This window comes from Megalops cyprinoides, chromosome 13 (genome assembly GCF_013368585.1).
Source record: "Megalops cyprinoides isolate fMegCyp1 chromosome 13, fMegCyp1.pri, whole genome shotgun sequence".
NCBI classification, from domain to species: domain Eukaryota; kingdom Metazoa; phylum Chordata; class Actinopteri; order Elopiformes; family Megalopidae; genus Megalops; species Megalops cyprinoides.
The window spans coordinates 18,061,397-18,204,616 of NC_050595.1; the positions used below are offsets into that span (position 1 = coordinate 18,061,397).

Sequence of the window (143,220 nt, forward strand, 5' to 3'; positions counted from 1 at the left end):
CCTGTCTTCAGGGAGCTTACTGTCTCAAAGCAGCTGGATCATAAAGCAGACAGTTTCCCTTGTGTTTGTGTTCAACTTCTGTGTTTTGATTTGATTGACTTCTCTGAGGTTTACTTTCCTTTACTTTCCCTTATAACACACACACACACACACACACACACACCGCTGTTCTCCACACTGAAAGGAGCAGCAGCATCTGACAGCATATATCAAGGGCTTCTCTTCCAGGACTGTGATGCACTGCCTGGGCAGCGAGTCCCATTAGCCCCTCTCCCTGCAGCCGCTGACCTGGCTTTCTTTATGGGAAGAGCACACCCAGAGGTAGCAATCAGCACACAGCTCAGAGAGACAGACCGATAGCACAGTCAGGCAAGCAGCATTAGCATGGATCCTCGGGGAGATACGCAGCTCAGTGCAAGGCAGACAGGAACGAAGAGGGGGCCGGAAGAGAAGGAGTGGTGCTCCGACTCGAAGATCAGTAATTACCCCATACGAGTGGAGAGCGGTGTTGAAATCCAAGGCAATCACCACAGTACAGGAGGTACGCTGGAAGCCTGGAGTAATTTCTGACACCCCTAACAAACAAAGCCCATGCCCACCCCAACCCCTCACCCCTTCCTGACCCCTCCCTCCTGACCCCACCCCTCATCAGCTTCACAATGCCGGCTTCGTAGAGGGGACTGGATTCAAAAGAATATGAATCAATAGAATCCTGAGCCCAAGCACTGATACTGGATCTATAGCCATGGTTAATGTAGATCGGGTATTCCAGGTCTGGTTCTTGTTGTCCCAGTAGAGCACAGCTCCCATTCTCACGGGAACAGGGGAAGGCTAGTGATTATAATGTCAGTCCCCTGAAACCACAGCCGTCACAAAAACAAACAGCAGCAGATTGCCCCTTGCTCTCGCTCTCTCTCTCCTCTCTCTCTCTCTCTCTGTGGGAGAATACATTGTTCCACACTTAATTTGTATTGTTTTCATCTGATACACACATGTAAGCTAGTTCAGTCCTAGCAAGAAAACTTATTTTAACATTGTCTATGATGGACCACATAATGTAGGTTTCACAAGGAATTACTCACATGAAAACACCTCACAATCACAGTACACCTTCATCATGATACCACACACACTCAAGTCCCTATACATGAATATATTAAAATTTGCACACTTTAGTGTATTGCAGTTCACGCAGCTGGTCCCATTTTAGCTCAATTCAATCCACAGTATCTGGAAAAGGTATGTATCTCTATGGATGATGTGGGGTTCCTTGCAGTTACCAGTGTAGCTTAACCTGCTTGTTTCAATTAACGTAATACCTGCTGAGCTCCACAATCCACTCCTCTGTGGTAGAATAAAGACAAAAGGCCACTCCACTGATTTTTTTCCAACTAACAAAACAAACATTACAATATTTAGTAATCTATTGCGACTGAAATAATTCCGGCATACAGTATTATTCTAATTTAACCCTAGAGTTCCAATCAACTTTGGTCAATACATGGATATACATGTCAAGTAAAAACAAAAATTGATTGGTATAGATCTACAAAATTATATGAGTGATTTTGCAAAAATGTTAAACTAGCCTATACACTGATACATTAAACCACAACTTCCCTTTCATGTTTGGCTAAGTCAGAAAAAGTGGTTCATGGTGAGGTTTTTTTATATATGTATATAAATATAAATGTATAAATATAGACTATCTCTCTAACATATTCAAGGACTCTGCATTCCTCTCCATGCCAGTGCTCCAGTTTCTTAAGTAGAGGGTGCGGAACACATTTTTCTTCAATATCCAAAGGCGGGCACATTAAAAAAAAGTGCCTGGGGATTGTCCTGTGTTTTAAAAGCTGGTTCTCTTTAACTTATTTTCCAGACTTCTTCCATCTGCAGATTTTGGTTTGGAGAGAGAGAGTGGGGTGCCTTTGAAGAGCCTCCACACAATTTTGTGCATGTGGGGCAGAATGTGAGGGGATCTACAGAAGGGTGAGGGGGAGGGCCATGGGTCCTTTTTGTCAGATGTGCAGAAGCAGGCAGTGACCTAGGGTCAGGGTTCAGGGAGCAGAGGGCAGGTCTCTGGGTTTACCTGGTGTTTCACATGATCTGCACAAATGCTACCACAGCTTTCATCTTTGTGTTCCACACCCCAACCCCATCAACCCACGTGAAATGAAGTTTTTTAATGAGTGTCACCATGCTCCATGGGGTCAAAACACACCCCCCTGCAGGTCCTGTACATGCAGTTAAGCAATGGCTGTGATTCATGACAGCCACCCCCCCCCCTTTTTTTTGAGGAAGGTTACAACTAGAATGCCCCCTGGCATGCAAGCCGTCTGATCACAGGGGTATGTGGCCGCTCCTGTGTATTTACATCAACACAAGACATGTGATTTGAGCAGACATGCCTCTGCGGTCCTGCCCCTCCTTACTAAAAACATCCACTCTTCATCCATCCTGTTTAGATATGCAAACCACAACAGCCTGGCGCGAGGAAGGGGTGCACATGCCGTTTAACGCAGAGGAAGGAGAAGGATCAGAACCACACGCGACTGTCTTCAAGCATATGTATTCTTGGATAAGACTGCCAACCAAACACGATATTAAAAAAAGGCAGGTGCTGATTAAAGATTGAGTGTCACTTCCAACAAATCGCAGACTCTCTCCCAGCTGTTTGCAATGGTAATCCAGCTGGAGTCGCTGTCACACATGTAGAGCCTCCCGGTCCCCCGCAGTTTCAGAGTTTGAGTCCCGGCTCAAGAGTGTTATTGGACACGAAGCCTACTCACGAAACTGTCTTGTGCAATACAGAACTCCCGCTAATCTCAACCACATTTTATTATTCTGAACCCTATCACCTGTACAAAAAACACAAGTGTGCGATTCATTTCTCTACCACAATAGTGTGAAAATCGTACAAAATTTTCTCTCGGGGAGCGCGTTTAGCGAATTAAAATTTGACGTGTAATTGATCGCTAAAGAAAAATCTGACGAAGGAACCCCAAAAGAAAAAACCTCTAAACTGCGCCAGGGCTTCGAAGCCTCCTGTCTATTTCTGTTGCAGTTATAACTAGCACTAGGTCAGACAGCTAAAAGTTCACCCAGCAAGGTCATTTCGCACAAACTCATATGCAATCCAATTTAACACAGCGGGACAGAATCAAGTTAAGAATGTCTGGCAAAGATGTCAATGCAGTCAATATTACCCCGAACCTTCAGATTTTGTTGAAGACAAAAACATAAGGCAACAGAAACGGGGCACCGTAAGGAGTTCAGACAGGCTAGTAAAGAAAGAGCTGTGGAGGCTATGAGTGACTCAAGCACGCTTCGAGCCGTCAGAACATATGTAAACTCTAAGAAAAACACATTATCGCATGATGTTTGACACTTAACCTTCAGAAGGTCTTGTCTTAAACTACGGGTTTGGTGGCTTGCTGCATCATCATTGCTCATTGCGCTGCTTCGGAGCTAGCTGGCTAAATGGAGCTGGAAATAACTCCAATAAATGCCTGCCAACCGTGACACCCCGGCCGAATGTCCACCCGCTTATTATTATTCCCGTTACAGAGAACAGTACTTAGGTAGCTAGTCAAGTTTTATTTAAAGATCCTGACCCACTGGTTATTAGCTCAGGTTACATTCCCAACGGAGCTGTCCACGCACATTCGCGAATTTACAGAGTCTCGGTGCAAGCTAGCTTGGTATAGCTTGGACAAGAATAAATCAGACACGAAACTCAAGACAGTGCAAGTGTCCGTGCTGTACCCAGTCTATAGCTCAGTAGCTCGACTTATAAATTTGTTACGTTTCAAAGCCATATGTTTGCCCTTGCTATCAAAGTGTACTCATAGACCGCCCGTTCCTGCGTTACAGGTGATCGCTTCTTGGACGAGAAGCATGATGAGCTGGCGAACAGCTTGCCAATAGCTACTAGTGGTGCCCCGTGGACATTAAGGTGCACTCGTCGCAAACATGCAAAACTCCCTCGGTAAAAATTACGACATATTCCATAGGAAAGGAGTAACATAGGCTACAATTAATTTTAACATTTAAAACAAAACACGGGGCGTCATGCCAATGGTTTACCGAGACATCACAAGGAACGCCTAAACAGAGCAAGACAGGCGGTAATAAGAGGACAGCCAAGCCCACTGTCACTGACACTTAAGCATGTTTATCATCGCCATCAACATAGTGTGTAGATTGCACCAGCAGCTAGATAGCTACAGCAATCCTTCACAGAACGTGTCGGCTACCGCCACATATACTTACATCTCAGGAAAAACACGATGCGTGTCCTTTTATGTGTGCACGCTTGGGTTCACAAGAAATTGCATTGTCGTCTTCTCATTTTGACAGCAGTAAAGTATTAACCCAGCAGAAACAACACTATTTGTCTCCAGCTCATCGCCCCGTCGACCCAACTCTTCCCTCCGCCATTTTGGTTGTGATGGGGAATCCGAGGCACCGCGTCCTATGACGCGAGCCGACTGTAGCTGTCATACATACAAATCCTTTACTCTGTGTGTGTGTGTGTGTGTCGGTGGTGGGGGGTAGGGTCCTAGCAAGATTATATTTAGCTACTGAAACTAACAGCAGTAAACTGCAACCATGTAATCATGAAAAGAGAGGTTATGCAAGAAGATTGTAGATTATAAACAAATAGTCGAATAGTTATCCATGTTTGTTTTATTGTAATTTGTTACAATTGTAAATAACAGTCATTTACTGGATAGCTAGAGTTTTTCTAATATACAACGTAAACGTCCAAACGCAAGACAGATATCTTCACTGTATGCACAACCAGACAGACAGCAAAGTCTTCGTAAATCATATGGCACATAAATTCATAAAGTCCAAAAATAGTTTGAGCCCCCTAAATTAATTTCACCCGGAAAACCTTTTCACTGTCCACTACTTTATGTCAAGGTGTATAACATCATATCATCAAAGATATTAGGATTTTGGAAGCCATTTATATTGCAGTTCATTGGCAACAGCTGCGCTCTTGTTTCATACACCTGTCGTAATGTGTAGATCTTTATGCATCTGTGTTACAGTGGGGGTGAGATGCACTAAGGTAACCCACCAGACTTCACAGGCTGCTGTCACCCCAGTGAACGCGTTGTGGGTAACTGTTGTATGGTTACACACTGCGCTGAGACATCACTTTGCTAGCCCTATTAGTCTACTAATTTCCATCTTTTCATTCCATCATACCAGATAGACATAAGAATGACCTAACACAACACCTGACCAACACTATAACACAATCACCTGTAAAATATCTAACCACATCGTATACACGATTTCAGTATGATTTCCCACAGATCTAAGCTGGATTTTCTTGGTCATGGATGCATAACAGGGAGTAACTGTGAGTACCCCACCACTGTTGCAATGTGCACAGAACGAGAATAATTGTTAAGCCTGTCTAAAAGCTTTACTCTATAGCATGCATATAGATTTCAGTGCACAATACACCATGAACTATGCATATTCACAAATCAATCCCCATTGGCCTCCACCCAATTAAACATTTGTTTAGTGTCAAAGGATGCTGTAACAATATGCTGGTTATTTTCATCATCTTAACAAGTAATAACTGTTTCAGTATAAAACCATGCTGATAATCACATAGAGCTACTCACAAGTTACATATTTGTGTAATTGTTATATTGTGTGAAACTTTGGCCAAAACACTTTGCAATAGGAGGAATGCAATTTTACACTGCTTGCAAATATTAATGTCAAAAACTTTATATGATGTCTCTGCAAAAATATATATGCACGCAAATTTAAACAGTGAAATACTGTTCTGTATGAGAATGATTAAAAACTTAACGTCTGTAGTTCCATAATATGTTTAACATAAAATTATCTAAACAATATTATCAATGTCTTGGTAAAATGGATGCAAATATAAGAGGTGACTGAGCTTTTCAGTCATGAGAAATGAGTCACACTAAACAAAGTGAATATACTGTTAAGCGGAATCTTGAGAATTATATTGTATAATCGCTCAAATGAAGTTACAAACCGCCAACGTAGATTGGTTACAATAAAGAAGTCTGTCATAATGTGCACAAAACACGACACAATTCCCTTTATTGAGGAGGCGATGGACACAGTCCACCTCATAACATTTAACTTCGCTTACACTGACATTACACTGACAGTAACACTGGCAAAGAGTTTCTCTGGCAGGCTGGGTTCAGTCTAACGAAATAACACTCAGATATGCACTTACAGAACATGCGGCCGCTGTCTAACTCATTTTCTAACGGTGCCATCTGTCGGCAAAATTGAAATACTACATTTTGAGCTATAGAAGCTATAGAACAGCTAATTTTATAAATAGGTCTCTCGGCACGCTATCATGTCCAACAACATTACCTGTTTAAGTGCAGGTCTTGTTATAATGATGTTTGTTTAACCTCTTTACGTGAAACAAAATCTCAGGTTCCACCGAGATTTGAACTCGGATCGCTGGATTCAGAGTCCAGAGTGCTAACCATTACACCATGGAACCCTGCCTTACAGGCTAATGTTCACTACGGTATATAATCTATGATGTGTGCTAGCTGAAATTAATAGATTGTGTGAATACGGAAACTAATTAGTCGAGACAGCAGTTTACCTATGTAGCTAATATTGGGTTCTAAATATAAGACTACTGGACACTGACAGGCTACATAGATTAACTAACTTGCCTAAGTACCGTCAACTTCTGTTACTACAGAAGTAACAAACCTGTCATAGAGTTAGTATTAGTAGCTAACTGTCAGCTACCTGCCTAATGTTACGTTTTACTAAATCAGTGACTAGGCTATTTGTTTTCAGTAATCCTGAATCGGGTCCGTGGAAAAATCATATTATTTCTGCCAGAAATCGTATACAGCTTCTCCAATGACCCCGGAAGTGCAGCCTGAGTTTACAAATAGCTAACATTACGTTAGCCACAGAGAAAGATAGAGAGCTAGGTAGCTAACGTTAGCTGGCTAGTAGTATTCTAACACAGGCAAGTGAGCTCAGTAGTAGCTGGCGAACTGGTTTGCACATACTGCGTTGTCACGCGTTTCTTCGCCTTAGCTACAGTAATCTGTTTTCATACAGAAGAAGATGGGGACCAGAGACGATGAATACGATTATTTGTTTAAAGGTAAATCGGTTATCATCATTAACATTAACGACTTAGCTAAGGATATGTCAGATGTTGTCATTGCTGTAGGGTAGAGAAGATTGTTCGGTTGCTGTAATGGAAGCGGTCCAGTGTTATAACTGCGGATGCAACGTTATCATTAGAAAGAAATGGTTTGCCATTACTGCTGTGTATAGATGTTGTCGTAGCTGCCAATGACCTATTACATTTTTAAATGCGGGTTGTGTCGATGCAGTTTGTGCCCAGGTAGCTGGCCTGTTTGACCGTGTACGCTGTCGAGCTCGGTAATCGCCATGGAGTCCATGAAAGATTCAGTGATGGAACCAGCGAGGTTTAAACCTCCTTGATGCAAGTGATCCTTTCTAGGGCAAGCTATCAAAAGAAAAGAGGCCTTGCCTTGCGTTTTTCATCAAAACAACAGTTTAAGCTTCAATGGATTTGAGTGTGGAATGCAGCAAGTTGGCTAATACTGTAAAACCCTATCCAGTCTCAAACACGAAAATCCCACATGCCGCTGTGCGTCTTTAGCTGTATATTTATAATGACAGTTGACAGCCTAAGCTTAATGACTTTTGTTGAGGTACCTGGGATTATAAAGTTCACTGAAATACAGTTAGATTAAATTGTACACTTTTTGCCCTTGACCACATAACGAAATGGAAAAGAAAAAACAAAACTCTAAGAAAGAGTTGTTCGAAAGTTGAGTCAGTTGTGACTATGCAGAAGTTTGGATGCTGCTGTTCTCTGGCTGTACTTTCAGGTACAGCGTTAAATGTATCTAGCAATTGACTGCACTGTGTGTCCGCGCACTCAGAGTTGGAAGAGTCTGTGTGTGTGTGTGTGTGTGTGTGTGTGTGTGTGTGTGTGTGTGTGTGTGTGTGTGTGTGTGTGTGTATTTCGGTTTTTGCCATTCATTGTACTGGTTTGTGTGTGTTAGTGTTTCAGACATATTCTGGTTTGAGCATGTGCAGAGTATGCAGTTAGAGAAATGTTCCTCCTTTCTGTGGTGCAAGCTATTTTTGTATTGCCACCCCTCAACAAATACAATTAAGGGCATTTTTGAGATAACATGGTTAGGTCTGAGTGACTCAGTCGATGAGCGCAAAGTGATGAAGCATGCCCTCTGTTAGAGGAAGTCTGCCAAGAATCAACTGCTAAACCAGCAAATTGGTGCTAGAAATTAAATGAAATGGCTTCTCTGTTTTGTGTATGTGTTAAATGTAAGACACTGGATATCCAAACAAGATAAACATTCAGTAAAAAGGAATTAACATAATGAAATGCACAAGAACATCTTAGCCTGTGTCTGACACTGGACCACTTACACTGCTCTCTGCATGTTTGGTTTCATTAAAAAGTTTTGGTAAAGAGTTATGAGTTAAAACCATTAAGGCCAATATATGCTTGGGCCTGCTGGGCCCTTAACCACAGTATGCACAAAACAGGAGTATAAGGAAAGTCAGTGGGATCAAAGTCAACCCTGCTGATTGCAACGCAGTAAAATGGAGTATGGTGTTATCCGGTATGTAGTTGTGGTGGAGTCGACTGCAATCTTGTCCTTCTGCTGTTGCAGTGGTGCTGATCGGAGACTCAGGCGTTGGGAAGAGTAACCTGCTGTCACGTTTCACTCGCAACGAATTCAACCTGGAGAGCAAGAGCACCATTGGCGTGGAGTTTGCAACCCGCAGCATCCAGGTTGACGGCAAGACCATAAAGGCTCAGATCTGGGACACGGCGGGACAGGAGCGCTACAGAGCTATCACCTCAGCGTGAGTGCCTCTGTTTCACCGGTTTTACCTGACGCACCCAAGTGCATGGAGTTTTGCCTGCTTTAACTTAGATGGTGGCAAACCATGGAGACTTTTGTCTTACTAATGTTACCTCCTCACACTTCTTAACCATGGCTGCAGTACTGATGCAGTGGTCCTGTGAAAGGAACAGCAGCCTACAATCTGAGGATTTGTATCTTCTTTTGGAAAGAGGAAGGAAGCTGTAGAAAAGCCTATGTGTGGTTGGGGTGTTTCCTGCCACATGATGTGATGAGTGATTTGATGGTGGCGCTTAGGTAGCATCTACTGTGCCTTGCATGATGCCTGAAATCCTGGTTTGTCCACCTGCAGGTACTATCGGGGGGCGGTGGGGGCGCTGCTGGTCTATGACATCGCTAAGCACCTGACCTACGAGAACGTGGAGCGCTGGCTGAAGGAGTTGCGGGACCATGCAGACAGCAACATTGTCATCATGCTGGTGGGCAACAAGAGTGACCTGCGCCACCTGAGGGCCGTGCCCACTGACGAGGCACGCACCTTTGCAGGTAAGCCCGCTGCTCACACAGACATGCGTGAATCACATGACCGTCAGACAGCTAGCTGGAGTTGCTCATATTCTGAACTCTGTGTTGTTGGCATTCTTTTTTATGCTTTGCTGTTGTGGTGAGCCTCGCTTGTCTTGCACATTAGCGCGTACGCGTATGCATGTAATGCCATCCAGGATGCAAACAATCAAAGCAGCCTATAACATGCCTACCCTTGAACATGGTTTCTTCCGTCTGTCTTTCAGAGAAGAACGGCTTGTCTTTTCTCGAAACCTCTGCCTTGGATTCCACCAATGTGGAGACTTCTTTCCAGACTATCTTGTCAGGTGAGAACCCTGTCCTGTGCAGACATGCCATTTCTGTACAACCAGCAGTGCAGTAGATGGTAGATGCATAGAACTGAAGTGGTTTGCATCTAAAGGTAAGTGATACTGGAGAGCTTAAGACTGCAGAACTGTCATACATAATATTACCTATTTGCTTAGCCAAAGCCTATATCCAGGGTGACTTACATAGGTTACATTTATTTTATATGTACTATCTATTTCCGCAGCCAGATATTTACTCAAGCAGTTTAATTTGAGCACCAGGCTGAAGAACACCGCAGCATTACCTCACCTGGGGTTTGAACTGGCAACCTTGGAGGTCCCTAACCACTGTGCCTCAACTGCAGTCCATGTATAATGCTTACCGTTTAAAATGCCAGTTCCAATAGCTTGTTCTGTGAGTGTGTGAATATGTGTGCTGTCTCTATCAGCTGTGAGAAAGTGTGGGGTCTTCTGCATTGGGTCAAAAGCCAGGTGTTACTGAGTGACTAATCAAAGTTATGGCTTTGGAGTGGATGTAATGCAATTTGGAAACTGCAGTTGAGAGGCTGGGTGTGTGTGATCAGGTCTGGTCTGTGTCACACATTGTGTCCAGTCAACTGGCTGTCCTTTTGGGTATGGTGCTGTGCAGAAGTCTGCACAGATTAACTGACTTTAAAATCCTCTGAATTGATCATCCTGTGTACTGTACCCATCAGCCAATCCACGCTCCATAAAGATCAGTGCATCTAAATAGAATTCCATGTAGCATGCTGTTCTAAAACATGTTCTATAGAGCTTTCTAGGAACAACATAGTGTATTACACTTCATCCACCATGCACCATATCTTGCCATCCTTAGGAACCAATCCACTTTATCTCTGTAATTGTTTAATTTGTTTAAATAACTAACACTTGAGGGAAAGGGAGTCCAGTACTGTCCATTAACTGAAAATTAAAAGCTGTCCTGTTGAGCATGGCATAACATGCGTTTTGGTAAAAGCTCACCTGAGGAAGATGTGCTGCAAGTTGCTGTGTAAAGGAAAAGTGGTGGTTGTGCTGAGGTTGTGTTGGCCAGATCGATATGACTCGCTTGTCACGTTCTCTCCCCTGCAGAAATTTACCACATCGTGTCCCAGAAGCAGATGTCGGACCGCAGGGATAACGACATGTCTCCTAGCAACAATGTGGTGTCGATTCAAGTGCAGCCCACTGAAAACAAGGCAAAGTCGCAGTGCTGCCAGGGAGTCTAGTAACATCCCCAAAGCCCCAGCCCTCTTATAAAGAACACAGCTGCGCAAGGCCAGACTCTGGTCCGCTACGAGTCTCAGACGGTCGCTGTCTGGCATGAAGACTGAGCTGTTTCTGAAGCCGTATGCTTTTATATCACCGTGTTTTAATGATCAGGTGTGCAGATTGTCACAGAAATGTCTCCATACGTAAAGTTTCGTCTGACGTTCCGCTTTGCTTGACTTTTCTGTTGCTGTCATTGTGTGTTACATCTGTGTTTTCACGTGTGTGTTTAAGAAGCGTGTGGCCCTGGTGTGTCAGGTCGTGTCTGTCTTAATAGTGAATGTTTACACAATTTGAGAAGTCTGTGCTGTATGTTAACTGTGAATGTCTACACTGACAGACCTAGAGAGGTCAGTGCTGTGTAACAGTGAATGTGCACACAGACAGACATAAAGAGGTTAATGCTGTATGTTAACGGTGAATGTCTGCACAGACAGATATAGAGAGGTCAGTGCAGTGTTTCTTGTGACTGTGAAATAAAACAGATCTTTCCTGATAGAATGAGCAAAGCTGAAGGATTTAGCTTAGAAACCAGGGCAAAGCAGTAAGTCTTCAGCACATGAACACTGCAGAGGTCTTCCCTGATCCATCTGAATGGAGCACAAGTGTGACTGTATTTAACAGGCTCATGGCTGCCGTAAGTGACATTGGCCTGAAAGCAGGTGCCCTTGATTGGAGGTGGATTCATAGTGCCTTTTTCAGTGCAGTGTCACTCAGCGGTGTCTTTTGTCCTTGTGATGTGTGTACCACAGAGATGTTCAGTATATCACAAAATCTGGAGAAGCAGTAGGGCTCTATGGCCACTTAGGCACATTGAAAACTTGTCCTTTCACTGCTGGGACTTGTAGTCCTTACACTGTAGTCCTCTGACTGTTGAGACCTGTAGTCCCCTCATGTCATTCTCTCACTATTGAGGCTTGTAGTCCTATTTCTGCTGGGATCTGTTGAATATGTAGAACACACTAGCTCATCTTTCTCGTGTATAGCTCGCCTCTCTTCTCCATTCACATACACTTTCTGCCCTCCAGTGGGTCATAAATCCATCGCTGACAAGTGGCAGGGGAAGTTTTACAATTCAAACACAAGTGGACAGCAGCTAGCCATGATGAGTGATTTCAGTACAGAGTATACTTCCTGTCTGTGCTTGCAGCGCTTAGGAGCATTCCCTGGTATATGCCCCTCCAAGACAAAGCCAACACTGTAGCATGCCATGTGTCCTGCCACAGCACTGAACAAGTGAAATATCCAGAGCCTTGTAATCATACCCACTTTATCAAGATGACCGTGTCTTTGGCTCATATTATGCTGGTCGCTGAGGACAAAGTTACCTTGGAAAGCCCCTTGCACACAAAGCATGTTGTTCTGTGGCTGACTGCTCATGCCCTAGATATGAAAGTACTATTTATTCAGTGAATGTGTTTACCGCCAGAAAGACAGTGTAATATGAGTGTAATATTTATACACGTCCTCAGCAGGGCCAACACTATATGAATAATATAAGGACTGAACGTTCTGTCCCCATCATTCTGGAGTGAGAGACGATTACAAAATGAGTCTGAGACAGTGAGTGAAACTCAAAGAGATGAATGAAGACACAGAGTCAGAGAAGCCCTTTGGAGACAGCAAGCTCGAGCTTGTGGTCTCCTTTGATAAGAGTTGACCATTGACATCGAGCCCTGAGAGTACTGACCAAAGTGTGATTAAATGTAGAACCCAGGACCACTGCATTGCCATGGGTGAGACAGAACAAGGCCAGGTCCTGCAGGTTGTGGTTAGGGTAGGGCTGCAGTGGAGGGCAGGGCCCCGGGTGGGAGGTCTCATGCAATGATGGGAGAGTGATGCTCCGTGAACCCCTAAAATTGGTGAAACTGTCATGCTCTCAGTAACTCAGTATTTTGAACCAGTCATAGTGTTTTGCCATGAGAAGCAATGTCTTTTGATTGGTCTGCATGACCATTGACAGTGCAGAGCCCCACCCGTTATGAAGCCTCACTCTCCTATAATTGGGTCCCAGTGCCGGAAATTGTACACGTGGCGGGCAGTGCCAATGATGCGAGCCAACAGAGGGTGCTGTCCTTGCCAGAGCCTCAGTCCATCACACAAGCACCAGTGTCTTCTCCAAATCCCCAAAGGTGTCACTTCCCCTGGTTCAGTCTCTCTGTCAAACCAGTCCTCCTTTGTTCCCCTGTATTCTGTGCACTATATGTACCATGATCTGGCTGTTTGTGTTTTTAAGTTACCGTAAAAATACTGGTACTGTCTACTGTAATGCCTTTTGAGAAGTGCAAATAAAATAATCAGGATTACAATTTTGTTAGAGTGGTCACTGTGGAAGATACAGACAGGAAACAGTGAGGTTTAAGCAGAGATTGCTGTAGTTTGATCTCAGGTTGTTCACGGCAGAAGCACATGAGAAGTCTGTCTAGTTTCCTGGGACACACTACTGAGAAAACATGAACCGAAGTGCATTCATTGCTTTTTCACTATATTCTGTGATAAAACACTGATACATGATTTATTCTCTAGAAAAAGGAAAAACATTCAGCGAATGATTACTGCAAGACAGTTGTTCACAACTTTTTCTGTGGATAAAAAAGACTGCACATCTACCCTGAGGGATGGCAGGTTTGTCTCTGTATTTTTATTAAAGAATCTCTTAAGCAGCACTGCAAATAAGAGCATCAGGGAATGATGCCCTTTTCACACTGACAATGTGGAAAACAAAGATTGCCTTACCTGGGGCCATACATACACACACACACACACACACATACACAAGTAGATACATACTATGAGAGATGCACACACACATATACATACATTCACACACATGCACTCTGACAGACAAGTGCATGTATGCACATGCACACAGACACGCACACACACATTCACTCTTGTGGCTTTATGCACATGAATGCAGTCTCTGTGATTGTCAACCTGTTATTGCTTCTCAAAAAGGTGAAGTAGACCCTGCATGAAGGAACCCACTTATGTAGGAAGGAATCTGCATTTAATGTTAATCAAACTGGTTAACTCAGCGTGTTTATCGAAGCAAAACACAAGGAAGTCTACATATTTGAACAAAGAACATGACCTGGGTTCAATTATGCTGATTTTTCTACTGTAATCCAGACATTACAGTGCTAATTTATATAAACTCTTTTTAATATGCATTAATTGAAAAATATATAATAATAATAATAATAATAATAATAATGACTGGACTGCTTGATATTAAAAACAAAGAAGAACACGACTTAAAAAAAACAACATATGTTACTGCTTACAATGGCAAAAAAGAGCAAACAGTCATGACCTATGATTCATACTTTCCACATTAAAGAACCAGTCTGCCAGTTCACCAGTCTGACATTATTCTTCCTCTCCAAAGGTAACTGGCCCACTCTACCCTGTTAAACTCAACTAGAGAACCATTTCTATATTCCAGTTATAAATGCTATTAAAAGGCATAGAGAAGAACCAACCTGGGGCTGTCCCCAGAAAAGAAACCCATTAAAATGTTCTGTTTTTCTTTCAATCAGTAGTTTGAATCAATTGTTGATTCGAACTGAAGTGTTGAATTGATCCATCTCTGTCTTTGGTTTGCCAAGGGCCAGTCATTGGTGTAACGTTCCAGTATGTGGTACCCCATTACACTCCTGATATTGTTGCCATAATTGTAACTGTATAAAGAAATACCATTACACCAGCTGCATAATGATGAGCATAAATAACTATCATTACATATCTAATGATATGTAATTGTAATGATCAATTATCATTGAACCCGGGTCTGTAAAGATCACATCTTTCCCTTGCATTTGGTTTCTGGTACTCTTACACACAGAAAGAGATTCTCTGGCCTGTACAAAACTCAACCAGTCTGATAATACTCTGACAGTGCTGAAACTCCAGTTCCATACATATTATAAATATATTTTTCCCTTTTACATCTGAAAATCATAAAATATATATACAGATGATTTTCATAACAATGGGATGTCTTGTATGTGTCAGTCACATTGATTATTCATTATTTGATCATGCTTGCTTTTTCTCTTTAAGCTTCTCACTATTAAAACTCACTATCACTAAGTGTAAAGAATCAAATACATCATAAATACATAATTACAAAAAGAGAAAAAACTTTTCAAGGACAGAGATCAATCCTTTGAGTTTTTAAATATGTAAACTGACAATTATGAGAAAAAAAGGCTGGGGAAAAAAGATAAAATTTCATTTGGAATTCTAAAAGTGGCTGTTATCAGCATTGTTTTTTCTGCAGTGAATAAGACCATTGCTATTTCTTACTATTTAACCATGCGTTTTCATTTAGGTCCCTACATCAGGGGTCATCCCAAGCTCAAGAACAGGTCATGACCTCTGGTGAAGTGAGTTTCCACACAGCAGCAGAGTGAAACACCTCAGTGATTCCAGTTGGGTCGAAGGTCATTCAAGGGACACTCCAAGCCCTGTGACCCTGCTAAAGATCAGTCTGCCTTCTCTGACCTGAGTCGGACAGCTGCTCGTTTTCCTCATTGATAAAAGACCTTCATCTGCCAGCAATGCATTCCAGAGCTCCTTGCATTAGGAGGCGAGAATCCCTGATTTTTTGTGGGGGATTCATGAGTCTCTGGGATATTGTGATAACAAGAAAGTTCACTTCAAAATGAAAACAGGAGTTAAAATAAAGGAAAACCTGATCACCACTCCTTCATCTTCCGAATGCAGCGAACACCTTTAACCCCACTTTGACTGGATTACTGTTCGGCATTTGTCCATAGTTGAACCATGCTTTGTATATTCTCCATTCTTCCTGTTCCTCACCCAGATATGTCACACACTCCCATCTTCTACCTCCTCCAATCAGCAGCTGTGAAAGATTTGCTCTGTAGTGGACTTGTTTTGTAGAGGTGTCCTGAATCCAGAGCAGTTTGGTCGTTGTGAAGAAAAGTGTAGCTGGTGTCTGGGTGCATCCAGGATGTGGCTCTCCAAGGAAAATCAAGAGCCCCCTCACCTCACCTCCACTGAGTCAGTCCTGAGAGCATCTGTGTAGAGCTTCTCATGAGAGAGAGAGAGGGAGTGAAGAAGTGAAAGAGGGAGAGATGAAGAGAAAGGGAGAAAGTGAGGGAGGGGTAAAGAGTGAAAGAGGGAGACAGTGAGGGGTAGAGAGGAATTTCAGGTCCTGTCTGTGCACTGCTCTCCCAGTGTCTCATATTTTGGGCTGATGTTGTCACCATCCAAGAGACAGAGAGACAGCGAGAGAGTGAGAGAGACAGAGGTGAGAGCGGTGTGAGGCGATCCTGTTCCCTATAAGAGGGATCCAGGGGGGCTGTCTGGGGGTGGTGGTGTATGTGTGGGGCTGATGCGCATGGGCAGCAGGTCGTAGTGGCTGGGGATGTGGCTGTTACGAGGGAGGTCATAGGGGCTCTGGGCGAAAATGGTCATCATTCCACTGGAGCCCTGCATTACACTGACTGTGGGCTCTGAGGGAAAAAGGAGAAGAGAGAGAGCGAGAGAGAGAGGGAGGAAGAGAGGGAGTGAGAGAGAGAAAAGAGAGGTAGGGGGAGGGAGAGAGAGAGAGGTAGGGGAGGGAATGAGAAAGAAAAGTAAGGGGAGAAATACCTGTTATGGGTCTTTGCCACATTTTGGTGAGTGTTCACGTATCATTTCTTTTTTCTATTTGTATAAACTTGTGTGTACATGCAGATAGGACTATGTACAGTGTTGGGCCACTTTGTACATCCTTCCAGAAATGCACATTTACAGTAAACTGAACTAAAATTGAACTAAAGTGACAGGAAGACGGAGCGAAAATTCATTTCAGTACAGCTGGTAAACTTGCTGAAACTCCTCCTTCACACCCCCGCCTTGCTCACCCACGTCGTAGACGTTCTTGCTGGCCGCTGGGGTAGTGGTGGAGCAGTAGGGTAGTTCTCGGTGAGCAGGGGACTTCATCTCCACGTAGCTGCTCTCTGAGTGTTTGTGGCCCACGCCTGGCGGGTCCTTGATGGTGGCGTAGGGGTTCTCACTGTTCAGGGAGCAGGTGCTGGCGCTGCACATGGACTCCATGTAATCTGATAACCACAACAGCAAGGACACACCCACATCAAAGACAAGCCAATCAGAATCAGAACTGAAACCAGCCCCTTGGAGCTCAGTCAAAGTGACGACAGAGACGGGTGCTCCAATGTGCCCACTGACTCATAAGGAAATGTGTGCAAACCAACCACAGGGTTGTGGTGCATTGTGGGAGAGCATCACAGAGGTTTTGACATAGGAGGATTGCAAGAGAGGTCAAGCACAGGTAGAAATAGGAAACATGCAGAGTTCGGAACTGAGAGCTGTTAAAAAAAGAATGGAGAAACTTTTCAAATGTCTGCTGAAACAAGCCAAGAGCTGATCCAGCATTCTGCAGTGAGTGGGGAAACAGTCTTCCCTTTCGTGTCCAGACTTCAGATATAAACGATCTGGCACAGTTAAGCGCCCATTTACATTTTTTTTTTAAACACACTCTACACACACACACACAAAACACACACACCCACTACACAAAGGCTGATTAATGCAACAAGCCCCAAAGCTATTTAATTACACACACACACTCTTCCCATGTCAAGGTTTCTCTCCCTGCTCTACCCTGATCCCTGTGAATGTGCAGTGTGTTACATTAAATTATTACATTAAATTATTGTCATTTAGCGGATGCTCTTATCCAGAGCAACTTTAAGAGGCTACAATTTTTACATATTATCTATTTATACAGCTAGATATTTAGAGGCAACCTTTTGGATACAAGTTCTGCTCCTTACCACTGTGCTACACTGTGGCCCTGCTGCGGCTACATTACCGTACATGTAATATGAGCACTGTGTGAAGGCTATACTATCTCTGTGGGCTCTCTGCATTGAACGGAACAGCAAACGGAAGTGAACAGCAGACACCCTGGCTCAGGTGCCACTGGCAAGGGGGACAGGACAGAAGGGAGGAGTCTGTGGTGAAAGGGGCGTGTCTCTGGGAGGCCAGTAGGAAGGCAGCGTGAGAGGTAGTCAGGTAGTGATTGACTGGAGGGTTGTGCTGATGACGATGGTATTGGCTGTGCAGGCTGGGTGATCATACCGTACCTCTGTAGCACTGCTCTACAATATAAGTATTGTAACGCCGGTCCAGGCAGTACACACCTACAGAGGGTTGAGATGGAGGAGTTACCCTGGATAATTGGAAATATTCCAGATTGCTGAATTTCAGGATTACTATTTTGTCCATTTTTCCCTGTATTTTTCCCTTCTTTAAACCAAAATCTGAACACTGGCTCCTCCCACAGTTTTTAAGATGAAAGCATGAAATGTGATTGTATTAATTAGCTAATTTGGTTGCTTTTAAACATTCTTTTGATCATTTTTGCTCCTTTAACGTATCTCTGATTATGTATATTTGAAAATCATTTATCCATTTAACACATTAATGAAGTCATATAAGATACTCAAAGCTGTAAACATATAATGTACATCAATAGCTTCAAACATAAAAATCCACAGTGACATCATGATGTCAGTAACCCAGATTAGTTCAGCGGGCATTCTGGCAAATTAAAGCAACTGAGTGTATGGGAGCATTAGCATGGTTCTCATGTTCTCTTTGCTTATCGTTTCCATGGTGCCGTGACAGCGCCCTCAATAACCGAAGGCAGAGGGTGCGTATGCAGGGCCCGCACGCGGACGGATTTCTGATGCGCTCGGGAGAAATCCTACAGGGTATGAAAGTCATCCTGTTCAGAGAGCGCTGAAAGTCCAGATGGCCACGTTCTGCGGATTCCCACCAAATGCTCATTTTCTGATTTATTAAAACTGGTGACCGAAACGATGCATCCACCCCCGTAACCTTTTCCTCCTTATGTCAGGTTAGGACAGCTTGTATAATGAATTCAGCTTGAACTTACATTGGGGGGATATGGGGCTTACATACTGAGTGCACAGTATAGCTCATGTATTGTTTCTGAATGTGTAATGGCAAAGATTCACATTAACCCATGCCCACATTAAATAACAGATATGCATCTGTGCATTCAGTTCTGCTTACACTGCATTTCTATTTGTGGTGTCTTACTAAAACAAGAAGCACACAATTAACACCCTGCTCTGCCACTGTTGACAGTCCACATAAACAGCAGCAGTCTTGTCAGTGCTTCAGTGTACTACTTCACATTCCATTTATTCAGTGCTTTCACCACTAGCTGCCAGAGCAGGGCTTTTAGGGAGGATAGCTGTGCTTCCTCAGCCAAGCAGCTGCGGGCGAATCTGTGACACAAACAAGCCAGTTATGCCCTCTGTCTCATCCTAATGCTACATGATGGATAAAGCTCACTGCCACCATGGACGTTAGAAGAGTGAGAGGAGAGAGTCAATTACTGCTGATTGCACCTGTGCAATCCTCAAATGCCGCTGGCGGGATAAAAGGCACAACAGAACGGCTTTCCCTGCAGGCATGTCTTATTATACCTCTGCACCTGTGCAATCATTGTGAGAGTGAAGGTCGCCCTCTTCTTACTTCTCTGAGAGTTGCCACGGCCGCCATCATGGCAAACTCTACCTCTCCACGTTTCGCCCTCAAAGGAAGGCTTCGTGGGGACAGGCTCTGTGGTTAGAAGTGTCACTTCATATGAAGCTACATTTTTGTACAGGTAAAGGAAAGCGAGAATGTGCTGCAACAGGTTGCTGACGTGTGGACAGGTGGGCGGGTGAGACACTGACCGAGGTCTTTGAGGTTGCAGTAAGCGCGCCACTCTGCGCTGTTCCTGTCCCCTTTCTTGCTTTTCGGCTGTGTGAAGAGAAAAGGACACAACTTATTCAGAATACATATCACTCAGGTAAAGTCAGGTGAGTGTGAGTTGGAGACATTATGAAAAATTGTGCAAGTAATACTGTGTAATGTGTGTGAATGTATACCTGCAGGTGTGTGTGTGTGTGTGTGTGTGTAGGTGTGTGAGACTGCATGCAAGCGTTCATGAGACAGAGGAATGGTGTATGTGTGTGTGCAATGTGCGCAGGTGAGTGACAGTGTGTGAAGGTGTGTGAGCTCTGTACCTTCATGGTGGATTGGCCTTCCAGGTTGTTGGTATGGCGCTGTGCAACTCCACACTGGCCCAGCGTGTGGTAGCTGGGATTGGAGAAGCAGTGGCCACTGGAACTGGCACTAACACTGCACTGAGAGGCGTCTGTGGACCAGAGCAATGAGATACATCGAAGAGCTTTTTGGACTCACACACTCACATGTATACACACATATATAAACACATATTAATGAACGTACACACAAGCATACATGCACACACACACACACACACACACACACACAGACACAATGTGTGTGCATTCATATAAGAAGTGTGTGTGTGTGAGAGAGAGAGAGAGAGAGAGAGAGAGAAAGAGAAAAAGAGCGTGTGTGCATGTGTGTAAGTGTGTATATAAGTGTATGTGTGTACTCTTACCGGAGAGGGAGTAGTCGGTGGATACTTATAATAAATGTGTGTGCTCTTACCGGAGAGGGAGTAGTCGGTGGATGAGATGCCCAGGGCGGGTGTGTAAGACACGCTGGGCATGTCGTGGCTCTTCTCCCTCTGTCTGTGCCGGTGCCAGACGAACACGCTGAGCATGGCCATGATCAGCAGCAGCAGGAAGATGATGCCCATCACCGCGCCTGCAGACTGGCGCTCCGAGGCCAGCGCCGGGCTGATCTTAGTGTAGGGGTTCAGCTCATCCATCATCAGGGCTGCTGCAGAAAGACAGGAGCCGTGTGTTTGTGCATGTGTGAATGTATGTGTGTACAAGTATGGGCGTGCGTGTGTGCATGAAAGAGAAGATTTATGTATGTGTGTGTATATGTGTGTGTGTGTGTGTTTGTGTGTGTGTGAGACAGAGATGCAGTGCCCTTGCTCACCCTGGTCACAGCGGATGCCCTTATAGCCAGGACTGCAGTAACAGGTTCCTGTCACATAGTCACAGGTGGCGTTATTCATACACTCACACAGCTGTTGGCACCCGTAGCCATAGGTTCCAGATGGGCACTCTGCATGAGAGACAACGAGAGAGAGTGGGTCACACTTACGCCTTCACACACGCCCCCACACATGCGCACACACACCCACACACGCATGCGCACACACACCCACACACGCATGCGCACACACGAACTCAACCACCCCAAGAAAGGAGGCACACCATCGACTGCTTCACCTGTTGGCTCCGCTCTTTGAATGGAAACCTCACCTTTGGTAACAATGTTGAGTTATTCCTCAAACAGGCAATTGTGTCTCTTTGTGCAAACAAATGGTAGAAAAATCCTCAAAAGTTAGTGTTAGTGTTAGTGACTTTCAGCACTGTTGGGCAGACATGTGATTTGTGGCAGATATGTGTTTGGCTGAGGTGGGGGTTCCTGGGTCAGTCAGACTCACTCAGCTCACAGCTGTATCCAATGAAGCCGGTGCGGCAGGCGCACTGTCCGTTTACGTGATCGCAGTCCGCGCCGTTCTGGCAGTGACACACCTCCTCACAGTCCTGCCCGAAGAACCCTGAGGGACAGCCTGAGGGAGACAAAGTCACAGCTGCGCAACACAGAGCAAGGCAAAGCAACACAGGGCAACACACAGCAACATGGAGCAACACAAAACAACACGGGGCGACACAGGGCAACACAGGGCAACACAGAGTTACGGAGCCACTCAGAGCAACAGGGAACAACACAGGGCAACAAAGATCAACGTGGAGAAACACAGATCAACACAGAGCAACGTGATGTAACATAGAGGAACAGGGAAGAACACAAAGCAGCACAGAGATACATGGAGCAATGGCACAACGGGGTACAACACAGCAACAGGGACCAACACAGAGCAACAAAGAGCAAGGGTATGACACAGAGTGACATCACAAAGCTAGTCATCAACCAGGAGCGAGGAAAGCCTGGAGCTTCAACAGTGATCTTTGTGGAAAGGGAATAAAACACACACACACACACACACACACACAGAAACAAACACACACACAGGCACGCACTGCTCTTTAATGCGCTCATTAACAGATCCATATAACATCGGTTCAGCTGAAGCGTTACCAGACAACAAACTCACACAGACACTGGGCTGATGCAAAGAGATGTAATCTATATCCACAGAACTGAATTCAAGTCGCATCACATTACATCACATCACCAAAGACCAGCTCTCCTCTTATGGGATGGAAAATTCCTGGGCTCTTATGCCATAAAAAATGAAATGACACCATTTAGAACTGAAGAAAATTGGATGCACTGTTAAATGAATGAGTTGTCTGGAAAGAAATGCAATGTTGCGGATCGAATGGTTTCTGGATTGTGCGTAATGGATGCGTGAATGTTTATTTAGCTGCATAATACCTGCTTTAAGGGTTTTCACTGGAGTGTTGTGGAGTAAAGTAGATTAAAATCCTGTCCAAAGTTAAACAGATATCCCTTTTGGAAGATACTTTTAAGCTTTAAACACAAATTAATTTTGCAATGGTCTCATTTTCCCAAAACAGCTGTCAGCAGACAGCTGCTGCAGTTCCAAAGGGCTGCCAGCAGGTGTCACTGTGTGTCTGGGGATGGGCGAGACTCACGCTGCGTGCAGTAGAGTCCGGTCCAGCCAGCGCTACACCTGCACTCCCCATCAGAGGCGCTGCACTGGGCTCCGTTGTGACAGTTACAAGTGTGGATACAGTCAGGGCCCCAGGAGCCTTGGGGACAGGCTGCAGATGTCAGACACAGAGTCAGCACAATCTCCCACACACACGCGCGCACACACACACGTGCACACACACACACGCACACACACACACACACACACACACACACGCACACACACACACACACACACACACACATACACACTTCAGCAGCTCTCTGCACCACATCCATATGACGCTACATCCAAATTGCGTTCACTATCTCTGTACAGAATCTTTACTATATCTGCAGTACATCTGTACTGAATCTTCACTATGTCTGTTCTGAATCTGCACTGTATCTGCATTGAATCTGTATATCTGTAATGAATCTGCTCCATGTCTGCACTGTACCTATGTTGCACCTGGGCTGTCTGTGCATCTCTGCAACCGACTCCATGCACATCCTAAATTTAATTTCACCCCTCAGTCTCCACACACTGCACTCCACTCCACACCAGCACTCGTTTCCGTTCCTCGCCACTGGCTGCTTTATCTCAGGAGTGGAAGTAAAAAACCTGTCAGCTGGTATCGGGCCGTAATGTATGAGAACTGTGGCAGGTCAAACCTCTAATTCAGATCTTGGCTCTGATGTGTAATTACAAAGAGTATAATTGCTTTTTGAACTGGCTTGTGCATTTACGTGTTGAGCATATGTAGGTAATTTTGAAAATAAATGTGTCTATGATGGGGGTGACTTTGGGTGGTGCGCAAATCTGGAAGCCTAGCTGTTTGGATGGGTCGGTGGATGGATTGATGGATGAAGTGAGAGAGAGAAAAGAGGGAAAAGAGGTAGAGAGAAGTGCAGAGGTACGAACCCTGGGAGCAGTCGTCACCGATCCAGCCGGGGAAACACTGACAGGAGCCGTCGATGGGGTTGCAGGTACCATTATTGGTACACAGACACACCTCCGCACAGTCTTTCCCATACCTGCCACTAGGGCACACTATGAGAGAGCACAGACATGTGCACACACACAGGCAGAGCATATGTACATACACACGCACACGCGCGCACACACACACACACACACACACACACACACACACACACATACACACACACGCACACACACACACGCACACACACAGTCAGTACAGCAGGAGAGTGGTTTAACACCACAACAGATAGCCAGTATCCATGGAATCCATGCTGCATGAATAAACTACACACAAGCACTGCACTTCTCATGTTACTCATCACATTACAGTTTTTTGGCATAGAAACTACAAAAGAGAACATTATGCACACAAGCACACTGCTTTCAAGTAACTGAAGAGCAAGACTAGATTTAACCCACAATGAGCAGAGTGATGACTTTGTTCTGAATCATTGCTCTGCTGTAGAAAGTAAAGTGTTTTTACTGGCTGATATCAATGAGAGACAGTATGTCTCTAAGCAACTCTACCCATTATGGAGTTTCTGAGGCCTTCTAGACCACATGACTGTAGAAGTCTCCATAGTACTGTCTTTGTTCCTTCCTAGTTTGGGTCAATATGAACATCTTGGGGAGTTAAGGTTACTCCAATTATCAATTTCCCTTACTTGAATTCTGTGCAGACAAGAACGTCTGATCTGAAGTAGATTTTTCACTTCCCTCCGACAATTCCCTTCAATTAAAGACTTACAGTGCTGGCCAAAAGTATTGGCACCCCTGCAATTCTGTCAGATAATGCTCAATTTCTCCCAGAAAATGATTGCAATTACAAATGTTTTGGTAGTAATATCTTCATTTATTTTGCTTGCAATGAAAAAACACAAAAGACAATGAAAAAAAAATTAAATCAATTATCATTTTACACAAAACTCCAAAAATGGACCAGACAAAAGTATTGGCACCCTCAGCCTAATACTTGGTAGCACAACCTTTGGACAAAATAACTGCGAACAACCGCTTCCGGTATCCATCAATGAGTTTCTTACAATGCTCTGCTGGAATTTTAGACCATTCTTCTTTGGCAAACTGCTCCAGCTCCCTGAGATTTGAAGGGTGCCTTCTCCAAACTGCCATTTTCAGATCTCTCCACAAGTGTTCTATGGGATTCAGGTCTGGACTCATTGCTGGCCACTTTAGAAGTCTCCAGTGCTTTCCCTCAAACCATTTTCTAGTGCTTTTTGAAGTGTGCTTTGGGTCATTGTCCTGCTGGAAGACCCATGACCTCTGAGGGAGACCCAGCTTTCTCACACTGGGCCCTACATTACGCTGCAAAATTTGTTGGTAGTCTTCAGACTTCATAATGCCATGCACACGGTCAAGCAGTCCAGTGCCAGAGGCAGCAAAGCAACCCCAAAACATCAGGGAACCTCCGCCATGTTTGACTGTGGGGACCGTGTTCTTTTCTTTGAAGGCCTCGTTTTTTTTCCTGTAAACTCTATGTTGATGCCTTTTCCCAAAAAGCTCTACTTTTGTCTCATCTGACCAGAGAACATTCTTCCAAAATGTTTTTTGCTTTCTCAGGTAAGTTTTAGCAAACTCCAGCCTGGCTTTTTTATGTCTCTGGGTCAGAAGTGGAGTCTTCCTGGGTATCCTACCATAGAGTCCCTTTTCATTCAGACACCGACGGATAGTACGGGTTGACACTGTTGTACCCTCGGACTGCAGGACAGCTTGAACTTGTCTGGATGTTAGTCGAGGTTCTTTATCCACCATCCGCACAATCTTTCGTTGAAATCTCTCGTCAATTTTTCTTTTCCGTCCACATCTAGGGAGGTTAGCCACAGTGCCATGGGCTTTAAACCTATTGATGACACTGCGCACGGTAGACACAGGAACATTCAGGTCTTTGGAGATGGACTTGTAGCCTTGAGATTGCCCATGCTTCCTCACAATTTTGCTTCTCAAGTCCTCAGACAGTTCTTTGGTCTTCTTTCTTTTCTCCATACTCAATGTGGTACACACAAGGACACAGGACAGAGGTTGAGTCAACTTTAATCCATTTTAACTGGCTGCAAGTGTGATTTAGTGATTGCCACCACCTGTTATGTGTCACAGGTAAGTAACAGGTGCTGTTAATTACACAAATTAGAGAAGCATCACATGATTTTTCAAAGGGTGCCAATACTTTTGTCCGGCCCATTTTTGGAGTTTTGTGTAAATTGATACTTGATTTGACTTTTTTTTCTTTCTCTTTTGTGTTTTTTTATTGCAAGCAAAATAAATGAAGATATTACTACCAAAACATTTGTAATTGCAATCATTTTCTGGGAGAAATTGAGCATTATCTGACAGAATTGCAGGGGTGCCAATACTTTTGGCCAGCACTGTAACTACACTTCAAGGGGGCTGTTTCCTCCTTCTAGTACCGTATGATTCAAATGGATTCTGTTGGTGTCTATTTTTATGCACCCAAAACAAGGAATTGGTTTAAAAATAAGTTAAATAAACACATCCAAATAGAAAAGAAAAGTTTTGTGTTTTTCAAAGGAAATAAATCAATGTTAGAAGGACATAAAAGCAAAACAGAGTGGCATGATGTTTCTGTATGCACTCTGAAATTAAATCTACTTGACATAGACTTTTTATGATCATATTTTAACAACTTTTTTTTTTCCTTTCTGGAAATTTCTTTCAAGTTCCTCAAAGCTGGTTTTGCATCTGCATATGAATCTATGATTTTCCCGGTACAGATCATTTCCACTCTGTGGAAGATGTTCGTTAGTGCTGAGTGTGTTGTGGAGGACACCAGACAGCACTGCACACTGATGGACACAAACCCACAGAAAAAGTGTGTGGGCAGGCCATGGACACTGCTTACTGGTCCAGCCACAGACCCCGCTGATTGTTCCCTTTCTCCTAGTTATTATGGTAACAGACACAATTACCATACTTTTTTCTTCTGAATTTTAAAATAATTACATTTTCATTGACAAAATGTCTCTGAAAGTCATGAAAGTGAATTCTATATATGCCCACTGACTTTCCTTAATTCACGAATAGATCAGCTGATTATTGTGAGGAGTAATACGTATGTTTTCTCCGCACCCCGGAGGTCTTCTCTGCTCTCTGGAGAGCTCGGTGAAAGATTACAGCAAACCCCCACAGGATCATTACTGTGAATTAGGGGAACCCGGGGGTGCTCTGAAAACAGACAAACACTTGACTCTGCAGTGCGGGTCGTCCTTGTATGTGCCAAAGAGTGAAAGTGGAAGTCGGGGTCTTGCCTTGGTTGCAGAGGGAGCCGTAGAAGCCGGGTAGACACTCGCAGTAGCCGTTGATGTGGTGGCACGGCCCAGTGCTGTGAATACACTGCGGGCACGACTGACTGCAGCGCTGTCCATAGAACCCTGGAGAGCAGGCTGATACACACAAGCACACATACAGACAACTTTAGAGTACTGGGTCTAGTTCTGGGCATCACACTCTTAGGAGGGACACAGAAGCTTGTCAAAAGGAATGATAAGGGCAACAGGAATCAAATATGAAATCAAAATGTTATGAAGAGGTATTAAGTGAAAAGTAAAGGCAGAAATTATTCATTTTCGCAATGACGCTACAAGGTATTTTTTAACGCTGCCATTTATTTTTGCATGGAAAAACTTAGCGAGGCTCACAGTGGCAGCAAAGGCCCTTGGAGTGCTCGAGACCAGGCTCAAGACAGTGCCAGATGTACGTTAGACTACAGGCAGAGTGATGGGCCTCAATCGGCTGTGGACTCCTCTCATGTATAAATGTACCCTTCTTATGTAAGATGGAAAAAACACCAGAGGTTCGATGAGACCCTGAACCTCAAATTAAAGCCTCTCACTGGAGCTGCTGGCACCTCAGCGAGGACTTCACAGAGGGAGGGAGAAGATCATTCATCCCAGGCTTTATGTGCCTCACAGACACCCTCCGCCAGAGAGAATTACAGAGTTTCACACTTCAAGATCAATTTATACAGCTGGATGTTTCTGCTGGACCTATTCAGGTTCATGTACTTTGCTCAAGGACACAACGGGATTGCCTCACTTGGGAATCAAACGTGCGACCTTCTGGCCACAAAACAGGACGTCTTATAAACAGACGGTCCTGCCAATGTGGCAGCACACTGCTCTACCAAAATATCATCAAGCTTAGCTTCTGGAGGGCAATATGTATGCTGGCCTATGTTCCAACCCATGCTCAATCATCATTACTTAATAATGACATAATCGATTATTTATCCAATTTGTGCATTCATTTGAGAGGTTTATTAAATTAATACCATGGATAAATCACTGTATTTTAGGAAGTTGATAGCTGAAAAATTTATTATGGCTAGTTACCTAATTGAGCAATTTAAGCCAGGGCCATTGGATAAATGAAATTTGCGTACAGCCTTCCTTCAGGATTGTCTATCACATGCTAACCCAGGCTTGAATAAGGGTCTGCTGATGCTGTGAATGTCCAGGACCAGGACCAGGACTGAGTGGCCCTGCAGACACTGACAGACCAGGGCTGAGTGGGTCCTGTCCTTAGAGGAGACAGCTTACTTCGCTTGCAGGACGTCCCGCGGTATCCCGGGGCGCACACGCAGGAGCCGTCCTCAGGTGAGCAGGAGCCCCCGTTCTCGCAGGTGCAGGTGTTGGAGCAGTTGGGACCCCAGTGGCCCTGCACGCACACGCTGTCACAGTGGACCCCTGCAGGGACACAAATGCACCATCTTCACTGGCTCCCACACCAGGGCCTCATGTCTGTAAGGGGCGCTCTAATCCTTCACTGATCTCTTGGGTGAGTACAGACTTAAACACTGGATTAACCATAAATATTACTAGTCAATTAACACTACACAATTAACACTACACAAACACCACTGACTCCTTTGCTGGGGTTACTGGGATCAATAATTGAATAGCATAAGTACTGGAAAGTAAAGGAAAAGTTTTGGCTGGAACAACACAGACCTTATAGTCCTCTGTGGGGTTACCTGTATTGAAGTGTGAATTTAACATGGTCAGTTGATCAATTTTTAATTAATTTGTATTTTAATTTCTCTCATTTCTCTTACCCCTTCTTTATTTTAAAATCCCATCTAGGGACAGATGTTGAAACCAGTCTCATGTACACGCCTACACACCCACACACACACACACACACACACAATCTGATAATTGTATTGCTCAGTGTTAAATTTGTATTTCTCCCCGTTTCAAAAAACAAATTAATCAACTTCACAAACTCGAGATTGCCTCAGGAAATTCACTCCATGAATTTTGAATTTTTCATGAAAACATAATTCTGTATTTTTCTCCTGGCAATTCAGTTTCCTGCAGTGGGCATGGTCTAAAGCCACCATCAGTGCAGTGGTCTCAGGATGCTGTAATACTTGAAGGATTAGATGGTTTATGCTTATGGCTATGTCCCCTACACAGTACAGCTCACACATGAGGCTGTGAACACTGAAATCCAGGGATTTACTTGCAAACAACCCGTTTTCCTCTAATTATCCCCATTCTGAGATTTCACTGTTTAATTGATCTGCGTAAGCCTTCCTGTGCAGAGTGTTTATTAAAAGCTGTGTGTCCATTGCAATTGAACTGCCTCTATGTCAGTTCCTTAACCATGCTGTGAGCATTCGCAGAACCAGTGAGAGAGAGGGAAAGGGAAAGAGCTTGCTGTTTATGTTCTGGCAATAAGTGCTTTGCATGCCATGCCAGTAGAAAATTTGAATTGAGAATTGTGAGAGGGAGAGATAGAGACAGTGAGAGAGAGAGACAGAGAGAGATCCAGGCAGAGACACAGAGGGAGAGATTGCGCTTCAGGAAGGGACAATGTCTGTTTCTGGCCATGTCCATATCCTCACTAGCCAACACACACGCACAGAAACACACATACACACAAACACACGCACATACATACCCACACAGAAAGAGTCACACACACGCACTACCACACCAGCACTTGCTCTGGAAATAGCATCCTCATCTCTCTACCGGCGCCTCATTTAGAATTTCTTTTGACAGGAGAACTTCAGAGTGCAGAGCAGCCATTAAACCGCCAGCGATCACACTCCTTTGAATTAAACCTGAGTGAAACTCACACTGGCTTTCAAACCAACCACTTACTCTGCATGTGTGTGTATATGTGTGCCCACTCGTGCCTATGTGTGTGTGTGCATGTGTGTGAGTGCATATGTGTATGTAGCTGTTTTAAAACATCAAAAGCTGGACTGCACTGTGGCACAGAGGTTTCATGGCAGTGGGGTGGTGTCAGGGTGAAGCCTCTTCCTCCTTTACTGTCTGGAAATAAATGAGAATTTTCCAGCCCTCCAGAAAGCACAAGCCTCTTCAGAAATGTACTATCCAGCACCGGCTTACCCGTTCAGAGCCCACTGCATTCACCATTTTCACATGCATACTGTTCTCTTTTTTAAAATAACTCCCTCTCCCTCCCTCCCAGATTCTGAAGGAATGAAAAATCCTGCTGAACCACCGGTTTGAATGGTAAAAAGCAGATCCAACACACAGGAGGTTCCCAGTGATTCCCGAGAGGGATTTTCACAGAGGGGCCCCTAACCGGAGCTGCTGGGTACCCCCTCGACACTTCCCCACCTTGGCCTTCTGACACCCCCCTCCCCACTCCCCCACTCCCACCCCACCTGGCCCTTCCCCTGTCCCTCTCTATGGGACCCCAAGTGACTCAATTATAACAAGCAGATGGCATGCAAACCTGTCCGATATTCAGAGCATGAGACCCTCCTGGCGTCACATGCTCCTCTCCCATCCCCAATTAACCCTCCTCATTTCCCAGAACGCACCCCCCTCTGACCCTGCAAACTCCCCCAACACAGACCTCCAAGGCTCTGGAGCCATGACCTTCCCCACTAAAGCCCCCAAATTCAGCACAGCAGCGTGAGTCAAGACACACTCATGCAGCCTTCTGACAGGCAATCATCCTAACCCTCCTTTTTTATTCCCTTTCATTTTAGTTTTATTAGTTAATATTTACTTCAATGGATGGCCTTATCCAGGGCCACTTACAAGCCACTCCAAATTACAACGCAATTCCTGGAGCCGACGCCCCGCGAAATAACTCTGATGCGACCTGCAGAGTCTGCCTGCAGCTGATACTGTGGTGAAACAAGGGAAGCACAGTAGCAGCAGGTTTTAATTGGACCACATTTTCATGAGTGAGCAGCTGTATTACCTCTGCATACTCAAACATTTGAATATTGCAGCTCAGAGTGTCAAAGACTGCAGTATTGGGATTTGGGCTCTGAGCGGATGGGAGATTGCAGTGGAGACCTCCGTCAGGACTTTTCTCTCTCTTCTTCTGTTGTTTGGGCTAAGCGTGCCCTTTCTCCACTGCAGAACCTGCTGAACGCACTTACACACATATACACATATGGAAGTGTGTGTGAGGTCCAGTGACTCAGAGTCTCGGTATGTCAGAGTCTTGGTGTTCACCTGTCCAGCCGGCGAGGCAGTGGCAATCCCCGCTCACATGGTCACAGCCGTCGGCATGGTTACAGTCACAGTACTCCCGACACTCCAGGCCGTATGTACCATCCTGCCAATGACAACAACACCACAGCTGACATGTGCAGCTGGGCAGCAAGAAAACCCCTTCCCACAATATGGCACAATGCAAACGCTGAGCTAACCCAGTGCTAGCCCTAACTCTTTCCACTGTAATCTTTCTCATGGCCCTTACCACGTGTTTTTATGCAGGGTGACTTACAGTGCATCCAGTGATTATAGTACAGTACCACACCAAATAAAAACTACATTTGAGTAAAACATATTTCTCATGTTAAAAAAGAATGTTAGAGGGCCGAGGCAGGGGTCAGAAGGCAGGTGTCAGAGGAGTGAAGCGAGGATCAGGGGAGGCTGTGATCAGAGTGTCCGCTCTGTGATGTTCCATGTGTGGGTGGACTCACAGGGCAGGGCATGTCACAGTGCTCCCCCTGCCAGCCCGGGGAGCAGGTGCAGGAACCATCCACAGGGTCACAGGCCGCCCCGTTGGCACAGGCGCAGGACTGGTTACACCCCAGACCCCACAGCCCACTGGAGCATGGGAGGGAGCAGTCCACACCCTGCCAGCCTGCAGCAGAGGGAGAGAACAGGGTCAATGGGACACAGAGGGAGAACACGGTCAATGAGTTACAGAGAGAGAACACGGTCAATGGGACACAGAGAGAGAGCAAGGTCAATGGGACACAGAGAGAGAACACGGTCAATGGGACACAGAGAGAGAGCACGGTCAATGGGACACAGAGAGAGAGCACGGTCAATGGGACACAGAGAGAGAGCACGGTCAATGGGACACAGAGAGAGAACATGGTCAATGGGACACAGAGGGAGAACACGGTCAATGGGACACAGAGGGAGAACATGGTCAATGGGACACAGAGGGAGAACACGGTCAGTGGGCCACAGAGAGAGAACACGGTCAATGGGACACAGAGAGAGAACATGGTCAATGGGACACAGAGAGAGAACACGGTCAGTGGGACACAGAGAGAGAACACGGTCAATGATACACTGAGAGACCATGGTCAATGACCCAGAGCACACACAGAAACAGCAGTCAGCAACAGAGCAGTCACAGTCAACAATCTGTGCACAAAGACAGCTTACAGTGAATAACCTGAAGCACAGAAAGAGAAAACTAACGTGGTCTGGGTCACATTAGAAACAGCACCTGCACAGGAACAAAACCCTACTCTTCCAGCAAGGTTTCTCTTGGAAACATGTCCCATTACAGAGTTCAAATACTGAAACTCAGGGTCTAATATCACGCAGAATAATTTCATACTGAGGATGCATCTGTGATGTTGCTATGGATTTTTTACTGCTTGATATTCTGGCAGATGTAAGGGGCAAGCTGAGGACAGCCCTGCCAATCCAAACCGCCTGCAGGGCTAAACTTACACTAAACCTCTGCCTCCTTTCTATAGCACAGCAGCAAGGCAATTAGCTTTCTAAGTCAACAGGACAAACAGTTTAAATAAAAAATAATAAGCCATGTTCTTCCCCTTTTTTTGTTTGAGTTGAACAGAGGCCAAGACTATCGACACACAATCTTACTGTGTTCAATTAGCTTGCATGCAATTTTACAGATAGACATCCCCAGTATGTAGACATATCATTTGTAATATAGAAAATAAATATACATATTGTTATATATACAAATGTATGTATATACACATAGGAAAATTATCATGAACTGCAAAGCCATGAACAGCTTTGAAGCTGTCTATGAGATGAAGTGATTGGTTCCTTTGAGAATGAAAGCGACAGATGTGAGATTCATCTCAGCCATCGGCCGTGTATTGGCGTCCTCGCTAATTCCGCTGGGGGGTAAATATTTATGACAGACAGAATCGAAGGAGCAAAGCACAAAAAAATAAAGAAACGGCTCTTGGCATCTGATCTCAGAATATTGAGAGCGACCTCAAAAGAGACCCCCATTGGCTGCGTCGCCAGCCAGTCTTAAAAGGAGGATGATTGACAGGTGGAGTCAGTGCAGCGCAATGTAAAGAGACGCCTAGGAGTTGCTTGCAGTGTTGGATATGTGTTGCTTTTGTGACCCAACTCATTGAGTCTCACAGGTGATTGGTCGCTTTCAGAAGGCTCTGAGACAGAGAGGGTGGAGCTGGAGCAGGTATGTGGATGGGGTGGCATATCAGCGGGACACAGAGGTACCTTCTTTGCAGATGCAGGTACCATCAACAGGGGAGCATGCAATCTCATTCTGGCAGGAGCAGGAGCTGGAGCAGTTTGTCCCAAACAGTCCTGGGGGGCAAATTAGAGTGCAGTCCTCTCCCTGCATGTGAAAGAAGGAGAGAAACAGCCACAAAATCAAACACAATGAAGGCACATAGACATCACAGTGTGTGGACTTATAGGTCACCTATTCCAGGACTAAAATGCTTGTTTTTTTTCCTTCACATTACCTTACTGCACTTTCATGGGAGTCTTTAGCACCCACTCATCACTAATCACTGAACACACTGATTATATGTATATTCAATTAAACTGATTAAGCTGCAGCTTATCAGACACAGGGAGACTAATGTGGACAACGACAAGGCTCATAGTATGATCATCAGTGTCTGTGACTCTTACTCTGTGTGTGTGACTCTGGCTTGATGTGTGTGACTCCTCCTCAGCTTGTGTGCAGACTGTGTGAGCCTGGCAGCACTCTCTCTTCAATCTGCCCACGAGTCCTAGACTGACCCCTTTAGAATAAAGCGCCTTATAAAAGAAACATAGCCCAGGAGTCCCAGACTGACCTATTAGAATAAAGCACCCTATAAAAGAAACATGGTCCTCATTAGAGTGCCTCTCAGTTTTTAACAGACAGAACATGGGGCCTCAGTTACCCCCCTTTCTCCCAGTGCCCCTGGGAAATCATTATTGTCCCTGGACCTCTGGAATGTCCACTGTGGCCATCCCAGTTCTCCCAGGGCATGAGTGACAGGTGACTAAATGAGTCCCATCGAGACTCCCAGCATTTGTAATTCTGCCCCTCAGCTGCAGTGCGCTATTAATTTACATAGCCCCACCCCTAAGTTGTAACATGTGGTAAATTTGCATAGCCCCACCCCTAAGTTGTAACATGTGGTAAAAATTTGCATAGCCCCATCCCTAAGTTGTAACATGTGGCAAATTTGCATAGCCACACCACCAAGTTGTAATATGTGGTAAATTTGCATAGCCCCACCTCTTTGTGGCACCATCTTGGTTATTTGCATAGCAGTGTTCCTCAGTGGTACTGTGTTGAGGGTTCATACAGCCTTAATGGCTTCATTACCACCTTCAGCAGGCTTTGAAAGTGGAGGGAAGATGATGATGTGCTGCCAGGGGCATGCACTGCATCTCGGAGCGGCTCTCCGCCTGCTGCCCCTCCGCACCCACATAAAAGCCCCTTCTCTGAATGAAAATTTCATCACTCGGCGACAGCTCCCTTTGTTCCGTTCAAAAGGCCCAGTTCTGAGAGTGCTAACGATGGCGATTCTGCCTCCGCTGTGAGTTGGGAAAGGAGTGAAGTCAGCGGATGGCGAGAGAGAGGGACCGCACTGTCATGAGTTTCAGCCTCTTCCTGTGTGGTACACCTGCAGTTCACCTGCAGTAAACCTGTGCGTGACCTCAATAAGAAACACTCCATAAGCACAAACATCCATTTGACTTTACAGCAGCACCTACATGCACGAATCAGATTGTGCCATTTATACTGAATGCTACAGAGAGTCCACTACATACACAAGCGGTTGTAGGTTTGATTCCCCGTGGGCAACTGCTGTTGGACCATTGAATATTTAACCTGAATAACTTCAGTATATGTAAATAATTACATGTAAAAATGTAAGCTGTGTCATTCTCTCTCAATAAGGGCCTTTGGTCAGCAGCATTGAGTACCTATTAGTACATCTGAGCAGAAGTACATTACAGATATTGTTACACTAGATAATGAAATCAGTGTATGGGGTATGCAAGTCTTCACATGATAACTTGTAGCCATGGATACCAGTCCAGCCACACCCATTTTGGGAGGAGCAGGAGAGGCGTGGCTGTAGAATCACTGTTCCCTGTCACTCTCTGCTCATACTCATTATTATTCAGAGCCAACTAATTAGACAGGAGCCACACAAACACCTTCTCTTCCTCTCTGACGTAACATTGATCAGTCCTACTCCCACTGAGGTGCAAAAAGAGAACCACTAATTAAACATCCGCAACACTTCCAACACAGCTCATTTTAATTGCCTCTTCTGTCGACCATCCATTTAATATTCATAAAGCTTGATAAAAGTTCTAAAGAGAATGACGGTTGTACCAAGATATAAACGGGGTCTAGGAAGAAACAAAAAAATGGAAGAGGATGAAAAAAAAAATCGCTCCCATCAATCAGGGCACAGTGAGAGTCCACTTAGGTGACAGGAAAGGATCTGTCCCAGAAACCCTCCACGCTGCCGTTAATGAACAACAAAATCAAGCTCTCCGTGGGGCTTCACTGCGCATCTCTGATGATCACAGCTGAGGAGGGTGTAGGACTGCTTTGGAAAAAAACAAGCCTCTCATCGTTCAGCATCCCCTCTTTCCACAAAACAAACCATGTTCTTTGTCCAATTAGCAAAGCTATTTCCAGCACTTTTTTCTCAAGCCTCTCCTCAGCTCTGAGGTCCTGTCTCACCAGCCCCCCCTCCCCTCGGATCAGAAGCTCAGAGGAGACGCGACGGGGATTGTGGAAAGGTTATGGAGTGTCTGTGTCCCCTGAGTGAGGGACTTCAGACACAGAGAACTGCTTGTGTTTCAGCCCTTTGCATCACGCTGGACCGACGGCTGTCCGTTGGTACCAGCGCAACGTGACAGCCGGAGTCATGCGTTCCTGTGTCTGACACGCTGCAGTTGCTCCCTCCGTCTTCATCATCTCCTCTGAAAAGCCCCTGTTAGAGACAGCCAGCTGTGCCGTCTCCAGCCCTATAAGATGCAGTAGGTGTGCCGTCTCCATGGCTATGAGGTGCAGTAGGTGTGCAGTCTCCATGGCTATAACGCACAGTAGATGCACAGTCTCCGGAGCTATGAGGTACAACAACTGTGTTGTCTTCAGGGCTATGAGGAGTAGCACCTGCATGGTTTCTAAGGCTGTAAGGAGTAGCAGCTGCACTGTTTCCAGGACTGCAAAGACAAGCAGCTGTGTGGTCTCCAGGGCTGTACGGAGTAACAGCTATGCAGTTTCCAGAGATGTAAGGACCAGCAGCTGGCCAGTCTCTAGGGCTACGAGGCACAGCAGCTCAACAGCAGCACAGTCTCTGGAGCAGCTTCACAGCAAAATACAGACTGGATCACCTGCTCTGACACTACTGTTACATGCTACTCTGCATACTTATTCCACAACCCTTGCTTCTACCTTACCTTCCTAAACAAGAAATCATCCAGAAATGAGCTAGTAACATGCTATTGCATAGTGATAGCTGAAAATCTCTGTAACAATTAAGAGGTACGTGGTATTAGGTATATTTATCTGTAGTGCGTATCACTACCCCTGTACCCTACACCCGTATCCCACCCCTGTATCCCTCCATACTGTGTTAAATGCTGCTTGCCCTCATTGTGGCTGAAGCACCTGGCTCTACCTGTGCTGGGCATGAACAGGTGGTGGAAATTAAGACGTTGTCGTTGCCGCGGCGGACAGACGGGCCTCTGCCAGGTGGTTCAAAGTCTTTGCGGACACCTGCTGTGTGAAACTGGCATTCTCCAAGCTGGCACAGGCATCGTGTCTAGCAGCAGGAGAGGCCACAGAGACTAGCAGCGCTTACTGGCTTTAGCTAAAATCCCAAGAGGACACCCTGCACTGAGAGCTAAACCCTGCTTCAGATTCTCATTTAACTTACCTGACCTTTCAATGTGGAAACATGCACTGATAGGAGAGTGAGGCAATACCATGTGCTGTCAATCACTGACTTTGCTCTCCACAGGAAGCCACTGCGATTGGTTCATATCAATCAGTCACTGATAGCACACGACAGCTCTGTCCAGTCTGGGATTCGTGAAGCCTCAGTCATTGCCAGACATTTGTCTCATTGATAAATAAGCCTCAGTTATCTCCATGTGCATTCAGGCACAGAAACAATGTGCCATTGTCAGCAAACAGCAGGTAAACAGCAACAGCAGGGAAGGTAAAAAAAAAAAAACGGCAGCTTACAAGAAAAAGGAGCAGCAATAGGTGGATGTCTAAAATTACTGCACAGCATCACGACTGTTTGTTTAGCAGGTGGACCACACAGTTGATTATTAATGGCTGCCAGGGTCTCATCAGCAAAAGTGTCCCACTCCTTAGTCAATGCATCTCCTCCTCCTTCCATCACTCGCAAAGTGATTCGTATTGAGGACAGACCAGCGCTGTAATAGGACTCATTCATTATGCCTGCTGTAATACAGCAATCCGCCCGCTCCTCTCCGTTATACATTCCTCTGCTCTCCCAAAGCGCTGATATAATCTCCAAAGCATTACAGCGCTCTCAGTGCCATTTACATTTGCCACAAATAACGTGGAACGTGTACCTAACCTTTATCAAGACACTTTGGAGGGGAGATGGTGAATGTGTGTGTGATATTACTCCTTTCGGCAGAAATCGTGGTCTCCCAAGAGCTATCTGCTTTATCCCGTCACAATTTTTTAAATCAGTATTCCAAATTGGAGAAACATCCCTTGAGAAACCCAATACGTGAGTCTCTTGACTGAAATTAACATTTAACTTGATTTAAATGAAGTAAATTATTTGTAACAGTTTTTAATTGAGAACTTAATTACTTCACTGCTACATTGATTTCCTCTGTACTAGCCAATTTAAATATAAAGTACGTCTTCTCAACAGCAAGCTGTAATAAACATGCAAGCCGTCGACAAACATCTCATTTAATTGAGAGAGAACAGATTATTTGTCCTTAGGTATTCGTGATCTGGTTGTGGGCATAAGGATTAAACAGATTTGGGTGCATGGGGAGAGCAGACATAAGAGCACAGAGCAATGCTCAGGCAGCTTCATTTATTTAAAAAGTCATTTTTTTTATCAAGTCAAGTTGTCTAGCAATTTGGATTGAGAACGAGCCAGGAACTGTCATTGAGGTATAGTACAGCAATAACGTCCTCTTGACCACTGACCACTGTTAAAAGAATGGCCCCCTACAATTAGTCACACAGACTGTTTTTTTTCCCATCAAACTGTACAAAAGCAGCCTAGTGCTGATGCAATCAGCTCACACCCTCCCTGCTGACGGGGTTAAGTTGACCGTAGAGAGAGACTGACCGTGAACCCGGGGGCGCAGATGCAGGCTCCGGTGAAGGCGTCGCAGTCCGCCCCGTTGGCGCAGTCGCACGGCTGGCTGCAGCCTTCACCATAGTAACCGGATGGGCAGGTCTCGTTGCAGTACAGCCCCGCCCAGCCTGCTGCACAGGTGCACTCCCCTGACAGAGGGTGGCAGCTGGGGACAGGGAGAGAGGTGGCCATGACAGAGTGACCCGCCAATCACATGACTCAAGAACATAGTACATTTATATTTACATTTATTCATTTGGTAGATGCTTCTATCCAAGGTGAGGCAGAGTACAACACAAGCAAAAAGCCACATAAGGAATCAACAATATTGGAAGCACTGCATGAACAAGTTTCAGTAGTTGGCCAGACAAGGTACAAGCTAGCTGGTTGAGATAAAAGTGCATGAAACCATAAGAGGAATTTTTTTTCTTTGACATGATTCTGCCTGCCACACAAACACAGAGGTTATGCGTTTTTTTTACTCCTCAGTATCAGGCACTCTTTAATCACCCCTGCCAGTCATTGAGCATGGTGGCGACGTGAGCCGCAAGAGTCACTCAGACCTAATGAGCGGTGCTTATATCACAAATAAAGGTAAATTGGCTGGAGCAGCTAACAGCCGTGGAATGTGATCAGAGGGATGAAGGTGACTCGCTCCCTCTTGCAGCGTCCTTGTGAAACATCACTGCGATCAGCTTTTTTCGTTCCAATCATCCAGTTAATCTACCAGCTCAGACAGCTCCTGGAGATACTGTTTTGGGTGTAGCTGCAGGTGTGATTTTGCTTGCTGTGCTCTCCTCCTGTACTGGTACCACATTCCTCCTCCCCATCCCCTGTCTTCCCCCCACCCCTGTCCTTGATAGATAGCTGTTAAGCAGCTTGTGAAGAGAGTGTCTTGAAAGATGGCACCATCCATACTGAATGGTTCTGTCTCACACAAAATAATGCTAAACAGCCCTGACAAAGCCATAGCCTAAGCACAGTTTTCATTTGTTCTTTCCAATGATATTACTGCTTATGTATAATTTACCAACTGCGAGTGCCTTGGTACGTGATCTATATGTGCCCCCATTTTTTCCAGAAAGAGATTCACATTTGCATCAATGGAAAATTATCGTCATTTGATTTCTGCTCTAAAAGTTAAAGGACCTTCCTGGCTGAACTTCTCTGTATTCTTGGCAGGAAGTTCACAGACACAAAGACAGACATTTGGGAGCTGTAACTGTGAATCAGTCTGAGTATGTCTCTCCAGCGCACTGTGAGTATATGGTCTGTGAGCACGGAGCTGTGGCGTGGGCAGTACCTGATGGTGTTGCTGGCGTTGCAGGGGCAGTACTTGTCACAGATGAGGCCGTACAGCCCGTTTGGACAGAACCGGTCCTGGCAGTGGGGTCCTTTGAAGCCCGTGTCGCACACACACGCCCCGTTGATGTGATAGCACGTGGCACCGTTCTGGCAGTCGCACTTGTGGGCACACTGCGGGCCGTAGGTGCCAACCGGGCATTCCTCCTGGCACCTGGGAGAAGAGATCCGTCACACATATACACACATGGAAGCACAAATACAAATTTGAAACACAGACACACGCACACACACAGGCACACAGTCGGAAAGCAAGACCCCAGGAAGATCCCTGGGTGCAGTCCAAGGTGAGGCAGAGGTCATTAACTGTAATGAATATAATTATAGTAGGAGGAATCTCTGTGCTGACAGGTAGAGACACTTATGGAGGAAGTTTTACACTAAGTGGAATATGCAGCCCTGGCAGAGCATCAATCTAACACGTCTAACGCAGCCATTAGAAGCAGACAAATAGCTCAATTAAGTAACAGAATGGACTTGTTAGGTTTCTCGTTTAAATGGCTTTGGCTTTGGTCTTATCTGGGGAAGCCGACATTATTGCACGGGGTGGGTGGGACAGGGCCTCATACGATCTTGGGGTAATTCACCTGTCACCAAGAAAATTAATGCAGGCAATTTTACAAAATATTACATAAAAGAGAGTCTAGTTCGGGGCACAGTTTCATTCCGGTGGTGATAGCCTGATAGCAGAGCTAATAAACCCTGGCCTTCTCCTGGACACTGAGAAATAAACAGATATGGGAACTTGATTTGACTCCTAATAAAGTTCCTATTACTGATAATTACAGGGGAGAACCACAACTGATCAATGTAGGTCACAGAGTGAGATCTGTGGTATGAGTGAAGGGTAAGAGATACAGGCAAGTGCACAGGCTACAAACATAATTATTCATAAATCATTCATACTACTCTACACGAATCCCCTGCTTTTTAAACTCATAATCCATAGAAATGCATAATCCATCTCACAGAAGTAAAACTACATATGCCATTCTCAATGTGTAAATATTGAGCTCTGACCTTATTTCTCAATTTAGAAAGCAGTGGGTAAATTCAAGGATTTAGGAAACTTTATGAATAATGCCCAATATATGATATAAAAAATGTATTTCCTGTCTACATGATGTGTCACCATCATGTCTGGTGTGCCCTAGCTCCACAATATCACCTGTGTTGCATAAACATGTTTCATTGCGTGCATTGCACACAATTAAAATCTATGAGAATGATAAGAGGGAGTCTAAAACAACAACTGAACAGGCTTTTTGCAAATTACCTTCGCCTTCTCTCCCAGCCTTTTATCCCTCTACTGCCTCTAGTGGTGAAATATTGTTACTGTGATAGCCGCTTGGTCAGTCAGTTAAATCGTTGGTTGAAGGACACACTAGTTACTGTTTCCCATCACATGCACAAAAGCAGGCAATTGCCATGTTTGTTGGGGTGCCATGCAATGCCTTGCGTTTCATACCTCTGCCCGGTGTAGCCTGGCTCACACTGGCACTGCCCGCTGATGTGGTCGCACAGCCCGCTGTTGCGGCACGGGCACTCCTGGCTGCAGTTGATGCCATACCTGCCCAATGGGCACGGCTGAGCACAGACAGAGCCCTGCAGACGGACACAACCACAAAGAGGATGACTACATCGATCAGAAAAGGAGCTGTAGAACTGGTTGTACCATTATAGCTAAAATATTAGCATTCTTTAAGAACTAAACAGGCGCTGCTGAGGACCTGAAGTACCTATAGTAGCTTTCTTTGCCAAAACAATATATTGTAGTTACGTAAGAGGGTGCCGCTCAGAGTAAATGAATGAGTGAGTGGGTGTTAGTGAGTGAGTGGTCAAGTGCATGAGTAGGAGAGTCAATTGATGAGTGGGTGAGGGAGAGATTGAGTGAGTGGCTGAGTGAGGGAGAGAGTAAGGGCATCTGCGATTTCTAAGCATATACAAAAAAACTTGCAATCAATTCGACACATCAAAGTTGCTGAGAAACCAATAAATCTGAGCAACACCACTGCTACTCCTAATTACACTATATAGTCCCATAGCCTGAGTGAGATTTAAGCTGAGCACTTCACTGCTGAATACGTCCCCTCATATGAAACAGCATCTGTAATCTTAATTGCTATTCACCCATCATCTCTTCATAGAGACCTAATGTGATTTCTGCCATCTGAAAGTGTAGTGTGTGTATAATTTAAATGTAGCTGACAAAGTAATCATTTTTGGAGCTGATCCCTCCTACTCTCTTGGCCCACGGTGTGTATCGTGCGGGAGACTTACTGTCCAGCCGGGGGGGCAGGAGCACTCCCCCGTGACGTGGTGACAAATTCCCCCATTTTGACAGGGGCAGCGCAGCTCACACTGGGCTCCATGACTGCCAGGGGGACAGCGATCTCCACAGCTGCAAGGACACATGGTGCAAACACAGCACTGAGACTAATGCACAGCACAGGGTATAAACACAGCTCTGAGACTAATGCACAGCACAGGGCATAAACACAGCTCTGAGACTAATGCACAGCACAGCGTATAAAAACAGCCCTGAGACTAATGCACAGCACAGAGTGTAATCACAGCATCACAACATAAGACACTAGAAATGATATGTAGCACTGGGTCAAAATAACTCCACACAGCACAATCACATGGCTGGGAGAGCACTGAGACACCACTGAGACAACGTCACATCAACACAGAGACAGCACCTAGACCTCATCAAGACAGCAGTGAAATTGTATCAAGACAGCAGAGAGACAGCAGAGAGACACAGGGAGGTCAGTATGTGGATGGAGCGGCAGCACAGGTGATACTCACAAGATTCCAGTGTACCCTGGCGCACAGAGACACTCTCCGGTCTCGTGGTGGCAGGTGGCACCGTTGAGACACTTGCAGGGCAGCTGGCAGCCCTTGCCGTAGTGGCCGGGGTCACAGGGCTCCTCACAGCGCCAGCCCTGGTACCCGTCCGTGCAGACGCAGGCGCCGGTGATGGGGTTGCACAGGGCCCCGTTCTGGCACTGGCAGCGGTTGCTGCAGTGCGCCCCCCAGTGGTCACTCTGGCAGCCTGCGGGCAAGACACACAAGCTGTTCAAAAGCAGAGCCTGTCATTGTGACTGCACCACTGCTGAAGTGAGGAGTCACAAAATTCAACTGGCGCATCTCACACACCTCTCTCACCTTGAGCTCTGGCTACACTGTGCATCGGTGCAGGTCTCCCCACTGAGCACTAATTACACCACCACCACAGTGCAGCATGTAACCCAATCAACAAATCATCTAACCACTGCAACAAACGAACATCACAATTCAGCTGAAGGAGAAAAAAAATGCGAGAACCCAGTCAATCGAGCAAACGAATGTCAAAATTCAACCGATGGAACAAATGAAAAACTAATCAAAATTCAGTTGTTGGATAAAACAGTGCGATATACTGCTCAGACAGTGCATAGGGTTGGTTGAGTCACTTCTCTGAAGCGACTCTGGAGGAGAATACATTTTTCTCAGTGGCACTTTCTGTCTGATCATTAGCATTCTTAGAATTTTTCCATATTCCTCCATAAATCATCAGCTATCACAGGAAAACTGCACATCAGGATAAACCTGTGTGTCATAAATCTTTAATAAAAGGTTTTGGATTGCCTGCCTGTATCCAGGAACGAGCACTTTGAAAGAAACCGCAGAGCTTTATTATCTTAACATGTGGTTAGGGTGTACAGCTGCTAAATGTTTCATCAATGCCGGCTATCCCACATACACAACTGAAGGGACAGCACACATAATCATTGTTTCAGAGAAAAGAGATCACCAGAGAGAGAGAGAGAGAGAGAGAAGGAGAGAGTGAGAAAGGGAGAGAGCTCTAATCATGCCAGACTTCATTGAAACAGAAGAGCAGCCAGGTGCATAAATGGATAATGTATATAAATGCAAGCTGCTGTTGCTAAGCCAGGAACACCTGCCAAGCACATAAACAGTGCAGGTCGGTCCTCTTTGCCAAAAAGTTGAGAAGGGAGAGAAAGTTGTCGCATGTTTGCCCATTCAGACAGGAGGGGAGGTGGCGCAGTATTGATTCCCACCTGGTGGCTGACTCACCCCCACCCCTCCCCACTGCGCCACTGACTGAGCTTTAACCAGTGGAAATGGAAGTTAAGTGAAAGTTATTTCCTGTGAGTCACAGAGCCCTGAGTTTGGAGTGCAGAGGCGTCGGGCACCAGATTAAAGCTTCTTGGAAGCGAGTGTTTCCCACTGTGGGGGGGTGAAGAAGGGCAGGAACACACAGAGAGTTCAACAAGGCCTCCTGCCTTTGCTGACAGGCTTGGTGGAGAGGGCCCTTTGGGACAGAGGCAGCATCACACTGTCAGTGTTCAACTGTGGCTGTATTTGTGTCCAAAGGGGTCTAACAGCAGTTGTACTGGTGCTCATGAACAATACAAGTAGCAAAGGCACACCTTAACATTGAAGAAAGCCATGAAAGTAGCATGTAAAAAACCATAGATCTCCAGTGCCTGAAGAAGGTGGGCCTGACAACCTGGCTTGGCCCAGACAAGCTTGTTTGGGCAGCCCCATGAGGTCAACCACCAGCATCCACCCCGAATGCCCCTCACAACCCATGCTAGTGAGACAACCCCCTACGTCCTCCTCACCCCCTAAAAATGACCAGACATCACGCAGAGATCTCCCCTAATTTTGTGTCACAAATATTACCACCACGCTCTGTGGTTCTCCCATTCAAACTGGAAATAAACTGTACAGGCACCATCCATACCAGCTTTGACTAATTTCATTTTGGCCTTTTTGTACTCTACTGCCTCTAGTGGTCAAATATTGTTAGTGCCAAAGACACGAGAGAGAGAGAGAGAGAGAGACTGAAGGACATCATAATTTCTCCAGCTACCTTTTCCATCTGCAGCCAAAAATAAACTGCCACTAAGGACACGGGCAGACAAACAGACTGAAATCCATACGCTGCTTAATTTCCTGCTCTCTCTGGCTGATCGGAGCTCCACAAACCTTGTTGTCTGAAGCCTTTTAAACCTTCCTTGGCGTCCGGTTCGATGCCTCAGCACATTTTGAGCAAAATCCATTTCTGCGCGTCTCTCCTCTGCACAAAGGTTTGAACTCCAGTGCAGCAGCCTCTCACCAGTGTGGCTGTGACAGCACTTAAACTGAGGATTACGGAGTCCTCACAGCTCCACCGGCAGCCACCGACACGCAGCAACGCACAGATAACCCATTTCACAACTTTATTAGAGCTCTGTATATCACTTAAGACAAAAGCACCAGCATCCAAAAACAAGAAACAAAATCGTCCTGAGATTACAAAGAAGAACAACAACATCAGCCACTGCAGCTGTAAACCTGGGAAAGAGGGGGTGCAGGCAATGAATCTCCCAGAAGCCTAAAGAGCCGAGAAGCTCTGTTGCAATTGGCTTTAGTCGCCTGGGCTCCACCATGAAGGGCGAATGACGGGCCCTCTGGTCTGCGGAGCTGCTGAGCTGCAAGCATGGGAAAGAGAATCAGGATCAAGATCCTTCCGAATCAAAAATGATCCCCATGAAGGTCACCGCTGTAGTGGCTGGGCAGGAGGGACCCAAATGCAGAGATCATTCAAACACACGGGAGGATTGCAGACAAAGAGTCTTTACTGAACGAGCAAGACATTGCCACAGGAAGGCACAGGATGCAGGCAAGGTCAAGACTGAGCAGGGAACAAGACAACAGGTGAGGTTTAAATACACCAAACACTCAAAGACTAACTGCAAACAGATGTGATCAATCAGACAATGATGCACACGCAAGAAAGTCCCTCTGGTGGGGGCTGAAGGAATCACCAGGCAACGGGGACAGACTGGCTGCCACGAGGAAGCCTGCTGGTCATTTTGGGAAGCCGTCTCCAAAACCCTGACAACTGCTCCGCAAGCACAATGCCACAGATGTTACGCGGCGTGTGGCGTGGACAGGCAAGCCTCGGCCTGGAGTCCCAGCAGCCCTTCTGGTATAGACTACGCTTCCACACAGTGCTGTTTGGGAATCACGTTTAACAGGCTGACTGATTCAAACCAGCAACCCCTTAGAGGCTGCATGTCATCAAGTGAAATGCGGGGGGGGGTCCCTCAGCTTTTTCTCTGTGCTGAAGCATCACTCCCTTCCACATCCAAGCAACCTTCAGAAGCGCAATGCTTCCTGCCATTAACAGTGCAAATAAATCATACATTTAATTGTATGTGGGAGGGAAAACAAATCAATTTTCCAAACATTACTGGCACAAGATTGCCATAAATGACAGCCTAATCACTCCAGACAGGAGGGTCTTCAATCACTTGTGTGATGCACCGGGAGTAGAGAAGGTGATAGTAGGAAACCTGGGTTGCGGTTATAGGAGCACCTAGCAACAGGCCACACCTCCATGCAACCCCACCACCACTCACAGTCACATTACCTATGGAGAAACAGCCCCAAAAAATAGTGCACACCTTTCCCTGCACCCCACCTTCCCTTTAAAGGGGAAACACAAACGTACTCAATATATATAGGCCTCCAAAATGATCTTTACCTTACAAACCGTAAGAAATAATACAAATGCAGTCATTTCCAGTGCAATGAAAACATTGCAATGCTACGAGCAATGCAGAGTAATGACAAAATTTTCACAAATAATCTCCTGTTTAAAAAAGCATTACATAATTTATTCACAATGCTGAAGACGATATTTTGTGAAGCTGAGATGTTTATGGTGTCTTTTAAGTAGTTCAGGCACTTCCTGTAGTCTTTTAAGAAGTTCAGGCTCTTAGTTTATATTTGCAGTCTGCTTTGTCTTAGTTTAAAACCACAAAGGCTCCATCAGCTGGAGGTCTCCAGATTGCAGCGTCCGAGTCAGCGTGTGGATTTTGTGTAAAATGGCAAGCCGGGTTTACTCCAGGACAAACTCTGTGTGCGGGCCGGGATGTGAGACCGTACCTGCAAACTCAGTCACTCAGCTCCGCAGCCCCAGCTGAAACAGTGGAAGGTTCTGCCACAGCGCGGTTCGCTTCCCCCAGCGCTGGATGGCACTAAACCTGCTGGTACTCAATAATCAATAGACCGGCTTCAGCAATCAACCACGTAAGCAAAAAAAAATAGAGAGGCTTTGTTTTCAAAGTGTTTCTCCAGCAAAGTGGAATATCCTTCACCTCATGTCACAGCCAGACTCGCTGGAGATGTGTGTGGAATACCGGATGAATGCGCTTGACATTGCATTACAGTTTCGATCAATTTTGCAAAGCTATAAGATGTGGTATACTATGAGAAAAAGGCAAAAATTCAAGGTTATATCATATTCTGAAAGGCTCTTTCATTAGAAAGCCTGGATTTAGTATTAATATATGTTTTGTGAGAATCAGTTTCCATGCCATTTTAAACAAATAGCATTAAAATATTACAACAGCTTCGAACAAGCGTTTAGTCAATGGGAATATAACAAGGCGTTCTTCCCGCTGGAGTCCGCTGTTTCACTTCACCCTACCCCTCCTGAATACAAATGAACAAAGATTGGATTGTTACAGTGGTTTCACGGCAGAGTGATGGTTCCTCCATTATTGGGGCAAACTTAGGTGTGATGAATGTCTTCAGGTCTCATCAGACTGACCGCTGTAAAAGCTGTCGATTCTGGACACATTGAGGACCTCCTCTCCTTCCACAAGAGTGTGCAGCGGAAAGGGAGGGGGGGTTACTGATACTTATTCCAACCTTATTTATTAGCGAATTGACTACTGACGACAGTCGCTACAAGAAAACCCCCAGGAAATATTGTCCGGAGTCTGACGGATGTTTTTCTAAACGTACAGAGAGTGAAAAAAACATGCCAATAGTAATAATGGTGAATTCTGCTGAGTTGTGAGAAAAGGGAGCAGGAGGAAGAGTGTGCGGTGGAGCAGCTGCCGCTGGCTGTGTCGTTTGTCTTGGTCCGACTCCTCCCCCTCTGGGCTCTTGTGGATTCACCAGCCTCTCAGGATACAGACCAGCAGGGGGCGCTAGTGCGAGGCTGTGCTCCCTGGCATACTGGAGCTCACTGGAGAACCTCCCAGCCCAAAGACAGAATGTGCCAATGGACAGTGTCTTATTTTCGCTCTTCTTCTGTCAAGTGTTGAGAGCCAGCACCAAGTAAGTGCCATTCCAAATTCAGAACACAGGACTGAAATGGACCAAGAGTGGGAGCTTGGCTGCATTCACAGTGTTATTGATCTGACCAACCGAATGCTCCGCTCTTCTACAGGGAAAAAAAAGCAATATTCTCTCCGCAGCAAAGCCACTTAGCTGATGTCTGATCACACAGGAAAGTTTTTGCTGCGTACCATCAAATCAGTCAACCAGGCTGCATTAAGTAGTCAAACTTGGATCTACACTCAGCCACACAATGGCTCTGAAGCAAAATATGCTTAACAGGATTTTAGATGTGTCTCGTTGGCTGTGAATTCAATCAATCAGCTAGGTGCAGGTCATTTTATAGATCATGGGGTCTTGCCCTCTACCCTCAGTCAACCTCTAGTTAGCAGGAGCAGCCGTCTTCATGACATCACAGAGGAAGGACAGTAATACATGAATTATTTGGAAAAAGCCTTGACCCAGTGCAGCAAACCAGCAGCTTATTCAAAAAACCCTGCAGAGCTTCTCCAAAGTGTCTTCATCAGCACATTGTCACACAGTCCACTGCCTCGCCTCATAAATAATTCACTTCCTTTCCCCCACACCCCTCACACCCCCCCCCAAAAAAAACTTGCTCTTGGTGAATAAGGGAACAAAAAAACGATGAGCTGACACGCGTTAGTACCCCCCTCCCTTCAAAGCGATGAAGGAAATGACCACAGAAAATGAGCAGAGTCTGAGCGTGTGCACGTGAGGTCATGTTAGTCACAGCGCAAAGATGAGCCAGTCCAGAGACAATGTCAGCCCGATAAAACTTAATCGAGCTACACTCAGTCTGTACCCATCGATTTCCTATTTTCAATTAATAATTCTAATTAGGATGCTGTAAATTTCACTGGAGGCTGTCAGGGGATCGATTCGGGTTGGGGGGGGTATTGATTATGGTCGGGAGGGGGGAGAGTTCCAGATGTGTGACACCATTAATTTTCTGTGGGACAAAGTGGTTGGAGTTGGTGGGTGGAGGGGTGCAGTATAGGCTGAGTCTGCAGCTCACCTCCTTTGTACCTGAACCCCCCCCCCCCCCCCCCCCCCCCCACATTCCCCGGATGTGATGTTTGCTCACTGCAGGGTCTGCTTCACATGCAGGTCCCCAGGTAACCAACAGCTGCTACCGTTCAGGGAACTCCCCTGAAACAGATTGGATTTCTCTCAGCCCCTCAGTCTCCAAGGTACAGACACAACCATTATAAAGAGAAAAAAGGGGGGTGGGCACAACACAGGGAGATTGTGCTGTGAGATTCGTGATCACTGATATGGGGTGCATCCATGTGCACTTCCAGTAAGGGGCAGCAGAGGCCACAAACACAGAGGCCGCGGTACATCCGATTTTGCAAGGCTCTGCACACTCTTCAGTCTGCATGCACCATATGACTCAACACTGCAGAGTGGCACTTAAAGCGACCCCAGACGTGGCCGCGCCGGAATGGCCGCTTCTGATCATCACTTTTTCCCTGAAACATTAATGCCTATCCCGTCACGTTGCAGAGCCGTTATCAGACCCTGCCCAAAGCCTACCTTCCTGTGTATGTGGAGGGGGGCTGGCTGACTGATGTGTTTGCTACCCACGGCTGTGGGTGGGGCACCGGTGCTGGTGTCTGTGAGTGCGCTGCATGTGGGCATGGCCAACCCAAACGCAGAGGAGAGGTCCCTGGGCACTGAGAGAGGGAGCAGAGGCAAAGATAAAGCAACCAGCACTGCTCTGACCTTTAAAGCTCCGCCCGGTGGAGTCTGGAGGACGGAGAGCTCAGTAAAGGTGGCAGGGTATTCCAAAGGGGGACAGGGGAAGGGTAACTGTACTGCGCATCTGGGCTCCAAACAACATCCTCCTGACAGCTCGGAGGGTGCTGTCATTACCCTGGCACGCTTCCCCAAGGACTGCCAGAGTCCCCCGGCCCTGCCGTCACCAAGGCATGGCAGAGAGGCACAGGAGGCTGGGGTTTTCCATGCAGATCCTCTAGCCCAGGAGGGGGCGCTAAATTAATGTTACACCTACAACTCGGACACCTCTTCTAGGAATAGGGATGGGACTGGCATGTATGAGACAGGGCACAGTATAGGGAGTAGGCTACATGTGGACTACATGTCCCTGAGAAGGTGTTCAGGACCCTGACAGCAATCGCACAGGTACTACACCACTCTAGGGGATGTTTCAGGAGATGGAAGAGAGATGCAATTTCTCACTGGAAAAGAGGCAGCATTCAATTTGACAATGAAGCCATTTGCTATACTTTATGTTCTGTAGAATCAATGTTTTTTGTGCGCACGATGAATGCAAACACAGTTTTATTTTAAACAAAAAAACGATCGTAAACACAGCTTGGGGAAATGGCACTAGCGTTGTGTGTTTTTTGCTGAGGCTGGATATATGCAGGTTTGTCATTGTTGACATCTTTGACAAACTTTAGTGATGCAGCTTTCTGCTACCCTCACACGAAGGGTAATTGACTCTTACATTATGCAAATGTGCTTCATAAGGAAATCAATCTTTCAGAGGGTTTATGGTTCCCAGCAGGCATATGTCTTCTCATCAACACCGTGAATATTAAAAATATGGAGACTTTCGCTAAGATGAGCGGGGTCAAATGTCAAGCTCCCTTCCTTACACGACATTGACACCAGCAACCTGTGACATTCAGCCTAGCCAGTTAGACAAGGAGGTATCATCAGGCAAACAGGTGAAGATGAAGGCTGTGTGCTCATTTCTCAAACCAGAGACAGGCAATGACCTCACTTCTTGTGTTCACTGTTTCTCCAAACGAAACTGCACTAGTTATGAATGGAAAGACAGCAAGCCTGACGGTGTGATCCTGTGCATTGACCTACGCACAAAAAGAACCAGTCTTTGGAGGAGGTCCAGGCAGCTTGGGGCATGGTCAATCCTCAATATTTTCTGGAGTCCTGAGCTTAGTTTCTGCTGCTGGAGTCTCCCCTGTCTCAGGTTTCATATTCAAATTACAATGAAGTCTTCAAAATACAGAAAGCACTGCGAGAGAGATCCATTGTATGACTTCCTCCTGACGGCAGCTAACGAGGAGGCCTAAACAAGCTGTTTGACAATGAATCGCAGGGGCAGAAACGGGGGGTGCCAGTCTGGGTTGAGTCGTCTTGCACCAGGAGAAAAACTGGCATCAGATAAAAGCCTTAAAATTAGAGGAAGAGAGGTTGTTCCCATCTGATAAAGTTGCAGATGTCTGGAGAGTAAAAAAATAGGACATAGTAAAATCTAATTTACCCATTCAGTGCTTTCTTTCAAACTTTGGATGGCGACCAGCTGTATCGATCTATCCTTCTATGCGAATGTTCTCTCCGTTTGGCTCTCAGCTCTGTGAAGGGGAAGATTTTGGTGATGTCACCAGCATTGTGCTTCCAATGTGAGAGAGAGAGACAGCGCCTGAATCATAACACACAGCCCTCCGGGTCCTCGATTTGTCACTAGGTCAATGACGTTACACTACGGAATGAAACTCCAGGAGTACATATCACGGTGATTATGATACCATGCAAACTCTGAAAATCCGTCAGCACATTTATTAAAGTGCTTACAGAAGCCTGGTGTGGCAATACTCTCCATGTGTGCTTTGTTAAAACTTTCCCTTTGGATTGCATTGGGTTAGTGGCTCATTTCACTAGGATATGCATTCCTGCTATCAGTTTTCCCTTTGCTCTATGTTAGGACTGTGTATTTACATTTGCATTTATTGGCTTGGCAGACGGTCTTGTTCAGAGTGATTTACAATGCAAAAGGTACAAAACTGCATCAAATAAGGTCATATAAACAGCAGTATACACAGGAAACGACAGACCACACTGATATGTGTCAATGTGATAATAATGCTTAGCGGGTGCTGGGTGATGAGTCCAGTGGCTGGACGTTGCATCAGGCACTAAAACTACCATGAGCAGAACAGCTGACACAGATGCTCTGTCTATATTACACTGCTGGGAGATTGTGACTGCAACATTGGCGGCATTATATCAAAACTGAATTTGGGGTCATACATATACTGTATATAGCATGAAAGAGACATATATATTAGATGCATGCTCTTTGTTATATACAAGGAATCTTGTTTTTTTTCCATACTATACAACTCTTAGTATGATCTTCATTTTGCACCTTGTCTTGTTGGGCAGCAGGTACTTTAACCTGATGATTGTATTTAGGCATTATGTACTTTACTCCGCTACAACCACAACTACCCACTACAGGCAGATGCAATGATCACAATTATCATCATTGCGATCATTATCATCGCCATCACCATCAACATCGTCATTGCTGTGGTCATCATCGCCGCAGCTGACATCATTACAATCACAGAAATGCAAGGAACCCGAAACCCCTGCAATCAGCAGCCATTCCAGGCAGATCTATAAATAAAGGTGAGAGACCCAAAGCCTCCTGTGGACTCAGCTCACAGTGTTCACCATTGTCCATCTACATGAGAACACGCCACTGACGAACCAGGATGATAATGAGTGCTCAGCTCTGAACACGGGGGGAGGGGCTGCCCGTCACCATCAATCACTTTTGAAAGCGTCAGGAACAAACTGTCCACTGGGAGTGCTTGTAGGGTCTACACTCAGAATTGCATCGTTTGGCAACAAATGCGATGCAAAATGAAGACATGCCTTCAGATTCAAGGCACTAACTCTCAGGAGCATGTTAAAAGCCTTTTTGATACTGAACATATTAAAACCGCTTCAGACCTATGCTCCGCATCCGTTACAGCCCTCTCCAAGTAGATCAATTACAATTGGAAATGATGGTCATACAGGAGCCGTTTCGTGCCTTTTATTTATTTTCAAATTGATAAAACCACCTGGTTTTACAGAGTATTGACTCGAACTCAGCGGCTGTTTTGTGAGCCGCTGCTGTGCTTCTGGTGTTTCTGGGAAAAGCTCAATGCACGCTCATCTGTCACACTTCAACGTGATGTCACAGGGATAGAACACGCGGCGATGTAGAAGCGGAAGAAAGCTGTCAGGGGATCTCTCACGCGTAACTGGAGGATTCACAGCACAGTCTCCGGTGTCACCGTGCAGAATCTTGCTGTGATTACTGTTAAGCCAACTCTGAGACTTGCCAGACTGAAGCCTGCTTCTTGTATCTCTCACCAGTCCCCACCAAACCCCACCAGTGTATGGCTATCTTGGGGTCAAGTTCCTGTGTTGTCCTGCATGTGACCGCGTTCCCATTGATATGGCTGCATGCTTGCTCGTTCAGAGAGCTGGAGAAGTGAACTGCTGTTCTGTGCTACAGGGGAATCATGGGGACTATTAGGATTCTTCTCCACAGAAAGAGGAGAAGCTGTATGTGTGGGGTCTTAAACAGGTCTCCATCAACCACTTAGCAGTCCATCTAAAATTCAGTGCAATTTTCTATGTGCAAAACAGATAAACATGCATACAGAATAGAAGTGGAAATACAATAGAGGTAAGTTTAAGGAGTTAAGTGTATTATCACATAACTAATGCCGTGTACGACTGAGTCGGTATCCTTCCCCTACTCCACAACACAGCTAATATTCCAGCTCAGCCAAGCAGAAAATACACTTATCTATGCAGGAGAGTCTGCCAGAGGAAGCAGAGGACCTACCTTTATGCAATATTTATCCTGAAACTGTTTTTGATCATTTTCCATGATTAACTCGCAAGGCAATCTGAATAAGAATCGCCCACTTGCAGGTGATCCCTTTATACTTTATTGTGTCTGATGTGACAGCGTCTTTGTGCACCTCCAACCACATCACTATAATTATAACACAGATAAAAGGTCACATTAATAAGTTTCAATACTTATGACTAAGATCAGAGATTTTTTTTTTTATTTAAAACCTTTTTTCCATTGTAAATAAAAGGATTTCAAGCCAAGCACACAGAGACAGAGGTGCCAAACACTAATCAGGAGTCCAGTAAAAAGAGAATCAGCTGCTAATGGGGGATCCTTATTTAAACTGGCATCCATGTTAATCATTTATCCTTTATTCATGGCACCCCGGCTCCCACTGATGGACAGAGCTATGTATGTGGAATGTAGCTCTACGTCAGGTGTGGGGCAGGGTGACTGGCTACCCCCTGCTGCCCACTGAGGGAAATGCATCTTTTCCTGATACCCTGTAGCCTGAATGCCATCAAAAACAGATTCAAGACAATTATTTAATACAGTTCTCTATCTCCCCCCTTTATAACTGTCTCACACACATACACCTGTGCACGCACACATATATACAACAATGCAGACCCATCAGGGGTGATGTCATCTCTGTGTGCCACAGACCTCACGCCCCCGCCCCCACCGCCACTGCGGAGAAGGGCAGGGGCAGACGGAGCCATAGCGGATCCGGGCCCGGAGTCGCCCTGGGGGCTTATCAGAAGATTTGATTAAAAGTTTGTGTTCAACTTTACCCAGAACAAACGGAGGGGGCACGTCGATGCATCGCTGACAGCTAATTGGACTTGGCGGAGCTGCGGGTGCATTCGTCAGCGCGATGGAGGGGCTGGTCAGGAAGGCGCGGGGTAATCAATGTCCCTGGGGACGGCTGGTAATCACTGCGCCGCTCAAATTAAGTCCAGGGTTAAGTACGGGGAGATCGCAGGCGCTGCGGCCAGCAGATACGCTCCTGCGTCTTCCTGAAGCCACAGCACAGCAGGACCATCCTGAATCGCTGTGCATCAGCACCCGCTGGGCATACACACACACACACAGCACACGTTCAAGGACCAGTGCGGCCAGAAAGCAAAACCTGCTATGTTTCATGACATGTGTCAAGCATATTCATGTAGCCTACAGCATCCCAAACCACACAGTTAGGACAGACTTGAAAAAGGCAACAGAGTGAGCACAGATTTTTTTCACTACTTATTTTGCTTTAGTCATCTAGCTTACACATTTATAAACATTAATAAAGTGTTTAATAAAAACTTTTAAAACAATTTGAAAGCATCACATTGCACAAACTGGATGTTAATAGGCTCCTAAGATGTTTTTCTGCATGATCTCTGGTGTCTTTAAGTGACCAGAAAATAGCTTTAATGAAAATCTGATAGGTAGTCATGTTTTGTCATCTAAAGCAGGTGGAGGGTTGAGCTCTAGAATAACAGGACACAGTTCCGAGTGTTCCATCATGCATGTATATACTTAACATGCATTATGACACATACAGTATCACCTTCTAATTTTGCACCAGACATCCCCTACATCATGCACCACATGTATACAAAATCTCTCAATTATCTATCAGTGCATATTCATTTCAGCAAAGGGAAATTACACCTCATACATATTTAAAAAATAACTAAAAACAAACAAAAAAACAAGACCGTTGATAAGAATCCAAATCCAGAATGTCGAGTGTTAACAAAAGTGGCTCTCGATCAAACACTGAAGGAACCGTCTAACGCGCTGATCATTTAAATGAACCGAGTGGCTTGCTGTAGAAAAGGCCGGCGCTCATAACCGTGGAAATGAAGCAGGAAATCAAGTGTGACTCGCAGCCTGTGAAATAAGGGGAGCTCACTCCGTCCCGCCATTAATATTCCTGCCGTCTCTTATCTCCTGATGGTTATTGTGGCGTTTCGGCTATTTTCAAAGCCGTAACCTTCTCTTAAGGACGAGAGATAGGTTTTTAATGCCCCCCCCCATCAGACCAAGCACTGGGTAAAGTGCCCCGGACCCACATATTCAGACTAATGACAGCCAGTCTGTGTAATGATCGGTGCTGACGGAGCTCAATCAAACACAACGGTCTAATCATCATCACCGTTATCATCATCCCTGTTATCGCTAACCACTGTCGCCGTCATCGCCATCGCCATCACTGCGCCCACAGCTACTTCTTAGGAGACGTGCATTACTAATGACAAAATGCATGCCAGCAAGCAGGCAGCGCACTCCTAGGAATGAGGAAGTACACCAACACATACACAGACGCAGACAGACGCAGACAGACGCAGACAGTGCACACATAGGCACGCACACTCTTGGACACGAAACACAAACAGACACACAGATGCTGCACCCAGAGGTCGAGGCTTCTGCCATGAAGCTAATGGGGCAAACAGCACTTGGACAGTGTGACTCCTGTTTAATGGGATGTTCTGAGACCCTACCGGGCTGGAGAAGTCGTTCTGGGTCAGAACCAGTCAGTCGGCTCAGAGGAGTGACTTTCAGCAGGACCCCTGCCGAGAAGGGGTCCTGGTCCCGGCTCGTTACAAGTTCGCCTTTAACGATCTGCCGAGGGAGTGCTCACGTGCGCCGCCACACTTCATTTAACCACCCCGCCAACCTCCACCCTGCCACTGCAGCCCCCCGTCGGCCATTACAATCCTAATGTGGTGATTTATTTAACCAATTAATGTGAAACAAATTGCCTTGCAACTGGGGCTGGTTCCCCTCATTAGTGAAGCTTGCGGACAAACACACACTCAGATCTGCTCACAGTCATGGCATTGAACGGTAACTGGGAATGATTCTATGGTATCAGTAATGACTGCAATAATACCATGTACAGTAAAAAAAAACCCTATCATCTCATCTGCCAATGTACATTACTTCTCATTGAGTACAGTATGACTACAGTTTTTCATGAACTCTTTCTGAAATCTCCACCTCTATTTGCTGTTAAATCCTTGTTAGACTCCTTTACCTGCAGGTACCTGGATAGGTTCCTTGCTGTTTGTTTGATATTCCATGATGGAAATATCGTGGAACAGAGTTTACCTCGACACTACCAACTCTACAAGGCTTTGAAAATAAGGTCGCCCACTGCTCAGAGAAAAAATACTTTTTTCCACGAAGCAGAAAGGCTGAAGTTCCTGCCAATGGACCATGGGTCATTGCTCACCGTCAGGGACGCTTGGTCATACTCTCACAGGGGTAGTTGTGAGAGGGAGATGCCAGATCAGCAGAGAGAGACATTCTGCCTTCAGAGCTCTGCGTGAGATATTTATATGTGAACACCTCTCCTGCTACAGCAAATCTCCCAGCACACAAGCCATATGCAAACACATGTGTGTGCTAGCACACACACTCACACATACTCACACACACACACACACACAAATACAAAATCACATGCATGCACACACACATGCACGCACATGCGCGCACACACACACATACACCACATTGCACAGCCACATACACGCACATGCATGCATATGCACGCATACAGGCACATCTCTTCACACACAGAAAGAAATGCAAATAAAGCCATCAAGGCAAAGAGATGACTGCTGGATGGAGTTTAAACAGCGGATAAGCTGCACTGTGAAATTAAGCATGAGAGAGAGAGCGGGGTAGAGGGGGAGAAGGGGAGAGAGGGAGAGAGAGAGAGAGGGAAGGAGAGGCACAGAGGCTGACAGAAAAGGACAGAAAGAAAACGACAGATGAGGGAGAGAACAATAATGACAACTATTACTAATGATTAGCCATTACCATGACTATTTGTTATTAATACGATTTATTCTCTCGCTCTTCCTGTCTCTTCATCTCTTTCTCTCCCTCTCAAATTCAAATGTGCTACATTTGCATGACAAGAGAACTCATGTTGCTGAAGCACTTGTACATATATGCTGTTGAACTGAACACAAAAAGACAGAAAATGATTAAACACCCTCTGAGCATGTGGGTCTGTTTTGCACATGGTACCCATAGAAGGCTAGGGAGTAGCCTGGCAGGATTTCCACGTGCCCATATATTAACCTGAGCAGAATTCAAATTTACAGTAGAGGCTGTGTTTAATATCCAGCACCCTGCAGTTTTTATTTGAATGTAGAGGTTATGTTTATTTTGGAACAGGCATTGCACAACCATGTGCTCCAGTCCATCTGGTCAATGGTACCTCAGCGTTACCGTAACATAACCACCTAGATCAGTCATAGCAGGGGACACCAACATTGTCTTTTTTGTGAGGTCATTTGTTTTTGTTTTTGGCCTTGAGGCTTGACGTCAGTGCTGACAGAATCATTATGATTCTGGGCACACGATGAAAGTTCTCTTCTCTGTGAGCTTCACACGGCCTTTGACAGCACAGTGGAAGGGAGTAACACTAACAATAGTATGCAGTTTGTGTGTTACTGCCAAGAAGGTAGAGGGTGGGTCCTCCTTTAGGCCATGACAGGTGTACTCCAGCAGGTGGAGCCCCTCAGGTTAACCACCCCCCCTTCACACTCCCCTTCTCCCTCTGTCCTTCTCCCCCCACCCCTTCTCTATGTTTCTCTCGTACATGTTTGAAGTTACACTTTGTACAACTCTGTTTTGGCACACGCACACATGTGCACACATTCACAGTGTCCAATGTGTCATTTTTCTAAAGTCATACTGTATCCACCCTAAAAATGATGATGACGAGACTCATACAACCTCAATATGACTGGAAGAAGCATGAAGGGCTTCAGTGATTCCCTTCAAAGTGTCGTCTTCTCGTCAGAAACAAACTTCCCGATTCACCATCAGCCAAGGGCAAACTGGGATCAGATGCCATCGCTGAAGGTCACCTGATTCTATGAGAAAACTGTAGGCTTATGTCTCCCTCTCCTCCTCCTGTGTGTACTTACTGTGAGGTCACAATGCTGTTTCACCAACGCCACGCCTTTGTGCAGTTTAGCATCTTCAGTCATATTGGGTACACTTGCACTGCACACACTCACTGATAACACAGCTTGTAAAAATTAAGTCATGTTAATAAGGCTGTTTGATACTAATTCTGGGCAGCAGTAATTTAACCTGGACCTGGTCTGTGAACAAAGTTGTTCTAAGCAGCATAAGCTGAATTTGACCCCTTTTAGAAGTAAGTATGTAGTAAAACAAAATCACCCCTCCTCTCCCCTCTCCTCTCCTCCCCTCTCCCTTTCTCTCTCTCTCTGTCTCATGACCCAAATTATGGTCTCCTCGTGGGTTTTGCTCCAAAAAAGCAACCCTCTGATCCGGGCCCCTCTCCTCACCGAAACACTTCTCCTTTGAAGCGAAAGCTCACTCCCAGCTCTTCATCTCAGAGCGTGATCAAGACGGGCCACAAAAGCACTTCGTTTACCGCACACAGTTTGCGCTGCGATAACAACAACAACAACAAACAAAAGTCACTTCAGTCCTTCCACGCATGGCACCCTGGGATCTGATTTCTGCCCAACTTTCTGCCCAAACTCTGAGGGACTCCTTGGTGATGTGATTTCACGCGGTGTGGCCGGCCTTGGGCCAACGTGATCGGGGTACTCGTGTCCTACTCAAACTCCAGAACCTCATATAACCCCACAGAGACCTCCTCTCAGTCCAGCACCGGAGCCACTGAGGCCACTAAAGAGTCCACTAAAACCACAATTACCCCCACCACAGGGGGGCAGTAAACTCTCAGACTGAACAGAATAAAATAACAAGATGTGCTATTTATGACAAGGAAAAGGGGGGCAGATTTAATTTAAAATTTGGCACCGATTGCTCATTTCTACAGATGAAAGCCCATAAATGAAAATGCTGGACCCCTGCCCGGTTTGGATATGAATTATGTCTCCTCCGTCTCACTCCTCGAGCTGCTTTTAATAAAGGGAATTAGCAGGGCGCCTGCGTGGCCGGTTTCCACGGCTACGGCCAGCGTACTTGGAGTGCAGGAGCTGTCATCAAGGCCCTCATCAGTGAGGAGGAGGTCAAGGGTTTGAGGGGTCGAGGGTTCCCTCTACAAAACGGGATATCTCGTCCAAGACACACAACATGATCTGGTTCCCTTGGATAAACACCTGGGTCTTCATCTTAGCCGGTCAATCTCATGTCCCAGGGCCCCATACCTGCAGCAGACCTACCACTGTTACACTGATAGCAATGGTAAAAAAGATTCTTTTAGTAATGAACAAAAAAAACACCAAAATTACCTGAAGGCCCCAAAGACATAATTTTGCCACTCTCACTCTGATGCTCGCATACTTTTCGAGGAGGATAACCCATTTAATAAACACTATGCAGATGAAGCACCTCAGGCCAGAAAGAGCTGCCTCAACAGATCTAAAAAAAGCCAGGGCAATGACGTTCATGGCGTGATGTCACCGTCGCAGGCTGATGTATGGAGGTGAAGACAGGGCGGGGGGTGGTGGAGTGTTCTCCTGGGGTGGGTGGAAGGGAGGGGGTGGCAGTGCACCCTTCATGACCTGGGGGAGAGGAGCCTATGTGTTCTTCACTCCATTTTTCATTCTGCTCGCAGTAATATTAATGGCTGGTCAATAACGGGCCAAGCCTCCCATCAATGAGTGCAGCAGTGATGAGGGAATGAGGGTATTAATGGGGGAATGATCAGACTCACCGCTGGAGCAGTCCAGGCCTCCCCAGCCTGGCTCGCACTGGCAGGTATCAGGGGAAACACAGCGACCGTGGGCACACTCCTCTGTGCACAGGGCTGAGAGAGAGAGAGAGAGAGAGAGGGAGAGAGGGAGAGAGAGAGAGAGAGAGAGAGAGGGAGAGAGAGAGAGAGAGAGAGAGAGAGGGAGAGAGAGAGAGAGAGAGAGAGAGAGAGAGAGGGAGAGAGGGAGAGAGAGAGAGAGAGAGAGAGAGAGAGAGAGAGGGAGAGGTAGAGTCACCATCTCTCTCACAAAGTCACACACTCCTCGGTACAAGAGTTGAGAGAGAGTCACCATCTCACACATGCGCGCGCAACTAAAGGAGGATGAGGAAATACAGTATAAAGTAAAAGTTTGGACATACCTGATTAAGATAATGGGAAGCATGCATTCAGAGACATTCTGATCTAAAGACTTATGCTTAAATGCTTGAAATTTGTTTGTTAGACAAATATAAATAGTGACATTGATGACTATGTATGAATGTCTTTCCAAAATTTAATTAAAAAAATATTTTTGGCTACTCTGAAGAATCTAAAACATAAGACATAAGAGTTTCACTGCATAATTCCATTTGTGTTATTTCATAGTTCTGATGTCTTTACTACTATTCTAAAATGTGGAAAATTTTTTGACTTGGACTATATGTTTCAGACAGGTATGAAGTGACAGACAGTAAGGAATATCCACAGTTTTACAGTGAGCATGAAGAAACTGTATGCACAAACTATGGAATGACACCTCTGAGGCTCTGCGGCTTATTTGTTTATGTGCTTGGCCATGAGCACATCAAACACCTTTTCCTTATGAGGCAACACTGAATAATTCCATAGGAAATTGAGTCCTTGGTCAACATGTCAGTTTATTGCACTGACCCCTCTTCAAACATGCCAGCAAAGCAGATTAGAGCCGCGAGAAGAAAAACAACTTGACGACAACGGTAAAAACAGACTCTAAAAACGGTCCTGATGACACTCTAATACTGCAGCCCGCAGGCATCACAATGTATACTAAGTGCGTAGTTTTCATTTCTATTGAGCCAAGCCGCCAGCTTGATTGGGGTGACATTACCATTACTGGCAGGGCTCCATGCAAGTTCAGATGGGCGTTGGGATCAGCACGGCAATAAAATGACCTATATTGAGTTCTGTCTGCGTGCCAACTTTCTGGCAGGAGAGAGAGGGAAAAAAAATCTGAAGTAAAAAAAAAAAAAAAACAGAAGACTTTTAGCGTGAATTACGCAGAGATGGCCAAGGTCACCGAATCAGCGGGGTTACAGCAGACTACATCTTGTCGCTGGGCCACGCTGCACAGCGGGAACAATACGCTCTGATTGGGATCAACCGCGTGCCTCCATCACACATGACCAGAAAGAAGAGGTGCGCGAGGATGAAGGAAGAAAAACTCGCTGCTCTTTGGGTCTACAGCACACTGGCTGCCTTTCTACTCCGGGCACTGGAGTGTACTCTCGACGGTGATGTGGAAAAACAGCACAACAAGCTCAAAGGCAGCAGGTGAAGATGCATGAACTTCCTAAAGGCTATTTGCCAAAAGAAGCTAGAAAGGCGAGGCCATGTATGCATGCATATTTTTATGTCCTTTATATCTTTTATGTGATGTAAACCATGCCAATGTCTGAATGCATTACAACAAAATGAGATTTACCCTTAAGATTATGTGGCAGTTTTCATTGAATCCAGTCAATTAATTGTAACAACATATCTGAAAGGGTTTGCTTGACTCTTTTAAAACAATTTTTATGGGTATTTTTAAAGGCACACATTAAAATGGTAAGTGGCACAGACATAAAAACCTAGGTACACACAGCAATGAAAATAATCAATACACAAAGAGAGGAAAAAAACCATCAAATAGGAAAGAGAGGGATAGTGGTAACAACCAATCAAAAAACCCTTAATACAACCACGAAACTTGTGTTTAGGTGTGTTTAGACTTGGCATAATCTGGACAGTAAACAGGTTTCAGTGCCGTCCCACGACTTGACCCTTTTGAATCCTGGGGGTTTATGGAAAGAAAGGTCACAGGAACAATGTCCTGTGAGGTGGGGGGTCAGGGCCATCTTGCCATTTCCCCATGCTGGCAGGTAGGGGGTGGGGCATGTGGGGTTTGCCACAGGGTGAGCCAGACCAGCTGGGCGGACTGGGCGATTCACACGAACACTGGCATTGATTAACGCTCCATCAGCTTTCGATTTGAACGGGGCCCCCAGAGCAGGGGTGTGAGGAAAGGGAGGCTGGCGGGGGGGATCCCAATCTACCCAGAGGACACTGCTAATCGCAGAAATGCTTTTGAGGCAAAATGCTAAACCAAGCAGTCATGTACCTAATACAGCTTGGATTTCACAGTATTAAGCAAATCTCTGTCGAACCATCCAATTCCCACTGCTACAATAAATAAATAATTAAATAACATTGAGACTTGAGCAATCTTAGCTGACACATGGGCCTCCTGAAATCAATGAGACCATGCTCAATGTTCAGATATTCAAAGAACAAAACATTTTAATCCCATAACAGAGCAATGCAACGGTTTATTTTAGATTCAATTAGCAATTTGTGATCAAAAGGGCAATACGACACTAATGTGGTGCTGTTTATTATAAATGAACTCAACAATGAGTTGAAATTATGTAGAAAAGAGGACAAGACACCTACTCCTGAAAAATGAGTCCGACAGGTAAAATAAGGCAGGAAAACTGGTCTTGCATTCCAGCTGAAATCCTGACACTAAATTTCCTCTCTTCACTTAATTAGCTTATCTATGAATCATGTTCTTCAGCAGCCTCTTTCATTCCAGCTAAAAGGGGAGTATAATTCCTTGTGCTAAGATGTTATCAGAGGAAGTGACAATGGAGCTAATTCATGACCGTCATTTAGCAGTAACAAGCTGAATATTCCTCGATGGCTTGGCAAAACTGCAATCCTTTCTCATTGCAACTCAATCAGGCTCTGTACGTGGGCTGCCCTAACTGTAGCAGTGAGATGAAAGATAACACATTCTGTGAAGGGTCAAGCATGAGAACAACATAAAGCCCTCATAAGCATAACATTAACATTAATAAACACTTACGCAACCCTGTCACAGACTGCCACAGCGTGTGGTATGTCACCATCAAAGTCATACATAGTCAAAAAAAAATCGCATATTCTTGCTCATCAAAGCTCAGATACAAAACATTAAATATCATGAGATCATTTTCCAGCATGTATACACCTTCCATGTTGGTTAATATCAATTAGTAGTTCATTGTGAAAACAGGTGAAAACTCTGTACCAATATCTCTAGCATAAAGAGGAGGCCATTCTTTATCTCACCCTGCAGTACAGCAGCAACGACACATTGCCTCAAACACCTGTGCATTAGGGCATTTCCCCTTTAAAATCTCACCCCTGATCCTACTACTGTTGGAGGCATTTAGCAGATTAAAGTGCAAGTAAAGCAAAACTGTTAGAGCAGTAAAGCAAAGTGATAATACAGAGGGCGACAGTGCAGAAAGTTTACATTACACCTGAAACACAGGGGCCACTGAAGCATTAAAGAGTCCTCCACGCCCCCTGTTTTCATCTGGCCCTCTTTCTTTCTCTTTCCCTCTCCCTCTCTCTCATTCCAAGTCAATGGGCAATTTTCAGTGCATTTAAAAAAAAAAGCTGCTGTATTCTGTTCCACACTGCCTTACACACCTCCTTCACATCACGAAACGTGTGGCTTGTGAGTATGTCAGTATAAACACAACACAGAAATCAGGGTTATAATATCGTTTTGGAGCGGTGACAGAGATACCTGGGGGGAGCTGGGTAGTAGGGGGAAAAAAGAGACACAAAAGAAGGATGATTTAATTAAGGGGAATAATAAAATGTTCATCAGAGAGCTGATAAAGAACACTGCTAATGCCTCCTGTTGTTCCCATATGCTGAACATGGCTGTCCGTACAAATCTCTTAATCCTGGCGGTGAGAGGAAGGGGATTAGTGGGATTTGAACACTGTGCAGAGACAGCAAAGCGGGAGACAGCAGAGGGACCCCTCTACCCTGATATCACCAGCATCCCCCCCACCCATCCGCCAGACTCCCCAGCCTTGCCCATCACCCTCATGAGCACAGTAAGAGAGTTGGAGGATCAACTGTATGCCCTTTGACCCCATGAAGAAGAACAGGGAAAGGAGCTTCTGCTATGTGAGTCTGCTATGGACCCAATGCAACAAATACAGCCTGTTACTGGCAAACTAGGGTTGGGAGCTATAAAAGAGAGCACTAGAGTGCCCAATGCCCTGTAACGTTCTCAGAACATTATTTTTGGTCCAAAGCATGACACTGAGAACATTCAATGACCACTAATCTTGGAGTCATCTTTGACTCTAATCTAAATTCAGAACAATCAGCAAACTAATCCAATTTTTCTTTCTAAAAGCAAGAAATCTTTCCCAAAAATACTGTTCTTGCCACGGACTGATTTGGAGAAAGTCATTCACACTTTCATTTCTTTGCAGCTAGACTACTGCAGTTTACTGTGTACATGTCTCAGTCTGAAGGCACTTTCACTTCAGCTTCTTCAGTACTCATGTGATGTAATCTCTGATGAATGAGCCCTCCCTCATCTGTACAACAGCCCAAACTGCACACCATGAGGCCTCTTTAACTAAATTCTTCATTTAAAAGTGCCAGCAGTCTTTTTTTATGTGGACAATCCCTGTCCTAGGAACAACAATTATATTAGCAGAGCTGACTCAACATGTGCTTCTTTAAATGGTTCCTTAACAAGACCATTTATCTTACTTACCTGATCTTAAACAACGGCTAAAGTATATGGTCCTTCTCACTTGTTTTATACCCTCTAACGTTTTACTTGCGCAGCCAGTGCGCAATCCAGCCGGCTCCGATTGTGGGGTGATTTACTGGTTCGACACAGTGGCCCTGCCTCCAGCTCATTACCGCCGCTAACGCTTGCGTTGTTGACGGTACGTTAAGGGGATTTTTGCTGGAGAAGAGCGAGTGCATGGTGCAGATCAGCCCTGCTCCTGCAAGACAGACTGCAAACCCCAGTCTGTGGCATGACAAATAGAATACGGAAAAGGCCACTGTGAATTAAGCTTTTCTCCCTCACAGACATAAAGAGGTGGGGGTGGGGGGCACCATTTAGGAAATTAGAAGCTGCCCCCCCCCCACCCCCCTCTCCCCCTCATCGGAAGGGAACCTTTCAATTGCCCTGTCCTTAAGACTATGGCACAGTAAAATACCGGCCTGACGCACTTATCATTAAGAGAGAATGGTCGCGGCGCTGGAGAGCTGGCCCGCTGCACATCGGGTCACAGATAGCTCTCCACAATAAAGTCAGGAGCTGTTTGTTTGTCTTCTCGGGCCTCCGGGGGTTGCCAGTAGTGCAGGAGCCCTTAATAAAGTTGTTTACAACCAGTGCTGGAACACAAAAAAACACAATGGCCTGCTCAACACGCCTCGGAGCAATCTCCTCACTCAATTTCTTTTAAGGAGGGGAAACCAAGCCTGTCTCTCAGAATGGACCATCTGGGGTGTGTAATTGATTTCTTTAAACCAGGACTTGAGTAAAGGAGACACCAGCATTTAGAAAGATGAAACGGTGACTGAACCCCTACAGCTTACATTTGTCTTCGGATTTGTTTTTCATTTAATCTCTGTCGTCTCTGTTTTCCTTTCCTCTCTCCATTCAAGGAACTATATTTTACTGGAAAAAGACGGATCTGGGATGGAAACAGATGCTACATCAATACAACAATATTTTATTTGGTTGGTGCTAAAAAGATAAAAAGAAAAAAAATAATTTGTCAATGGACATTGTTGGTTTGTAATTGACCAGTTTCTGGAGAATGGCTTCTGTACAGTATGTTCTTGAATTAAATGATTATTTGACTATTATTTGACTGTTATTGACTGTTATTTGTATGGAGGAGAATGTAGTAAGCTGTGACTGAAAGAAGAAGTTTACAGGTTTGAATCTCTGATGTTCTCAGGTGTGTTTTTTGGATGTGCAAATTATATTGATGAAGATTCCTAGAGGGAAACATTCTCCATGTTGATTGTATGTGCAAAAAAACAAAACAGTCCTGCACAAACTTACCACAACTTTAAGGATATGCATGCAATTATTTATTGTGCTGAATTTCCACTTAGTGTGCATGACCTCAGTAAAGACTCAGCTGTACAAATGGGTAATATGCAAATGTAAATATTAATCTTGGAAAATAATGATAATGTAAGCAAAACAGGACTGTCAACACACACACACACACATTTCACAAGAAAGAAAACCAAACCCCATTTATACACGCGTATAAGAGGACTTTCTGATTAAGGGGATTTCTGTGTGTACTTTTCAAAAATCATTATTAGAAAAGGGTCAGATTTTACTCCCTCACGGTCAGATCGTGATGCCTCTTCTTTCAGCCCGTGAACATTATTGACACATCACAGCTCCAGCAGAAAGGAGGCGGGGCTACACCACCACACCACAATGGCAGTTTAGAATTTCTCTCCAGTGCGTTCCGGAACTCCTATGTGCTTCGTAAGACCACACCGTTACCTCAGCTGGTTAAGAAAGGGTGGCAGCATCAAACCTTTTAAGATGGCACTTTGGAGAATCGTCAGATAACCAGCAGTAAGGCACTCCACAAGCACAGAGCGTGCAGGGGCTCAATCACCCCCCATTACACAGGTCAGGGACACAACGGGCTCTGCATTGTTCGATGAAAACCTACCCCCATGACTGGAGAGAATTAAGAATAAACACTGCTGCCAGTGGATGAATAAAGCAGCTCCACGAAAAGCATCACAGTCTGAAACCGAACCAGCACAGTGGAGACAGCATACTTAGAGGTGCATTTCTTTTCTCCGGCTTTCTTTCGTGCCGTTTCATTTTTTTTTCCAATTTTTTTGGTAAATTGTCAGGGCCTGTTTAAACTGGCTCTGACCTAACTGATTATCTGCCAAGAGAGAAGGACATGAAACTGCATCCTAAATAACCAGTGGAGATAACACAGTGCTAAGAAATATTAATAATAATATTAATTATGAAAAGAGAAAAAGATGAGTGAGCCCTCTGGGAAGGAATGGAAGAGCGGGGTAGGAATCCAGTCCAATGCAGGAGACCATTTTTAATCCTACAGAAAGTTACATGGGCCGGGAAGATTGTGTGTATGCTTTATTTGAGTATCTGTGTGTTATCTGAGAGTTTGATACGTGTGTAAGGGGTAGTGTGGGACTTTGAGGGGAAGGCACTTACGGACACACAGGTCTCCGCTCTCTATGTAACCAGGGCAACACTGCGAGCGCCGCCTGTACATGGTCCTCACTCCCCGCCGGTATGCAGTCTTATAACTGATCCTGGAACAGAAAAACACAGAGGTAAAGAGCCGGCTTTCTCCTCTGTCCTTTTCATAACTGATCCTGGAACAGAGACACACAGTGATAAAGAGGTGCCATGACTGGAGACTGTGGGTGCCCTGCCCTGAAGGCAGGTGCTGAATTATCAGTGTTAACTGCCTGGGCTGCTTCACTGGGTACCTGACAGCAATGGAGGAGACAAAAGGAATAAAGCAAGAACACAATGAATATAACACCTAAAATGAAAGGTTTCTCAACTCTCCGTCTGAACAGAGATATCTCCCTCCCTCCCCCTCTCTCAATCATTTATAAATTTAAGGATTCAAGATAGTTTTATTAACATGATGGAAGTCATCTGAGGTTCTCTCACTCTTCCCCCCCCCCTCTCTCTCTCTTCCCCCCTCTCTTTCATGGATTTATGGATCCAAAGATTCTCCCTCTCTCTCTCCACTTCCCCTAGGGAGAGAGTTCCCTCATTCATACCTAGACTCATTACCAGTGCTGGTATGATCTTGTCTCACTTCTGTGATAACCCCTCCCAGCCAGCAGGGGGAGCCAAGGAGGAGGGGCAAGCAGGGCAGCCTACTCTCACACAGAGCCGACTCCCCCTGCAGGCAGCCGCTCTACAATTCAACCCTAAATCTGTCCGCTCCCACAATTAACTTAAAACATATTAACGCTGCTCTTTAAATCTGAAGGGCGAAAGAAGCGCAAACAGAAGTGGGGAAAAGAGGATTTTGTTACTGAAGGGCAAGCCGTGTTTAGTGCTGTAGTGACTCATCGTTTCATCCGAAGTGTCGACTGTAAACGCTAATGCAGCCATTAACGCTGATTCAGAGTCAGCTGGCAGTCAGGCATCCGTAAGAAGCAGACAAACCGCTAAACGCACCCGCGCCAGCGCCAGTGCCAGGCCATAAAGACAGATATAGCTTTTGTCCGTGATGTCACTTTTTCCTCAGTTGATGGTTTTATGGGTGGAGTGGAGCGAAGGCTTTTTTATTGCCGTGGTGATGTGGAGATGGGACTCGAGAATCATGCAGCGCGGGGTTGGTACCCACCTGTGTCTGGTGCATTTGAACCAGTTGAGGATGTCTGTGCACCTGGTGTAGTAGATCTGATCGAAGGGGTGAGCATAAGACTCCTGCACGGTCACTGCATAGCTGGAAGAAAAACAGGCAGGGGGTTCACTTCAGAAACAGGTAGTGGTGTACTACTACATTACATTACATGCATTTAGCAGACACTCTTATCCACAATAACTTCCAGCAGAACAGAACATAACTGAGCAACATGATGGTGTCAGACCAGGCTAATATATAGAACTATAGAAGGAGTGCAGAGTGTAGAGGCCGCAGGCCAACCAGAGGATCGCAGGTTCAGTACCCAAATTGGAAACTGCCCCAGTACCTCTGAGAAAGATGCTCTACTTGAATCGCTCCAGGAAATATCCAGCTATATAAACTTTGCATAATTTGTGTAAAACTGTAAGTCAGATTCTCACACTGGGGTGTCTGCCAAGCAAAGAAGCCAGCACATAGATATAGATAAAATTCTACAGACATAATAAAACTCTTAGTGAAAACAGGCTGCAGGCTGGCTGATGCCACACTAGGGGCTACCTCAGGCTGGGGTGAGTATCTCTCCACACCGCTTTTAGCATCGGAAACTGAGATCAAGAGACAGAGGATGAACTGGTGAATTTGTAAGGAGATGTGGGCGAGGCAGACGGGAGCTCTTACAGCAGAGGTTATTTACACCTCATGAGGGGAGAGGTGTTGTGGGCATGTCCGCTCCCGCTCAACGCAGTGACTTGTTCTGTGCCACAGACTTCCTGCTTTATCTCACCAGGCAGAAACATTTGTCACGCGAGCACAATCTGATAACCGTGAAGGAAAAGGCACATCTCTTGGAATGTCAATTTTAAGCAGGGTGACCTGTTTACAGAGTACTTGTAGTGTCACAGTTGGCTGATCCAGGATCAGGATCAGTCTCTCCCCAAGAGAGGACCAGCAATGAGCCGCCTGTCACGATCCACAGAGATCACACTCTTCATGTCGGACACGTTCTGCCTCCTGACCTCGTGGCCTCTTGACAGTGTCCGAGACTAAAGTTTCTCACAGGGGGAACTTGTTTTTGAGCTGCCAAGGTGACGCCCCTTCAGAGGGCCTACCCTTAGCTCTCTCCAGTGGGCTGATACTCGCGCCACATATCATCTGAGTCCTCTCCTGCCTTCAGCGAGAGCGGAAAGCAATTACTGTTGCACATTTTTCACAACCGTCATCCTCAAATGCAATACGGTGTAATTATTTCAGCAACACAGTGGCTGTGATGGATTCAGTCAGGAGCACCTTGATCTGCCTGCATGTTCACTCCGTATCCTAACCTCTGCTTCCTCCTCTTGGTCTCCTCCTGATGGTGGGAGGTGAGAGAGGTGGGGTACACGTTTTGGCTCACCTCTCCCAGTGACTGCACACGTTGGGGTCGTCTGGGTTGAGGGATCGTGTGCCAGGAGCAAACCCCAAAACTGCCATTAGCACCAGGATCCCCAGGGTACCCCAGCCAGACCCCATCTCACCCTGTGGAGATAGCGAGAGAATGAGAAAGAGATTATGACCTTATCATAAGGGACTAGACCTTATGCTGTCACTTATTCGAAGGAATGGAGATAAAGTCCATCAGGTTTCACACTGTCTTTTTTTCTGTTCCAACATCGAATACAAATTTTTAGATTGTTTTGTGTCAGCTCACCAGTTCAATTTTTTGTCCAATGCTTATCAAAAGTTGTATTTCCACGGTGGAAATCTAATGTAGTAAAAATAGTGAGGTAATTAAATCAATCAATACACAGGTGAAGAAGCTGGAACAAGAACCTCCACACACCGCTGCCTTCTGGGAAAGCTGTGCTTGTCATCCTGGCAGTCAAAGAAGCGAAAAGAGAGAGAGAGACGTTTAAGGAGAAGATTGGCTGCAGCAGACTTCAGGGGGTCGAGCTTTTAATTTGCCAGGTCATTTCCCTGGGTTCCTGACAGCTGACAGAACTCACGCGTATGACGAATAAACACCGTGGCAACAGACGGAAAGCACATGAGGCCTCAGAGCCCACAAATTACCAAGAGGGGCGGAACGACATGCAATAGATACGCTAATTGGAGCGAAATGGGTGGATTCTCATTTGCGGGAAAGAGCTGAATGGCTGGGCAGTGCACCACGTCACGAGAGCTTGAAGCTGAAGCAGCCAGGGTTGCTGGGGATGTGACACTGGCAGCCAAATCACCCTGGCGAACAAGTTCCTGGTGAATACGCAAGGCACTTGGGTGAGAATGTCCCTAATGACTGACACACATACCAGGTGTCTTTGGCCACAGTGATGAAACACTCTGATGTAGAGGTGGGGGAACAGGGTTTCATGAACCCCAAATTGGGTGGAGCTACCTCATTTAGAAGTGATTCACTGATCTGAACTAATCATACTCTTTTCCTGTAGTATTCCATCTCTAATTAAGCCTTTTTTACTCCCTCTTCCATTTTTTAAAGCATGCACCAGCTATACAGATTAGGCTTACCTGCAGCAACCACTGCACTTGTACAATCCTCTGATACACTCACATGCAGCCAACAGCTAGTTTGCACACTAAAAGTCCCACAGTACACCACAAGAGCAGATGCTGGACGGAGAATAGGTGCATCTCCCCAATGGCACCCGGGTGACTCACAGGCACCCAAAATAAGAGTGTGTCCTTATAGGGCCTGTAGTATGGCAAAGGTTTCAGGTCTGAATCCTGGATGCAACACTTCTGTTGTACCCTTGAGCAAGAGAACATCACCTAAACTGCTTTGGTAAACATCCAGCTGGACAAATGGATGACACACCAACATGCGTTGCATAACAGTGCCTGGCTAAGCAAATCAGTAATGTGACATAATACAATCTGCGAAAAGGTGGAAGTCACCTTGTCACTATTGATTCCAGTAAAACCCAGTTCATCTATCAAGGTTTGAGGTTAAGTCTGTGTTCACTTGTCTAACAGGATGATTACTTGACAGATCTATATACAATACATCCTCCATGCCTCATCAGGGTTCCCTTTATGTGAAGTGAACAAAGGCATCAAAAGGAAAAATCAACTTAGTTCTTAAGTCCCGTACTCCAGGAAACTTTATCACAGCTGCATTCAGACAGAGCAGCAGAATGGCTCCTCTTATCCTTGGGCTTAGATAAATGTCTAATGGGTAAGTCAGCCTAAAAACTGACATCCTTCAAAAATAAAAGTTCATTATAAAGACTCAGCTTGTTATAATAAAGTGATTAATAATTTCATTACCTGTTGAACCTTAAGAAATTCTACTTATTCACAGAACTTAAAACACTGTGCTGTGTGGGAGGTGCTGATCTGTCCTTTCACATTGATTTCTGATTGATCTAAATGCTCATATATGATTAATGATCAGTATTAAGAAAAATGGATCCTTAACGGAATCTATTTGAAGTTCCAGAAGATCCCAACAGACATCAGTGTTCCCTAATTCTATTCTAGTCTCTTTTTAACGAGCCACAGTGGCATGATAGTGAAGATATGAGGCTTTTATCATTGCATCACTTTGGACCAGCTCTTAGAGCAATACACTGGTTCATGAGTACAGTGATTTTGATACCAAGTGGCGTTATTGAAGAGAAATAAACATATCGTTCAAAGCGTTAAAACACCGGACAGTGCGGATCAAAGAGAGGTGGAGTTGCCGGGCCATTTCTCACCTCTTCTTGAGTCCACAGGTGGTCTTTGCCAGTCTCAGCTGATTAGAGTAAGACAGTGGGAGGGCCCAAACTGGAGACCCCCTCCCTCCCCAGACAGACCCACTCTGGATTCCAGATGGACAGGTATGTGGAGAGGGTCCAGGAGTTCTGTGTGAGACAAAGGCAGAGAGCTACAGTGAGTAAACAAACCTAGACACACAGTCAAAGCTATGATCACATAAACAGACAATTGCACACACACACACACACACACACACACACACACACACACACACACACGCACACACGCACGCACGCACACACACACACACACACCAACACCAAAAGTGAAATAATCAAGCTAGACGAGCAGCTTGGTCCTCATGACTTGCACATAAAGGCTCAGCTTGTCCCCGCTTTGCAGATTTATCTAGTGTGTTCATAGCACAGCAAGGTTCCCAACACTTCAGAAGACAGAAACAAAAAGTGTTATTTTAAGTGTTACACGTTTAGATCTGTGCAGAGGAAGCCAACAAGTGCTGCAGGGCAATTACACTGAAGGAGATTTAATTGGGGACATTCTGAAACATAAAATGTAACAGATTTCATAAGCAATGGAGTGAATTACATAAAGGAAAAAAAAAATGAAGAAAAATGGAAACAACCTCCACTGATAAAGTTTCAAACTATATAAACAGTCATACTTATCCACATTATATAAACAGTCTTACTTATCCACACTATATAAACAGTCATACTTATCCACATATGGCTCTGTTAGGTTAACCAACCCCCCCCCCCCCCCCCCCCACACACACACATCCACAGCCCCCCATGCCTTCCCACTGCTTCACTGGGGTAGAAATACACAGTATCTGCCCCCCCCCCCAAAGTCCAGCAGTAAAAAAAAATACAGTAACTTGTCCCCTACAGCCTTGCAGGGGTAAAAACAGCATAGATCTTAATGATGTTTGATTTCATTATCGCTTACTGTACTCACTCACTTAGTGCCGCACGTGGGTGCTCGACAGTGTCTAAAGACTTTCTGTGCCCTGCAGATAATATCGATGACGACCATCATCACAATGACAATGGCAGTGTTGCCACAAACAAAATGTTGCCATACAGTGAGTCTGGTTAAAATGGCCGTAATTACTCCCACTGGTGACACCAGGTCAATCCCACGGCTCTCTGCTTCACGGCCAAAGTGTTGTTTTGCATCGGGATAAAGCAAAAAAAAAAACACTGCAACAACAACAAAAAAAAAAAAAAACGTTGCCTTTCATCATCAGTGCGAATACATAATGCATAAGCCTGTCCCTTCAGATGCAGAAATGGTTCTTGTGTCAGTGCTTCCCACCCCTGGCCCTGAGGGTGCATTCTCTTCCAGCTGAGCTCTCAGTTAGTTGGGTTTGATAAAGCTGTTAAGTGAATATCGATCTACATTTGACATCTCTACATTCAATCACCCTTCAATCTACAGTAAAAGAACTGGAGCTGGGGTGTCTTTTTTTGTTTCAATGACGCTGTTTATTCAACATATTGCTAATATCCACTCCTTGTGGATCGAGCTGAATTCTAAGCTCCTGAACATTCCTGAACAATTCTAAGCTCACTGAACAAATAATAATTCTTCCTTCATTGATAAAGCTGAATAACTGTCTGTATTTACTAATTTAAGAGACTCAGATGAACAGAAACATTCCTTACTTGTGTCCCTGTTAAAAACACACTTCCAACAGCCCATAACTGTAATAGCTGCTGAGTGATGTCAAATCAAGGCCAGCTTTCAATCAACAGCTTAGTAAAATGTAACTGAGGAAAAGCTCAGCTGGAATGAAAACCAGCACACGCAGGATCAGGACTGGAGCACAGCACTGCAGCTCCTTTGCTCCTGCCATGCCAGAGGCCCCGCCCTCACACCACACACACTCCACCTCACCGAATACAATGCAACTGGACAGATTTGATTAGCCGATGGGTTGAATGATGGGTTGGTTGGTCAATCGATCAATCAGTTGATTGTTTGATTGATTCACAACTTTGCTTCACAAACTGAAAATTGATTCCCTCCAGAGAGAGTAGCGTTTTACCGAAACCTACAATGTGATGTGTCTTTTTATGATTCAGATTTTTCCATTTTTATTATTCCTGAATCCAGAATGACGGCACGGGCCTAATCTTCACCCAAAAGGGTTTCCAAGTGTGTATATTTTCAAAATTGCCAATAATAGTGGGAAAACCGTTGGGTCCACCTTACACAGTCAAATTATGAGTCATTGTTTATGGGATTTAGAAGAGGCAGCTCTGAAGAATTCTAATGTTCCACCCCTGATTCCTCTGTGTATGTACCACATTTGTGCCAAGACATTTTTGAAGCAGGTGCAGACAAGTGTCAGCCATGGACAACAAAATATTTCCAAAACAAAATTTTTGGAATACATGTAAATCCACAAACAACTCTAAAAGGCATATAACACATAACTTTTCCACTGTTTTTCGGGAGTGTTTCCTACCTGCTTTTTCCTGGGGTTAAGGAATAATTCTTCAAGTTTCTCCACAGCTGGTCTGAGGTTATTCTGTTTTTAATTCACTCTGGTCCCTCTGTACTCCGTCCAGCACTTTGTGACAATGCAATTGTAAGAATGTGCTGCAATAAACGAATTTTGATTGATTGGTTGTATCCTGTGCGCACAGGCGCTCTGTAATGAAGCGGATTTAATATTGGCTGGTTATTACAGCAGAGAAGAATATCCCAATGCCCTGGCACACAGCCAGCACAAGTAATAACAGAATACGCAGATCGATTCGCAGCTGTTTGCCGAAGCTCCTCAGCTTGTTTCTGCCCTCTGGATGCTGTTGTGTGCTTTCGAAGTGTGAGCCTGAGCTGGTTACAGTCAACACATGAGTACTCTGAACCCCCACCCTGCTACCCCCCCCTCCACCATTTCTCACCCCCCAGACTCTGGACCCACGCCCCAAAGCTTCCCTTTCATCAGCACCAACTCAATCATTTTGTGAGTGACGGCTGGGTGTCAAGAAGTCCATTATAGCCTTCTTCCATGTGCTTACTTATTTCACCCATTTCTTTTCATGGGCACAGGTTAATTTATTTATATGTAGACTTCATTTGAAATGGAAAGAGGGTTTGAGCAGAGAGTTTACTCCCCAGGAATATCCCACCATGAGAACTTGTTTGTGAGAACAAATGGCCGATGCATCTTGATTCAGCTTTGGGCAGTAAATGACATCTAATTAAATCCAATTAAAAATCATGCAAATGCCTATCCCTCCTGATAGATGCTGCAGACACAAAGTTTGATCATTATTACCATAATATAACTCAACCCACACGGCAGACTTTAATCCACCGTCATTGGCTATGGAGGGGTAGTGCAGTATTAAATTGAATGATCCAATTATTAGATACAAAGGCATAACGATACCTTTGCCTTATACATTCAAACTGTCGGATGACTGAAACACACCTGTACTCCCAGGTGGCAACGACAATTGCAGTGACATTGCAGTGTCATTAAGGGTTGAATCACATGAAAATGGATTTCAACAAATGATTACACCGCACATGTAGCATATAGTACCCCTGGTGTAATATGATTGGTTCACAAGTACGACAATCAATATTTTTTCATGACAGAAGTTCCACAGCTATTCACAAATCCATCTCCATAAAAACAGCACTGTCTGTTCCTAATTGTGAGGGGATGATAGCAGATAACAGTTTCCATAAATTTAGAAGAAGTGTTCATGTCTTAAAACATTTCTTTTAAAGCAGCTTTGAAGAGTTAATCTTCATTTTTTACTGCAGCTCATCAATTGCTGTCCTTATGTTTCTTGTGGTAATCTTCTACTTCATTTTAGACCTAATCTTTCATTTTTGTGTCATTTTCAGTTTTTACTCTAATTTGTATAGTATGTTTGGTCCTTTCTCTTTTTTAATTGTTGCCCGCTTTGATGGATTATGTTTATATACGCCACCCTGGGTATGCGAAAAGTACTGCATGAATAAAACATAATATTATAACTTATCACTGCTCACTTATCTGGCTAACCTACCTATGTATCCTTGACTTCAACACCCAGTGCTATCGCAATTGACCTCCATAAGTAAATGAACACTGCATCCAAATTCACCAGGCTCCTCATAATTTTCAATGGGAAGGAGAGGTGCTCACACCGAGGAGTTGTTGCTACATCCAAGCAAAGCTTTCATTGCACTGCACAAAATACATTCAGCCAATCACTGGAGGACATTCTACTAGTGCAAAACATCCAAAAAAAATACTCGGTTCTTGGTGTAAAGTGTACCCTTTGGCAGTATAATTTAGTATTCATCATTGATTTATCCTGAGATTAGTCAGCTGAAATATGAGCTCACAGCTTGTCAGAATTATAAAATAGCTTTTCCTCAACATCCCTGGAGTCTTGGAGTGTTAGTTTTAATTAAACCCGCTTCCAGGCACAACACTTGAACACATAAAAAGCGTGAAACACCAAGCAACAGCGTCAGAAGCCCAAATCAGGCCTGTGCTGTGACACCGTCCTGGGATGAGTGGCGCTCACTCTAGAGAAGAGAGGATATCAGGAAAATGCTCTCGGTCATCAAGCAGGACCTTCACTTAATACTCGTGCGCATAGTTTATTCATGCAGTGGACCGCCATCATAAATCACCGCACACCGCTGCACTATCTACCAAAGCCATCACAATGGCGATCAGCGCTCATCTCAAACGCATTTCTCATCTCTGCTGCCCTTACGAGGACCAAACGGCAGCGGTGGGGGTTGGGGCGGCTTGTTACCTCTCTATTCATTTCATTCAACAAAACCCCTTCGCACCACTTGTCACAACGCATCCCGTCCACTCGGAGGAACCATGGGCCGCCGGCCGCTTTTAGACGGGGGACTTCCGCCGAAACTAGCCCGGGAACGACGCCGTCTTTGTTTCTCTTTGAAAGCAGGCGAGCGGAGTTAAAAGCTTTTCAGAGAGAAGAGTGGGTGTCGCCTGTGGGGACATGCTGTAAACAGGGGCAGGACAGTGTGGAAGGCCGTGGAGGTAGATACTTATATACACACACAGAAGCAAATCCTCACACACCTTTCACAGAAATGTTCAATTCTAAATATCTAAATGAAACAAAGCTTAGTGGATCTTAAACAGGACAACCTCTCAATATATATGTGCCCCAAGTATTATGACAGACATGACTACTCTGAGGAAAAAATGAGGTAACAATGGCAACAGAATGTGTCCTTCTGAGTCACAGAGCCCCCTATTGACAGCTCTGACAAATAGCCTGCAGACACTTCTGTTACTAAGCAACTTTTTAAATTAGATTTTTCTTATTTGTTTAATTGAAGCATGAAAGGCCTGGTGAGTCTCCTCAATCAGTTTTGAAGTGCCTGAATGGAAGCCAAGAAGGAAAATGACTGAGGAAACCAGCTGGCAAAAGGGCATGAACAGGAAAGAGCTGGACACTCAATGTTGCCATGTTGCAAGGGCGTGACTCTATCTGATTGGGATATGATAAAACAGGATCACTTGGTACTGTTGGTCTGTAATGACATACCTCACATGTAATACTATCCTTCCCTTGCTTCAGGCCATGCCCTCTCTGGTCCCATACCCACTGGCTGTTGGCTGCCAAATGGTCCCAAAAACACCCAAATAATTATTCGCTCTGTGGGTGTCAGTGTAATGACAGGGTAGGGATCAGGGGGAGTTCCTCACACACATTATACCAACCATCGTCCACTATACATTGAGCAATTAACACTGAGAACTGTCCTCCACACCAAGCATGCACACCATGTATACCATGCTTACACACACAGATGTGCACACATACATCATGCATGCGCATGCGCACACTCACACACACACACACACAGACACACACACGCACACGCATGCACATGTATGAAATGCTGTTGATCTCAGAGCGCCAGCCTCCCCAGTGCAGCATTGAGCAGAGCCAGACTGGGTGAGCAGAGTTCAGAGAAACAGAACGAGCAACAGGACTCAGAGCAGAAGAAGACAGAGACTCCAAATGAACAGCAGGGCCATCAGGGCAATTTTACACCCCGATAACTTCACACTTCCACAAATCACTTCAGCAGCCTTGCTGTGCCTTCATTTACTGAGGGTCAGAGGGAATGTATGGTGGTGAACCGGAGATGGCTCATCCCCACACAAAGCAGAGAGGTAAAAGCAATATGTGGAGAAAAATGGTAGGATTTATTAACTGCCGTACAACATCCAAGCAGCCCGTGTGATCACAGCCTTCAGGGGGAAGTCTTATTAATTAGGCCCAAATGCCAAATAGTGGCCAGCTTCGCTTAAGATGGCATGGATTTTTTCACACGTTGTCTTCAATATTTTTCTTGTTATATCCTTGGCTTTCTATATCATTTCAAGGGATGTTGGTTGAAATGGGGACTCATTTACATTTATTCATTTGTCGACTTACAAGTGAGATAGAGTACAACACAAGTGAAGAACAACGACTCCTTGGTGTTCCTTAAGAACTCAACCACGTCACTTCAGAGGAGTGTGGCACACAAGCAGAAGCAAATATGGAAAGGTGAGTGATCACGCTGAAATTAAAATCAAAATCATCAAGTCATCTTAATTGAAAGTACTATTCAATCAAAAAAACCCAACCCCTCCCACCTGATAAATCTGGCACCATATTACAGCTTGTTTGAAAGGCCTACATAGCATTAGAAATTGTAGTGTAGTTATTTATTAGCAGTCAGGTGCTTTGCTCACTGGTTTGATTAGAAATGACAAAGATGTATAAAAAATATTAAATATAGATAAATAAACGCCACACACTTCCTTACACTTACGAATATTTTCTTCAAAAGTTGGACTTTAGTTATTTAGTCATGTACGGAACTCAAACCAAAACTGAACCATTTGGGTACAAGAACAAAATATGAAACAGGCGGTGACACAGTCGACTCAGAGCAGCTTTCCTCAGCCTTTACCCCACCAACCCCCATTTCAGAAAGCAACCCCCCAGGACTGATTTATGCCCTCCTGCAGCTAATTAACCTCCCACAATCCCCTATCAGGGCCTGAGTAGAGAATGATTAGTCACCACCATTAACCGCTAGAATAAATTCTGCCAGCCTTGACAGCCTCCGCCAAGTGTCATTTCACAAGTGACCCGTCCTTGATGCCAAAAGTCCTCTGAGAAGAGGAGAGCCCCATACAAACACTAACTGCACCCTCCCCAAACAAAGTCTGCTTCCACCCCGCCTCCTACCTACCTGTCCTAATTAAAAATACATGCCCACTCTATGCTCAGAAACTCTGTCTTCGCCTGCTCTCCCATAATACCACTGGTATGTTAAAAACAAGATCCATCTGCTCAAAGTGCTCATACCCAATCAAGCATGTACTGTGTTCACCTAACCAAGTTCAAGGCCAAAGACATGGGGAAATACGCCCCCATCACCTCAAGCCCCCCAGCCTAAGACATGCACTGTGCTTACTGTATCCACCTGCTGCAGTGACCCAAGCAGCAGTGTGACACATAGTGGGTTGGGTTAGGCTCCCCTGTCCTAGCATTCTCGCTGTGCTGCTACACGTTACTAGCCATCAGGACAAGATGCAGTAACCTGACTGACCAGCAGGGGCAGCCACTCACCTTTCCCCACATCTGGCACAGAGCCACATTCCACACAAGTAACTCTGTCCATCACCATCAACCATCAGGGTGAAGACCTTCCCTTTAACCTGATAATGATTCTGACCCTGATCCTGATGGTTTTGCAAAACCAGGAAGCTAGTTGCCATTTTAAGTACAGTTCCCCTGCTGTCATCAGATTCATTTTTTACTGGACTACACTTCATGCGAGTAGCCTGCTCACGTGTGCTTCACATCCAATAGTTTCAATTAAAACCGCAGCCAAAGGAAAACAGAAACTGGGTATAAATTTGTAAAATGATATCTGAAGCCTCTGTTACAATTTTAATAATTTAATGTGAAGCACCTAACAGTAATTTTATCAAATTAGACATAACTAAGGAAATAGGAATCATCTCTTGTTAAATGAATCCTGCTAAAAATGGAATGCTCATTAATCATGAAAAATAGTTTCAGAACTATTACCAGTTTAAAGGTAAAACAGGTTCAGCATAATTATCAGCTGAAATTAATTTCACAGCCTATCCTGTACTTCTCACTAACCATTACGAATCACTGTACAGAGACTAACGTGCAAATCAGTAATACACTGTCTCTTACAACACTGTTACAGCCCTAGTGCTATTAATTAACATGCCTGACTGTCAGTGAAATATAAACAGCCACTTTAAACCAAGCAATATAAATATCAGCACTGATGGAATAGACTATGTAAATTAACAAGAGAGAATGTAAGAACAAAAAAATCGAATCCTTTTATTTCAATTAAGATTCATCATTTCGTATTGACCCATTTACCACTAATGCTGTACTGTATTCCATATCAGTGCCATTCCTCTCAGACTGAAAAAATGAATTTAATCAAATAAATAATATTATTATGTAAAACCCAATATGGAAGAAAAATGAAAGAAACAAATACATAGACAATTCAGTTGAGATAAAAAGCATTCAGCCTGCGGGTGTAACACAGTCAGTGTGTGACAAATGTACCGCTTTATTTCACTTGTTACCTGGCCTGCGATTTGCACATGCAGCAAATATATTTCAAACGGCAGCAGATAACGGAGGCGCGATAAATATTTCCTGCCGACTCACATGCGCCGAACGTGAGATAGATTTATGATCCCCACCACTCCACGGGAAGGTCTGCCCCACTTTCTGGCTGCTGATCTCGGTGCTTCTGGCCGTGACTCGGAGGGTTCAGTGTCACGGCCCGGCGCGGTGACCTCCAGAGATGGGCCGCTTTTCCGTTGCTCTGTCCTCTTTTCCACCAATCAGCTGGCTAGCTGCTCTCTCCTCTGTCTGCAATAATGCCAACTGTACATTGTGTCCACGCAGTATCTGCTCGGCACACACACGTCACAAAATGTTTGGGCGGTGTCTGATGTATTATTCATTACCCCTCCCCGCCAACAACCCCCCCATCCCAGGTGCAACTCAAACCTCAAACTGCGTTTAATTTACGATTCTGACTGCCTGGTATTGATCGCAGGGCCGTGGCCCGGCTGCTGAATAAGCGAATGGGCTTTAGTCTGGGCTGTGAGAGAACAATTCACCGATAACCGACGGATCCATCAATGGGAGTGACAGGTGGCAGCGGGTGGGGGGTCTACCTCATTCAGTGACCAGGAACCCCACCCCCATCATCACTTTGCTGAGTGTCCAGGACTGGAGATGGATATATTTTGGGGGGAACGTGTGTACCCTTGTGAATGAAGAACCACACGCGATTCAGTCTCATGTGTGGCGAGTATGGTATCAGCCAGCAGTCTGGTATGCAGAATGTATTTTCAAACAACAAAATAGCACTGTCAAAGTATCCTATGCTAATGGAAAAAAGCACACTGTCACAGACGCCTGCTGCGCTACTCAGAATTACAGATTGCATTGCATTGTTTGTACAAAGCTACAGGCCTAGCTTTATCAAAACATGAATATAGTGTTATCTGACAGCTAGAAATTTACTGAATTAATTCATGTCAAGCTCCTTGCCAAGGGCAAAACACCAGAAAATCAAACTTGCAACACAAGCGAAAGGCCAAGCTTCTTAAGCATCACATCACCCTCATTTCATTCAAAAATATCCACCTCTATTGCAGACCTCTGCCGTAGCTTTACTCAGGAGTCTAGCATAAAATTATTATTCTTTTTCACAGGTTTTTATAACCTGCCAAAATTTGTTTGGAGTAAGCAGGTTATTTATGTAAAAGTCCTTAGTGAACTAACCCACTACCGCATTAGAATGGAATCCAGGAGCAAATTTTACACCATTGATCTCCAGAATTGGTCCCCTGACATTCAAGAGTTTCCATGGTGTTCTAGTGTTGCTGATCTCACCCACATAAGCAGGAGAACCATGAGAAAAAATGGTGCTCTCACTGGCCCACGGAGGAATACCGAGAGAATACGAGTTGAGACAGAGAGAGAGAGAGAGCGTGAGAGGGACTTGCTGTGCAGAACACAGCTGCCCTCTCTTTTCTGCTGAATGACAGAAATATCTACTCCCTCTCCACACGCTTCGAACCTTTCCACCGAGGGAAAGAACAGAGACAGCTGGCAGACCTGGGTTTCAAAAAAATAAAAACAATGATGTATAGTTAAGCCTGAGTGATGGGCACTCTGCACTCGGCTTGTTGTGCCTGTGCTGTGATTTACAGTGGATCTATGGCTGTGTGTACACAGCATGTGTTAGCAGTGAGCGGCTCGTTTAGACTCATGGGGCTTTCATGGATCAGCACACAGCGGAGCAGACATGCAGTAAAAATGACGCAGTAAATCACACACGATGCATCACTGAGGCTGCAGTGGGGGGGGGGCTGCCTTATAGGAGAGGTGGGGGTGTTTCAATCACAGCCAGGTTTGATCCAGCAGTGCAATTCTACCAACATTGATCCTAGGGATGGATTCACAGAAGCAGAACAAGTGTCCTTTTTTAAAAAAAAAAAAAATCAATTAGTTGTAAACACCACTACTAGGGTAAACATCTCCTTAACTATGTGACCTTTCTGACACCCTTATGCATTGCAACCTTTACCTTTCATCCAGTTCTGTAATATTTATGCATTTACTTAATTCAAGGTAACCTGGGAATTGAAAAACCCAGGTTCCATAAACGCTAAGCTCTGCTGTCAACATATAATTTAAGGCGTTGTTTCAGCAATCTTGGCCCCTGTCACAAACTCCAACTGTCTCCTGCTGAAGGATGACAGGAAGCAGGGAGGGGCGGGGCCCAGGGGGCTGAGGTTTATGTAAATACTCCACAGACGATAATAGGCAGATGTAAGCAGGCATGTCAGCAGTATTTGTAAAAAGTCACATAATTCCTGGGAGAGACCTGCTTGTCATTAAGATGGACGGGAAAAGAATTGACAAATCCATTAATGGGCAGACAGCGACGATGGCAGAGTGTGGATCTGTCCCCCATCTCCCCCATCCACCACCTTGCTCTTTTAACCCCCATCTTTCTCTCTGCCCCATCCACAACTTCCCCTCCCCCACCTCTTCTTTTTCTAGCCCCCATCCTCCCCCTCGCTCCTTCCTCCTATCATCCCCCCACCTCTCTCTCTCTTCCCTCTTTCTCTGAAACCCCCCCGTCCCCGTCCCCGTCCCCCCGTCCCCCCCCCCCCCCCGTCCTCCCACCCATCTCTCCCTACCTGCCCCACTACTTCTCCCCCTCCCCAGAAGCGAGGACCACATGCGAGCTCTCTGGGGGCGGCGGCTTGGCACAGCGGCATCCTGGGATTCGTTTATTGGGAAAAATTTTGCCTTGCCGCGCGGTTTCTGCTGCCTGTGGATCGGGTGCTGTCAGATACCTGCCCGCCCGTCTGATCCATTCCTCCGCAGTGTTCTGGCAGGGCCAACTGCACTTCATTGTCTGATGGCTGCATAACTAACTCGAGCATGTTAGCGAGGAGCTAATAAAAATAAGATTGGATGATTATCAGGATAGTTTAATGGTGGGAATTTGATAAAGGGCCAACACTTCAATAGCTGCAGTCATAAGACTACCACACTTGTAAGACAGTCTCTTTCCTTGACTTATTTTCAAATGCATTTTTAAAATAATCCATGCAAGCCAAACTTTAATCTCCCACTGATGTAAAAGTGGATAAGGACATTGCAAAATGTCTGCTATGTCACAAAATAAAATAAGGAGGCTGTATTACTTTATAATCTGCAGTGCAATTATAATTATCTTTCAAATAAATGCCCTTTAATGTGCTTCAGTCTTCCCTCCTTTAAACGCTCCACAAACCCCCTGCTCACCCAGACAGCTCTGTCAATTTGGACCGACACAAGTGAGTGCCTAATTCACACACCTCGCTGCTCTCATCTATAGACCATGATTCTGCTTAAAATCTGCCCTTACCACCTGTTTCCCTCCTCAAGACACAAATACAAACATTGTGCCAATCAACGTCCAATCACATAGCATTCAAATTTTCAATTAAATCATCTGAAGTCCTATAATGACACGCAAGACTCTAGTTGTTCTCAAAAGAAGGTCCAGGAGATTTGATCCCAGAGGTGATGTAAACCAAATGACCTGCTTCTCATTTATTGATCGGAGAGAGAGAGAGAGAGGGAGGGAGAGAGAGAGAGAATCAACATCTGTGAATCTGTGTCTCTTTCAAAGCAGAGAGCTCCTGCAGGGACAGGGGGCTTTCAGAAGAGACTGCCTGAGACTCAGAACATGAAGAAGAGAACAGCAGTCAAGCCATGCAGAGGCACACGAGGGAACAGAGAGAGAGAAGGAGGAAGGGAGAGGGAGAGAGAGAAGAAAGAGGAGGGGAAAGAGAAAGAGATAAAGAAAAGGACAGAGTGGGAGGGAGAGAGAGAGGGTAAGAGCAAAATTCAAAATACCTCAACTTTCTCTGGAAGAACAAAATGTAAATAAGAGTATGGGTGCCAAAAAAAGAATAGGCTCTTCACAGAGAAAACTGTACTCATGCTGTAGTTTCATATTTTATATTATACTTTTCGTAAAGTGGTTGCTATGGCTCCAGAGTGATTGCTAAATGTATAATGTGAATTGGGGTTTCACTAAAACAGCATCTATCAGTCAGTTCATGAAAAAGAAGCTTAAATCTGCAAAACAAGGGTCAGAGCAACCATTTCATTTGGGATTTTTGCTGGAAATGTTCACCAGCAGGCAAAATAAAACTGCACTTTCCTGACCCATTGTAGGTTAAAATGACATTTATTTCCATTTCTTCAAACTCAGAAGAAATTACACATGAACACACTAGCAAGGATATGATGGGGGACCAGAATGTCAGTTTCATTATGTTAACATTTTCTAAATGTATGCGTAAACCAAAATCCATTTGCTACATCATCTTTACTAGCATATCTTACCAAGCATTCTCAAAATCATCACAGCAAACACCCTTCAGCCAATTGATTAATATCATTAAAGAAGAACTCTAGAACACTAATTAGAAATCATTGATATCACTCATGTAATCTGAGAACACAAATGATTTGGTGCTATGATGGTTGAGGTCCTGCATTGATAAGCAGAGCTTGCACAGTTCAGTCCCAGGCGGGGCAATGTACTGTTTCACCTTTGAGTAAGGTACATACGGTTACTGAATTGCTTTCATAAACACTGAGCTGAATATTTTAATAAAGACATAGGATAATTACAAGTTCACGCAAGTTTCCCTGGATCAGCAAATAATATTGCACGTGTATAACTCAAAAAATGCCGCATGAATTTGGATTTACTGTAAAATCAATCTTGCTTTAATTTTGCTTCACTGTCTGCTTGAAGAAATTGTGTGTGCACACATGTGTACGTGCGTGACTTGAATGTCTTTCTACAGGACGAAATGTTCCTTCCTCAATATCCAGCATTAGTTGCTGGTTCAGGTATTTTAATTTAAATTCCGTCCTTTCCGAGTGACGCGTTTATTCAGATAGAAAGAGAAGCTCCTGTGATGGAGTGCGGCCGTGACCTCCCATCCATCCACCGCCCTGAGTTTCGATCCATTACTCTTTTGAAGAGAACTCACCGGCAGTAATTGGGCAGCCTGCAGGTAAATATGAAGGGCAGAAATTCCTTAATAGCGCTGTAATTTATGCTTCCGCGAGCGAACACGAACACACACACACACACACACACACACGCAAAACTGCTGCTCTTCCTTTGTCAGGGCCAGCCCTACTAAAACCCTGTCTTGGCACACACAAGTACTACACATGTTCTGTGCACTGGCATCTCCTGCACTTGGTGACAGTTGGAACAGTACCATGTTCAGCTCTGTGCTGACACTGTATCCCAGGGAAGCATATAACTAACTGTGCGTGTGCGCGCGAACTGCGTGCATATGGGTGCAAAGGCTTCTTCTCCTGCCAAAGTGCCCGAATGCACCATTTTAAAGCATTCCATCCTGCCTTTCTTCTCCTCCCTTTGTTATTCAGTACATAAAGTATATTAAGCTTGGGGCTCTTAGCCTTAATGGATTTCTTTTTTTTTTTTTTCATCATTATGTGCTGTTTGACTTTCTTTGACATGGTTCATCTTTGCATCAGTTCAAATTTCGATTGCAAAAATTCTCCAGATCATCATTTATATCCACCTTTGAAATTATAGTATGGCCTTTGTGCAGTTGCTCTTGTTTTTGTTTTGAAAATAATATGCTTGTGTCTTCACAGGTCAGTGTATTGCAACCAAAATGCTTGTGCTGGCATTGAAGAATGCAGTTTAAAAATACAGACATTAAAGGCTTTTAAATAAATAAAATGTTTTCAATACAACCATGAAATATTCTGATCATTTCTTGCTGTGTCACTGTCACACAGTATAAGCATTTCATGCGAGTCATGCCCAATGAGGAGTATATAGCCACAATACCTGCCAAGCAGCAGCTATAGACAACTATACAGAGTGGTCTATTCCAGAACACCATTAGTTTTGCTTCTTCGAGCTCAAAATAGCTGGATTTCACAGCCAGCTCTCATTCATTAATCACAAGGTAATTAAATGTATTGATCCTACCAAAAGTTTCCAGTTACAAAGCTCTACTTGCCCGTAAACTGTGGGCACTAAAGCGGCAAAATCTACAGATGAAAGCACGACTGCGCTTAGCCTCGAGGAGGGTATTGAGCAAAGACAACAGACATCTGAAGCTCGGCTCCCTCTCATGGAGCAGCAATAAAGCTGCAGGAAAAAAGGCAAACAAGCAAAACAAATATGATCTTCAATATTGCCTTGTTGTGTAAAGAGGCGAAGTTTGTTTTGTTTTTTTTTTTTTACATGACAAAAAGTGTACATTCTTTGCAAGCTAAACTGCAGTAAAAGTACAAAGTGCCTTTGAAATCAGTGAAGAGGTGAATATTTTCTGGCCTCAGAACTGTTTAACTGCTTAACTAATATTCACAATCACAAATATTCATAATGAACAAAAAATAGCAAACGTTACTTATACAAAGTATACCAACACAAAATGTTGATTTTGGGAGATTGAAATTCACAAAAATATTTTTTTAAGTAGATTTTTTTTTTAAGTTAGACTGACTCTGTCCCTTAGTAGTATTAATAATGTAGAGCATCTATCTTCTCTCAACTGAAACTATCCTTTAAAGTCATTGAACACATCAAGAGTTACTCATCTACACAGTATAAATATAATGAATATAATACAATTTCCCCTAACATTTCTGGACATTTCTATTTCCAACAGTGACAGGCATAAAAACAGGTGTGGTTATTGGGCAACAGAGAAGAATGCCAGGTGATTCAAAAGTATCTTAACACTGAGCTAAATGCATGCTTCACATTTAATGCATGGTTAAAACATATGCGGGTGGTTAAATGAACGTCAATGTTTTCTTAAAAAAAAAAAAAAAGAAGAAAAATCAGACATGATCCAGTGCACTAGAAGAGCTTCATATTTTATCTAGGCAGAAAAGCGTAGGTTTTAATTTTCAATCTCAATATTTTAAAGAATCCATCCAATCCATTCATCATATTGTGACACTGTAGTGCACTGTGCACAAAGTGAGACGATAGATCTGATGCAGGTCTGTCCTGTAATCAGCAGCCATGAATTAGGAGTTGAATTAAGAGAATTTTATACCATTCATGGTATTTAATATATGTAGCACAGATAGTTAGGACTGAAATCTTCAGAGATGCAGAGATCCTGAATTATTTACATTGCCGTTGACATGCCGCTGGCTATCATCTGAAACACCGAACAGAGATTCAACAACCCCTTCTGTGTATTTAGAATACTCAAATATGATTATATTTTTTGGTGCCATAACATTGATTTACAGACTGCCTCGAGGGAATAAGCCATTATTTTATTTTTAAAACTAAACAGAGTTGAATAATGAACATCTTTAAAAAGAGAAAGCTGTTTAATCAGCCTAAAAGCCTGCGTTCTTGTATCATGAACAAACGCTGCATTACTGTATTGCCAAAGCACAGTTATGACAAATGCCTCCATGACAGATTGCCACAATGCAGTTAATGATTCCGCAACAATACACAGGAAATGGGCCTCTCCCTCCGGTCCACACAGAGAACAAGGAAAACTGACCTGCCACTCCATTTCATTACAGCACACATCCTACAGTATGGCAATGTATCAGACTGGCACCTGGCAAGAGGGCCAACACAGTAGATAAACTTGGTTTAAAAGGCTCTTAAAAAAAACACATTTAAATATATTTCTGACATGCCAAAATATATACAATATTATTTAAAAAATTAATAATGTATAGATTAATTAATGATGTATAAATGAATTAATGTCACTTGGATGTAAGCTGTTTTAATGCATATCCACGTGAACTGTAATTTCCAGTGCCGGTCACTTAACCATAAATTCAATGACATGCAAAAAATCACATAACAGAAACTGGAAATCTTTTATACATTTTCAAAAAGTTATATTACACTAACATTTGTTCCCCACTGCTCTCATATTTTAGGTGGATCAACATGGCGGCATTCATCTGGGGTCTGGTATGAGGCTATCCACATCTTCCCTGGTTGAGGGAAATGGAGCAGGTTATCTAGATGTGGACCAGCAAAGGTGACAAAGGAGCCGAGAGAAGATGGAACCCATTCCCTGTGGTGTTTATGATGTCACAATATACAAAACACAGCCTTCTCTCTCGCTGTCACAAAAGAGACCCAAACACTAGTGGCGTGTCACTGTGACCTTACCCTGAAAGCCACCCAGACTAACGTAAAGACAATTCACAAACAATGACTGTTACAGTGGGCTGATTCACACACTCCGGCAGGAACACTTTGAGAATTCTTCGGAGAGACTCAATTACCCGCTCCACTTCAGCCTCCAAATCACGTTTTCTGGGTTTGCAGCAGACTGAAAAAGCTATGGATCAGCTGCCATGGAACAATGAAACAATCTGGCTCTGCTTCTTTGCTTGAAACATACTGCCTGCTCAAAGATGCACGACTTTCCACACCTTCACCAATGCGGTGAAATCTTATTTTCCCAGGCAGTCAATGTGGACCTGTGCGTCCTCAGAGCCATTCTCCAGCAATGTGCTTAATGACAATTGTTGCCACCCTCCTCTGTCAAAGATGCAGGGGCAGCTTTCAGAGAAACAGCAAAAAAGAACACACAGTGACCCCTGGGACATAATTAACCCACCACTAACATGACAGACCTCTCGCTCCAGACAACCTAAAAAGCCTAGGAGTCTCCCCCAGTGCTGGGTAGAGGAGGCAAGAACACTTCCAAGCACACAAAACTCGACTGAGTGTTGCTGTTGTTTTTTCCTCTGGCAAATTGAGTCATTCTAAAATGGAGCAGAAAATATTTATTAAATGGATGTAATTTCACAGAGTTTTTCGTTGTAATTGATTCTCTCTTAATACAAAGCAACTGAAAATCTTAAAACCTTTTGAGGTCACGATAGGCTCTGGATCATTCCCATGCTGTTTTCGCTACTTTCTTTTAATCTATAACAAAAATAGACATTTTAATTACGTAAACAGACGTGCCCCACTCATTTCAACCTGATGGCTTGCGCCACGCTGCTTGCTCGCTGTCTCCTCCTGGTGGCAGAGACGTCAGCGCTGCCTGCCCTTCCCAATGCGCTGCATTTGTAGGCGATTTACTTATAAAATGCAATCAGAAGATCAATAGTGATGCCGTTCCTTCCAAGTCCACCGGCTCAGCCTTGAAGGACAAGCACTGACCTTATCAGAGATACCGGTGAACCTTCTGTCCAATTTAATCAGCGTCAACAAACTACTATCGCTTTCAGATCGGCTAAGGCACAAAAGCCCTCTGCATAGTCAGGTTAGCAAACTCAACGTGCTCTGCAAAAAGCGTGCTGTATTCCCAGGGAGAAAATCTCATGGAATATAACTTCAAGTAAATGTGGAACGAAATATTAGAGATTGAGTGCGTCTCGATTAATAGGAGAGATACTTCACCTTAATCTCCATATTCTATTTCGCCGTGCCCTTATTTTAAATTGCAGCCTCTGTGGCCACTTCAAACTAGTTATAGTTTTAAATAAGGTTGTTCGTTTCTTCTGAGACTTAATGACGACACTGGGGAAATCTATTCCTGTCGGAAGAGTGCAATTAAACTTTGGATAAGGTTTATGATGTTTCAATTAATGCGGTGGATGAAGCGCTGTATTGCTCTCCAGAGTGTTTCAAAATATTCCATTTCGATGACAGCGGCTCCATATCCTCTTAGCAGCGTCCACGTTTAACGTCAATCGATGTAGACAAGCAGAAAGAAGTTTGTACAATATGCCTAATCTTCGTCCCAGATGGGGCGCTGCAATTAATGTTATGACCATCCTGGTATGATTTTATTGCTTGAGAAAGTAGTGCAGATTACTTTCACCACTTGGTTATGGACAATTCAAAGCACATTACGATCATTAATAGTGATATATTACAAAGTGAAATAAATGTTATGTGGACTGAGAATTATTGAACTGAATCGGTGAAATTAATCATCTTGCATAATCAATTTAGGACACAGATGATATATTCTTGTAAGCACTCAACTGTCTTGTGGATGTGCTCTCCCCCGTTCCTTTTCACTGAATGAATGGACATGATGAACAGAATAGGCAAAACTGACAGGGTTTGACAAGTATCTTCAAACTACAGCTCGAATACCTCCACAACTGCGTGACTTGAACATCACGCCATTATGGCTAATGGATGCTGTTGATGATGATATTAGTATACCAATATGACATTATTTAAGATTATTCTGCGGATTCCAAAAATGCGCTGATTAGCATCGCTTTGGGAAAAGCATTTAAGTCCGTCTTGCTCTCTGCTAATTTCGGCAAATCACCCAAATAATATTTCATTACAGCTATCTAACTTTTAGTAATGTGTTTCCCTGTGCAACTTTATTATGGCTAATGAACACAGCTGTGAAAGGTTATCCAGCATCAGAGGAGATGTAGGCTACGCAGTGGTCGAAAATATTATAGACAAATGACTAATGACCTGAAGGACACAGGTAGCGTGAAACTTGATGCAGTTATTTGTACACCGTACCCAAGGATCTGTTAAAGCACATAACCATACTGTATATCTAATTTTCAGGTTTCCAGAAAAGTTGACGGTTATAATGCGCTATATTCAACGGAAAAAACCGGCAGCTCTGTGAACACGCGCACACTCCGGGGGATGCCAAACTTATTCGGCGTGAGAAAAACAGCAATGCATCAACGGAATACAAACCATAGCACCAAAACAAAGCATTACAATATTGCAATGACATGAGCCCTCATGAGAATAAACATACCTTTTCAACACCTGCTCACAGTAGCGTATGTTCGTGGCTTCAGATATTGCAACACTTCGTCAAAAATACTTTAATTGCTAGCTAGGGCCGCTTTTTCCGGTCCTGTAGCTTTAAGTGTTTACCTGAGTAACTGTTGCAATATATATCTTTTTGAAAAGTGACTAAATCTTTTTTCACTTTTTGCAGTGATATTGCGTTAACAGCGCGCGTAGATATATCCTCATCTCTCGGTGTCCGCATCTGCTCTGCTGCCTGTAGTGCGCGGCCCATTTTAAACAGCCGTGACGTCAGATCAGGTTAAGTTGTCAAGTTAAAAGGGACGTTGTATACTCTGAAGAATATCAAGACCTTGTAACTTGTAACTAGGTAACAACAGGTCTATAGCAATGGTAAGTATCACACTATAACACCCAACATCAACGAATTTTAAGTAACATGTTCTCCTTTTGATTTGGTTTCTGGTCTTCTTTTTACAGCTTATGTGCATTTACAATATAAAATCACACTATTGGCATTTTTGCATCCATCCTCAGCACAGGATTTGTAAAGCTGTTGAAAGGACAGGATATTACGTGCCCATGAACAACGTTTGGATGACGGAGGGGAGCAAATAGCACGAGCACACCGATTATTACTTAATCAGCAGGTGGACTTCAGAAAAAGTGGAGTGTTCCGACAACCGGACAAGGACCGTTCAACATTTTAAATGCATCCTAGAAAGTCAATGCAATGCAATCACAGTACCCCAAATAGTATTACCTCTTAAGAAACGCTTATGAAAAGTCAGTGACTAAAACACCAACCCTTAAAAACACCTTTTTTCCTCTCGTAGCCTATAATAAATGGGGATAACTAAGGGTTCGGTAGGATGATCACAAAAGTCTATAAAGTAAGCAGAGTTGGAAGCTAACCGCGAACCGCGGCCAATGATCTGAGCATATCACAGACACAGATACAGATCAATGATATTGATCATTTATCGGATTTTTGCGTTGTAACGAACGATTTCCTGTGACGTAGTGTCAGCGCCTGCATTCCTTCCAGGTCATGAAAATAAATGTTTTCGATTTGCTAGGCTGTCATGTTGTCTTTGGAATGGGCATTTCACGCCAATATTATATAGATGGTCTAAATTGCTGTCCAAACGATTCGTTATATAGATACACGAGACGATGATAAAGACAGAGAAAATTCTGCACCTAAAGAGTTCGCGTGGGCGGAAAGTTCGGGTAGTTCGTGAGCACTATTTGAGAGAACATATTCCATGTTTCAGCGCTCTCTGTCAAGCGGATTGTACCAATGGTAATTCTCTTTTTAACATAGACAAAATGGATGTTAGAATTAATTACACCACGTGTATTCCTCTATTTGAAACAACTCTATTTCATACTTCAAGGCAGCTAGCTAGCAAGTTAGCTAGTAAGATTAGCCAACCAGCTAGCTAGCAAGTTCTGGTGTCTTTCCTCTCGTCTTCATGTTATGAGGCGGATTTTTATGTTTTTACAGTTGTATAAATGAATACACCCAGTCCTCGGTTTCTCACAGAAGAAAACCCACTTTCTTTCTTCCGCTTGTTGACGTTTGGGCATTGAACATATCGCGCGCCGCATTAATTAGCTAGTAAGCTAACTTATAATAACTGATTTCGTGATGTTTATATGTTTATCTAGCAAGCCAGCTTTGAAGCTACTTTGGTATTAAATGGTATGTCCATGTTATCTGTGTGTATTCAGAATTTAATTCAGATCCTGTGCGGGGTAGCGCTGGTGTAAGTCAGCTAGCAACATAATATGAATCGCAATATCCATCTATGTGAGTGGGGCTATTTGGGCTATGCTGCGTTACTCTGTGTAAGGGGGTCTGTATATAAATAAGAATAAATAAAGAACATTACCTATATTTTACTATGGGTATTTAATGTAACTGTATGCTCTTATTAATTCATTTTAATGGTGTCGCCAAAATATCCGTCCATATTCAATTTGTGGAGTCATCACTGCTGCTGTCGTGTGCATTGCGCTGTTTAAGCTAATGAATGTTCTTCCTCCATGATCCCTCTGTCTTCTTCAGAAGGTAAGGTCCTGTCTGCGGATGCAACTCACTATGTAGTGCCAGACGCCGGGGTGGTTCGGGACTTCCTGGAGGTGCTGGAGTTCAGAGAACTGCGAGGGATCGTGTTCACTCAGACGGCGTGCCAAGCAGTCCAGCACAGCCGCGGACGCAGGTAAAATACAGATCCTCCTCTGCCCAACCTGCAAGTGATGGGAGAGCAAGGCTTCGCGAACCCCCCAACTGGTGGAGTTACCACGTGTTACCTCACTTGCTGTCTCGCTAATTTTCAGCAGGTTCCCTTTCTGAACATACATGGATTCAAAACAACATGGATTAAAAACAGAGGAAAGTGCAGAAGATATGTGGCGACTCTTACATGTCTGAGCCATTTTAAATAAAGCAGTTCCAGAGAGTATGCAGAACTGCAGTCCAATACTCAGTTTACTGTTTTACTACGAGAGTCTTCGTTGGCTCATAGGAGTCGGTGAGCACTAGAACTTGGTTAGTGCACCTATTGTGGATTTCATGAAGCTTCACACACCTTCTAACCAAAGTTCAGATGCAAAAATTAAGGTAGTGCAAGGAACGATTGTCGAATTATGCATAGTGTTCATAGTGGAGTTGTACATCTGAAGTGATTTTTGAGACGGTGTGTGGGTTGGTCCCTGAGACTAGTGAATGGTTTGTTAGGAATAGGAAAGAAACGAGGCAGAAACAGCACTGAGCTGGGCGATTGCCCAGAAGTGTAACGGACACTGTTCGGAGGAGGTCAGAGCGTATTGTCTGGGCTAAAGAGCGCGTTCCTGGCAGATTCATCTCCACCACCTCATTATAATTTTGTTTGCTGAAGCAGCGCAACAAAGACTGGCCCTTTAGAGAGAGACGAAAACAGCGCATGAATATGCCTCCGTCTGTCACACCCCTGCACCAACTACGTGCCAAACCGTGCCCCTGAACTTCTTTCATTATACACCATGAATTATTCCGCAAACATTATTCCTGACAAATGCGATGAACAGTGTAATTGTAAGTCCCACAGGGCAGGGTGGTGCATTTATGCTTGTTTGGGGTGTTTTTTTTTTTTGTTTGTTTGTTTTTTGCTTGCAGTACAGTGTTGCATCGTTAATGCGACAGGGCTTCATATTACAGTAAAATTGGTTGTACCAGGGCAAAGGTGCACTGATACCTCTCTGCACAGGTAATTATAGTGCTCCCCTGCCTCCTTCACACAGGGGATCCTTGTGCAAATCGCTGAGTCAGAGACACAAGCTTAACACCTTTTTTTTTTTTTTTTTTTGCTTTCTGTATTTTTAGCTGCTCTGTGAGGCCATGTCAGTATTGCTCTCCAAGGACCCTGTCAATAAGCCAGAAGGACGTTGTGTCAGTGCAGCCTCCACACCTTAGTTTTTAATTTTCCTAGAGGTGTCACTAAAGTTTGAAGATGTATCGGCTGTGAAGCTACAGGGCTAGGGGGAAATCAAAAATGGCGTGAGGGATCTGTTCTGGTCAGGCTGTTGAAGTGCTGCTGCAGGAACTGTGAGCTGTGCAGTGCGTGCTGCGTTGGGCACTAAAGTAAACTGTGAATTGTTCTGCATACTGTTTGGAACTGCTTCATGTAAAATGGCTCAGACATACTTGAATTGCCACACATCTTTTGCACTTTCCTCTGTTTCTAATCCAGGTGTGTTCGAAAATGAAACCTGCCTGAATTCAAATATGTAAACACTGCAAATCGCAAAGGCAGTTGGGGTCACTTTCTGCCAATAGATGGCGCTGCTCAGCTGAATTTCAACACATGCTCTCTTACTTTGGGCTCACCAGCATGAAATGACATGTATCATAATTTTGGGAAAAGAGCAGTAGATTTGAACAAAGACAGATTTCTGGGAGTAAACAGCCTGAGGCTGGTTTTGACCGTCTGTCTTTCTGATTTGTGCTGCGTAGACAGTACAACCGACTGCGCAGTCTTCTGAAGGACCCCCGGCATGACTGCGTGCTCTTCTGCAATGAGTTCCAGCAGTACGCCTACTGTCCCAGGGAGCAGGGCGAGGCCCAGGACAAGTGGCAGACAAGGTCAGTGGGATTTACGAATTAATAAAGGCACGGATGAGTTTCCTGCGTGAGTCTTAACAGACCTGGAACTGGCAGTATGCTGTCAGGTGTGGGGTTGTGTACTCACCTACATGTGATTGACAGTTGTGTGGGGCGTGTGTTGTTGCAGATGTGTGTATCACGCAGCGGTGTGGTACTACGATCACCTGGCAGGGCTGAAGCCGGTAGTGATGATCACTGAGGACCCTGCTGCCGTGAGCGAGTACAGCAGTCTGAAAAGCGGCGTTTATGTCATCTCCACACAGGTACCCGCACTGCTGTGTGTGTGCTGGGGTCGGCTGTGTTGTCTTGTTTTCGTGTTGTGAGGTGTCCGCTGTTTTGTGTGGTGTCTGCTGTGTTGTGTGTGTTGTGTTTTATGAAGTGTGAGCTGTTGTGCGATGTGTGTGTTGTGTTTTATGAAGTGTGAGCTGTTGTGCGATGTGTGTGTTGTGTTTTATGAGGTGTGTGCTGGTGTGTGTGTTGTGCGATATGAGTTGTGTATGTTGTGTTTTGTGTGTGGTCAGGTGTACGTGCTGCTTCGCTATTGCTGTGTGATAGCAGCATCCTGTCTCCCCGGTTGGCAGGAGTACCTGCAGAGTTTCTGGCCAGACCTGCAGGGGGCGCTGGAGCTGCACAGCTCCATCTCTCAGGCTCTACAGGAGCGGGAGAGCGAGGGCCAGGAGCGGGAGTATGCCGAGCACCTCCCCCCCGAGGTCCTGGAGGCGGGGATCAAGTCGGGCCGGTACCTGCAGGTACGTGTGTGTGAGAGGTGCTGGGAGGAGGCGGGGTGTGAAATTTGGTAGCGTCGCTCTCCAGTGGGCTATGAAATGGAAGATGGCAGGATGAATGCATTTTGCTCTCACAAGAACTGTGTTTTGGGTCAGAGCTCAGAATTGGGGGGAACTTTGGTTAGGTCACTGTGTGGAAGCTCATGGTGTCTTCTCTGTCTCCCGCCCTGTTCTTCTTCCTCTCTCTACCTGTGTTTCTCTGTATCCTCGCTTTTCTCTCTCACTGTCTTTCTGACTGTCCCTCTCCTTTCCCCTCCCCCCCTCCACGTTCCAGGGCACTCTGAATGTGAATAAGCACAGGGCACAGAGCGAGGCCTTCGTTCGGGTCGAGGGTTCCACCAATAAGAATGAAGGTGCGTCCTCGCTAGCGTAGTGCCGTTTTGGAAGTTGCCAGCACCAGCCCCCCTGCCGCAGTGCCTTTGCCCTGATCTCGGACTCCTCTCCCCAGCAGAGCTGAACACCGACGTGCTGGTGTGCGGCGTGAAGCTGCGGAACCGCGCGGTGCACGGCGACGTGGTGGTGGTGGAGCTCCTGCCGCGCGCAGAATGGCGGGGACACAATACGGCGCTGACGGAGGGGGAGGGCGAGGCGGCGGAGGAGCCGCAGAGTCAGCCCATGCCCACAGGTACCCACAAAACAGCACTCATGTTCTGGCTGGTATGGCGTTTTGACAAGTTGATGGATTGAGGAGAAGTTTGATGTGACAGCCAGCAGAGGACGCCATTGAGTCAAGAGAAACTTGTTTAAGATATGGCATGCTGTCAGAAAGGCTGGGCTCAGCTGCCTCACCCTCAGTGGCTTTTAAATTCTGATTTGCAGTATTCACATGCATACACCATGCTTGTAACGTATGTGAAAGGCCTTTTAGCATGTCCTTTGCACTTACACAAACTCCCTCCCTCTTTCTTTCCCTCTCCCTCTCCCTCCCTCCCTCTCTCGCACTCCGTCTCCATCCCTCTGCTTCCCCCTCCTCCTCTCAGGTTATGTGGTGGGCATTCTGCAGCGGAATTGGCGGGATTATGTGGTGACCTTTCCCCCATGGGAGGAGGTTCAGTCTCAGAGCCATGGCTCCCAGCGCATCCTGGTCATACCGTGGGACTACCGGCTGCCCAAGATCCGCATCAGCACCCAGCAAGCTGAGGCCCTGCAGGTACACACACATATACACTTACACACTCACACACACAAGGAGACACTTGCTCGCATACAGACACACATAAACAGAGTGTGATTCAGCAAGCAGAGGTTGCACAGTTGTAAGCACAGTAAATGTGAAAGTGAATAATGCTGCAGAGCAGGCCACAGCACGCTGAATTGTGTGTGTATGTGTGTGTCACCCTGCCAGGGACACAGGGCAATCGTGCGCTTGGACTCCTGGGACAGCACCTCCCTCTATCCAAACGGCCACTTTGTGAGGGTGCTGGGGAAAGCGGGCGAGCTTGAGACTGAAATCCACACCATCCTGACTGAGAACAGCATCCATGTGCCTCCCTTCTCTGAGGCCCAGGTGGGACTGCCCGCATTAGTGTGTGTGTGTGTGTGTGTGTGTGTGTGTGTGGTTGTTATAGATCCAGATCTGTGAGGGGAGTCTAGAATGGTGAACTTGCTGAGTGAACATTTAAGTATGATAGCAGCAGTAACTCTTATGCGCATATCTGTGTCTAGTTGCGGGAGATGCCACAGAATTCGCAGGAGAACCCCTGGCAGGTGGAGCCTGGCCAAGTGGGGGCGCGGAGGGACCTGAGGGACACTCGCCTGGTGTTCAGCATCGACCCTAAGGGCTGCGAGGACGTGGACGACACGCTGTCCGTACGCACCCTGCCCGGGGGGGTACTGGAGCTCGGCGTCCACATTGCGGACGTCACTCACTTCGTCAGAGCGGGGTCGCTTACGGACCTGGAGGCCCGCTCCAGGTGAGGGAAGGAGGGTAGAGGTTGGGGATGAGGGGGGACACAGACGGTCACACACCCAGCAGTTCCTCAGATTTAACTCTTTCGTGTCCACACTCAGGGCCACCACATACTACCTGGCTGACCGGCGCTACGACATGCTGCCCTCCGTGCTGAGTGCAGACCTGTGCTCTCTGCTGGGCGGCAAGGACAGGTGGGTGGCACCCCCTGCTGGACAGGGTGAGGGGTGCAGGAGGGAGTGGTTCACACTGCTCTCTGATGGCGGTGGGGACAATGTCTGTTTTCTGCTACTGAGCAGCTAATGTAGTATTTGCAGTGTTGATTGCCATCAGAATTTGTATGTTTGTTAATCTGTGAGTATGTGTGAGAGAAAGTGTATCTGTATATGAAAGTATCCTTGTGTGCTGTGTCTGTGTCCACATGTTTGAGTGTGTGTGTGTGCACGCATGAGGACCCTATACACATGTGTACACACTTGAGGCTCAGCTGTGCTGCTGTGTCTGCAGGTATGCCATGAGCGTGCTGTGGCAGCTGGATGCACAGTCCCTGGCGGTGCAGCAGGTGTGGTTCGGGCGCACGCTGATCCGCTCCTCCTACCAGCTGCACTACGAGCTGGCCCAGAGCCTGCTGAACGGGGACGAGGGGGCCGAGGTCCCGGAGCTCGCCCCTCTGGACCCCGCCGAGCGCCGCAGGAAGCGGGCAGAGCTCTGCCGGGCGCTGGAGGCGCTGACCCGCGTGGCCCGGCAGCTGCGGGCCCGGAGGGACGAGGGCGGAGCCCTGGAGCTGGAGGGCGTGGAGGTGCGGGCCCAGCTGGACGCCGACAGGAACATCACCGCCCTGGTGCCCAGGCAGCCCCTGGAGGTGCACGAGACGGTGGCGGAGTGCATGATCTACGCCAACCACTGGGTGGCACGCAAGATCCAGGAGAGCTTCCCCCACCAGGCGCTGCTGAGGCACCACCCTGCCCCCCGGCAGCAGTTCTTCAACCAGCTGATGGACAGCGCCAAGGCCCGGGGCTTCACCATTGACACACGGTGCAGTACTGCCCCCTACAGGCTCACGCTGAGCACACAGCTTAGCACTGGTGAACAGGCCGTAATGTGGAGTCGCAGGCTCAGTTCTCTGGGTGGTAGTACTGTTGCAGCCTTGAGCAGAATGCCTTAAACACTGCAGTAAATATTGAGCCATACATATGGATAATATGTAAAAATGCTGTCTTGGAAAAGAGCATCTATAAAGTAAATGGCATTTAAGGTAAACAAACCTTTCCTTAGCTCTGTCAGTGATGTATGAGTAAGAATAAATCTCTGCAGTAATCACACACCTGTCTGTTACAACCTTGCCAACATGTAATCCTGGCATGTCTGTGCCGGTGTGACGGGGTTGGGGCTGCAGGTCCAACAAGGCTCTGGCGGACTCCCTGGACCGGGCCGTGGACCCACAGGACCCACTGGTGAACCGGCTGTTGCGGATGATGGCCACACAGGCCATGTCCAACGCCCTGTACTTCTCCACTGGGGCGTGTTCCCAGGACCAGTTCAACCACTATGGTACAATTTACCAACAGCTCACTTCAGATAGGAATTAATTCCCTCAGGATGTGAAGTCACTCACTCGTGTTAATTTGTTAATCTTGGTTAAAATTATGCTTGCATGAACAAGGACAGAGTCACTTCGCAGCATTATGATTAAGGCTGGCTTTTGTGCCTACAGGGGCTATATGCTTATCTTACTGCTCTATACCTCTGACTATTCCTGGTGTGTGTGTGTGTGTGTGTGTGTGTGTGTGTGTGTGTGTCTGTGTCTGTGTCTGTGTCTGTGTGTCTGTCTGTCTGTCTTTGTGTTTGGCTCAGGTCTGGCTCTGGACCGCTACACCCACTTCACCTCCCCAATCCGTCGCTATGCCGACGTCATCGTGCATCGCCTCCTCACTGCCGCCCTTGAGAAGGACAAAGAGGTGGAGCCAAAGGAGGCACCAGCCAGTAACAAGGAGCTGGAGGCACTGGCACACCACATCAACGACAAGAACAGGGTGAGTCTAACGTGACCGTTAGGTTACAGGCTCAAGTCCTAGATAGGACACAGCCGCTGGATCTGAACCATGTCAGAATATGCCCCGCATAAGGGTGACAGCTGAGCGGATGAGTGATGTCACGCGTGTGTGACCCCGCAGGCGGCCCAGCACGCTCAGAAGCAGAGCACAGAGCTCTTCCAGTGCCTCTACTTCAAGGATAAAGACCCAATGACAGACGAGCGCTGTGTAGCAGACGCACTAGTCTATGCCATCCGGGCCAACGGCATGCTGGTCTTTATTCCCCGGTAAGCTCCGGTACCCCTCTCTCACCCCCAGTCCCTGTACCTGTCTCACCACAGTTCCTGAACTGTCTCACCCGCAATCCCTGCCCTCTCTCATCCTCAATTCCTGCCCTGGGTCACCTAGTCCGTGCCCTCTCTCACCCCTAGTCCCTGCCCTCTCTCACCCCTGGTCCCTGCCCTTTCTCACCCCCCGATCCTAGCCCTGACTCCCTTTACCCCTTCCCCGGAACTTGTTCAGTGTGCTGTGTCTGTCGTTCTGCAGGTACGGGGTGAAGGGTGCGGTGTACCTGAAGAACCGAGATGGCCAGGTGTTAAGCGTCAGGGCGGACGGGAGCTGTGAGTGGCAGTCCGGCTCGCTGCAGAGGCACCCAGACCGGATCAGCACGAGCACCAGCGCCGGCACACACACCTTCTGCCTGTTCGACCACATCACCGTGAGTTCAGCCAGAACACATACACTCACACACATACACGTTACACATTCATACACTCACACGCACTGTTCCACCACATCACCACATCATCTATGAAGAATACATACATGCAAACACACACAGCTTTTACAAGGTGCTGTAAGTCACTGACTCATATCAGCCAATCAAAATATTTTTCTCTCTGCCAAAAACACTATAATGGGGTACTGGTAAGCACTGATACCTCATGTTAGCTCCACTTTCGGGGCTGGGGCAGCCACACCCTCCCGTTGCTGGTGCGTGGTTCTCACCCCTTCCCTCCTGGCCGCAGGTGCGCATCTCGGTGCAGTCGTCTCGCTGCCACGCGGACCGCCTGTGTCTGGAGGTGATCAGCAGCCTACGGCACGAGGCCGTGGAGCCGGGCTCGCAGAAGGCGGGGCAGGGCAGGGCGGAGCTGGTGCAGGAGGTGGTGCGCTGGGCAGAGGAGGCATCCCAGAGAGAGGCGGAGGGCCGGGCCGGGGCGCCCAAGCTGTCCCGGGAGGAGAGGGAGTTTCGGCAGAGCAAGAAGCCCAACCTCTATACCATCCTGCAGGAGATCCAGGAGCTGGCGCTGTCAGACCCGAACCTGACTCCAGAACCACAGACCTGCACCACAACTGCCTGACTCTGTCCTGCTGACCCAGGAAAACCACAGAGACTCATGGGACAAGACATGCACTGCAATCCACCGTTGGAGGTGGATGCACTTGCTGCCTATATAACTGACCCTGGATCAGTTTTACACCTAGTGGTTGGTTAGGAGGTCTGATATTGCATCTGTTGTCTAGGGCAGGAAGCAAGGACAACTACCTTGAACCAACACAGAAGAAACTGGGGAAAAAGTATTCAACAAGTCTTAATGCTGCCTAATAGGTTTTATTTTAAAAGAAACATTTCATGCTGATTAGTATGTTTTGGATAATTCATCTGGGGATACAAGAAGAAAGCACATCACATTTTACTAGCATTATTCTGTTAAAACAATCACTTTGGTCTCAGGATATTTTACAAGTGAAGCACTGACCTCTTTTATCTTTTTTAACATTTATTCACTGTGTTGTGTTTCTATCAATAGTATATTTTTGTAAGTGTAAACATTACCTGTATTATCAGGGAGGTAGCTAGTTGCTCTGTGGGGTTGTTTAACAGCAGGGGCCTTTGCAAACTGGAGATGTGATATGATATTAGTCTCAGTACTATAGTGCTGTTGTACTAACTGTAAAATGCAAAATCGCACTGAAGAATGGAAGTGTGATCAACTGTGAAACTTTTGCCTGTACATTACTTTAAAATACATGAAAAACTTGAAAAAATGTGTCCCAGTTCACTCTCATAAAGCAAAACACATCAGCACTGACTTTCAATCTGAACAGGCTTTTCTGGGATCTGAAACATACTGTAGCCCTTCTGATGCTTCCGTGTTGGGGAAAAATAAATATTTGTGACGCTATGAAACACTCCCCACCCCTACCCCCCATCTCCGCTCCCCTCAACCAGCCCACCATCGGTGAGTGGGATGGGGGGACTTGCCTTTCTCGGCTCGCAATTGTTTGAGCTAAAGCGTTTATTTGTAGAGATGACTACAACAAACGAATTCACAACAGGCCAACAGGGGGTGTCATAACTGAAATGAATAGCGATATTTAACAGGAAGTAACAGGCTGAAAGGGAGTAAGGGTGTCTGAGACTTTAAACTTTCTGTCACAGGCAATGGTTTAAACGTTCATAATTACTCTATTTACATAAAGTCATTTAGCGGACGGTCTTATCCAGAGCGACATAAAAAAACAATTTAGGCTTAGAGCAGAGACGATACTAAATCATAAAAACCTAATGACTCGTACCAAAATTAATATGACAGAAATAACCCCGACCAGAGGCACTGATGGCGAGCAAGGTTTTAGGATGGCTTGAAATGCCGACATATAGACGTGCTCTGTGCACCCAAGGCACCACAAAGACGGTGGAACTAAAGGCACGATCATGTCCGGGCATGTCCAGGAGGCACGCATCGGGCTGGTCCTCGCCAGCCGCTGCAGTTAGGTGGACCTGTAAGATGTCTTCAAAGGTGTTAGTTGAATCATAACATCAAAATGATTCAACAGATACAGCTAATGTTTAAGCCGCTAAGAAATTGTTAAGACGCTGCCATGTAAGTTAGCTTTATTGTGATGTCACAGTGAAGGTGAATCCAGATTAAAGATGTCACAGTGAAGATTTCTGTAATATAAGGCAATGTGAGACACCTTGTATTTCCATTGAAGAAGAATAATCCTGCGTTAGGAAACAGTAGACGCTGTGTGGAATGCACAAAAAATCTCGTTTTGGGGTAGGTTTCATTAAATAGTCGAATCTTATTATTAAACATTTAATTCGCTACTGTATGATATTATGCATACATACATTACGAATCAAATCGGGCATTAGTTATACAAAGTGTGTTATTTTGTTAAGGCGAATGTTCTACCTAGAAAGCATAACACTGGTTATACAGCAAAAAGTAGTGTGATGTGTGTAACAATGCAGAAGTCATGTGACCATCGAGGAAATTGAATATCAAAGTTACAATGCCGGAGCTGCCTGGCGATAGAATGAAACAAACAACTTCAAACAACAAACAACCGTCTATTACGGGTTGATAACTTAACGACGTGATTGAACTTACATCTTAACGTCACAAACGTTAAACAGATTTGGCTAATATAGGACACAACAAACTTATCACTTATTACAGAGGACCGCTTCTCCACTAGATGCTAGAGAAAAGCTGGCGCTCACGCATTGCATGAGAAAGAAATCTTGTTTGGGGGTAGGTTGTAAAATATTGTTAGCGTCTGTGTTAAAATGCAAAGAATGAAATACGAAAAGTCTATTTAACGTCTTTCGTTAATGCAGATGTTAATTCCGACGAGACCATAATATCACTGTTATAAATAGATGCTGAAAACGAACAACAGCTCTAAGATGCATTGCACCACATAAGTTATATAATGACGTCATAATGAACGCAAACAGTGGGGTAAAAGAAAGTAGCTCTTACTGAATGGCCTTCTGTTATGTTCTACAGATAGAGTGATAGGGAAAAAGCAGTTTTGGTGTAAGTTGCAATATAGTATCAAATATGTAATATTAAATCGCCAGAGCCTAACGTAAAATCAATTTATTTGCTGTTTGTGATCTTACACAACTAATGCATGGCGTCAGTGACTGGTATGTGCTTTTAAATTGACATTTTTGTCATTTGGCAGACGTTTTTACCTCGCGTGATTTACAAAGATAAGAAGAAGTTTTGATCACATCTGAACATGCATCATAATCACACTGGTCACTTTTTGGACCATGAGTCACAGATGTTGAATTATATCACATAAATGCATCTGATGACATCACAGTGAAAATGAAACATACTGAAGTACAAGAAGTATAGTAATGTGTTTCATCAGATGACAGAAAAAGTTGATGCCTATGCATCACGTGAGAGAAACATTTGGGGGTACGGTAAATGTGAATCAATATTTAATGTTAATTTATGTGTGCAATGCTAGTCGGCCTATGACTTTTTCATCACAAAGGCCTGTTTACCAAATAGTAGCCATTTGTTACTACTCTGTGTAGCAATATGACTTTGAACTTGAAGGCATTACAAAGACTCATTATCTGTAGCATGAAAGGATTGGATGTGCTAGCTGGTTCAGGTTTGAATCGGTTCCGAAATTAAAGCCAGACCTGGTGGAAGTTTGCCAGATTCTTTGCTATTTAGCCTAAAACCAAGACATTCAGACCACCTTGACTGCTCTTTTTTGACAAGAAGGGAAAGGGGTGGGGGGGGGGGTGCAGGAGACACAGCTAACAGGGAAAGAGAGAGGGAGGGAGCAGGGAGAAGAAAAAGAGGAGAGGATGAATGAGAGGAAGGTGCTGGGGGAGGGTAGAGCAGGATGAAGAGGCTGCAGGTAAAGGTGGGAGTGAGAACCCAGCGAGTGGAAATGGAATCAGCACTAGTGCAGAACTTGGAGGGTATGAGGTCAGAGAGGCAGGGAGAGGGGGAGGACATGTTGAGAGAGAGGAGAAGGACAGAGTAAGATGCAGAGGATTGTAGCTGGAGGGGAGAGAGGGAACAGAGGGAGGCCATGGAGAAAGAGAGGGATGTAGAGAAAGTTGGGGAAGGACAAAGAGGGCATGGAGAAGGAGACAGGTGAATGGTGCGAGCTGTGTGAGAGAGGGACACCATGAAGGAAAAGAGGAGCGTGGGAAGAAGAGAGGGGGAGGGAAAGTGTGAATGGAGGGGAGATGAGGAGAGGGAGCAATGAAGGAAAGCCTGGGAGAACATGGCAGTGTCATGACATGGAGAAGGAATGGCAGTGTGCAGCGGAACTAAGAAAGACGGGGGAGGGAAATCAGGGACCTCGGGAAATGGCTGCAGAGGAAAGGGGTTATGGGGTGATAACGAAGAAAGTGAGAGGGAAGAAAAAGAAGAGATCAACCTGATAGAGACAGAGACGATGTGTTGATGGTTGTGCTTCAGTAGGTGGATCAGGAAAGAGGAGAAAGAGCAATGGAAAAAGCAGAGCAAAAGAACAGGAAGTCCAAACAGTGTCTGTGGGACAGAGAGACAGGGATAGGGACAAACAGAAAGATGCACAGAAGGATGAAAAAAATAGGAAGAGATAAAAACAAAAGTGGCGAAGTAAACATAACGAATGAATTACATAAGGAAAAGCATAAAGAAAGCCCTTCTCCTTGGTGGCGAATGGTGGTGCAGGGGGTCCGTACCCCCACATGTCAGGGTGTACTCTCATCGCACCCGCTTAGCCACCCGTCTTAAAAACCTCTGCATTCCTGATTATTGGGCCAGAGTTGAAATTTCTCTCAGGACAGACTCAGGCCTTGGGTAGCTATTCAGTCTTTTCTAGCTTCCAAAGCCATTCATATCACTCATGCCGTCAGGGGAATGCTGGCAGGCACCCTCAGCGCTTGGGGGGCGGGGGGGGGGGGCTTGTGGGGTGGGGAATTGGGGAGGCCGGTGCAGATGGAGGGGGCAGGGGCGGTGTTTCCTGGAAGTCCTTGCTCTGGGGTAAGAGAAGCTGCGGGACCTTGGCAGTCAGCCAAGCAGGAGGTGGGGGCAGGATAGAGGCTAGGGAAGGCTTCCTCCCTGATCCCTGGCATGTCCTGCTACAGCTGTGGTGCATTCACTTGCCTGCCAAGACTCCAAAACACAGGGAAAACAAGCCAGGTTCTGATCTCAGACTCCGCTCCCAGCCTTCTAAAAATCCCACCCACAACTCCCAGGATTTCCAGTTTTCATGAAGATTGGAATGCCAGGGACTCTAGGGTGGGTCAATCATAGAGTGCTTGCTCTGAGCACAGCCCGAGTTCTTATTGCCTGGGCTCCACACCGACTGTATTATCTCCCGCCAAAGACCAGGAGCCCACAGTGGAGGAATGAATAGGCTTTGTTACGCCAGGGATAGGGGTGGGTTGGTTGGCCAGGGTTCCAGCACTGGGGGTGTGTGAGTGTATCGACGAGCTGAGATGAAACAAGACTAATGTATGTTTAGCAGGAAAAAGCATAAATGTCCTTTAGAGCTCGTAAATGGAGTACTAACAAATAAACACGCTCACACTCTTGGAGTTTCCTCTTTATAGCCTTCTCTGAAAGGCTAGCAAGGATTAGCACAGGTTTACCCTTGAAAAGGGTAACAGGCGTGGCTGAGTTTCAGACTTTGTAGACAGCACCAACTGTCCTAATCAAAGATCGAGGACAGAAATCAGATCGGAGAGTGATGAAAACATCAGGAAGATGACACGAGGGCTGAAATGTTGCAGTGCATGTGCTCTGATTGAACTCCCTATTGATTGAATGCTAAGCAGGGTTTTCTCTTACCTGCTCACTCAGGTGTGTCCAGTCAGACCTTAGATAAAGGTGGGGCAGCTGCATCTCTTTCTACATCCGGCCTTAAAATTCATTTGCTCTAGTTGTGCACTGAGTCTGCAGGTATGTGTGTGCATGTAAATGAATGCAGCTGGAGTTTCTCAGGGAAATACTAATGGATTTTCTAAGGAAATATACTACAAGCAGCACCCACATGCCAAACCTTTCGGCATGGGAGGGGGCAGCATGGTATATTGGTAAAGGAGCAAGGTTCCAGCGTGACTTTTAATGCATTTAGATCTGTGCTTTCGCCTGGGTAGACATCTGACGAGGTGAGTGGATTCTAAATTAAGTGATGGGAATGACATTGTCACATTAACAAAGAAAGGGCCTTTCTTTGCACACTGAGCTCTTCCCCTGAGTGCTGGAGGGGCCTCAGACAGGAGGATGGCACAGGTATAGCAAACATGAAAGAAGAAATGACAGAGATGGAGAAAGGAGAGGGAGACAGTGAAGGAGAGGGAGAGAGAAGGTGCCACAGAGAAGATCAGGGGAGTTCATTCTGCAGAGGAATCGTCACCATGACAACGGGGCCAGGAGAGAAAGGCACGCACACACTTAAAGGAGCTCCTGGCTTCAGAACACACTACTTTTAGCCTCAGCATTCAATCCCTCTGTCTAAGGCCAGCTGTAGGAGAAAATGCTCCCTGGAGACACTCCCACTCTTGTGTGATTGATTATGATTGATTGTGAATGCAAGTTGTGTATCTGAAGCACCATCTGGTGCGAATTAAAGATGTGTATATTGAGCGCCATGGTGCCATTTATTTGTGCATGGCAAACTGCCTTATTTGTCACTACACTTAGTATAACTTCCAGGGCATTACAAAATAGTGCCTAATAGAAATGTGGAAACACAATAGAATCCACTATCCCTTTGTCTCTCTCATTGTTAGGGTCAGTTCAATTCAAGTTTGAATGCTTTATTGAAACTGTGTGTCAGTGTCTCACTTTGCTGACTACATATGTATGTGTGTGTGTGTGTGTGTGTGTCAGAGTGTCTCGCATTGCTGACTGTGAATCTGTATGTGTGTTTGAGTGTGTGTGTGTCAGTATCTCACATTGCTGATTGCTGAGCATCACATACACATTGTATATCCAGTCTACTTGAAGACTGGATCATCTCTGAGCAGCAGGGGCTGCATGTTTGTATCTCGCCCAAAACTGTACAGAAACAGTCATTTGAATTATGTGGATGTACTAGAGCAAAAGCAAACCACAGGACATTTTCCATGCAGCGTGGTATCCAAGGTGACCTGGTGTCACTTGTCAGTCAGTGCTGAGGCATGCCACTGTTATGAGGGGATGGTGGGCACATAATCATTAAACAGCTGATGTCCTCACTCAGAAGCAGCATACAAAATTATTGTGGTGCAGTGTGAAGTGCATTTGGGTCATAGCCATGCTTGTACAAACCATCCAGTCTCCCATTCAACAACCTGTGGTGACTGCAGGCCAGGATGAGAACTGAGAGCTACCAGTGGAGTTCCTGCATTATTAATCTCCAGGAGGTCTTATTTCAAACACCACCTGCAGGACTCAGAAAAAGTGGGGCTGGTTTGTTTTCCCACAATGCTTCTGATAGCTGCCTAGGATTGTTGATCTGAACAGGTGCTTTATGAATATAGATGAGAATGTTATTGAATTTCAATGCATATTCTAATTGTGGAATCGAAACTTCTAAGAGCCACCTGATCTGTTTGGTCAGGTCAGCACAGTGCCCATTCCACAGCTTGTGCTGCTCACCACAGTTATAAGGGGGGCATTGATATTAGAGGTGAACACTGATCTCTCACATTTATCAACTGGCTCCCAGGTCATCCACTTGCTCAACAGCACTTGTCAAAACTGGACAGAAAATTCAGTCCACACCCTAGTAAAAAACTCCACCTATAATTTCTTCTGGTGTAGTATCAGTTTTTGTAATTTAAAAACTCTAGGCTTTTGTCTTGGGTAAACTGTTTTTTTCCATGGTCATGTCCTCTCCTTAATTTCATTGTTGTACAGTGGTTCCTGTGCTGTTTTTTGCAATTACTTATCCCTGTCCAGAATTACCAACTTACTGCATAGTCCTTGAAAAGCACAGAGATGGGCAACAAGACTAGTCCCAGGTATTGAACCTGAGTTATGAAGGGCTTACAACCTTTAACTTATAGTGTCAACAAATGTAATCTGAATGAGGATTTTTCATTTTTGAAAAGGATTAAAAATGGTTAAAAAATCTGAGTACAAGTAGTTCTTGTATCCTGTACAAGTTATAATGGAAAAATCATGGACATACTGAGACCCCCCCCCCCCCCACACCCCCGTTTTTTTTTCAGTTTTACCTGCTGGTGTTGTACGCATATTTGTTTTAATAATGTGCTTTATTGCACCGGTCAGCACTTGGTGCATCCAAGCAAGTTCACCATTGTGTTCATACTGAGAGCATACCAGCACCCTGTGTGTTAACCATGCACAGCTCTGACAGCTGGTCTCCCATAGAAACCTTTCGAGGAGCTGCACTGCATTGGTAACAAGATGTGCAACTGCCTACTTATATTCTTATCGGTACTGACGTAAATGCTGGAGAGCTGAACTCAAAGTGTGGTGTAGAGAATGGGATTTACATTTGGAAGACTCAGATGCAAGCCTTAGATGGAGGTTGTGACACCTTTTACTAAAATACTTTACCTGAAGTGCTTCAGATGAACGTCCAACTAAAAACAGACCATATGTAAACTAATGAAAGATACACAAGCTGCTGAACAAATAATGTATTGAAAGCTTCCAATATCCTGGAGATTTTTTTTCCCTTAGTCATTTTCCCCCCATCTGTTTCTCTTGTCAGTATATAGGACTAGTATCTTTAGTCATGCAAGTAAGAACTAGAATAATTTTAAAGTTTTCTCTGTATATAGTCACAGTGAAAACTCATTTTGCATCAACCTCCACACCAAGTTCACCTCTAACCCCAGTGGGGGCTAATTTTCATGATTTACCAGAGTTTGGTATGCAGAAGTGAGGAAATAGACTTGCACTGTGCTGTACATGTGTGGTAAATGCAATGCCACAGGGACAAGTGGGGATGGGTAATCTGGCTCACAGCCATGTGTGTATGACCTTGTATTTTAGCTGTCTTGAGACAGTTTGAAGAACCCAGCAGAGAAGGCAGACTTGAAGCAGTTGATGCCGCATCCCCCCCTCCCCCCTCATCTTCTGACCGAACTGACCTCCTTTGCGGTCCCACCCACCCATCATGCAGATTAGACAGTAAGCCGATCATCTCCTTCCGTCCCATGCAGTGAAAGCCCTCGCCCCTCCCCCACTCTTCTGCTCGCCAAGGTCCACCGATTACTCAGTCCGCAGTGAACTTATCACCTCTAACCTCAACATGTGCTTTGGACATCTGCCATACCTCGGACAGAACCTAGAGCTTTTCTTTACTGCCGCGAGACTGCCTGGAAAAATAAGTGTAGTCGTCAAGCAGTCTTACATCCACTCAGATAGGATTGTGCCTGAATCTAGGTCTCCATTCCAAAACACTAACAATTACTACAAAATTACTACTGGACACAACAGTGGTCTACAGCATGCAAAAACCACTCAAACCTTTCTACTGGAAACAATAACAGCTTCTACAACATCCACTAAAGCTATTCTTCTGGACATAAACTGCACCTACTACATGCCAAAATGATTCTGCAACATGCAAAAACCACCGTTCAGACTGAGACACAACATCTTTGACATGCAAATATCACTTCAAAGTGACTATTAAACACTAACAGTGTCTACAACATGCAAAAACCGCTCTCAAATCCCACCTAAGCCTTTAAATGCAAGTGTGCAAACACACTTTGGCCGTACAACTGCGTGAGTCTTTGCCGTTTCCATTGGGTGCCCAGACACAAATAGATGCCAATTTCTCGTGTCTGGTCTGAAACAAATTAAGCTACAGAAACATTTTCAGGGCCAAAATTTAAATCTTTCACTTCAAAAAAGGGGTGGTAGATTACTTCCAATTGTGCGATTACAAATATCATGGTTACATGGTTCAATAACACTTTTTTTATATGGCTCGTTCACATTTGTTAGAGGGAGCTGGCTTAGGGCCAACGGCATCGCACACCCTTTCCATGCAGTGAAATGTGGTTGCAGGCTCTACATGAGAAAAAACACATGAGAGATGCATGAGCCCACTCTGTGGTTTTTATTATTTGACCCAACATGGATTACACAAGGAGGGATTACACATGAAAACATGAGAACTCCACTGTGTTTTCTTTTTTGGGACAGTGATAAAGCTCAGTCGGATAAACAAAACAACACAAAACACACAGCGGCCCGGTTTGGTAGGCATGAAAGAAAATTTAAAGTGCCCAGGCTCACTGAAGCATAGCTAAGCATTTCATTTGACATTACTGAGAAAACAATATGATAGTGCAGATCACATAATATATTAAACAAACTGGTCAAAAACATTTCAAAACACCCTGTGTCTGTGGCCTTTTATATATATTTTTTTTAAAGAGCTGCATAGCCAAGTTGGCCAAGGCCATTCTCATATACATTTTAGTGGGCCTCTATAGTGCAATAGGCTGAGAAACCTTGCGCTAGCATGTTTCTGCTATACGGCATGCAGTTTCTCTGACTCACCACTCAACTTGTAGCCAATAAACACAAACATTTCAGTGCAACACTCCCGATTCTCCCACCTTGATCTTCTATCTCTAACTGCCAACGAAGATTCTTTGATAAAACTATTGCCTATTTTGTCTTCTCCCTTCTCGGTTCTCTTTTTTTGTCACTGAGGTAAAGGTATCATGCAAATATTCTCTTCGAAAAAAAAAACATTTGTGGCTTAGTAAATGGATGGATTTAACTGTTGATTGCATTTTTTAACTGTCACTTCATAATGTCAAGCTCAGTATGATTTTCATCATTTTTTCTAGTGCAAGTGCAGCGGCAGACTAACTGAATACTAACGGCTAGCTGAGTACTAGGACTAACTGAAGCTAAAAGAAAAAGAATCCCATAGGACGGTTTGAATATTTTTTATTTAGACCGAATGCCGATTGGTAAACTCAGACCGTACGGAAAGACTTTACTCAGTTGCAGGGGTCTTAGCTGCTGGCTTCTCGGCTGCTGGCTTCTGGGCCTTCTTTACAGGCTTCTTCTTGGGCTTCAGTAGCTTTGCTTTGATCTGTGGATATAATAGGGGGACCGGGTGTTAGCTGGGATTCAGGCACTCTGGGACAGAGTTTAGTGGGGACTTGTGTGCACGCACATGGGCACAAGCACATGGGTGAAAGTGTGGGGTCCCAGTGCAGAGTTCTGTGACAGAGGTGGTACTCACGGCAGGATCGTGCACCAGAATGGCGTTGCGGCGTGCTGTCTTGGCGTACGGGTTGAGCTTCATCATCACCCTGAGATTCTTAAGTGGGTTCTTCTTAAGGACCCGTCGGCTGATCTTTTTGCTGTAGGCGACAGGGTTACAAAAGGGTTAACATGTAACCAACCCCCCCCCCTCAATATTTACTTCAGCCAGCCAGAGGGGACATGTGGAAACATGGTGACTTTCTGACTGGAGGTTAAACTCAGAACTTCCACTGAAATCACGGCGTTCAGAAACACGGACCATGAAGTGTGGCATCATCATCGCTGGACAGCAGAAAGTTTCTCTTTACTTCTCCAAACACCACGGCCTCCAGCCCTGTGCCAGAGTACCGCGACTGCGGCATGTTTTTGGCATTAAACCGATTCTGGCAAACGAACAAGCGAAAAGGCTTTGTGCAGGAGTGAGTGGCGCTTACTTTGGAGCGCGTAGTGCCTTCTGGATTTCCTGGCTCTTGAGGATTCTGCTCAGGTCTGTGTTGGTCATCTTGTGCATTGGCAGGCTGTAGAAAAGAAAGCACATTTAGGGAACATGCAGTGTTTTTGACTGCTCACAAGACTCTTTAGTGTGAACTTTTATGTTACAGATTTGTTCTGTAATGGGTGTAGAACTTCCACTGAAATCAAGTGTTTCATAAAGTTGGACAATGAAGCTGAAGCTCATGACTGCTGCTTATAGGGCTCATGTGTGTAATAACTGAACATACTGCTGGAACTCCAATTTTCTACACCTGAACTGACACAAAGGCAGTGAATGCTCAAGACAGCCTGCCAGGTATTCACATAAACCTTGCCCACTGACTCCACCCAGCGTCCGAGGAAACTGTTCGGCCTCCAGCTACACTTACTTGTAGTCCACCTTGAGGGCGGCGGGCTTGCGCCACGTGCCGTACAGCTCGTCGAGCTTGCGGAAGGCGCTCTCTGTCCAGATGCAGAAGCGTCCCACGTGGCCGCCGGGGGCGAGCCGCAGCAGGTTGAGCTTGTTCACGTTCAGCAGTGTGATGCCTGTGGAATGGGGCGTGGCACATTTAGATACAGAAGCAATACGGGAGAGCAGGAAGCCTGAGGATTCATTAACCCCATAATGGGTGGAGCAAAAAATGTGCTATCTCAGAGCACCATGATCCAAAGAATGCTTCTTTAACTGCAAATACTATGAGTGTTTCAGACAAGTGAAACAATGACAACATGAATGAACCACAAATTCTGGAGTGGAAGCATCTCTACTACCACAAGTGTGTGTGTACTGAAGCATTAGAGAGTGGTATCCCTCTTCATACCTATTACAATTTCAACACCAACACAATCTGGCCATGTTGCACTGCCACCTGAATTCATATTTATGGATATGCCTACTGAAACTAACAGTGGCTACAGCTTTTAAAGCGGTGATGGTCTCTGCAGTCAACACACTGCACATTCAGGCCAAAAGCACACTACTGCACTTTGAGTACTTGTACCGTGCAGTGACTGAAGAGACCACACACTAGAGCTGCACAGAAAAACCGCTTAGCTTAGAGCGATTCTGCCGGTCACGTTGTTCCAGAATATGGTCACATTCATCTATTTGTCAGATGAAATCCTTTCCAACCAAAGCTCTAAAACTTAGTATGCAGCATGGAACTTCAGCTAACGGAGGCTCTAACAATTAAACATTTCTACAGCCCAGTTCAAGCAAAGGTATGGCACATGGCTCTAAAAAGCATACAGTGTACTGGCTTATTGTATTCAAACAATAGAGCAACATTAGTCCCATTTGGGGAGGCAAAGGCTCAGAACTTCCATTGGAATCATGGGATGTCAGAAACACGGACCATGAAGTGGCAACTCATCACCGCTCTACCTCCCCACAACACTGATCTCAGGCCCCCCCATGCATTTAGTATGACCAACACATCACACCCAACCACCCAATATCCTGATCCTGGATCAGCATCCACCTTCTGGATACAAAATGGTTTGAGGTATAAACATGGGTGGTCTAGCTGATTCCAGCTCAGATAATTGGGTGATCAGAAAACACCCAGAATTAAAGACACAGATGCACATTAGCAAGGCAAATCACATACGGCAGAACAACCTAGCAACCCTGTTGTGTTTGAGTTGCTGGTTTCTAAGCTGGTAGGCTGAAAGCTGGTCTGAAGCAGTTGCAGCGTCGGGTTTTGGGAGGGAAGACACTGACCCGGGATGTTTCTGAAGGCCTTTGTGATGCCGGTGTCCTCGTTGAATATGATGCAGGGACCCTTTCGCTGGATACGTCTGCGGTTCCTCATTTTACCTTTACCTGCGCGCATCCGCTGAGAGGCGTACACCTGGGAACACACAGGCATTTCACACCATCCGCCATTCCAACTTGCTGCGATGGCGAATACCGCCTGTCTAAAACCTTGTGCACTACAAGAGTCCCCTTACCAGTCCTTCCAAGTTAGTGTTAGTACAAACATTCCAGACGCATGCAAGTGGACGCAGACATCACAAAAGCAGGCCACATTTACACCTCGTAATCCCCTCCCTCCAAACCCCTCACTCCACCCCCACATTCAGCCCACAGAGCAGCTTCATCTGACACGCGATCACTTGCTCACCTTCTTGATGTCGTTCCACGCTTTCAGCTTTTTCAACAGCAGCACTGCCTCCTTTGTCTTCTTGTACCCCTCGACTTTGTCGTCAACCACCAGGGGGACCTCTGGAATCTCCTCAATGCGATGACCTAGAGTAACACCCAACTACAATGACTTCCTGTCATGTGCAGTGGTTTTTCCTGCATTAACCACTAGGGGGCTGTCCAGGACCTTGAGACTACATGTCCTCAAGTAACACGGAAACTGGCTGCCTGTTCCAGGAATGCAGTGGCACTTCCAGCTCCTGACACTAGGGGGCCAAGGAGCAAGCTTGCTCAGAATTTCATGTTCGTCAGCCTCTCGTGCCAGCATGGAGACAGCAGGCAACTGTCGCTGTTCACAAGGTCAGACGCAAATTACACCATCACCGCAAGTGTCCGGCAGCCTTTTTTCTCAACTGGAATCTATCAACTTCAGAGTACAGACACATGGCCACCTCTAGCTTATTGACTGTTTCCTAAACACTGCAGAGACTCTTCCACTTGGAGGGACAAGAGGGACCCACCTTTGGACATGACCAGGGCGGGCAGGGCGGAGGCAGCCAGGGCGGAGCAGATGGCGTAGCGTTTCTGGGTGGTGTTGATCCTGCGGTGCCAGCGACGCCAGGTCTTGGTGGGGGCAAACATTCGTCCTCCTCTACACATCTGCACCAGGGGTTAAGGCAACAACCACTTCCACACCTACCTGCCTGCTGCTAGGCACACACCTGCAAGCACACCTGAAAACAGGTTTATGACTTTCAAAGACCCACAGTTCTGACAAGCCTGCTCAGACTCAATGGTCGTCAGCCCTCTGTGCCAGCGTGTGACAGCAGGCAAACTGTCGCTGAGCACAGCGTAGGACGCAAATTACACCATCACAGCAAGCACTGCCCCCCACCCCCCTTCCAGCAAGAGCACAGGACAGAGAACCGGTAACTGCACCTCCCCACAAAGACTGAGCAACAATGGTGAGCCTCCACATCTCCTGCCTTGTGTAAGCGCCTCCACAACAATCAACTCAAGAGCACAGGACAACATGACCCCGCCCTGGGAAAGGAGTGGCACAGCTGCTCTCTAGGGTGTAAGCGAGACCGAGGCTGACACGCAGAAGGGAAGGATACGTTTCCGAAGGCTCCCTGGCCAGAGCGGTGGGTTCCCCCGCCACGCACACGGGGAATTCGAGCCACGGCTCTGCCTGTACCCCAGGACTCAGCACTGGTCTGGTGACCTGTAACACACCACATGGGGGTAAGATCAAGAGGGCCGAACATATCCATCCCAAGTCCATTTCCCCCAGCTGCATTACCTCTTCCAAAAAGCCAAAACTGAAATTACAAAAAATACAATACGCCACAAAAGACAGACATTTCACACTTAGGTTAAGTAATTTATCTAAAACACACTACATACCCCCAACAGCTACTTTTTCTAGTTGTCTTTCTATTGTATAGTGTGTGCAATTACTGAATTTCACATTTTCAGGACATATTCTGTTTCCATGCGATTCCCTGGGGGGGGGGGGGGGGGGGGGGTCTCTCTATGGGGAAAACAAAGTGTTCATTCTTTCATTCACACACCCTAACTTCATAAAGACTTGAGCAATGTAACACTCACCGGCCAGTTCACTGACTGCATAAGGCTGGCGGTTGTTCTTGCGCATGTTGGTGTGGACGAAGTTTACGATATCTGGGCGGATTGGTGCCTTGAAGACGGCTGGCATGACCACATTTTTGCCGGAGGCCTCTCCTTTCTCGGAGTACACCGATATGAGCGGACGTGCGCAGGCCTGCAGGCACAAGGCAGACAGCAGTCAACATCACTCCAGCTGCATTCCATAGACACCATTAACACCACCTCGCGCTAGTATTTCACCAGGTTCTGTATTCGTCAGCGAACGCGACTGCAGGTGGACTATGGAAGTTTAAAGCGAGCGGAACATCGGTTATGGAAACGAGTGCAGCACACTGAGCGATTACAGGAAGCAATCACTGACAAGCCAACTCCAAGTGCAGTTTTGTTAGCAAGGCAGCTTAACATTTTTCCATTAGACACAAACAATTACAATTAGCCCCTCTTTGTTGATGAAAAACATGTGCTCGCTGCAAGTCAGTACAAAATGCACTTAGGTAAAAATGCAAATGTACATTTATACGCTTTTAAATACACGTTTTTATTTAGCATTGTTGCATTAGCTTGGTCGTCTGAGGGCGAATTTAAAGTCTCGTTAGGCTGTACTATGTTACTAACGTAACATAAAATGCAGACGGTTTACGTTAAACTGTTCCATCTTGAATCCTACTCGCACTGCCAGACTTAAAAGGGGGGAAAAACCTCCAGAATGAGCCTGCTGCGACCCAGTCACGTGATTCCATGACCTAAATTGACTCCAGTACTCCATTGGCGCCGTGCCAAGTGTGACATCGGCATCACGTGGTAAACTCACTGAGCCGGTGTCCAGAGAAAACAAGGCAAAGGGAGCCAGCTTCTCGATCAGAATTACGGAGGACAATTTCATGCAGTAACGGTGGCGTTTCACGCAAATTTTACCCAGACTCGTCTCGCTGTGGTCAAAACACACTGAGAAAGCATGCATATAATTCAATTTAGACACGCTCTCAAACACATGAAAATCCACATTCAACTGATTTCCGACACAAGTTAATTTCTTAATTTAAACAATTACGCACACGTGTCGGTCCTATTACAAAGACAGATAAGACGTGAAACAGACCACAGCATGTATTTCCCGATCTACAATAGCGTGGTTCTACTCATCACTCACAACGTGCTTCCGTTACCCTTCTGTCTTCTCCACGTGTAGCTAATTAGCCAACGACCTAGCTAGGCATCTTTGCCTCGATTTTAAAATGGCTTCTGTAACCGGCAAGTCTGGGCAAATTAGGAATCAAGTGCCCAACAGTATGTTCACCAGGAATATAGCCAACGCCGATTAAAACGAATACGCAATAACACACAAACAACTCAAGGAAATTTAATACAAACGGTAACATTTCTGACCATTTTCTCTCAAGTCAGCTCGGGTCGCCGGGTACCACGCTCCTCAGTCGATAGCGGCCACGGAAGAAAAGAACGATCTCAGAGCGCCACTGAAACTATATACATCCGAGAGTGTGACACTTCCGACATCTCACACATTATCAACATTAAAAGAGAGATAATTACTAATCAACATATTTAAAAATGTTTGACGCAATATATACACATTGTATACGTTAATTATAAACGTATTGGCCATTTAGAGCAAAAAATATGAAAAACGCTATGAGTGGGACTATTTGAGGTCTTTTTACATGGCTTTGGCGTAGGATATAGACGTGGAGACCGGACTACTTTTATATCTTTTATACCGGTATATAAATGTTGATTTTTTTGCGGTTTCAATTTTTTAAAAACTTCCATAATTATGAATGATATGTAATAAAACTTCTGTATAGTTAAAAAATAACGATTTTATGTTAGGAGAAAACTTTCGACGACACAGTGACGTAACATCGCGCGCTATTTGGATACTCTTGGGTAACTTGTCGCTCGAACGAGAGATCTCCAAGAAATGGGAGTCAGTATGATTACTGATGCTAACAAGTTTATGAATTTTCTATTGTGAGTTGTTTGTTTTCCTATACATCAAAAACTGCCGGGTTGTTGGCTAGCTAGCTAATGTAAATGCATGTATAGGGGACGCTAGCCGGCTGGCTATCTGCTGGTAGCTAACGTTAGCAAGCTAGCTAAAGTTTGTTTGGCATTACACACAAATTGCCTAATTGTGGCGATTGGCTACTTTGTCAATAAAAATATCCTTTTATTGTAGGAAATGGCAAGGCGAATGCAAAAGCCCCGTGGAGTACGAGGTAAAATGCACTTTCTTTTTCCGTCAGGAAACTCGAGTCATGGGGAATGAATTAAACAATATTAACGTAAACTAGCAAGCTAGTTAACTTAGTTGAATGAAGTATAACAGTTAAATTAGCTTTCCCGTTGAAGCTTCGTCCTTGGTTTCCATCCTCGACAAATACTCTTTACCAGCTAGCAAGCTAGTTAGCACGATATGACAAGTGGGGAACTGTATGCTTAAAGACCCTGGGATGACTTTTAGCTGACAACATTACGACAAGTTTGTTCGTTTGTAGGGAGATATTCAGATCCAACAATTAAAGCAAGGAGCTGACATCCCTCTCCTCAATAACTGCTCTGGCAGCCAGCCGGTGTTCATCTGCGAGAAAGCTGTAAGTTCTGTTGACCAGGTGTATTATATTAATAACGGATATTAATAACAGCATATAAATAAAATGTCATTTCCTTCTCCCTGTTTTTCTTTTTTCCAAGATCCCCAAATCTGAGAGTGAAAATGAGAAATCCGAAGAGTCTCTCTCTGATGAATCGGCGTGTCTTGGTCAGGAAGGGGAGCAAACCCAGGAAGCCCAGGGACCCCAGGGAGTGAGCGTCATGAAAGCAAGGTGTGTTTCTGTCATTCCTACATGCACTCTTCCATTTTAGCGATAATTAACACTTTCTGCTTCAATGTTAAGTTTTGAACCTGGGGATTTACTGAAGCAATGCAGGTCGAGCACCTTGCACTTTACATCGTAGCACTGCCTCAACACTGGAGCTGAACCTGCAGCCTTTGCTTTATCCCCACATGACACTGCTGCTCACTTTAAGTCATTCAGCGAACAGCTGTCTACCTCTTTTTTTCCCTATTGCAGGCAGCTGTTGTCCTGGTACACAATGTCACAGAACCCCAGCATGTGTCAGGAGGGCAGGCCAGTCCTGCCCCCTCTGTGGGTGCGCTGTGACATGGAGGACAGCCAGGGCACGAGCTGGATGGGGGCAGAGGCCATCTGCACGGGCAGCAAGGTCACTGCCATCAAGCTGCACAGTGTCAACTGCAAAGGTAACAGTTTATTCAAATACATTTAGCCCCATTCTTCCCTTCCAAACATCTAAAAGCATTTTACAGTAGGAGGTGGACTCATGTCAGCCACCACCACTCACTCTGTGAGTGTATATTCCCTGCAGCTCCAACTGTGGGTAAATCCTCATTTATCAGCTTGGAGGAACTGAAACAAATGCACAAGACAAGACACCATCCGTCTACAGTGAGTTGTTCACCTTTTCCCCAAATTATTAGTATTATTTATTTGATAAATGCTTTTATCCGTTGGAACTAATCTAATAAGTACAGTGCTTAGTGCAAAGTACATAATACAGCGGAAGTGTGGTGAACTTGTAGAAGTACAGCAAACATGGTCAGAATTCACAAGAACAGGTTGACTGCCACACTGCAAGTTTGAATATGATCAGTCTTATCACTAATCACTGTCCAAAGACATGCTGATTGAGCATCCAGGTGTGGAAGCTGATTGGTGGGCTTGGTTTTCAGGTGGTGACACGCGGCTCTGCTCAGTATAGCCTGTTTGGCTCCACGGAGGTGGAGAACACGCTGATTGAGTCTCAGAGTAGCGTGACCGTGGACTTCAGGTGGGACAACGTGGAAAGCATCCTGCAGACCCCCCCACTGTACTCCACAGCCACACTGGTGAGTGCAGACATACATACTCACATCACTCACACATACAGTACCAGTCAAAAGTTTGGACACGCCTGATTAAGAGAATGCATTTGACATGCACTCAACTTGGAAACCTGCATTCAAAGACATTTTGATCTAAAGTCTTACACGCAAATGCTTGAAATTTGTTTCTGAGACAAATATGAACCACAAAGTTGATGCCTATGTATGAATTTATTTCCCAATTTTTATTTCTTATTAAAAGTGTTTAAGAATATTTTTTGGATACATTGAAGAAAAATTTAATAGTTTTTGATTTGTTTAACACTTTTTGGTCACTGCATAATTCCATTTGTGTTATTTTGTGTTATTGGTGTCTTTACTGTTATTCTAATATGTGGAAATTAGTAGAAATAAAGAAAACACCTATTCATAAAAGGGGTTTTCAAGCTTTCGACTGGCACTTTAAACTCACAAATGCATACACATGCGCTTGCACACACATACACACATATACATGTTTTTCAATGCCACTCTTTCATTCAGGTTTGACATGTAGCTGCTGTGATTTGAGAGATTTGTTCAGTGCAGAATATTAAATCATTCACCATTGCATCAGGCTGGCTGGGCTGGTCTGGAGTGTGTGTTGTGGGGGATGTTTGGAAATTCAGACATGACTTCCTGTTTTGTGCAGAACATCAAAGTGGCTTGTGGAGACATGAGGAGCCCCATTTATCCTCTATACAAGGAGCTGGAGTTTCTCCAAGTATGTAAAGAATACCTCCACACCCATGATATTTGTATGTTCTCAAAAAGGTTCTACCAATGTTTGCGACTGAACTGGACTGAATGTGACTAAACAGGTTTACTGCTTGACTTGCACTGTTAGTTATAGTAAGGTGTGCCATACTTAAAATACAGACTGTTCCTACAATAATTATTTTCTTTGCCATTGAGTCTTTTTGTGAGGTGGGCAGGGGGAATGTCTGAAATCTGTGGTTGTGTAATCCAGTGCTGTGTATTTGTGGGTGGCAGATTTTAGCTGACGGTTTGAGAACAGGCGAGACAGAGTGGCTGGAACCTATGGAGGTGAAACCAGCAGTGGAGCTTACCAAGGCCCTGATAGAGGGTAGGTTTGGACCCCCTTACCTGCCACTCAGTGTCCTGTTACAACCACCAGCAAATCCAGTCAAAAAGGATTTTTTAAATTTTTCCTTCCATTGCAGAGCTGCAGAAGAAAGCAAAGCTGGAGCAGAATCAGTCTGTGAAGGAGAGTGAGGTGAGGTCATTCTGGGGAGGGGTGTAAATCAGGTGATGAATGAAGCTTCCAGAACCCCATAATCAATGGAGCTGACAGGAGATGGTTCTGTAATCAGTGGCTCCTATAACCCAGTCCAGACTTCCCTCTGTTGCTGAACATGATTTGGTCAGATCAGGGATTGACTCATACCATCTGATGGGTTCATGAAGCCTCACTCATCCATCAGCAGTAAAATCCAGCTGTATGGGACTTTATTGGGCACGCTGACCAGGGACTGGGCTGGTGTCACCTCTTGTCCCAGACACAGAAGGCGATGGAGTCGTCATCGGTGGAGAACCCCATCTTTAATGCCACGCTGATGGAGAGGAGGGACCTGGACTTCATTGAGCGGCTGTGGCTGACACTGTGGAGGAGTGAGTGAGCCTTCATCACTGTGTCTATACCTTCATCACCACTGCTCCATAACCTTCATCACTGTGTCTATATCTTCATCACTGCTCTATAACCTTCATCACTGTTCCATAACCTTCACTGTGCCTGTACCATCATCACTGCTCTGTCACCTTCATCACTGTGTCTATACCTTCATCACTGTGTCTATACTTTCATCACTGTGTCTATACCTTCATCACTTCTCCATAGCCTTCATCACCACTTCTGGACTGTCATTACTCCTCCCCTTTTGCAGCTTCCAATCTCTGTAAGAAGCAAGGGGCGTGTGGAGACAGTTAAAACACCGGCATTGGGGCAGCAACATTGATCAGTTTTTTAATGCATATCTGTAAGAAGCAACTGGCACTTCCCAGGGATTGGCTCTTTCGGTTCTCATAAGCTTTGAGCACACAATTGCATGCTGACCAATCAGCCAATGAATGAAATATACAATACCTCAATAAAGTTAAGAGCAGCAGGCTTTTAAAGTGCTGCTAAACCCAAAGCGTGTTATGAGCTGCTTGCATACCTAATACTAACGGAATCCAAACAGCCATTTTTCTTCTTTTAACTGGCAGGTTGTCTGCCATGTTGGTAATGAAATCCAATACCTCATGCTCACTTGACTGCCTGCAGCAGGTGTAAGTGACAGTGTGAAAGATGAAAATTTTCAGCTTTTGCACGCTCATGTTTTCCACCGTCTACTTGGCTTTGCAGTTCCCGTAGGCTTATTTTTTTTACTGCGTGAACACAGGATAAACATTCATATCAGTGATATTTGGAGTGCATAAATGGGTGATTTTGTTGTGATTACCTCATCCTTCCTTTAACAGGTGTGTCATCATACCAAGACATCGTAGATTCTCTGAAGCTGGTCGTCCAGGCTTTGAGATATGGAGACATTAAACCGTGGGTGCGTACTAACCTTCATTGGCCACTTCATTTTTCCCCAAATAGTGTCTGATGAAACCAATTTAAATATGGCAGACAAACCAAGATTCTTCATTCATATTTTCTGTGCAGCATGGCAGCCTCTTTGATCAGTATTTTATCAAGTTGTGTGGAAAATAAATGAAGACAGGTGTTAATTAAATTCTTCCTGATATTAAAAATGCCTTTGTAGCAGCACCTGGCAAAGTGCTGTTTCAGCAGTGGGCTTTGTTTTACCGAAGTGTTGTACTCGAATGAGTTATGAAGAAGGCTGTGGGGTTGCTCCTGTCTGCCTGGTCTGGAGGAAAGCTGCATCTGTTTGAATCTATTAAGTTAAAGCAGAAGTTTCTCCTGTGAATAGGAAAATTCTCTTGGCCATTCGGCCGTCACCACTTCCTTTCCACCCTCTTCCTCCTCTTGTAGATCCACAAAGACAGCAGCAGCTCTCTGAGCAGACTGATCCTGCAGTCCTACCACCAGCAGCTGGGACCTGTGTCCCTGACCGGTCTCACCCCGATAAACATGCTCCTTGAGATGGGCCTGGACAAGATGAGGAAGGACTACATCAACTACCTCATCAGTAAGCCACCACAGACACTCATCCTGTGCACATGCAGTGCCACTTGCTCGAGGCACGTTATGAATCAAAGCTTTGATTTCCCCCGCCTTTGTTTTATTCCAGGTCAGGAGCTCACAACGCTAAACCACTTGGTGAGATCCTTGTCTTATTCCTCAGCTGCATTCACAGGTAGCAGGCCAGGGAGGCTTATGTAGTGGTAATACTGTTATCTGAATAGGGTGATGTGGTGATCACAACAGCTAAATTCCCTTGTGTTTGTGCCTTTCTGCATGCTTTCACTAAACAACGTGTCAGACAAACAGGACAATAGCCAATCAGACACCTTACATCTAACACAATCTCAGAGTGTTAAAGAGTAAATGAATCAGCGAGACCCATTCCAGACCAAGGTGTCGCTACCTGTCAGAACAGGCTGATTTCTAGGATTGTAAACATAGGGTCTGCAGTTAGGTCCTATGTCATAGTTCATGTGATTATTGGCAGTAAAGACACTGTTAGAATCAAGCACATCCAGCCTAAGCCTCTTGAATGTGCAGTCTAGGAGTCTCAGGCACTGTTTTTTTTTTTTCTCCTCCACTGTTTTGAATGGTTTTGCGCCTGGCTCTATTTGTTTGCTAGAGTTACTATCTGAGCACGGAGGTGGACTTGCAGGAGCAGGTGGTGCGCGTGAAGAAGCTGCACCACCTGCTGGAGATTGTGGTGACCTGCAGCACTTTCCTCAGCCTGGCCTACGAGCAGCTGTTTCTCCTGACACAGTGAGTTATGCGCCGCAGTTCGCGCTCACCTTAAATGACCGGGGCTAGACATGCTAGTGTCGTGTGTGCCCTTGAGCAGGCCTGTCAGATAAGAATGTGCGGCAGCCTGCCTGAAATATCTGTTTCCATGTTCCGGGTCAGGGGTCTGTGAACAGACATGTTGGGTAACAGGTGTGAACACGTGTGTTGTTTCTCTCCCTATCTCCGGTCATCCAAGGTCATATTTGCAGTACTACAAAGAGAATCCTTACGACGAAGAGCATGTGTTCCAGCTGCAGGTTCGACCCGCCATGAAAAGCAGCTTCTATCAGAGGTAAGAGCGGGAGGTCGACCGGCCCGACAGGCTCCCTTAGAGAGGAGCTGTTTAACTACTGCAGCTCCACACCACACATTACATTGCATTACATTCTTGGCATATAGGATATGCTGTTATCCAGAGCAACTTGTGTAAGTTACAGTTTTTACATGTTGTCCATTTATACAGCTGGATATTTACTGAGGTAATTCTGGGTTAAGTACCTTGCCCAAGCTAATAACAGCAGTGCTCCAGCAGGGAATTGAACTGGCAACCTTTCGGTTATGAGTCTTGCTCCTTACCACTATGCTGTACTACTGCTCCACACACAGTTTGCACTAGACCAGCGCTTTACAAGCCAGGAACCACAAATCACAATAGCACATGTTATCCTAAAACTGGTGCATGTACTTCACTACTGCATTCACCATCCTCGGCATGTGGAACCTCACCTACCGCTCAAGTGCTGCTGACTCTGGAACTCTCTTTAGAGTCTGGCTCCTTTGTCCCTTCTGGTTTTTATTTTGTATTGGTGAGTGAGTGAGTGTTGTGTTTGCTCCCTGGATTTGTGTTTCTCTCTGAGTGTTCTCTGGTTTAGGATTCACAAAGAACACCCTGTCACTTGGGCAGTGGAGGTGTCCAGTGGCCATGGCAACAGGGAGGTGAGGACATCCTGGCGGCTCAGTGACAAGCCCCCAGTGGACCATGTAACCTTTGACCCTCCAGGTAACCCCCCCCCCCCCTGTGCACATGTGTCAATCTGTTGACCTGACCACATGCTGTGTCTCTGGAGCAGTGGTTCTTTATCCATGCCAGACACATTGTGTACTGGTATAATATATGTTACTCCTGAAGAGCCATGGGAATTGGAAAATCTTAAGTAGTATTTGCATAAAAAGTCAATTGTTTTACTTTAACAATGAACGAAATCCTTTCTCGGTCTGTCTCGTTGTCAGCATGCTTATATTGCTAACATATTGGCTCACTCACTGGCTTGGGAATTAATGCATCTTAAAAAGTGTTTTTCTTCTCTGTAATTCAGTCCTCAAAGAGGCTTAATTTTGCTTTTTAGTTTTTTAGTTCATAAGGGTTTAGCCTGTTGGAGCAGTAAAGATCAGTCCAATAAATGCTTGGGTTTGTCCTGAAAGTGGTGCAGAGGGTACATGTGATACTGCCTGCAGATTTCCCCTTGGAGACGACAGTCAACGGCGAGAGTGAAGAGCCGACATACTTCACCACCACTGCCAGCTGCAGCCTGGTCAGCTTCACATAAACACACTCAGACACAGGTCAGAGGGTGTGATCACACCGTTACAATCGTTTTGATTGGTGTTTTGTGTTTATAGTAGCAATAATATTGGATTGCATTTACATGCCACCTTTCATGGATCACAAAGTGCCTTACAGTGAGAGGGGGTGGCTCGTCTCTACCTCCATCAATGTGTATCCCCTACCTGCACGGCAGACGTTTTGCAGCAGAACTCTCACCACACATCAGTGAAGGTGGAGAGGCAGGGATTTATTGAGTCAATTAAACTGCAGTAGCTGCAATCTATTTTAAACCTGAAATCTGTTTGCTCTCGGGACATTAACATATTTAACCTGGAATTGATTTCCATTTTAATTCAGTCCGTGTCACTAGAAGTGCTCTTTAGAATTTATCTCGTAGTAATATGTTAGGATATACGGGCATGCATTGTGTCTTTATAGCTAATATTGGAAAATTTAGTAAACAACTGTAATACATATAGTGCAAATATTTCATCCAAAAGCAGAATGAAGTTGTAACTGTAGTGAAACTAGCCTCCTTTTCCTCTTTATATGGCACTGCAGTGAAAGCACTTCATACCCTGAGCATGCAGGGGGAGAAATGGTGCTGTGTGTGTGTGTGTGTGTGTGTGTGTGTGTGTGTGTGTGCGCGCGCACGCGTGCGCATTATAATTTGTTGCAGAAGTGGCCTTGAGAGAGAGTCCTTTTTAAAAAGCAGTCCTGCAGGCTGCCAGCTGCTGTGACCAGAAGCAGTGCTCAGAGGAAGTGTCCTCTGCTTTGTGTGTGATGCACAGAGCTCCCTGGGAACGTGACATTGTGATAATCCGGCCCCCTGTGGCGTACTGCGCACTCTGCTGATGCTGGCTGTCGGCTGTGTCCTTTCACAGGATCCACCGTTAGCACCCAGAAGGCTCTCGCATCGATTTCCCATTCACCTGCATTGTTTCCACCGCAAATAAAGCGCCTCGCTCTGGAATACATCTTCCTAGCATCTGGACCAGGTTACGGGGACAAAATTCAGGAAGCGAAATAAACCGCAGTATTAAAGATGATCCCGGGGACAGATGTTTCCGGCTCCCGGGGCACGATGAGGCTGCCTGTGGTTCTCCCGGACGCACTTCATGCTTGGATAGTCACGGCTTATGGGGACGGGGCTCAGGGGCTGAGCAGCACAGAGGGCCGTGCTGTGTGTGAGAGTCACGGGGTGCCTGGCTGTATCAGTAATCGCTCAACATGGGATTTGGCAAAGACTTCAGTAATAGGCCGTGCCAGGGAATGGAATAAGCATGTTGCCTTTTTTTTTTCTCCTAAGTAGAGATGATTGATTTAGAAGTTCCTCAAAGAGTGCAGTGTTCATTTTGAGCAGAGATCAGTTTCACCACTTCATTGAATGGTTTCCTGAAATGCATTCTGACCCCCCCTCCCACCCCACTGCCACCAAGGAAAACAAAACAAGGTTGCAGCTATAAATGCCACGCCGCCATTTGGGGACGTAGCTGCTCTGTGTTCTACATAAATAAATAATCAGAGCCAGCGAAGTTGAGGGTTTGGTACAGTCACATTTTAATGCCACGTCTCTCTTCATATCAGGCTGATACCTGCACAGATCGCGGTAACCAGTGAGCTGTGTGCCCCAAGCATGTTTACAGCTTTGTTAATGTTTAGCTTATGTTACGTGCAGAAGAAACTCACCAAGCCAAAACAAACACAGCAGGCAGTCATTTAATCGCCCAGATTCTAAACCTCGTCATGCTTCGGCCAAGCCTTAGGAATTTCCGCATGTCCCTTACTTTCCCAGGATTTTCCTCTGGCTGGAGGGAAACGCAGAGAAAACTCCTGTCAGAGACTGAAGGCTGTAATCTGCTGGAATTCAGCACTCCCACCCCTTCCATACAGGCTGTGTTCAGAGTTAAAGTGACAGCAAAACAAATGCAAATGAAACATATATGTATGTATGCATGTCAAATGTGTGTAAACTGCTAAACAAATGTATATTTCATTTCCTTGCTGTGCTGTGGGTTTTTCCAATGACAAGCTTAGTACTGTCTCTGAGGAACAGAAGGTCCTTTGATTTCTTCTTTAAGGTCTCTTGTGTCTGAATATTGAATTTCCCATTTCTATTGAGTTAGAGGTGAGTGGGGGCTTGATTTTAGACTCCTTCCAAGACGTCAGTGTTTTGACAGTCTGAATGTGGGCCCTCAAAGATGGCTGTCCTGGACCATTTTACCGTTCAGATTTTTACAGGTGTATGAACCTCCTATGATTTTACAGGAAATAGATGGTTTCTTTCAACATTGCTCCTCTTTGCCTCCAGTCCCCAGCATGCACAGCTAGGTGGCTGTTTCCAGGGAGATGGAGAAAGACTGCAGTTCTTGGGCTTGTATGAGAAAGATTTCTATGGAGTTTCTTATGTAACCTTTGAGGATTCTTATCATATTGTTATTGCCTAATAAACATTGGACACTACAGTGTGGTTTACTGTTTAAACCTTTTACCGCTTAAAATGAGGAATACCTTGATTACAAGTTGTGGTGGGCTTAATATATTAATATGTGTGCAACCCTGAGCCGTGTTAGTTTTCAGGGTTGCAAATGTCATTTTAAAGTAAATATTTATTGCATTATTATTTGTAGGTAGTATCTCCAGTGTGTGCTGCAGAATAAGAGGTGTAGGGGGGCATGTGGGGCCGGACTGACCTGCAGCCAGACGCTGGTTGCTGGCGGAGCAGGTCTCCGTTGCCTTCCTCTTCCAGCTGTCCACCTGTGGTGACCAGCCAGAGACATCAGAGAGCAGCAATGACACAAACCCAACGGTGAACACACTCATGAACACATTCATTCCATTCACATTTTCATTCAAAGATAAAAACGTTCTCAAAGTACTGGAAAGCACGAATATTCTATCATACGAATTCCTCAGATACAAACATGGAACGTGGAGTTGTCTTTAAATTGCTTGTATTGTCTGCTTGCTAAAAAACTTTTTTGCTTGGGACCTGCTGGCTGCATTTCAGATTTTTTTTCTTATAGAACTTACTGGGCATCCTAAAATTTTAGATCCTAAAATTGTAATAGCCTGAACAGGAGAATATTTTCTTTTTTTTCCAGTGGATACTGAAGATGTTCAGTGGTGGTTCAGGAGTTTAAAATGTGGCCTGAATGGATGCCATTGTGTTTTCTTACCTCTCTCTGGCTGGGGAAGCCGTTGGCAGCGATGATGCGTTTGTAGAACTGGACGGAGGCCTTCGGGTACCTTGCCTTGTTCCTGCTCTTGAAGTCGACGTAGTACAGCCCGAACCTCTCGGAGTAGCCCTCGTCCCACTCGAACTTGTCGAGCAGAGACCAGGCCGTGTACCCCTTCACATTCACACCATCGTGAACAGCTGTGTGAAGAGACGACTGGCCTTGAGAGTGCGATCACATTCCACTACACATGTGCGTGCGTGTGTGGATTCTTGCGTGTTTAAAAATAGCAATTAAGAAAAAAAAAAAGATAGTGGGAAAAACCTGATTCCAATGCTATGGAATCATTAATGAAAACAGACATGCACAGATGGTAATTCAGTGTCTGTACAGTACGTGACTGGCCAATCTGTGGCCCTTGGAGCATCATTTTTTAATTTAAACAGGAGGCCCCTTGAGATGAAGAGCATCTTTCAAGGAGGCATTCAGAGCTTTGTGTGCGGCTCCTGCAGTGTGCTACAGTGTATGTGTGTCTGGCAAAATAATCATGCCTTCATCTTCCCTTCATGTCAAGTGTAAAATAAAACAGATTTCACGTAAAAATGAATACATGGATGGGTAGTAAAAAGATTTCAGTGTGAATGATTTAGATAATTTTGAAAACATTTTTACTGTGGCCATCAGGCCATGACACCGTAACATTAACTGATGTGTTTGATTCTGATAACTGATGTCTTTTATTCTGCACGTGAAGGTAATATTAGGTAATGTGACACAGCACCAAAAGCTAGGACTCCCACCTTTCAGCAGCTCGTTTATGTATTCCTTAAAGTACTCTATTCTCCACTCATCACAGAGCTGCGTGCACGGCATCTTCTCCGACACCCCGTTCTCCGTCACGTAGATCATTGGGTTTCCATACTGGGTCTAAATGAGAGAGAAGGGGCAGGTGACGCTGGGAGCATGTCTGCAACAATGCGGATCCAGCCACTTGAGGAACAGCCAGCCAATAGGAAGTCCAAAGAAATGAGTGCAACTTGTTTTTCCTGCCCCCCACCCTACGACAGGGTGGCGTTAGGGGGTGTGTCACATACCCTGATGAAGTTGAGCAGGCGGCGGAACCCCCAGGGCACTGAGTACAGCCATTCGGATCCAGGGTCGGGCCACAGCGGGTCCACCAGCTCGGCCAGGTCACGGTCGGTGAAGTAGCTGCCCCCACGCATGGGAGGGAAGTTCTTCTGTGTGATATAGCGGCTGGTGAAGTGGCCGACGCCCAGGAAGTCGCAGGTGCCCTTGATGTAGCTCTTCTCCTGGGGAGAGAAAGCTGGCAGCCGCGAGCTCCCGAGACCCTGCAGGGCGCTCTTCCTCCCTGGACACACAGGAAGCACGAGTCACACCGTGAGACTCCACCCCCCCACACCCTCTGCCAATCAGCACATCCTAACTTTGCTCCTATTCTAAACCACATTGTTGTTACTGTATACCTCCAAACTGAAGCACAGGTCATACCCTAATATCCTGACCTCACTGTCTATCAATCACCACATCCTAATACCAGCCCTCCACCCCCACCCATTTTGTTACTGTACATCTCCTAACTCCCCCCCACCACCCCTCCCTCTGTCATTCAGCACCTAACTGCTAGCCTGTTTTTGTGAAATATTTTCACTACTTTTCCACCCAGTTCTGAAATTCCAATTTTACCACTCACTGAAGTCACGACTCATGACAACTCCTGCTAGTCATAGTTATCCATAATGATGACCCCCCTCAGGAGCCATAGTTCTTGTTTTTAAATCTGTTGCAGTGTGGTTATGCAGTCTTGGGTAATCATCTGTCAAAGCAGGGAGGGACATGTGTGTCTGGAACAGACTTGGTGTCACTTGCCAATGTATTCTTTCATTGCTGGAGGGTAGTCTCCGTGGAAGAGGGGCGTGGCAAACCAGCCCATGAAGAACTGAAAGAATCTCTCCGCTGCCTCGATGTCCCTCGGGTTAGTGGAGTCCACTGGCTCCCCCCAGACTCCTGACAGAGAGATTCCCACCATGCCTGTGGAAAGAGACAACATTCAGTCAGTCAAGCCACCATCACAGAGATGGGACAAGGGTTTGAATCCTTTTTTACTATTATAGACTGGTGTGTATAAATTGTTCTTTTAAGGCTTGGCATTAAAGAAACTGTCCTCACACCACTGGAAAATGAATAATCTAGTTTCAAATAAAGAAATCTATAATTAGTTGATCCACCAACAGCCAAATGTTGCCAGTGCCAGCGTAAATTTTTCAGCCTAATTGATCTTCATCGCTGCATGAAATGACAGTGGCACAGACACCCTGACTTCCATTACCTTTCTGCTTGTTCCGCCACTGAGCATCATATGTGTGCCAGACCTTTGCATGAGCCTGAGGGGGAGAGGACATGATGTTACCTGATGATTGACATTACTCTGAAGAATGCCAATGGCACTGAGATGAACAGGGATTTACAGGGAAGCAAAGAGCTTAATTAGCAGAGCTGACACTCCCATGCTTGCCCTTTACTTTAAACATACACGTTGCCTGAAGGCCAGGATGCTCAATGAGGCTGTCAACAGCTCTCTTCTTAGAGTTGTGAACAAGCTCGACAGGCACCATCACTACACTACACGTCAGTGCGAAGTCCGTTGGGCGTCCATAGACCACCCGTGGGGAACGTTGGCATCCCATACGGTGTCATACAGGGACCATGCAGGCATCTGCGGCCTCCTGGGGCTCGGCTCACCTTCAGGATGTTGTGGGCTGCTCTGTAAGCTCCAGTGCCTCTCAGCCGCAGGCCAGGAGCGTGCTCCCCGGTCTCATAGCCCTCCACCGCGATAGACTGCGGACACATGGTGTACATCACATGGTTCAGTCACTTAGCCGGTAACAGACTTACAGAGCTCACTGATTCAAACAACTTGATATTGAATCAGGCAATTCAGGTCAAGTACACAGCAGAAGTGCCTCACCTGGGAGTGCCTAACCTTCGTGGTTAACATCCAGCTCTTAAAACACTATACCTGTGCTTTATCTACCATCTGTTTGCCATCATTCCACTTACCCATGGGTTGTTGAAGGTGACCCAGTGCTTCACTCGGTTTCCGAATCTCTCAAAGCACAAGTTGGCAAAGTCGTCAAAGTAGTTCACCATGCTTTGGTTCTGCCAGCCACCATACTTCTCCTGCAGGAACTGTGCAGGTTCAGGAAGAAGGGAAGGAAAAAACAAAGGAATTGCTTTGAATGTAACAGCAGTGAGAGGAAGAATGTGCTCATTCAAGCACAGGAAGTACCCACCTGCACTCTACAGCAAGCGCTTACCTGCGGCAGGTCCCAGTGATACAAGGTGACGATGGGGGTGATGTTATTCTCCAGAAGAAGATCGATAAGGTCATCATAGTACTTAATCCCTCTCTCATTAACGTGGTCCACTGCAGGTAAACAGACGTAAAGGAACCTCCATCAGCCATGACACCATAACACATCATATGATGAGATCATACTGTGGGATGTGGAGGTTTCAGTTGGAGGCTTCATATTCTCTTACATTTCCTCCCAGTGGGGATGATCCTTGGCCAGGAGATGGAGAAGGCGTAGTGGTTCAGCTTCAGCGCTTTCATGAGGGAGACATCTTCCTGGACAGGGAGATGGAGCAGAGGTGGGACACGGAAGGATTTAATACTATGAAACAGCTGGGGCTGGGTGCAAGTGACTGTCTGTTATTGCTCAATCATAATAATAATTTAGTGCTAACACTCGCACAGTTCATCTCTGTGCGTTGTGGGGCATTAAGGGGATGGTATGACTGCTCTTCTCAGTACCTGATTGGAACATTTGCTGCTTTTACTTAATTTCTTGAGCCTTTGGCTGTATGCAGTCTAACTATCCCCACATCATTTTTGACCCCAGCTAAGCATCTCTACAAACAGCAGCACCCCCTACCCTCTCTGTCACTCATAGAGTGACTCCCCCAAAATAACTGAAGTATCCTTGCTTCCAACAACACTAACAAGGAGATCCACCAAAGTAGGGGGCCCTTGCCCTTGCCCTTTCACATCGGTCACCTTGACTTTGTAGTATCCCTCGCAGGAGAAATCCCCGGTGTCGTTGAGGGCTATTTTTCCCTTCTTATGGGAAAACGCGTCCCAGATGCTCATTCCTTTGCCATCTTTGTCCCAGGCTCCCTCCGTCTGATAGGCTGAACTGCCTGCTCCCCACGAAAATCCTGTCCAGTCAGAGTGGAGGGCAAACACGGTGGGGGGGGGGGGGGGGGTACAGTGTGAGACACCTCCTCCGTTAAACCCATGCAAACAATAAAGTCTCAGTGTCTGGTAATGCTGCAATGCAGAGGATGACATTTTGGTGAAATTTTATTTCACTGACCATGTAAGTCAGTGTAAACTTGCCCTGAGGGAGCGGCTAATATCATATGGTGAAAATCAAATCACACCCGGCATTATTCACAGCATTGATGTTTTAAATTGTGTTGAAATTGACAAAGCGGCATGATTAAGGTGTTATACCACAGAGTTAACGTGACTTTAGGCCCCTTGGGCTCCACACTTACATCATCAGTCATGAATTATAGCGTAACTTCTAAAACGGAATGTGTTCTTTAACTTACCATTTTGGAGGTAATAGCATGTGCATTGAAAAGCAAAAAGGAACCGCTGTCACAGCAGAGAAATGGAGCAATGCGGTCTGGACAGTGTATGAGGATTGGATAGCCGAGAGACGGTTATGAAACGATGAAGTGATTTCTAATTATCTCCTTTGCTTTTTATTAAAGCAAAGGAAGACAATTAATTGTACTTATGGGCATTAAAATTACACAGAGTTTGCTCTTTAATATGAAGCTGCACGGCACACCTACTGAATGCCCACAGACCCTGCAGTCCTCTAGGACCAGGGGCGCCCCCTCCTGCTAAGGAGGCTCATTGCGGCAGCCGGGCCAAATGACATGCACAACGGAGCGGATGCTGGATCCGCTGTCGCCGGGAGTGGCGCTGCGGCCGGGCCGGGGAGCACGGCGTACCAGCTGGAAAAGTCCCATAATAGAAGGAGCGGCGGTGGTTCTCTGTCCAGTCGAAGTCCTCAGCCGCAGACAGACACAGCACCAGCACAAGCACATGGCCGGACCACAGCGCACAGCGTGGAAGCATGGTATTCTCCAGGCCCGTGGCGTTCTCTCGCTCTCCTGACGGTCACTCCTGCAGCAGGGGGAGAAGACACTGCCTTCACCGCCCGTCCCTGACGCTGGACCTGCTGCCGTTAATGCTGAATCAGCAGCCGCTTGTATCCAGCATGACACATGACGTGTATATCCCAATAGTACTAAATCAGCAATGATGCAAGCGCACAAACAATGTTAAAATGAAGGTACAAAACAGTAAAAAGACCTTTATCTACCAATTAGGCACAAAGACATACTTACATCTAACTTAAGTATAGAGCCTAACAATTACATAAAAAGCAAAATTATCTTAAATCATGGCGTGTATATGATGCCAAACAATAACCCCAAAATTTGTCATTTATGGTACCACACTACAGAAAACTTTCATAGTGCCCAACAATGATCCATAGGGGCTATACGTCAAGATGAGGTTGTATTGTATACTGTCCTACGCTATAGTTATGGTTTGAGTGATCATATTCTGAGTGCTAAGTGGAGAAGAGATTTAGATTCTTGGAAGCAAGGTGAAATCAGAGCAGGTGTGTGTCTAGAACGGGCTGGCAGATGGAGAAGGATTCTGTGGGTTAGATGCCTCTATAGGTCACTGACAGGTAACTCTGAACAGCTCTGGGGAGAAGGCCTCACTGGCTCTTATCAGCTGTCAGTGTAATGTCAGCTTTGTCACTAAACATAAATGGTTCGTTCTACCCTGCACAGCCGTGGTGTTTGTCCAATTCACCAAATTACCCACAGCTCAAAGTGCACTCTCTCTTTAGTGTCTTTCCTGAGAGCAATTTGTGACATTTCTCTGCCATGAATTCTCTGTCTTCATTAGTGTATGTACATAGCACAGGAACATGTATTTCCAAGTATTTTTGAACATTCATTTAAAAAAAGTAAAATAAACAAAAATCTATTTTCCCAATTAAACTCACTTGATGTTACAAAAATCTGGTTTGCTATGGCACATAAAGGATTCAGTACTAAGTTTTAACGAGAAGATTAAGAAGCAAAGTATAAATTGTTTTTTTCCTTAAATGCCTTGCCAGTAATGAACAATTCAGCAACTTACACTGAGAGAAGTCAATGTCCCAGTCTGGAGGAATGGAAAACAAAACATCATAATGCACCACATGTTGAGCTTTTTTCAGAGGCAATCCGTTAAAAAATTAAACATACTAGCTAAATTCAGCACAGATTTCCTGGCTTCAGGCGAAAAGCAACAGCTTCATCTCATTTTAACCAGCTGAAGGAAACGCCAACACAAAAAGCAAGCAGAGAAAGGAAATAGGCGAGTCTATCCAGCACATTCAGAATGAACGACATCTCAAAGCGCATGTATGCAAAGATGCTCTCTTCGCAGATTTAAGAAGCTCCTGAGTGACAAAACCCTTGAGTAGCTGATAATTAAAAAAAAATATTGTCCCAGATGACCTAAAGAATCCCTGCACCAGATTGCAGTAGCAACAGCAATCTTTCCCTCCTCTCTTCTCTCCTCCCTCTCTGTCTCATACCTGTTGCTCCTTCTGCATTTGTCCAGAGCAGAAACTGCCCGAAAGCACAAGAAAGTGACCCCCTGGCTGCTGAAAACACCTGTGCCGTTCCAAAACAACCGCACCAGTGCCGCAGAACATTGGGGAAACGTCCAGCACGCCGCGCTCTATTGAGGGAGGTCGCGTGACCCCAACGCAAACCCCGCTCTGCCCCCATTGAAGCTCAGCGAACTGAGAACGCAATTCGCTTGGGTACACAGATCTCTTAGAAACGGCCGTTTGACACAGTAAGCAAAGCTGATTTTGGTGATGATGCCGCGCCACGTGTCTGCTGTCACAACAACAGCAAATGGAAATCACCGAGATTCCTCATTCTGCACACCAGAGCAGTTATTGCAGTCAGGTATGAGGGAACAGCCCGAACCTCACGTACTGTTAACATGTCCTCCTCGGCAGATCAGTTTAATTTGGAGTAGCATCACAATTTATTTACACAGTACTTAATATGTGCTGTTATTGAGCTTTTAGTGGTCATTGTGGTTAATGAAACAATGACTGCAGCTGTGTGTCTACTATGGGACTCAGCAAAACAGAACTAACTTTAAAAAAAATGAGAGTGTTGTTAAATATAATAAAAGTGAATGGTGTCATAGCTGTCAGCACTGGTTATAAATGAAGCAGTGAATTTATTCTTATAGTGTGTGCTCATTTAATGACTGGTCCACCTTTTATGCATGCCTAGGCACCCAGTTAAAACAGTCACTTCTTTTGAACACTGACTGACACCTGAATAAGTACAAAATGGCAAAAATCATGACATATAACATAAAGATTCTTCTGTACAGTAAAATGCCTAACTTTGTTCGAGCTTTGCATCTGATCGTGATATATATTAATGTCCTCTTGCCACCCTTACTGTAGTGTGAAATCAGTAGTAGAACAGCTGAGAAAGGGAAAGATTGCGGAGAGTCACTATCTAACAGTTCATTTGAATGCCTAACACAGTGAGGCAGATATGCTCAATTAGATTAATAAGTGGGCCATTAAAAAAAAAAACAAGATGTTGAGGACCGTAGCTTAAGTACAGCAGGGCCAGCTTTGCAATGGCAGCGTATCGTAACCTACAAGACAGTTGTGTGTATATTTTCAGAATTTATATACAAGAAACAAACTCCTTGAAGTGAATAAGGGAACATTTATTTGTAATTTTACACATATATTTAACAACGCCTATGTTTCTTTTATAGACCCTCCAATTAAAGAGCTGAGCTGTAAAATAAATAAAATATCACCGCAATTACCTACATTTTCAATTTGGAAAGTATGGGATCAAAAATCTCTCAGAAATAATGGCAGTATCACCAACAAGACAGCATTTACCCATATTAAGATGTGAATGCTGATGAGTATGGCTGCAGTAAGCCTTAGCTATTACAGTCAGCTGTGCCGTCAAAAGGGGCCGAAACCCGTGACACAGAGAGGGCAGGCCTGCCACACATCCACACTGTGCTAAGCCCTATATAGTGCATCTATAGATAGAATCGCCACTGGCTGTTTCCATCATATTAACCGCGCATGAAAGCACGCAAGTGCGTGTGCATATAGCATGTTGACGCTCAGTGAGCAGAACGCTGGAATTCGACCCTCCCTGAGTCAAATCCCAGAGCCCATTTCTCCTGGGCTCTTCAGAGGGTTTTTCATGTAGTCTACAATTGACTTGATTACCACCTGCCACCCTCTCCCAATGAAGGCTGCTACAGAGTCTCTCCCGGTGATGCAGTTCATTCTGTGGTGCAGGCACATTGTGCTCAGCTGTTTGAGAAATGCTGAGCCTTCATTCGGAGAGTCAGGGGACCAGCGCTGCGAGTGCGTGCACAGTAAGGTAATGCAGCAGCGTTTGTGTAGCAGGTAAGCTATGTCCCGGCCCTGAGAGGAAACTCTTCTCTTGCAGCATCCCTCTGAGAGCTGTACTACATTAAAGGGCTGTTTCTCCTGCCAGGCTGAGTTGAACATGTTTGAGAAGGCCATTCAATGAGGCCTACCAAAGACATGCTGAAAACAGACACTGCGTTGCCTAGTAGCAGGAATTGCATGAACAGCCCAAACCCAGTCCCAACAGTGGGCCTCGGTCTCCACCTGGTGGCCACTGAATGAAGTGCAAGTTCATGGCTGCACAATAAGCACACCATTCACAAAGCACAATAGTGACAATTGACTTGTGTGATTTTTTTTCGTAATCATGTCACAAACACTGTATAATAACTAACCGGAAAGAAGGGGGACAAGGTTTAAACTTATCTTTTTAAAACAAAGTGGATAGATGCATGAGAATATTGACATTTCTCAATGGCAAACCATGGCTGCAAAGCCTGCAACCAAAGATAATATCATATGAATGATAATAATACTACATAGTATAGTATACAGTATATTGTAGACCCAAGGAAGGGGCACATGCCGTCTTGGAACATAAGGCTGGCACAGATGCCCAAGCCCAAGAAACCCAGAGGATGTTACACACAGTACAGAGAGTCACCATGGGAGTGGTTCAGAGTCAGGAAATGTCTCAGGGAATTAAATAACTGACAGTAAATGGCTGTGAATGTGCTGTGTCCACTGAGCCCAGTTCAGGATGGATGCAGGAAGTGCGCAGGTTCCCCCACGGTGATGTCACAGGTGGCCCCGGGCAGTGCAGATTGTGGTCGTAGTTCTAACCCAGCCCTGGCCGGTCGGAGGAATGTCTCTATGCTACGACAAAAACGTTCATTTACAGCCACTTCCACGTCTACGGTCTGGCAGCCTCGGGCCGTGTGTCCTTCCCGCAGGGAGGAGAGAGACAGCATGTGCGTGAAGGCCACCAGCGGGGCTTTGATCCTCCGCCACATGGACAGCTCAGGGCTCTCAGGAACATGCCAAAATCGTGTTTGATATTCAGCCTGCGCAAACTGAGAAATTCCATCTGTTTGATCTGCAAGTGAGAAATGACGTCTTCCCCCCTATCATTTTTCTGCAAAGTCTGAGCTTTGGGTGAGGGCTGGACAGGGCTGGGGGGGGGGGGGGGGGTGCTGCTGTTTGAGCACTGAGGCACCCACAGGGCAGTGATGTATTTAGGGAGCAGTGATGCATTCTGGGAACCTTCCCTCTCCAGCTTCAAGCTTAAGCTTCAGCTTCTAAGTAATTGATCACACATGCAGGAGAGGCAGGAGTTGCAATAGTGTAGGTGGGAGGGAACCAGAGCTTAGACCAGTAGTTTGGCTGGGAAGATGGTGAGGAGGGGATGAATTCTTATGATGTTGTACAGGAAGAATCTGCAGTTTACTGTCACCATGTGATCTGCACTCTGCGTACTGTATGTCTCGAGGAGGCTGACACTGTGGCGTTTGGCGAGTGATGGTCAGAAGAATAAGTTCTAAAGAAGGATATCTTGCGGGAAAAAAAAATGTCTTCAAGATCTTAACAGTTCCTGTTAGCATGTTCAACAAGCTCTTTCTGGATCGCTATCGGGCCGATCTTGATTATACAACTCAGACAGTGTGCTCTGCTAGCTGTGACATGCCTGCAGAGAGAGAACTGATAACCATGACAAAACACACTCAAGAGACAAAAGGAATAGACCAGCCTAGACTGCTTGTGTGAGGTTTAGTTTTCCAGAAGCACAAAATTGTACTGGACTCTTTTCAGATTCTTGAGAGAAAAGAATACCCAGACAGGATCTGTTTGTAACTTACATTGAAATGAATCAGCACCACTCAAACAAATTAATGAAAAAAATGAATTTCCAAAGGAAAACAATTAAACATTCAGTACCAATATTGCATTCTGGGTAACTCTAATACTAATGCCATTCAGGGTCAGCACCTTTCTGAAGGACACAGAAGCTGCCCATTTGGGAATGAGAGCCATGGCCTTTATAATGCAGTTCGAGCTGTTTAGCCACCATACTGCACCACTACGGTTAAGAGGCTGGGGAAGACAAACACCAGCCCCTATTCTGGGACACTGAAATGCACCAATTTAGCCCTCTCTTATGAAATGAACTTTTACATTTAAAAAAGGGAAGAATTCATTTCTGAGTGTGTGTGTGTGTGTGTGTGTGTGTGTTTCATTCCTGGAATTGATTGGATTGTTTTTGTTACTGTAACCAGGATGATGGCCGAGTTCGATAAGAAAGGCTACAAATTGCTGTGTCAAATGAGCTCGTTAACAGCGCCTTGTGTCCCTGCAGGGGAGGGGGCCTGGGAGAGGTAGGGAAATGCCCTCACAGCAGAGAGATGTTGTTGTTGGAGACCTGTGGACGACCGGCCTATGAAATATCTGCCTCTCTGGTATGCGGCTGTCTTGTGATACAGGCATGGGACTCTTATTCTTGAGAATGATGTCATTGTTGGACCACAGCCTGAGCTCCTTGGGAAATTCCTTTACCTTCAATTTTTTTGTTAAACTATGGTCTCTGTGGTGCAGTGCTATGTAAATGTATCACTGAGATGTGAATGCTGCTTACAATCCACAACACCATAGCTGTAAGGAACTGCAAGTCTTGCATCACTCTTTTGCAAAGGAATTAGAAATAAAAAGTTCTAACAAAATTTCATTCACAGTTTCATTTTGCAGCTGTAGAACTGGTAACAAGCACAATAACAAAATAAAAATTCTATGGGGGAATTATGTAAAAAAGTAAGAAAATGAAATATTCCAATGGTGAATGTGGAGCTGCAAGGAACAGAGACATATTGGAACAGAACAGAGGGGTTCCTGAAACTGTTATGGTCCAAAACGCCTGTTAATAAACCCACACTTGTGATTATACGACACTTTGACCGAAGACTGCAGACATACTGTGTTCAGGACAGGATGTATTCAGCTGCAGAAAGCGAGAGAAGCCAGGGAGGTAGAAGGAAATGATGGTTCTTGTGTTCAGCTTGGCTTTTGGCACATGATCAAAAGTCATCTAGGGCCTATGAGTTTGATTGCGCTCTCCTCCGGGATAACCAGGGGTCTGCACACCCGCCAAACTTGAAGATGTGACCTGAGCTAATTTGTGATGACATGACTTTACATTATGTACGCATATTTCTGTTACTTTCTGCAACCTTATTGTTAAAATGAGTATTGACCAACAGAGTTAACATTGCACTGCTCCACGGCACTATGCATGTCCTTTTAATCAATGCTATGCAGGGGGTACAACACTAAATATCCTCAAAACAGAATTCAGAGACACTTCAAGGGCAATTTGTCATAACCCCACGATAGTTGCAACATTTGATTTAAATAGGTCCCTGCCTCAGAAAAAAAATCACATACTCTACACCACTAATCTTAAAAATGTGAATCCAAAGTTTTATATCAAGAAGAAGAAAAAACATAGTAATATTTTCCAGTTGCTCTAAACTGTTACATGAATTCCATACTCTAGGTGTTGATGTCTCCTTCATTCTGTTTGAATGATTTATGACCTCGCGGGTCTCGGGGAGTTGGCAAACTGTGGAAATCTTATCGGTCAAAATCCGTTTCCACAGTTCTGCAATGAAAGCAAAATTGCTGTAAGCCTATAAATGGAACTTAAATGTACCAGCGCACACTGTCTTAGAGAATTCTACTTAACGTTTTACAAAATCACAAAAGGAGAAAAGGAATCACGTGGGTTCTCGGACTCTGGTTCGTAGCCAAAATCATCTTAACAGACTGACAGTGAACTTCCAACACAGGTCCTGATCTTTAAAAAAAGACGGTACCTTTTTTTTGCTCTTCAAGATACTTTTAACTGATACAACATTTTGTAGCGTGGAACTGCAACATGTTTATTTGACTTTGTTGGACTTCTCACTCTGCAGCATTTTCAAAGCTGATCTCAGTCGGAAGGTTGCTTAAACTCAAAATAAATATAGACTGTTTCGAATGCAAGACCGTGCTGTTGAACGCACATCGCCTGTGACGTGTTACATCGTCACAACGCCATCCTCTCTACGGAGGTACCTTCGTTCTGTATATTGTTTTTAACAGCAACAACTAAACTTTTAAGAAGTATTAGTCTTGCATGCGTATTGCTATACATTCTGCTACATTTAAAAGATCTGAACAAGTGACAACTTACACCAAAATTCAATACCAATGCAGTAGCACATATCCCGGAGACATCAAATTATAACATTGTGTTGAATCAACACTGTTGATGAAAGATAAAATCCCAACAGAAAACGGATCTGATATTTTAATTTTCCCCTACACATGTTCTAGACTACGCATATGCCCATAAATATTTACCAGTGAATTCCTGGACGAATGTAGAAAGAACTTTTCTCACTCCTGAAACTTTGTGTATTTACATGTTATGCTGCAGCAAGAATTCAGAGCAATTGTTTTATTTATTTAATTTCGGTTTACACTACACATTTTACGGACTGTATCACTATATTAACAAATATCGTAGGCTACCTGATTGATGGGCTAGTCGTATCCATTCGCGCAGTGCTCAAATCTAACTTGATTCACGAATCACATTATTGATAGTCCGTTTAATGTATCCACATACTAGGCTACTGTAATGCTGTGATCATTTTATTTTTCACATAGTTGTCAAGAAGATCCACAGGGATGGGGACGTTGTATGCTTTGTGACTGTGCAAAAAGAAAATCAGTGCCAATGGTAGTTAAAAATAAGTGGAGCGTGGCGGTGTGTCTTCAATAGGCGGTCTATTCGAATAATTGTTTAATTGATGATATACTGATAGAAAAATAAAAAGCCCATAAAAACCCATATATATTTCTCATCGTAAAGTAATATAACACAGCTACGTGTCTCAATATATTTCATCTGCTTTTATTGTTT

General features: G+C 45.2%; 6 protein-coding genes and 5 non-coding genes across 12 annotated transcripts; 3 read left to right on the forward strand and 8 right to left on the reverse strand.

Annotated features, from left to right (window-relative positions):
* Nucleotides 1-6,463: 6,463 nt before the first annotated feature.
* trnaq-cug lies at nucleotides 6,464-6,535 on the reverse strand. Its single transcript has one exon. It is a non-coding gene; the product is annotated as a tRNA-Gln (tRNA).
* A 405-nt stretch (nucleotides 6,536-6,940) lies between these two features.
* Nucleotides 6,941-11,377, forward strand: LOC118788042 (ras-related protein Rab-11A-like). The gene is made up of 5 exons (XM_036543876.1): nucleotides 6,941-7,165; nucleotides 8,739-8,934; nucleotides 9,286-9,479; nucleotides 9,725-9,805; nucleotides 10,901-11,377. The coding sequence occupies exons 1-5, from the start codon at nucleotides 7,126-7,128 to the stop codon at nucleotides 11,035-11,037; spliced, it is 648 nt and encodes a 215-aa protein (XP_036399769.1). The 5' UTR covers nucleotides 6,941-7,125; the 3' UTR covers nucleotides 11,038-11,377.
* A 4,576-nt stretch (nucleotides 11,378-15,953) lies between these two features.
* On the reverse strand, nucleotides 15,954-78,145 carry LOC118787836 (multiple epidermal growth factor-like domains protein 11). 2 transcript variants are annotated; one of them, XM_036543548.1, is made up of 25 exons: nucleotides 72,523-72,582; nucleotides 70,224-70,345; nucleotides 68,828-68,929; nucleotides 67,669-67,769; nucleotides 60,363-60,455; nucleotides 42,712-42,958; nucleotides 42,178-42,298; nucleotides 41,366-41,502; nucleotides 39,839-40,051; nucleotides 38,527-38,701; nucleotides 33,419-33,539; nucleotides 31,651-31,814; nucleotides 31,178-31,280; nucleotides 28,265-28,411; nucleotides 26,975-27,109; nucleotides 23,631-23,759; nucleotides 22,708-22,836; nucleotides 21,528-21,656; nucleotides 21,014-21,142; nucleotides 20,615-20,848; nucleotides 20,161-20,291; nucleotides 19,828-19,894; nucleotides 18,202-18,258; nucleotides 16,957-17,154; nucleotides 15,954-16,563 (listed from the first exon to the last, which is right to left on the reverse strand). In XM_036543548.1, the coding sequence occupies exons 2-25, from the start codon at nucleotides 70,337-70,339 to the stop codon at nucleotides 16,388-16,390; spliced, it is 3,354 nt and encodes a 1,117-aa protein (XP_036399441.1). In that variant the 5' UTR covers nucleotides 70,340-70,345; nucleotides 72,523-72,582; the 3' UTR covers nucleotides 15,954-16,387. The 2 variants fall into 2 exon arrangements, with proteins under 2 accessions (XP_036399441.1, XP_036399442.1); XM_036543549.1 differs by lacking the exons at nucleotides 18,202-18,258; nucleotides 72,523-72,582 and adding an exon at nucleotides 78,117-78,145 and having other exon boundaries at nucleotides 16,957-17,213; nucleotides 19,824-19,882; nucleotides 70,224-70,310.
* A 14,868-nt stretch (nucleotides 78,146-93,013) lies between these two features.
* dis3l (DIS3 like exosome 3'-5' exoribonuclease) lies at nucleotides 93,014-102,511 on the forward strand. Its single transcript, XM_036543801.1, has 17 exons — nucleotides 93,014-93,260; nucleotides 94,029-94,182; nucleotides 95,955-96,083; nucleotides 96,232-96,367; nucleotides 96,686-96,853; nucleotides 97,164-97,242; nucleotides 97,341-97,514; nucleotides 97,870-98,039; nucleotides 98,235-98,396; nucleotides 98,555-98,802; nucleotides 98,900-98,992; nucleotides 99,306-99,833; nucleotides 100,195-100,349; nucleotides 100,653-100,831; nucleotides 100,973-101,118; nucleotides 101,378-101,549; nucleotides 101,860-102,511. The coding sequence occupies exons 1-17, from the start codon at nucleotides 93,131-93,133 to the stop codon at nucleotides 102,190-102,192; spliced, it is 3,156 nt and encodes a 1,051-aa protein (XP_036399694.1). The 5' UTR covers nucleotides 93,014-93,130; the 3' UTR covers nucleotides 102,193-102,511.
* A 9,158-nt stretch (nucleotides 102,512-111,669) lies between these two features.
* On the reverse strand, nucleotides 111,670-118,570 carry LOC118788456 (60S ribosomal protein L4-B). Its single transcript, XM_036544459.1, has 10 exons — nucleotides 118,493-118,570; nucleotides 117,089-117,260; nucleotides 116,596-116,702; nucleotides 115,999-116,137; nucleotides 115,458-115,582; nucleotides 115,055-115,184; nucleotides 113,721-113,877; nucleotides 113,292-113,375; nucleotides 112,835-112,955; nucleotides 111,670-112,681 (listed from the first exon to the last, which is right to left on the reverse strand). The coding sequence occupies exons 1-10, from the start codon at nucleotides 118,493-118,495 to the stop codon at nucleotides 112,583-112,585; spliced, it is 1,137 nt and encodes a 378-aa protein (XP_036400352.1). The 5' UTR covers nucleotides 118,496-118,570; the 3' UTR covers nucleotides 111,670-112,582.
* LOC118788580 lies at nucleotides 113,072-113,142 on the reverse strand. The gene has a single exon (XR_005005405.1). It is a non-coding gene; the product is annotated as a small nucleolar RNA SNORD18 (small nucleolar RNA).
* On the reverse strand, nucleotides 114,641-114,712 carry LOC118788579. Its single transcript, XR_005005404.1, has one exon. It is a non-coding gene; the product is annotated as a small nucleolar RNA SNORD18 (small nucleolar RNA).
* On the reverse strand, nucleotides 115,766-115,865 carry LOC118788581. Its single transcript, XR_005005406.1, has one exon. It is a non-coding gene; the product is annotated as a small nucleolar RNA SNORD16 (small nucleolar RNA).
* On the reverse strand, nucleotides 116,259-116,357 carry LOC118788582. Its single transcript, XR_005005407.1, has one exon. It is a non-coding gene; the product is annotated as a small nucleolar RNA SNORD16 (small nucleolar RNA).
* Nucleotides 118,571-120,305: 1,735 nt separating the features above from the next.
* Nucleotides 120,306-127,673, forward strand: zwilch (zwilch kinetochore protein). The gene is made up of 15 exons (XM_036543961.1): nucleotides 120,306-120,386; nucleotides 120,512-120,591; nucleotides 120,876-121,031; nucleotides 121,699-121,770; nucleotides 122,040-122,133; nucleotides 122,231-122,283; nucleotides 122,573-122,678; nucleotides 123,531-123,610; nucleotides 124,051-124,207; nucleotides 124,310-124,338; nucleotides 124,826-124,962; nucleotides 125,180-125,275; nucleotides 125,856-125,983; nucleotides 126,439-126,546; nucleotides 127,414-127,673. The coding sequence occupies exons 1-14, from the start codon at nucleotides 120,317-120,319 to the stop codon at nucleotides 126,528-126,530; spliced, it is 1,350 nt and encodes a 449-aa protein (XP_036399854.1). The 5' UTR covers nucleotides 120,306-120,316; the 3' UTR covers nucleotides 126,531-126,546; nucleotides 127,414-127,673.
* An 82-nt stretch (nucleotides 127,674-127,755) lies between these two features.
* LOC118788092 (lactase-like protein) lies at nucleotides 127,756-134,884 on the reverse strand. Its single transcript, XM_036543959.1, has 13 exons — nucleotides 134,758-134,884; nucleotides 133,787-133,947; nucleotides 133,270-133,357; nucleotides 133,044-133,153; nucleotides 132,787-132,915; nucleotides 132,469-132,564; nucleotides 132,056-132,110; nucleotides 131,592-131,757; nucleotides 130,803-131,073; nucleotides 130,509-130,635; nucleotides 129,709-129,908; nucleotides 129,223-129,286; nucleotides 127,756-128,337 (listed from the first exon to the last, which is right to left on the reverse strand). The coding sequence occupies exons 1-13, from the start codon at nucleotides 134,882-134,884 to the stop codon at nucleotides 128,264-128,266; spliced, it is 1,668 nt and encodes a 555-aa protein (XP_036399852.1). The 3' UTR covers nucleotides 127,756-128,263.
* Nucleotides 134,885-143,220: the final 8,336 nt, after the last annotated feature.

Bases quoted from the DNA above. Each gene is read 5' to 3' on its own strand.
- LOC118787836 (XM_036543548.1), bottom strand. From the start codon at position 70,339: ATGGGGTCTGGCTGGGGTACCCTGGGGATCCTGGTGCTAATGGCAGTT. The intron at 21,143-21,527 runs GTGAGTCTGACT...TCTCTCATGCAG, and splicing joins TGGATACAGCTGTGAGCTGA to AGTGCCCATCTGGAACCTAT. The intron at 16,564-16,956 runs GTGAGCAAGGCG...TTTTTCCCTCAG, and splicing joins CAAGAACGTCTACGACGTGG to AGCCCACAGTCAGTGTAATG.
- LOC118788092 (XM_036543959.1), bottom strand. From the start codon at position 134,884: ATGCTTCCACGCTGTGCGCTGTGGTCCGGCCATGTGCTTGTGCTGGTG. The intron at 133,948-134,757 runs GTACGCCGTGCT...CTGACTGGACAG, and splicing joins TTATGGGACTTTTCCAGCTG to GATTTTCGTGGGGAGCAGGC. The intron at 132,565-132,786 runs GTAAGTGGAATG...ATGTGTCCGCAG, and splicing joins TCACCTTCAACAACCCATGG to TCTATCGCGGTGGAGGGCTA.
- LOC118788456 (XM_036544459.1), bottom strand. The intron at 116,703-117,088 runs GTGAGTGTTACA...GGTGTGTTACAG, and splicing joins TGCAGTCAGTGAACTGGCCG to GTCACCAGACCAGTGCTGAG. The intron at 115,583-115,998 runs GTGGGTCCCTCT...GTGTTACTCTAG, and splicing joins CGCCCTGGTCATGTCCAAAG to GTCATCGCATTGAGGAGATT.
- dis3l (XM_036543801.1), top strand. From the start codon at position 93,131: ATGATAAAGACAGAGAAAATTCTGCACCTAAAGAGTTCGCGTGGGCGG. The intron at 93,261-94,028 runs GTAATTCTCTTT...TGTCTTCTTCAG, and splicing joins TCAAGCGGATTGTACCAATG to AAGGTAAGGTCCTGTCTGCG. The intron at 99,834-100,194 runs GTGCAGTACTGC...TTGGGGCTGCAG, and splicing joins GGCTTCACCATTGACACACG to GTCCAACAAGGCTCTGGCGG.
- zwilch (XM_036543961.1), top strand. From the start codon at position 120,317: ATGGGGGCAGAGGCCATCTGCACGGGCAGCAAGGTCACTGCCATCAAG. The intron at 120,592-120,875 runs GTGAGTTGTTCA...CTTGGTTTTCAG, and splicing joins CAAGACACCATCCGTCTACA to GTGGTGACACGCGGCTCTGC. The intron at 121,771-122,039 runs GTATGTAAAGAA...TGTGGGTGGCAG, and splicing joins AGGAGCTGGAGTTTCTCCAA to ATTTTAGCTGACGGTTTGAG.
- LOC118788042 (XM_036543876.1), top strand. From the start codon at position 7,126: ATGGGGACCAGAGACGATGAATACGATTATTTGTTTAAAG. The intron at 7,166-8,738 runs GTAAATCGGTTA...CTGCTGTTGCAG, and splicing joins ATACGATTATTTGTTTAAAG to TGGTGCTGATCGGAGACTCA. The intron at 9,806-10,900 runs GTGAGAACCCTG...TCTCCCCTGCAG, and splicing joins TTTCCAGACTATCTTGTCAG to AAATTTACCACATCGTGTCC.